The sequence below is a fragment of the Camelus dromedarius genome, chromosome 1 (genome assembly GCF_036321535.1).
Source record: "Camelus dromedarius isolate mCamDro1 chromosome 1, mCamDro1.pat, whole genome shotgun sequence".
Lineage (NCBI taxonomy): Eukaryota > Metazoa > Chordata > Mammalia > Artiodactyla > Camelidae > Camelus > Camelus dromedarius.
This window is the reverse complement of record NC_087436.1, coordinates 2,542,773-2,686,951: the sequence shown is the minus strand read 5'-3', so window position 1 is coordinate 2,686,951 and position 144,179 is coordinate 2,542,773.

Here is a 144,179-nt window from a genome sequence, read left to right as displayed (position 1 = left end):
CAAAGTTTCTTTTCAGTTGCAAACTCCACTCCATACATATATATGGGGAGGTACTAGCTCCAACTCGGTTTTACAGTGAAAACTGCAGGAACTTCAAACCGGCACTAGCAAACAGACTGAGAAACCAGAGTAAAAGTTTCTCCTGCAACCCGTTCCCTTTGTGCTAGATGAACGAACGTCTCTCCACATGCTCAGTTCTGAGAGATAAATGTGTGTGAAAGCCGTCCTTCACCTAGTTTATTGGGAACACAAAGTTTCTTTTCAGTTGCAAACTCCACTCCATACATATATATGGGGAGGTACTAGCTCCAACTCGGTTTTACAGTGAAAACCGCAGGAACTTCAAACCGGCACTAGGAAACAGCCTGAGAGACCAGAGTAAAAGTTTCTCCTGCAACCCGTTCCCTTTTTGCTAGATGAACGAACGTCTCTCAACATGCTCATTTCTCAGAGATATGTGTGTGTGAAAGCGGTCATTCACCTAGCTTGTTGGGAACACAAAGTTTCTTTTCAGTTGCAAACTCCACTCCATACATATATATGGGGAGGTACTAGCTCCAACTCGGTTTTACAGTGAAAACTGCAGGAACTTCAAACCGGCACTAGGAAACAGACTGAGAAACCAGAGTAAAAGTTTCTCCTGCAACCTGTTCCCTTTGTGCTAGATGAACGAACGTCTCTCCACATGCTCAGTTCTGAGAGAAAAGTGTGTGTGAAAGCCGTACTTCAACTAGCTTGTTGGGAACACAAAGTTTCTTTTCTGTTGCAAACTCCTCTCCATACATATATATGGGTAGGTACTAGCTCCAACACGGTTTTCCAGTGAAAACTGAAGTAACATCAAACCGGCACTAGGAAACAGAATGAGAGACCAGAGAAAAAGTTTCTCCTGCAAAACGTTCCTTTTGTGCTAGATGAACGAACGTCTCTCCACATGCTCAGTTCTCAGAGATAAGTGTGTGTGAAAGCCGTCCTTCACCTAGCTTCTTGGGAACACAAAGTTTCTTTTCAGTTGCAAACTCCACTCCATACATATATATGTGGATGTACAAGCTCCAAGTCGGTTTTACAGTGAAAACTGCAGGAACTTCAAACCGGCACTAGGAAACAGACTGAGAAACCAGAGTAAAAGTTTCTCCTGCAAACCGTTCCCTTTGTGCTAGGTGAACGAACGTCTCTCCACATGCTCAGTTCTGAGAGATAAGTGTGTGTGAAAGCCGTCCTTCACCTAGCTTGTTGGGAACACAAAGTTTCTTTTCAGTTGCAAACTCCACTCCATACATATATATGGGGAGGTACTAGCTACAACTCGGTTTTACAGTGAAAAATGCAGGAACTTCAAACCGGCACTAGGAAACAGACCGAGAAACCAGAGTTAAGTTTCACCTGCAAACCGTTCCCTTTGTGATAGATGAACGAACGTCTCTCCACATGCTCAGTTCTGAAAGATAAGTGTGTGTGAAAGCCGTACTTCACCTAGCTTGTTAGGAACACAAAGTTTCTTTTCATTTGCAAACACCACTCCATAAATATATATGGGGAGGTACTAGCTCAAACTCGGTTTTACAGTGAAAACTGCAGGAACTTCAAACCGGCACTAGGAAACAGACTGAGAAACCAGAGTAAAAGTTTCTCCTGCAAACCTTTCCCTTTGTGCTAGGTGAACGAACGTCTCTCCACATGCTCAGTTCTGAGACATAAGTGTGTGTGAAAGCCGTCCTTCACCTAGCTTGTTGGGAACACAAAGTTTCTTTTCAGTTGCAAACTCCACTCCATACATATATATGGGGAGGTACTAGCTCCAACTCGGTTTTACAGTGAAAAATGCAGGAACTTCAAACCGGCACTAGGAAACAGACCGAGAAACCAGAGTTAAAGTTTCACCTGCAAACCGTTCCCTTTGTGATAGATGAACGAACGTCTCTCCACATGCTCAGTTCTGAAAAATAAGTGTGTGTGAAAGCCGTACTTCACCTAGCTTGTTAGGAACACAAAGTTTCTTTTCAGTTGCAAACACCACTCCGTAAATATATATGGGGAGGTACTAGCTCAAACTCGGTTTTACAGTGAAAACTGCAGGAACTTCAAACCGGCACTAGGAAACAGACTGAGAAACCAGAGTAAAAGTTTCTCCTGCAACCCGTTCCCTTTGTGCTAGATGAACGAACTTCTCTCCACATGCTCAGTTTTGAGAGATAAGTGTGTGTGAAAGCCTTCCTTCACCTAGCTTGTTGGGAACACAAAGTTTCTTTTCAGTTGCAAACTGCACTCCATACATATATATGGGGATGTACAAGCTCCAACTCGGTTTTACAGTGAAAACTGCAGGAACTTCAAACCGGCACTAGGAAACAGACTGAGAAACCAGAGTAAAAGTTTCTCCTGCAAACCCTTCCCTTTGTGCTAGATGAACGATCGTCTCTTCACATGCTCAGTTCTGAGAGATAAGTGTGTGTGAAAGCCGTCCTTCACCTAGTTTATTGGGAACACAAAGTTTCTTTTCAGTTGCAAACTCCACTCCATACATATATATGGGGAGGTACTAGCTCCAACTCGGTTTTACAGTGAAAACCGCAGGAACTTCAAACCGGCACTAGGAAACAGCCTGAGAGACCAGAGTAAAAGTTTCTCCTGCAATCCGTTCACTTTTTGCTAGATGAACGAACGTCTCTCCACATGCTCAGTTCTGAGAGGAAGTGTGTGTGAAAGCCGTCCTTCACCTAGCTTGTTGGGAACACAAAGTTTCTTTTCAGTTGCAAACTCCACTCCATACATATATATGGGGAGGTACTAGCCCCAACACGGTTTTACAGTGAAAACTGCAGTAACTTCAAACCGGCACTAGGAAACAGACTGAGAGTCCAGAGTAAAAGTTTCTCCTGCAACACGTTCCCTTTGTGCTAGATGAACGAACGTCTCTCCACATGCTCATTTCTCAGAGATATGTGTGTGTGAAAGCGGTCATTCATCTAGCTTGTTGGGAACACAAAGTTTCTTTTCAGTTGCAAACTCCACTCCATACATATATATGGGGAGGTACTAGCTCCAACTAGGTTTTACAGTGAAAACTGCAGGAACTTCTAACCGGCACTAGGAAACAGACTGAGAATCCACAGTAAAAGTTTCTCCTGCAACCTGTTCCCTTTGTGCTAGATGAACGAACGTCTCCCCACATGCTCAGTTCTGAGAGATAAGTGTGTGTGAAAGCCGTACTTCAACTAGCTTGTTGGGAACACAAAGTTTCTTTTCTGTTGCAAACTCCTCTCCATACATATATATGGGGAGGTACTAGCTCCAACACGGTTTTCCAGTGAAAACTGAAGTAACATCAAACCGGCACTAGGAAACAGAATGAGAGACCATAGTAAAAGTTTCTCCTGCAAAACGTTCCTTTTGTGCTAGATGAACGAACGTCTCTCCACATGCTCAGTTCTCAGAGATAAGTGTGTGTGAAAGCCGTACTTCACCTAGCTTCTTGGGAACACAAAGTTTCCTTTCACTTGCAAACTCCACTCCATACATATATATGGGGATGTACTAGCTCCAAATCGGTTTTACAGTGAAAACTGCAGGAACTTCAAACCGGCACTAGGAAACAGACTGAGAAACCAGAGTAAAAGTTTCTCCTGCAAACCGTTCCCTTTGTGCTAGGTGAACGAACGTCTCTCCACATGCTCAGTTCTGAGAGATAAGTGTGTGTGAAAGCCGTCCTTCACCTAGCTTGTTGGGAACACAAAGTTTCTTTTCAGTTGCAAACTCCACTCCATACATATATATGGGGAGGTACTAGCTCCAACTCGGTTTTACAGTGAAAACTGCAGGAACATCAAACCGGCACTAGGAAACAGACTGAGAGACCAGAGTAAAAGTTTCTCCTGCAACACGTTCCCTTTTTGCTAGATGAACGAAAGTCTCTCCACATGCTCAGTTCTCAGAGATAAGTGTGTGTGAAAGCCTTAATTCACCTAGCTTGTTGGGAACACAAAGTTTCTTTTCAGTTGCAAACTCCACTCCATACATTTTTATGGGGAGGTACTAGCTCCAAATCGATTTTACAATGAAAACTGCAGGAACATCAAACCGGCACTAAGAAACAGACTGAGAAACCAGAGTTAAAGTTTCACCTGCAAACCGTTCCCTTTGTGATAGATGAACGAACATCTCTCCAAATGCTCAGTTCTGAAAGATAAGTGTGTGTGAAATCCGTACTTCACATAGCTTGTTAGGAACACAAAGTTTCTTTTCAGTTGCAAACACCACTCCATACATATTTATGGGAGGTACTAGCTCCAACTCGGTTTTAGAGTGAAAACTGCAGGAACTTCAAACCGGCACTAGGAAACAGACTGATAAACCAGAGTAAAAGTTTCTCCTGCAACCCGTTCCCTTTGTGCTACATGAACGAACGTCTCTCCACATGCTCAGTTCTGAGAGATAAGTGTGTGTGAAAGCCGTACTTCAACTAGCTTGTTGGGAACACAAAGTTTCTTTTCTGTTGCAAACTCCTCTCCATACATATATATGGGGAGGTACTAGCTCCAACACGGTTTTACAGTGAAAACTGAAGTAAAATCAAACCGGCACTAGGAAACAGAATGAGAGACCAGAGAAAAAGTTTCTCCTGCAACACGTTCCTTTTGTGCTAGATGAACGAACGTCTCTCCACATGCTCAGTTCTCAGAGATAAGTGTGTGTGAAAGCCGTCCTTCACCTAGCTTGTTGGGAACACAAAGTTTCTTTTCAGTTGCAAACTGCACTGCATACATATATATGGGGATGTACAAGCTTCAACTCGGTTTTACAGTGAATACTGCAGGAACTTCAAACCGGCACTAGGAAACAGACTTAGAAACCAGAGTAAAAGTTTCTCATGCAAACCCTTCCCTTTGTGCTAGATGAACGATCGTCTCTCCACATGCTCAGTTCTGAGAGGTAAGTGTGTGTGAAAGCCGTCTTTCACCTAGCTTGTTGGGAACACAAAGTTTCTTTTCAGTTGCAAACTCCACTCCATACATATATATGGGGAGGTACTAGCTCCAACTCGGTATTACAGTGAAAACTGCAGGAACTTCAAACCGGCACTAGGAAACAGACTGAGAAACAAGAGTAAAATTTTCTCTTGCAACCCGTTCCCTTTTTGCTAGATGAACGAACGTCTCTCCACATGCTCAGTTCTGAGAGATAAGTGTGTGTGAAAGCCGTCCTTCACCTAGCTTATTGGGAACACAAAGTTTCTTTTCAGTTGCAAACTCCACTCCATACATATATAAGGGGAGGTACTAGCTCCAACTCGGTTTTACAGTGAAAACCGCAGGAACTTCAAACCGGCACTAGGAAACAGACTGAGAGACCAGAGTAAAAGTATCTCCTGCAACCCGTTCCTTTTTGCTAGATGAACGAACGTCTCTCCACATGCTCAGTTCTGAGAGGAAGTGTGTGTGAAAGCCGTCCTTCACCTAGCTTGTTGGGAACACAAAGTTTCTTTTCAGTTGAAAACTCCACTCCATACATATATATGGGGAGGTACTAGCTCAAACACGGTTTTACAGTGAAAACTGCAGGAAATTCAAACCGGCACTAGGAAACATACTGAGAGACCAGAGTAAAAGTTTCTCCTGCAACACGTTCCATTTGTGCTAGATGAACGAACGTCTCTCCACATGCTCATTTCTCAGAGATATGTGTGTGTGAAAGCGAACATTCACCTAGCTTGTTGGGAACACAAAGTTTCTGTTCAGTTGCAAACACCACTCCATACATATTTATGGGAGGTACTAGCTCCAACTCGGTTTTAGAGTGAAAACTGCAGGAACTTCAACCCGGCAATAGGAAACAGACTGATAAACCAGAGTAAAATTTTCTCCTGCAACCCGTTCCCTTTGTGCTACATGAACGAACGTCTCTCCACATGCTCAGTTCTGAGAGATAAGTGTGTGTGAAAGCCGTACTTCACCTAGCTTGTTGGGAACACAAAGTTTTTTTCAGTTGCAAACTCCAATCCATACATATATATGGGGAGGTACTAGCTCCAACTCGGTTTTACAGTGAAAACTGCAGGAACTTCAAACGGGCACTAGGAAACAGACTGAGGAACCAGAGTATAGTTTCTCCTGTAACCCGTTCCATTTGTGCTAGATGAACGAACGTCTCTCCACATGCTCAGTTGTGAGAGATAAGTGTGTGTGAAAGACGTCCTTCACCTAGCTTGTTGGAAACACAAATTTTCTTTTCAGTTGCTAACTGCACTCCATACATATATATGGGGAGGTACTAGCTCCAACTCGGTTTGACAGTGAAAATTGCAGGAACTTCAAACCGGCACTAGGAAACAGACTGAGAGACCAGAGTAAAAGTTTCTCCTGCAACACGTTCCCTTTGTGCTAGATGAACGAACGTCTCTCCACATGCTCAGTTCTCAGAGATAAGTGTGTGTGAAAGCCGTCCTTCACCTACCTTGTTGGGAACACAAAGTTTCTTTTCAGTTGCAAACTCCACTCCATATATATTTATGGGGAGGTGCTAGATCCAACTCGGTTTTACAGTGAAAACTGCAGGAACTTCAAACCGGCACTAGGAAACAGACTGAGAAACCAGAGTAAAAGTTTCTCCGGCAACCCGTTCCCTTTGTGCTAGATGAACGAACGTCTCTCCACATGCTCAGTTCTGAGAGATAAGTGTGTGTGAAAGCCTTCGTTCACCTAACTTGTTGGGAACACAAAGTTTCTTTTCAGTTGCAAACCCCACTCCATATATATTTATGGGGAGGTACTAGCTCCAACTCGGTTTTACAGTGAAAAATGCAGGAACTTCAAACCGGCACTAGGAAACAGACTGAGAATCCAGAGTAAAAGTTTCTCCTGCAACCCGTTCCCTTTGTGCTAGATGAACGAACGTCTCTCCACATGCTCAGTTCTGAGAGTTAAGTGTGTGTGAAAGCCGTCCTTCACCTAACTTGTTGGGAACACAAAGTTTCTTTTCAGTAGCAAACACCACTCCATACATATATATGGGGAGGTACAAGCTCCAACTCGGTTTTACAGTGAAAATTGCAGGAACTTCAAACGGGCACTAGGAAACAGACTGAGAAACCAGAGTAAAAGTTTCCCCTACAACCCGTTCCCTTTGTGCTAGATTAAAGAACGTCTCTCCACATGCTTAGTTCTGAGAGATAAGTGTGTGTGAAAGCCGTCCTTCACCTAGCTTGTTGGGAACACAAAGTTTCTTTTCAGTTGCAAACTCCACTCCATACATATATATGGGGAGGTACTAGCTCCAACTCGGTTTGACAGTGAAAACTGCAGGAACTTCAAACCGGCACTAGGAAACATACTGAGAGTCCAGAGTAAAAGTTTCTCCTGCAACACGTTCCCTTTGTGCTAGATGAAAGAACGTCTCTCCACATGCTCAGTTCTCAGAGATAACTGTGTGTGAAAGCCGTCCTTCACCTAGCTTGTTGGGAACACAAAGTTTCTTTTCAGTTTCAAACCCCACTCCATAAATATTTATGGGGAGGTACTAGCTCCAACTCGCTTTTACAGTGAAAACTGCAGGAAATTCAAACCGGCACTAGGAAACAGACTGAGAAACCACAGTAAAAGTTTCTCCTGCAACCCGTTCCCTTTGTGCTAGATGAACGAAAGTCTCTCCACATGCTCAGTTCTGAGAGATTAGTGTGTTTGAATGCCGTCCTTCACCTAACTTGTTGGGAACACAAAGTTTCTTTTCAGTTGCAAACACCACTCCTTACATATATATGGGGAGGTACTAGCTCCAACTCGGTTTTACAGTGAAAACTGCAGGAACTTCAAACCGGCACTAGGAAACAGACTGAGAAACCAGAGTAAAAGTTTCCCCTACAACCCGTTCCATTTCTGCTAGATGAACGAACGTCTCTCCACATGCTCAGTTCTGAGAGAAAAATGTGTGTGAAAGCCGTCCTTCACCTAGCTTGTTGGGAACACAAAGTTTCTGTTCAGTTGCAAACACCACTCCATACATATTTATGGGGAGGTACTAGCTCCAACTCGGTTTTACAGTGAAAACTGCAGGAACTTCCAACCGGCACTAGGAAATAGACTGAGAAACCAGAGTAAAAGTTTCTCCTGTAACACGTTCCCTTTGTGCTAGATGAACGAAAGTCTCTCCACATGCTCAGTTCTCAGAGATAAGTGTGTGTGAAAGCCGTCCTTCACCTAGCTTGTTGGGAACAAAAAGTTTCTTTTCACTTGCAAACTCCACTCCATACATATTTATGTGGAGGTACTAGCTCCAACTCGGTTTTACAGTGAAATCTGCAGGAACTTCAAACAGGCACTAGGAAACAGACTGAGAAACCAGAGTAAAAGTTTCTCCTGCAACCCGTTCCCTTTGTGCTAGATGAACGAACTTCTCTCCACATGCTCATTTCTGAGAGGAAGTGTGTGTGAAAGCCGTCCTTCACCTAGCTTGTTGGGAACACAAAGTTAATTTTCAGTTGCAAACTCCACTCCATACATATATAAGGGGAATTACTAGCTCCAACACGGTTTTACAGTGAAAACTGCAGTAACTTCAAACCGGCACTAGGAAACAGACTGAGAGACCAGAGTAAAAGTTTCTCCTGCAAAACGTTCACTTTGTGCTAGATGAACGAACGTCTCTCCACATACTCAGTTCTGACAGATAAGTGTGTGTGAAAGCCTTCGTTCACCTAACTTGTTGGGAACACAAAGTTTCTTTTCAGTTGCAAACTCCACTCCATATATATTTATGGGTAGGTACTAGCTCCAACTCGGTTTTACAGTGAAAACTGCAGGAAATTCAAACCGGCACTAGGAAACAGACTGAGAAACCAGAGTAAAATTTTCTCCTGCAACCCGTTCCCTTTGTGCTAGATGAACTAACGTCTCTCCACATGCTCAGTTCTGAGAGATAAGTGTGTGTGAAAGCCGTACTTCAACTAGCTTGTTGGGAACACAAAGTTTCTTTTCTGTTGCAAACTCCTCTCCATACATATATATGGGGAGGTACTAGCTCCAACACGGTTTTACAGTGAAAACTGAAGTAAAATCAAACCGACACTAGGAAACAGAATGAAGACCAGAGTAAAAATTTCTCCTGCAACACGTTCTTTTGTGCTAGATGAACGAACGTCTCTCCACATGCTCAGTTCTGAGAGATAAGTGTGTGTGAAAGCCGTCCTTCACCTAGCTTGTTGGGAACACAAAGTTTCTTTTCAGTTGCAAACTGCACTCCATACATATATATGGGGATGTACAAGCTCCAACTCGGTTTTACAGTGAAAACTGCAGGAAATTCAAACCGGCACTAGGAAACAGACTGAGAAACCAGAGTAAAAGTTTCTCCTGCAAACCCTTCCCTTTGTGCTAGATGAACGATCGTCTCTCCACATGCTCAGTTCTGAAGAGATAAGTGTGTGTGAAAGCCGTCATTCACCTAGCTTGTTGGGAACACAAAGTTTCTTTTCAGTTGCAAACTCCACTCCATACATATATATGGGGAGGTACTAGCTCCAACCCGGTTTTACAGTGAAAACTGCAGGAACTTCAAACCGGCACTAGGAAACAGACTGAGAAACCAGAGTAAAAGTTTCTCCTGCAACCCGTTCCCTTTGTGCTAGATGAACGAACGTCACTCCACATGCTCAGTTCTGAGAGATAAGTGTGTGTGAAAGCCGAAATTCACCTAGCTTGTTGGGAACACAAAGTTTCTTTTCAGTTGCAAACTCCACTCCATACATATATATGGGGAGGTACTAGCTCCAACACGGTTTTACAGTGATAACCGGAGGAACTTCAAACCGGCACTAGGAAACAGCCTGAGAGACCAGAGTAAAAGTTTCTCCTGCAACCCGTTCCCTTTTTGCTAGATGAACGAACGTCTCTCCACATGCTCAGTTCTGAGAGGAAGTGTGTGTGAAAGCCGTCCTTCACCTAGCTTGTTGGGAACACAAAGTTTCTTTTCAGTTGCAAACTCCACTCCATACATATATATGGGGAGGTACTAGCCCCAACACGGTTTTACAGTGAAAACTGCAGTAACTTCAAACCGGCACTAGGAAACAGACTGAGAGACCAGAGTAAAAGTTTCTCCTGCAACACGTTCCCTTTGTGCTAGATGAACGAACGTCTCTCCACATGCTCATTTCTCAGAGATATGTGTGTGTGAAAGCGGTCATTCACTTAGCTTGTTGGGAACACAAAGTTTCTTTTAAGTTGCAAACTCCACTCCATACATATATATGGGGAGGTACTAGCTCCAACTCGGTTTTACAGTGAAAACTGCAGGAACTTCAAACCGGCACTAGGAAACAGACTGAGAATCCACAGTAAAAGTTTCTCCTGCAACCTGTTCCCTTTGTGCTAGATGAACGAACGTCTCTCCACATGCTCAGTTCTGAGAGATAAGTGTGTGTGAAAGCCGTACTTCAACTAGCTTGTTGGGAACACAAAGTTTCTTTTCTGTTGCAAACTCCTCTCCATACATAAATATGGGGAGGTACTAGCTCCAACACGGTTTTCCAGTGAAAACTGAAGTAACATCATACCGGCACTAGGAAACAGAATGAGAAGCCAGAGTAAAAGTTTCTCCTGCAAAACGTTCCTTTTGTGCTAGATGAACGAAAGTCTCTCCACATGCTCAGTTCTCAGAGATAAGTGTCTGTGAAAGCCGTCCTTCACCTAGCTTCTTGGGAACACAAAGTTTCTTTTCACTTGCAAACTCCACTCCATACATATATATGGGGATGTACTAGCTCCAAATCGGTTTTACAGTGAAAACTGCAGGAACTTCAAACCGGCACTAGGAAACAGACTGAGAAACCAGAGTAAAAGTTTCTCCTGCAAACCGTTCCCTTTGTGCTAGGTGAACGAACGTCTCTCCACATGCTTAGTTCTGAGAGATAAGTGTGTGTGAAAGCCGTCCTTCACCTAGCTTGTTGGGAACACAAAGTTTCTTTTCAGTTGCAAACTCCACTCCATACATATATATGGGGAGGTACTAGCTCCAACTCGGTTTTACAGTGAAAACTGCAGGAACTTCAAACCGGCACTAGGAAACAGACTGAGAGACCAGAGTAAAAGTTTCTCCTGCAACACGTTCCCTTTTGCTAGATGAAGGAAAGTCTCTCCACATGCTCAGTTCTCAGAGATAAGTGTGTGTGAAAGCCTTAATTCACCTAGCTTGTTGGGAACACAAAGTTTCTTTTCACTTGCAAACTCCACTCCATACATATATATGGGGATGTACTAGCTCCAACACGGTTTTACAGTGAAAACTGAAGTAACATCAAACCGGCACTAGGAAACAGAATGAGAGACCAGAGAAAAAGTTTCTCCTGCAACACGTTCATTTTGTGCTAGATGAACGAACGTCTCTCCACATGCTCAGTTCTCAGAGATAAGTGTGAGTGAAAGCCGTCCTTCACCTAGCTTGTTGGGAACACAAAGTTTCTTTTCAGTTGCAAACTGCACTGCATACATATATATGGGGATGTACAAGCTTCAACTCGGTTTTACAGTGAATACTGCAGGAACTTCAAACCGGGACTAGGAAACAGACTTAGAAACCAGAGTAAAAGTTTATCCTGCAACCCGTTCCCTTTGTGCTAGATGAACAAACGTCTCTCCACATGCTCAGTTCTGAGAGATAAGTGTGTGTGAAAGCCGTCATTCACCTAGCTTGTTGGGAACACAAAGTTTCTTTTCAGTTGCAAACTCCACTCCATACATATATATGGGGAGGTACTAGCTCCAACTCGGTTTTACAGTAAAAACTGCAGGAACTTCAAACCGGCGCTAGGAAACAGACTGAGAAACAAGAGTAAAATTTTCTCTTGCAACCCGTTCCCTTTGTGCTAGATGAACGAACGTCTCTCCACATGCTCAGTTCTGAGAGATAAGTGTGTGTGAAAGCCGTACTTCAACTAGCTTGTTGGGAACACAAAGTTTCTTTTCTGTTGCAAACTCCTCTCCATACATATATATGGGGAGGTACTAGCTCCAACACGGTTTTACAGTGAAAACTGAAGTAACATCAAACCGGCACTAGGAAACAGAATGAGAGACCAGAGAAAAAGTTTCTCCTGCAACACGTTCATTTTGTGCTAGATGAACGAACGTCTCTCCACATGCTCAGTTCTCAGAGATAAGTGTGAGTGAAAGCCGTCCTTCACCTAGCTTGTTGGGAACACAAAGTTTCTTTTCAGTTGCAAACTTCACTGCATACATATATATGGGGATGTACAAGCTTCAACTCGGTTTTACAGTGAATACTGCAGGAACTTCAAACCGGGACTAGGAAACAGACTTAGAAACCAGAGTAAAAGTTTATCCTGCAACCCGTTCCCTTTGTGCTAGATGAACAAACGTCTCTCCACATGCTCAGTTCTGAGAGATAAGTGTGTGTGAAAGCCGTCATTCACCTAGCTTGTTGGGAACACAAAGTTTCTTTTCAGTTGCAAACTCCACTCCATACATATATATGGGGAGGTACTAGCTCCAACTCGGTTTTACAGTAAAAACTGCAGGAACTTCAAACCGGCGCTAGGAAACAGACTGAGAAACAAGAGTAAAATTTTCTCTTGCAACCCGTTCCCTTTGTGCTAGATGAACGAACGTCTCTCCACATGCTCAGTTCTGAGAGATAAGTGTGTGTGAAAGCCGTCCTTCACCTAGCTTATTGGGAACACAAAGTTTCTTTTCAGTTGCAAACTCCACTCCATACATATATATGGGGAGGTACTAGCTCCAACTCGGTTTTACAGTGAAAACCGCAGGAACTTCAAACCGGCACTAGGAAACAGCCTGAGAGACCAGAGTAAAAGTATCTCCTGCAACCCGTTCCCTTTGTGCTAGATGAACGAACGTCTCTCCACATGCTCAGTTCTGAGAGGAAGTGTGTGTGAAAGCCGTCCTTCACCTAGCTTGTTGGGAACACAAAGTTTCTTTTCAGTTGAAAACTCCACTCCATACATATATATGGGGAGGTACTAGCTCCAACACGGTTTTACAGTGAAAACTGCAGTAACTTCAAACCGGCACTAGGAAACATACTGAGAGACCAGAGTAAAAGTTTCTCCTGCAACACGTTCCATTTGTGCTAGATGAACGAACGTCTCTCCACATGCTCATTTCTCAGAGATATGTGTGTGTGAAAGCGAACATTCACCTAGCTTGTTGGGAACACAAAGTTTCTGTTCAGTTGCAAACACCACTCCATACATATTTATGGGAGGTACTAGCTCCAACTCGGTTTTAGAGTGAAAACTGCAGGAACTTCAAACCGGCACTAGGAAACAGACTGATAAACCAGAGTAAAAGTTTCTCCTGCAAACCGTTCCCTTTGTGCTACATGAACGAAAGTCTCTCCACATGCTCAGTTCTGAGAGATAAGTGTGTGTGAAAGCCGTACTTCACCTAGCTTGTTGGGAACACAAAGTTTTTTTCAGTTGCAAACTCCACTCCATACATATATATGGGGAGGTACTAGCTCCAACTCGGTTTTACAGTGAAAACTGCAGGAACTTCAAACGGGCACTAGGAAACAGACTCAGGAAACAGAGTATAGTTTCTCCTGTAACCCGTTCCATTTGTGCTAGATGAACGAACGTCTCTCCACATGCTCAGTTGTGAGAGATAAGTGTGTGTGAAAGACGTCCTTCACCTAGCTTGTTGGAAACACAAATTTTCTTTTCAGTTGCTAACTGCACTCCATACATATATATGGGGAGGTACTAGCTCCAACTCGGTTTGACAGTGAAAATTGCAGGAACTTCAAACCGGCACTAGGAAACAGACTGAGAGACCAGAGTAAAAGTTTCTCCTGCAACACGTTCCCTTTGTGCTAGATGAACGAACGTCTCTCCACATGCTCAGTTCTCAGAGATAAGTGTATGTGAAAGCCGTCCTTCACCTACCTTGTTGGGAACACAAAGTTTCTTTTCAGTTGCAAACTCCACTCCATATATATTTATGGGGAGGTGCTAGATCCAACTCGGTTTTACAGTGAAAACTGCAGGAAATTCAAACCGGCACTAGGAAACAGACTGAGAAACCAGAGTAAAAGTTTCTCCGACAACCCGTTCCCTTTGTGCTAGATAAACAAACGTCTCTCCACATGCTCAGTTCTGAGAGATAAGTGTGTGTGAAAGCCTTCGTTCACCTAACTTGTTGGGAACACAAAGTTTCTTTTCAGTTGCAAACTGCACTGCATACATATATATGGGGATGTACAAGCTTCAACTCGGTTTTACAGTGAAAACTGCAGGAACTTCAAACCGGCACTAGGAAACAGACTTAGAAACCAGAGTAAAAGTTTATCCTGCAACCCGTTCCCTTTGTGCTAGATGAACAAACGTCTCTCCACATGCTCAGTTCTGAGAGATAAGTGTGTGTGAAAGCCGTCATTCACCTAGCTTGTTGGGAACACAAAGTTTCTTTTCAGTTGCAAACTCCACTCCATACATATATATGGGGAGGTACTAGCTCCAACTCGGTTTTACAGTAAAAACTGCAGGAACTTCAAACCGGCGCTAGGAAACAGACTGAGAAACAAGAGTAAAATTTTCTCTTGCAACCCGTTCCCTTTGTGCTAGATGAACGAACGTCTCTCCACATGCTCAGTTCTGAGAGATAAGTGTGTGTGAAAGCCGTCCTTCACCTAGCTTATTGGGAACACAAAGTTTCTTTTCAGTTGCAAACTCCACTCCATACATATATATGGGGAGGTACTAGCTCCAACTCGGTTTTACAGTGAAAACCGCAGGAACTTCAAACCGGCACTAGGAAACAGCCTGAGAGACCAGAGTAAAAGTATCTCCTGCAACCCGTTCCTTTTTGCTAGATGAACGAACGTCTCTCCACATGCTCAGTTCTGAGAGGAAGTGTGTGTGAAAGCCGTCCTTCACCTAGCTTGTTGGGAACACAAAGTTTCTTTTCAGTTGAAAACTCCACTCCATACATATATATGGGGAGGTACTAGCTCCAACACGGTTTTACAGTGAAAACTGCAGTAACTTCAAACCGGCACTAGGAAACATACTGAGAGACCAGAGTAAAAGTTTCTCCTGCAACACGTTCCATTTGTGCTAGATGAACGAACGTCTCTCCACATGCTCATTTCTCAGAGATATGTGTGTGTGAAAGCGAACATTCACCTAGCTTGTTGGGAACACAAAGTTTCTGTTCAGTTGCAAACAGCACTCCATACATATTTATGGGAGGTACTAGCTCCAACTCGGTTTTAGAGTGAAAACTGCAGGAACTTCAAACCGGCACTAGGAAACAGACTGATAAACCAGAGTAAAAGTTTCTCCTGCAAACCGTTCCCTTTGTGCTACATGAACGAAAGTCTCTCCACATGCTCAGTTCTGAGAGATAAGTGTGTGTGAAAGCCGTACTTCACCTAGCTTGTTGGGAACACAAAGTTTTTTTCAGTTGCAAACTCCACTCCATACATATATATGGGGAGGTACTAGCTCCAACTCGGTTTTACAGTGAAAACTGCAGGAACTTCAAACGGGCACTAGGAAACAGACTCAGGAAACAGAGTATAGTTTCTCCTGTAACCCGTTCCATTTGTGCTAGATGAACGAACGTCTCTCCACATGCTCAGTTGTGAGAGATAAGTGTGTGTGAAAGACGTCCTTCACCTAGCTTGTTGGAAACACAAATTTTCTTTTCAGTTGCTAACTGCACTCCATACATATATATGGGGAGGTACTAGCTCCAACTCGGTTTGACAGTGAAAATTGCAGGAACTTCAAACCGGCACTAGGAAACAGACTGAGAGACCAGAGTAAAAGTTTCTCCTGCAACACGTTCCCTTTGTGCTAGATGAACGAACGTCTCTCCACATGCTCAGTTCTCAGAGATAAGTGTATGTGAAAGCCGTCCTTCACCTACCTTGTTGGGAACACAAAGTTTCTTTTCAGTTGCAAACTCCACTCCATATATATTTATGGGGAGGTGCTAGATCCAACTCGGTTTTACAGTGAAAACTGCAGGAAATTCAAACCGGCACTAGGAAACAGACTGAGAAACCAGAGTAAAAGTTTCTCCGACAACCCGTTCCCTTTGTGCTAGATAAACAAACGTCTCTCCACATGCTCAGTTCTGAGAGATAAGTGTGTGTGAAAGCCTTCGTTCACCTAACTTGTTGGGAACACAAAGTTTCTTTTCAGTTGCAAACCCCACTCCATATATATTTATTGGGAGGTACTAGCTCCAACTCGGTTTTACAGTGAAAACTGCAGGAAATTCAAACCGGCACTAGGAAACAGACTGAGAATCCAGAGTAAAAGTTTCTCCTGCAACCCGTTCCCTTTGTGCTAGATGAACGAACGTCTCTCCTCATGCTCAGTTCTGAGAGATAAGTGTGTGTGAAAGCCGTCCTTCACCTAACTTGTTGGGACCACAAAGTTTCTTTTCAGTAGCAAACACCACTCCATACATATATATGGGGAGGTACTAGCTCCAACTCGGTTTTACAGTGAAAACTGCAGGAACTTCAAACCGGCACTAGGAAACAGACTGAGAAACAAGAGAAAAATTTTCTCTTGCAACCCGTTCCCTTTGTGCTAGATGAACGAACGTCTCTCCACATGCTCAGTTCTGAGAGATAAGTGTGTGTGAAAGCCGTCCTTCACCTAGCTTATTGGGAACACAAAGTTTCTTTTCAGTTGCAAACTCCACTCCATACATATATATGGGGAGGTACTAGCTCCAACTCGGTTTTACAGTGAAAACCGCAGGAACTTCAAACCGGCACTAGGAAACAGCCTGAGAGACCAGAGTAAAAGTATCTCCTGCAACCCGTTCCTTTTTGCTAGATGAACGAACGTCTCTCCACATGCTCAGTTCTGAGAGGAAGTGTGTGTGAAAGCCGTCCTTCACCTAGCTTGTTGGGAACACAAAGTTTCTTTTCAGTTGAAAACTCCACTCCATACATATATATGGGGAGGTACTAGCTCCAACACGGTTTTACAGTGAAAACTGCAGTAACTTCAAACCGGCACTAGGAAACATACTGAGAGACCAGAGTAAAAGTTTCTCCTGCAACATGTTCCATTTGTGCTAGATGAACGAACGTCTCTCCACATGCTCATTTCTCAGAGATATGTGTGTGTGAAAGCGAACATTCACCTAGCTTGTTGGGAACACAAAGATTCTGTTCAGTTGCAAACACCACTCCATACATATTTATGGGAGGTACTAGCTCCAACTCGGTTTTAGAGTGAAAACTGCAGGAACTTCAAACCGGCACTAGGAAACAGACTGATAAACCAGAGTAAAAGTTTCTCCTGCAAACCGTTCCCTTTGTGCTACATGAACGAAAGTCTCTCCACATGCTCAGTTCTGAGAGATAAGTGTGTGTGAAAGCCGTACTTCACCTAGCTTGTTGGGAACACAAAGTTTTTTTCAGTTGCAAACTCCACTCCATACATATATATGGGGAGGTACTAGCTCCAACTCGGTTTTACAGTGAAAACTGCAGGAACTTCAAACGGGCACTAGGAAACAGACTCAGGATCCAGAGTATAGTTTCTCCTGTAACCCGTTCCATTTGTGCTAGATGAACGAACGTCTCTCCACATGCTCAGTTGTGAGAGATAAGTGTGTGTGAAAGACGTCCTTCACCTAGCTTGTTGGAAACACAAATTTTCTTTTCAGTTGCTAACTGCACTCCATACATATATATGGGGAGGTACTAGCTCCAACTCGGTTTGACAGTGAAAATTGCAGGAACTTCAAACCGGCACTAGGAAACAGACTGAGAGACCAGAGTAAATGTTTCTCCTGCAACACGTTCCCTTTGTGCTAGATGAACGAACGTCTCTCCACATGCTCAGTTCTCAGAGATAAGTGTATGTGAAAGCCGTCCTTCACCTACCTTGTTGGGAACACAAAGTTTCTTTTCAGTTGCAAACTCCACTCCATATATATTTATGGCGAGGTGCTAGATCCAACTCGGTTTTACAGTGAAAACTGCAGGAAATTCAAACCGGCACTAGGAAACAGACTGAGAAACCAGAGTAAAAGTTTCTCCGACAACCCGTTCCCTTTGTGCTAGATAAACAAACGTCTCTCCACATGCTCAGTTCTGATAGATAAGTGTGTGTGAAAGCCTTCGTTCACCTAACTTGTTGGGAACACAAAGTTTCTTTTCAGTTGCAAACCCCACTCCATATATATTTATTGGGAGGTACTAGCTCCAACTCGGTTTTACAGTGAAAACTGCAGGAAATTCAAACCGGCACTAGGAAACAGACTGAGAATCCAGAGTAAAAGTTTCTCCTGCAACCCGTTCCCTTTGTGCTAGATGAACGAACGTCTCTCCACATGCTCAGTTCTGAGAGATAAGTGTGTGTGAAAGCCGTCCTTCACCTAACTTGTTGGGACCACAAAGTTTCTTTTCAGTAGCAAACACCATTCCATACATATATATGGGGAGGTACTAGCTCCAACTCGGTTTTACAGTGAAAACTGCAGGAACTTCAAACCGGCACTAGGAAACAGACTGAGAAACCAGAGTAAAAGTTTCCCCTACAACCCGTTCCCTTTGTGCTAGATTAAAGAACGTCTCTCCACATGCTTAGTTCTGAGAGATAATTGTGTGTGAAAGCCGTCCTTCACCTAGCTTGTTGGGAACACAAAGTTTCTTTTCAGTTGCAAACTCCACTCCATACATATATATGGGGAGGTACTAGCTCCAACTCGGTTTGACAGTGAAAACTGCAGGAACTTCAAACCGGCACTAGGAAACATACTGAGAGTCCAGAGTAAAAGTTTCTCCTGCAACACGTTCCCTTTGTGCTAGATGAACGAACGTCTCTCCACATGCTCAGTTCTCAGAGATAACTGTGTGTGAAAGCCGTCCTTCACCTAGCTTGTTGGGAACACAATGTTTCTTTTCAGTTTCAAACCCCACTCCATATATATTTATGGGGAGGTACTAGCTCCAACTCGCTTTTACAGTGAAAACTGCAGGAAATTCAAACCGGCACTAGGAAACAGACTGAGAAACCACAGTAAAAGTTTCTCCTGCAACCCGTTCCCTTTGTGCTAGATGAACGAACGTCTCTCCACATGCTCAGTTCTGAGAGATTAGTGTGTGTGAATGCCGTCCTTCACCTAACTTGTTGGGAACACAAAGTTTCTTTTCAGTTGCAAACACCACTCCATACATATATATGGGGAGGTACTAGCTCCAACTCGGTTTTACAGTGAAAACTGCAGGAACTTCAAACCGGCACTAGGAAACAGACTGAGAAACCAGAGTAAAAGTTTCCCCTACAACCCGTTCCCTTTCTGCTAGATGAACGAACGTCTCTCCACATGCTCAGTTCTGAGAGAAAAATGTGTGTGAAAGCCGTCCTTCACCTAGCTTGTTGGGAACACAAAGTTTCTGTTCAGTTGCAAACACCACTCCATACATATTTATGGGGAGGTACTAGCTCCAACTCGGTTTTACAGTGAAAACTGCAGGAACTTCCAACCGGCACTAGGAAATAGACTGAGAAACCAGAGTAAAAGTTTCTCCTGTAACACGTTCCCTTTGTGCTAGATGAACGAAAGTCTCTCCACATGCTCAGTTCTCAGAGATAAGTGTGTGTGAAAGCCGTCCTTCACCTAGCTTGTTGGGAACAAAAAGTTTCTTTTCACTTGCAAACTCCACTCCATACATATTTATGTTGAGGTACTAGCTCCAACTCGGTTTTACAGTGAAATCTGCAGGAACTTCAAACAGGCACTAGGAAACAGACTGAGAAACCAGAGTAAAAGTTTCTCCTGCAAACCGTTCCCTTTGTGCTAGATGAACGAATGTCTCTCCACATGCTCAGTTCTGAGAGATAAGTGTGTGTGAAAGCCGTCCTTCACATAGCTTGTTGGGAACACAAAGTTTCTTTTCAGTAGCAAACACCACTGCATACATATATATGGGGAGGTACTAGCTCCAACTCGGTTTTACAGTGAAAACTGCAGGAACTTCAAACCGGCACTAGGAAACAGACTGAGAAATCAGAGAAAAAGTTTCCCCTACAACCCGTTCCCTTTGTGCTAGATGAAAGAACGTCTCTCCACATGCTTCGTTCTGAGAGATAAGTGTGTGTGAAAGCCGTCCTTCACCTAGCTTGTTGGGAACACAAAGTTTCTTTTCAGTTGCAAACTCCACTCCATACATATATATGGGGAGTTACTAGCTCCAACTCGGTTTGACAGTGAAAACTGCAGGAACTTCAAACCGGCACTAGGAAACAGACTGAGAAACCAGAGTAAAAGTTTCTCCTGCAAACCCTTCCCTTTGTGCTAGATGAACGATCGTCTCTCCACATGCTCAGTTCTGAGAGATAAGTGTGTGTGAAAGCCGTCATTCACCTAGCTTGTTGGGAACACAAAGTTTCTTTTCAGTTGCAAACTCCACCCCATACATATATATGGGGAGGTACTAGCTCCAACTCGGTTTGACAGTGAAAACTGCAGGAACTTCAAACCGGCACTAGGAAACAGACTGAGAAACCATAGTAAAAGTTTCTCCTGCAAACCCTTCCCTTTGTGCTAGATGAACGATCGTCTCTCCACATGGTCAGTTCTGAGAGATAAGTGTGTGTGAAAGCCGTCCTTCACCTAGCTTGTTGGGAACACAAAGTTTCTTTTCAGTTGCAAACTCCACTCCATACATATATATGGGGATGTACTAGCTCCAACTCGGTTTGACTGTGAAAACTGCAGGAACTTCAAACCGGCACTAGGAAACATACTGAGAGTCCAGAGTAAAAGTTTCTCCTGCAACACGTTCCCTTTGTGCTAGATGAACGAACGTCTCTCCACATGCTCAGTTCTCAGAGATAACTGTGTGTGAAAGCCGTCCTTCACCTAGCCTGTTGGGAACACAAAATTTCTTTTCAGTTTCAAACCCCACTCCATATATATTTATGGGGAGGTACTAGCTCCAACTCGCTTTTACAGTGAAAACTGCAGGAAATTCAAACCGGCACTAGGAAACAGACTGAGAAACCACAGTAAAAGTTTCTCCTGCAACCCGTTCCCTTTGTGCTAGATGAACGAACGTCTCTCCACATGCTCAGTTCTGAGAGATTAGTGTGTGTGAATGCCGTCCTTCACCTAACTTGTTGGGAACACAAAGTTTCTTTTCAGTTGCAAACACCACTCCATACATATATATGGGGAGGTACTAGCTCCAACTCGGTTTTACAGTGAAAACTGCAGGAACTTCAAACCGGCACTAGGAAACAGACTGAGAAACCAGAGTAAAAGTTTCCCCTACAACACGTTCCCTTTGTGCTAGATGAACGAACGTCTCTCCACATGCTCAGTTCTGAGAGAAAAATGTGTGTGAAAGCCGTACTTCACCTAGCTTGTTGGGAACACAAAGTTTCTGTTCAGTTGCAAACACCACTCCATACATATTTATGGGGAGGTACTAGCTCCAACTCGGTTTTACAGTGAAAACTGCAGGAACTTCCAACCGGCACTAGGAAATAGACTGAGAAACCAGAGTAAAACTTTCTCCTGTAACACGTTCCCTTTGTGCTAGATGAACGAAAGTCTCTCCACATGCTCAGTTCTCAGAGATAAGTGTGTGTGAAAGCCGTCCTTCACCTAGCTTGTTGGGAACAAAAAGTTTCTTTTCACTTGCAAACTCCACTCCATACATATTTATGTGGAGGTACTAGCTCCAACTCGGTTTTACAGTGAAATATGCAGGAACTTCAAACAGGCACTAGGAAACAGACTGAGAAACCAGAGTAAAAGTTTCTCCTGCAACCCGTTCCCTTTGTGCTAGATGAACGAACTTCTCTCCACATGCTCATTTCTGAGAGGAAGTGTGTGTGAAAGCCGTCATTCACCTAGCTTGTTGGGAACACAAAGTTAATTTTCATTTGCAAACTCCACTCCATACATATATATGGGGAATTACTAGCTCCAACACGGTTTTACAGTGAAAACTGCAGTAACTTGAAACTGGCACTAGGAAATAGACTGAGAGACCAGAGTAAAAGTTTCTCCTGCAACACGTTCCCTTTGTGCTAGATGAACGAACTTCTCTCCACATACTCAGTTCTGAGAGATAAGTGTGTGTGAAAGCCTTCGTTCACCTAACTTGTTGGGAACACAAAGTTTCTTTTCAGTTGCAAACTCCACTCCATATATATTTATGGGTAGGTACTAGCTCCAACTCGGTTTTACAGTGAAAACTGCAGGAAATTCAAACCGGCACTAGGAAACAGACTGAGAAACCAGAGTAAAAGTTTCTCCTGCAACCCGTTCCCTTTGTGCTAGATGAAAGAACGTCTCTCCACATGCTTCGTTCTGAGAGATAAGTGTGTGTGAAAGCCGTCCTTCACCTAGCTTGTTGGGAACACAAAGTTTCTTTTCAGTTGCAAACTCCACTCCATACATATATATGGGGAGGTACTAGCTCCAACTCGGTTTGACAGTGAAAACTGCAGGAACTTCAAACCGGCACTAGGAAACAGACTGAGAAACCAGAGTAAAAGTTTCTCCTGCAACCCGTTCCCTTTGTGCTAGATGAACGAACGTCTCTCCACATGCTCAGTTCTCAGAGATAACTGTGTGTGAAAGCCGTCCTTCACCTAGCCTGTTGGGAACACAAAATTTCTTTTCAGTTTCAAACCCCACTCCATATATATTTATGGGGAGGTACTAGCTCCAACTCGCTTTTACAGTGAAAACTGCAGGAAATTCAAACCGGCACTAGGAAACAGACTGAGAAACCACAGTAAAAGTTTCTCCTGCAACCCGATCCCTTTGTGCTAGATGAACGAACGTCTCTCCACATGCTCAGTTCTGAGAGATTAGTGTGTGTGAATGCCGTCCTTCACCTAACTTGTTGGGAACACAAAGTTTCTTTTCAGTTGCAAACACCACTCCATACATATATATGGGGAGGTACTAGCTCCAACTCGGTTTTACAGTGAAAACTGCAGGAACTTCAAACCGGCACTAGGAAACAGACTGAGAAACCAGAGTAAAAGTTTCCCCTACAACACGTTCCCTTTCTGCTAGATGAACGAACGTCTCTCCACATGCTCAGTTCTGAGAGAAAAATGTGTGTGAAAGCCGTACTTCACCTAGCTTGTTGGGAACACAAAGTTTCTGTTCAGTTGCAAACACCACTCCATACATATTTATGGGGAGGTACTAGCTCCAACTCGGTTTTACAGTGAAAACTGCAGGAACTTCCAACCGGCACTAGGAAATAGACTGAGAAACCAGAGTAAAAGTTTCTCCTGTAACACGTTCCCTTTGTGCTAGATGAACGAAAGTCTCTCCACATGCTCAGTTCTCAGAGATAAGTGTGTGTGAAAGCCGTCCTTCACCTAGCTTGTTGGGAACAAAAAGTTTCTTTTCACTTGCAAACTCCACTCCATACATATTTATGTGGAGGTACTAGCTCCAACTCGGTTTTACAGTGAAATCTGCAGGAACTTCAAACAGGCACTAGGAAACAGACTGAGAAACCAGAGTAAAAGTTTCTCCTGCAACCCGTTCCCTTTGTGCTAGATGAACGAACTTCTCTCCACATGCTCATTTCTGAGAGGAAGTGTGTGTGAAAGCCGTCATTCACCTAGCTTGTTGGGAACACAAAGTTAATTTTCAGTTGCAAACTCCACTCCATACATATATATGGGGAATTACTAGCTCCAACACGGTTTTACACTGAAAACTGCAGTAACTTGAAACCGGCACTAGGAAATAGACTGAGAGACCAGAGTAAAAGTTTCTCCTGCAACACGTTCCCTTTGTGCTAGATGAACGAACTTCTCTCCACATACTCAGTTCTGAGAGATAAGTGTGTGTGAAAGCCTTCGTTCACCTAACTTGTTGGGAACACAAAGTTTCTTTTCAGTTGCAAACACCACTCCATATATATTTATGGGTAGGTACTAGCTCCAACTCGGTTTTACAGTGAAAACTGCAGGAAATTCAAACCGGCACTAGGAAACAGACTGAGAAACCAGAGTAAAAGTTTCTCCTGCAACCCGTTCCCTTTGTGCTAGATGAACGAACGTCTCTCCACATGCTCATTTCTGAGAGATAAGTGTGTGTGAAAGCCGTCCTTCACCTAACTTGTTGGGAACACAAAGTTTCTTTTCAGTAGCAAACACCACTCCATACATATATATGGGGAGGTACTAGCTCCAACTCGGTTTTACAGTGAAAACTGCAGGAACTTCAAACCGGCACTAGGAAACAGACTGAGAAACCAGAGAAAAAGTTTCCCCTACAACCCGTTCCCTTTGTGCTAGATGAAAGAACGTCTCTCCACATGCTTCGTTCTGAGAGATAAGTGTGTGTGAAAGCCGTCCTTCACCTAGCTTGTTGGGAACACAAAGTTTCTTTTCAGTTGCAAACTCCACTCCATACATATATATGGGGAGGTACTAGCTCCAACTCGGTTTGACAGTGAAAACTGCAGGAACTTCAAACCGGCACTAGGAAACAGACTGAGAAACCAGAGTAAAAGTTTCTCCTGCAAACCCTTCCCTTTGTGCTAGATGAACGATCGTCTCTCCACATGCTCAGTTCTGAGAGATAAGTGTGTGTGAAAGCCGTCATTCACCTAGCTTGTTGGGAACACAAAGTTTCTTTTCAGTTGCAAACTCCACTCCGTACATATATATGGGGAGGTACTAGCTCCAACTCGGTTTGACAGTGAAAACTGCAGGAACTTCAAACCGGCACTAGGAAACAGACTGAGAAACCAGAGTAAAAGTTTCTCCTGCAAACCCTTCCCTTTGTGCTAGATGAACGATCGTCTCTCCACATGGTCAGTTCTGAGAGATAAGTGTGTGTGAAAGACGTCATTCACCTAGCTTGTTGGGAACACAAAGTTTCTTTTCAGTTGCAAACTCCACTCCATTCATATATATGGGGAGGTACTAGCTCCAACTCGGTTTTACAGTGAAAACTGCAGGAAATTCCAACCGGCACTAGGAAACAGACTGAGAAACCAGAGTAAAAGTTTCTCCTGCAACCCGTTCCCTTTGTGCTAGATGAACGAACGTCTCTCCACATGCTCAGTTCTGAGAGGAAGTGTGTGTGAAAGCCGTCCTTCACCTAGCTTGTTGGGAACACAAAGTTTCTTTTCAGTTGCAAACTCCACTCCATACATATATATGGGGAGGTACTAGCTCCAACACGGTTTTACAGTGAAAACTGCAGTAACTTCAAACCGGCACTAGGAAACAAACTGAGAGACCAGAGTAAAAGTTTCTCCTGCAACACGTTCCCTTTGTGCTAGATGAACGAACGTCTCTCCACATGCTCATTTCTCAGAGATATGTGTGAGTGAAAGCGGTCATTCACCTAGCTTGTTGGGAACACAAAGTTTCTTTTCAGATGCAAACTCCACTCCATACATATATATGGGGAGGTACTAGCTCCAACTCGGTTTTACAGTGAAAACTGCAGGAACTTCAAACCGGCACTAGGAAACAGACTGAGAAACCAGAGTAAAAGTTTCTCCTGCAACCCGTTCCCTTTGTGCTAGATGAACGAACGTCTCTCCACATGCTCAGTTCTGAGAGATAAGTGGGTGTGAAAGCCGTACTTCAACTAGCTTGTTGGGAACACAAAGTTTCTTTTCTGTTGCAAACTCCTCTCCATAAATATATATGGGGAGGTACTAGCTCCAACACGGTTTTACAGTGAAAACTGAAGTAACATCAAACCGGCACTAGGAAACAGAATGAGAGACCAGAGTAAAAGTTTCTCCTGCAACACGTTCCTTTTGTGCTAGATGAACGAACTTCTCTCCACATGCTCAGTTCTCAGAGATAAGTGTGTGTGAAAGCCGTCCTTCACCTAGCTTCTTGGGAACACAAAGTTTCTTTTCACTTGCAAACTCCACTCCATACATATATATGGGGATGTACTAGCTCGAAATCGGTTTTACAGTGAAAACTGCAGGAACTTCATCCCGGCACTAGGAAACAGACTGAGAGACCAGAGTAAAAGTTTCTCCTGCAACACGTTCCCTTTTTGCTAGATGAACGAAAGTCTCTCCACATGCTCAGTTCTCAGAGATAAGTGTGTGTGAAAGCCTTAATTCACCTAGCTTGTTGGGAACACAAAGTTTCTTTTCAGTTGCAAACTCCACTCCATACATTTTTATGGGGAGGTACTAGCTCCAAATCGATTTTACAATGAAAACTGAAGGAACTTCAAACCGGCACTAGGAAACAGACTGATAAACCAGAGTAAAAGTTTCTCCTGCAACCCGTTCCCTTTGTGCTAGATGAACGAACGTCTCTCCACATGCTCAGTTCTGAGAGATAAGTGTGTGTGAAAGCCGTACTTCACCTAGCTTGTTGGGAACACATAGTTTTTTTCAGTTGCAAACTCCACTCCATACATATATATGGGGAGGTACTAGCTCCAACTCGGTTTGACAGTGAAAACTGCAGGAACTTCAAACGGGCACTAGGAAACAGACTGAGGAAACAGAGTATAGTTTCTCCTGCAACCCTTTCCATTTGTGCTAGATGAACGAACGTCTCTCCACATGCTCAGTTGTGAGAGATAAGTGTGTGTGAAAGCCGTCCTTCACCTAGCTTGTTGGAAACACAAATTTTCTTTTCAGTTGCTAACTGCACTCCATACATATATAAGGGGAGGTACTAGCTCCAACTCGGTTTGACAGTGAAAACTGCAGGAACTTCAAACCGGCACTAGGAAACAGACTGAGAGACCAGAGTAAAAGTTTCTCCTGCAACACTTTCCCTTTGTGCTAGATGAACGAACGTCTCTCCACATGCTCAGTTCTCAAGATAAGTGTGTGTGAAAGCCGTCCTTCACCTAGCTTGTTGGGAACACAAAGTTTCTTTTCAGTTGCAAACTCCACTCCATATATATTTATGGGGAGGTGCTAGCTCCAACTCGGTTTTACAGTGAAAACTGCAGGAAATTCAAACCGGCACTAGGAAACAGACTGAGAAACCAGAGTAAAAGTTTCTCCAGCAACCCGTTCCCTTTCTGCTAGATGAACGAACGTCTCTCCACATGCTCAGTTCTGAGAGATAAGTGTGTGTGAAAGCCTTCGTTCACCTAACTTGTTGGGAACACAAAGTTTCTTTTCAGTTGCAAACGGCACTCCATATATATTTATGGGGAGGTACTAGCTCCAACTCGGTTTTACAGTGAAAACTGCAGGAACTTCAAACCGGCACTAGGAAACAGACTGAGAAACCAGAGTAAAAGTTTCCCCTACAACCCGTTCCCTTTGTGCTAGATGAAAGAACGTCTCTCCACATGCTTAGTTCTGAGAGATAAGTGTGTGTGAAAGCCGTCCTTCACCTAGCTTGTTGGGAACACAAAGTTTCTTTTCAGTTGCAAACTCCACTCCATACATATATATGGGGAGGTACTATCTCCAACTCGCTTTGACAGTGAAAACTGCAGGAACTTCAAATCGGCACTAGGAAACAGACTGAGAGTTCAGAGTAAAAGTTTCTCCTGCAACACGTTCCCTTTGTGCTAGATGAACGAACGTCTCCCACATGCTCATTTCTCAGAGATAATTGTGTGTGAAAGCCGTCCTTCACCCAGCTTGTTGGGAACACAAAGTTTCTTTTCAGTTTCAAACCCACTCCATATAAATTTATGGGGAGGTACGAGCTCCAACTCGGTTTTACAGTGAAAACTGCAGGAAATTCAAACCGGCACTAGGAAACAGACTGAGAAACCAGAGTAAAAGTTTCTCCTGCAACCCGTTCCCTTTGTGCTAGATGAACGAACGTCTCTCCACATGCTCAGTTCTGAGAGATAAGTGTGTGTGAATGCCGTCCTTCACCTAACTTGTTGGGAACACAAAGATTCTTTTCAGTTGCAAACACCACTCCATACATATATATGGGGAGGTACTAGCTCCAACTCGATTTTACAGTGAAATCTGCAGGAACTTCAAACCGGCACTAGGAAACAGACTGAGAAACCAGAGTAAAAGTTTCCCCTACAACCCGTTCCCTTTGTGATAGATGAAATAACGTCTCTCCACATGCTTAGTTCTGAGAGATAAGTGTGTGTGAAAGCCGTCCTTCACCAAGCTTGTTGGGAACACAAAGTTTCTTTTCAGTTGCAAACTCCACTCCATACATATATATGGGGAGGTACTAGCTCCAACTCGGTTTGACAGTGAAAACTGCAGGAACTACAAACCGGCACTAGGAAACAGACTGAGAGTCCAGAGTAAAAGTTTCTCCTGCAACACGTTCCCTTTGTGCTAGATGAACGAACGTCTCTCCACATGCTCAGTTCTCAGAGATAAGTGTGTGTGAAAGCCGTCCTTCACCTAGCTTGTTGGGAACACAAAGTTTCTTTTCAGTTTCAAACCCCACTCCATATATATTTATGGGGAGGTACTAGCTCCAACTCGGTTTTACAGTGAAATCTGCAGGAAATTCAAACCGGCACTAGGAAACAGACTGAGAAACCAGAGTAAAAGTTTCTCCTGCAACCCGTTCCCTTTGTGCTAGATGAACGAACGTCTCTCCACATGCTCAGTTCTGAGAGATTAGTGTGTGTGAATGCCGTCCTTCACCTAACTTGTTGGGAACACAAAGTTTCTTTTCAGTTGCAAACACCACTCCATACATATATATGGGGAGGTACTAGCTCCAACTCGGTTTTACAGTGAAAACTGCAGGAACTTCAAACCGGCACTAGGAAACAGACTGAGAAACCAGAGTAAAAGTTTCCCCTACAACCCGTTCCCTTTCTGCTAGATGAACGAACGTCTCTCCACATGCTCAGTTCTGAGAGAAAAATGTGTGTGAAAGCCGTCCTTCACCTAGCTTGTTGGGAACACAAAGTTTCTGTTCAGTTGCAAACACCACTCCATACATATTTATGGGGAGGTACTAGCTCCAACTCGGTTTTACAGTGAAAACTGCAGGAACTACCAACAGGCACTAGGAAATAGACTGAGAAACCAGAGTAAAAGTTTCTCTTGTAACACGTTCCCTTTGTGCTAGATGAACGAAAGTCTCTCCACATGCTCAGTTCTCAGAGATAAGTGTGTGTGTAAGCCGTCCTTCACTTAGCTTGTTGGGAACAAAAAGTTTCTTTTCACTTGCAAACTCCACTCCATACATATTTATGTGGAGGTACTAGCTCCAACTCGGTTTTACAGTGAAATCTGCAGGAACTTCAAACAGGCACTAGGAAACAGACTGAGAGTTCAGAGTAAAAGTTTCTCCTGCAACCCGTTCCCTTTGTGCTAGATGAACGAACGTCTCTCCACATGCTCAGTTCTGAGAGATAAGTGTGTGTGAAAGCCGTACTTCACCTAGCTTGTTGGGAACACATAGTTTTTTTCAGTTGCAAACTCCACTCCATACATATATATGGGGAGGTACTAGCTCCAACTCGGTTTGACAGTGAAAACTGCAGGAACTTCAAACGGGCACTAGGAAACAGACTGAGGAAACAGAGTATAGTTTCTCCTGCAACCCTTTCCATTTGTGCTAGATGAACGAACGTCTCTCCACATGCTCAGTTGTGAGAGATAAGTGTGTGTGAAAGCCGTCCTTCACCTAGCTTGTTGGAAACACAAATTTTCTTTTCAGTTGCTAACTGCACTCCATACATATATAAGGGGAGGTACTAGCTCCAACTCGGTTTGACAGTGAAAACTGCAGGAACTTCAAACCGGCACTAGGAAACAGACTGAGAGACCAGAGTAAAAGTTTCTCCTGCAACACTTTCCCTTTGTGCTAGATGAACGAACGTCTCTCCACATGCTCAGTTCTCAAGATAAGTGTGTGTGAAAGCCGTCCTTCACCTAGCTTGTTGGGAACACAAAGTTTCTTTTCAGTTGCAAACTCCACTCCATATATATTTATGGGGAGGTGCTAGCTCCAACTCGGTTTTACAGTGAAAACTGCAGGAAATTCAAACCGGCACTAGGAAACAGACTGAGAAACCAGAGTAAAAGTTTCTCCAGCAACCCGTTCCCTTTCTGCTAGATGAACGAACGTCTCTCCACATGCTCAGTTCTGAGAGATAAGTGTGTGTGAAAGCCTTCGTTCACCTAACTTGTTGGGAACACAAAGTTTCTTTTCAGTTGCAAACGGCACTCCATATATATTTATGGGGAGGTACTAGCTCCAACTCGGTTTTACAGTGAAAACTGCAGGAAATTCAAACCGGCACTAGGAAAAAGACTGAGAAACCAGAGTAAAAGTTTCTCCTGCAAACCGTTCCCTTTGTGCTAGATGAACGAACGTCTATCCACATGCTCAGTTCTGAGAGATAAGTGTGTGTGAAAGCCGTCCTTCACCTAACTTGTTTGGAACACAAAGTTTCTTTTCAGTAGCAAACACCACTCCATACATATATATGGGGTGGTACTAGCTCCAACTCGGTTTTACAGTGAAAACTGCAGGAACTTCAAACCGGCACTAGGAAACAGACTGAGAAACCAGAGTAAAAGTTTCCCCTACAACCCGTTCCCTTTGTGCTAGATGAAAGAACGTCTCTCCACATGCTTAGTTCTGAGAGATAAGTGTGTGTGAAAGCCGTCCTTCACCTAGCTTGTTGGGAACACAAAGTTTCTTTTCAGTTGCAAACTCCACTCCATACATATATATGGGGAGGTACTATCTCCAACTCGCTTTGACAGTGAAAACTGCAGGAACTTCAAATCGGCACTAGGAAACAGACTGAGAGTTCAGAGTAAAAGTTTCTCCTGCAACACGTTCCCTTTGTGCTAGATGAACGAACGTCTCCCACATGCTCATTTCTCAGAGATAATTGTGTGTGAAAGCCGTCCTTCACCTAGCTTGTTGGGAACACAAAGTTTCTTTTCAGTTTCAAACCCACTCCATATAAATTTATGGGGAGGTACGAGCTCCAACTCGGTTTTACAGTGAAAACTGCAGGAAATTCAAACCGGCACTAGGAAACAGACTGAGAAACCAGAGTAAAAGTTTCTCCTGCAACCCGTTCCCTTTGTGCTAGATGAACGAACGTCTCTCCACATGCTCAGTTCTGAGAGATAAGTGTGTGTGAATGCCGTCCTTCACCTAACTTGTTGGGAACACAAAGATTCTTTTCAGTTGCAAACACCACTCCATACATATATATGGGGAGGTACTAGCTCCAAATCGATTTTACAGTGAAATCTGCAGGAACTTCAAACCGGCACTAGGAAACAGACTGAGAAACCAGAGTAAAAGTTTCCCCTACAACCCGTTCCCTTTGTGCTAGATGAAATAACGTCTCTCCACATGCTTAGTTCTGAGAGATAAGTGTGTGTGAAAGCCGTCCTTCACCAAGCTTGTTGGGAACACAAAGTTTCTTTTCAGTTGCAAACTCCACTCCATACATATATATGGGGAGGTACTAGCTCCAACTCGGTTTGACAGTGAAAACTGCAGGAACTACAAACCGGCACTAGGAAACAGACTGAGAGTCCAGAGTAAAAGTTTCTCCTGCAACACGTTCCCTTTGTGCTAGATGAACGAACGTCTCTCCACATGCTCAGTTCTCAGAGATAAGTGTGTGTGAAAGCCGTCCTTCACCTAGCTTGTTGGGAACACAAAGTTTCTTTTCAGTTTCAAACCCCACTCCATATATATTTATGGGGAGGTACTAGCTCCAACTCGGTTTTACAGTGAAATCTGCAGGAAATTCAAACCGGCACTAGGAAACAGACTGAGAAACCAGAGTAAAAGTTTCTCCTGCAACCCGTTCCCTTTGTGCTAGATGAACGAACGTCTCTCCACATGCTCAGTTCTGAGAGATTAGTGTGTGTGAATGCCGTCCTTCACCTAACTTGTTGGGAACACAAAGTTTCTTTTCAGTTGCAAACACCACTCCATACATATATATGGGGAGGTACTAGCTCCAACTCGGTTTTACAGTGAAAACTGCAGGAACTTCAAACCGGCACTAGGAAACAGACTGAGAAACCAGAGTAAAAGTTTCCCCTACAACCCGTTCCCTTTCTGCTAGATGAACGAACGTCTCTCCACATGCTCAGTTCTGAGAGAAAAATGTGTGTGAAAGCCGTCCTTCACCTAGCTTGTTGGGAACACAAAGTTTCTGTTCAGTTGCAAACACCACTCCATACATATTTATGGGGAGGTACTAGCTCCAACTCGGTTTTACAGTGAAAACTGCAGGAACTACCAACAGGCACTAGGAAATAGACTGAGAAACCAGAGTAAAAGTTTCTCTTGTAACACGTTCCCTTTGTGCTAGATGAACGAAAGTCTCTCCACATGCTCAGTTCTCAGAGATAAGTGTGTGTGTAAGCCGTCCTTCACTTAGCTTGTTGGGAACAAAAAGTTTCTTTTCACTTGCAAACTCCACTCCATACATATTTATGTGGAGGTACTAGCTCCAACTCGGTTTTACAGTGAAATCTGCAGGAACTTCAAACAGGCACTAGGAAACAGACTGAGAAACCAGAGTAAAAGTTTCTCCTGCAACCCGTTCCCTTTGTGCTAGATGAACGAACTTCTCTCCACATGCTCATTTCTGAGAGGAACTGTGTGTGAAAGCCGTCCTTCACCTAGCTTGTTGAGAACACAAAGTTAATTTTCAGTTTCAAACTCCACTCCATACATATATATGGGGAGGTACTAGCTCCAACACGGTTTTACAGTGAAAACTGCAGTAACTTCAAACCGGCACTAGGAAACAGACTGAGAGTCCAGAGTAAAAGTTTCTCCTGCAACACGTTCCCTTTGTGCTAGATGAACGAACGTCTCTCCACATGCTCAGTTCTGAGATAAGTGTGTGTGAAAGCCTTCGTTCACCTAACTTGTTGGGAACACAAAGTTTCTTTTCAGTTGCAAACTCCACTCCATATATATTTATGGGGAGGTACTAGCTCCAACTCTGTTTTACAGTGAAAACTGCAGGAACTACAAACCGGCACTAGGAAACAGACTGAGAGTCCAGAGTAAAAGTTTCTCCTGTAACACGTTCCCTTTGTGCTAGATGAACGAACGTCTCTCCACATGCTCAGTTCTCAGAGATAAGTGTGTGTGAAAGCCGTCCTTCACCTAGCTTGTTGGGAACACAAAGTTTCTTTTCAGTTTCAAACCCCACTCCATATATATTTATGGGGAGGTACTAGCTCCAACTCGGTTTTACAGTGAAAACTGCAGGAAATTCAAACCGGCACTAGGAAACAGACTGAGAAACCAGAGTAAAAGTTTCTCCTGCAACCCGTTCCCTTTGTGCTAGATGAACGAACGTCTCTCCACATGCTCAGTTCTGAGAGATTCGTGTGTGTGAATGCCGTCCTTCACCTAACTTGTTGGGAACACAAAGTTTCTTTTCAGTTGCAAACACCACTCCATACATATATATGGGGAGGTACTAGCTCCAACTCGGTTTTACAGTGAAAACTGCAGGAACTTCAAACCGGCACTAGGAAACAGACTGAGAAACCAGAGTAAAAGTTTCCCCTACAACCCGTTCCCTTTCTGCTAGATGAACGAACGTCTCTCCACATGCTCAGTTCTGAGAGAAAAATGTGTGTGAAAGCCGTCCTTCACCTAGCTTGTTGGGAACACAAAGTTTCTGTTCAGTTGCTAACACCACTCCATACATATTTATGGGGAGGTACTAGCTCCAACTCGGTTTTACAGTGAAAACTGCAGGAACTTCCAACAGGCACTAGGAAATAGACTGAGAAACCAGAGAAAAAGTTTCTCCTGTAACACGTTCCCTTTGTGCTAGATGAACGAAAGTCTCTCCACATGCTCAGTTCTCAGAGATAAGTGTGTGTGTAAGCCGTCCTTCACTTAGCTTGTTGGGAACAAAAAGTTTCTTTTCACTTGCAAACTCCACTCCATACATATTTATGTGGAGGTACTAGCTCCAACTCGGTTTTACAGTGAAATCTGCAGGAACTTCAAACAGGCACTAGGAAACAGACTGAGAAACCAGAGTAAAAGTTTCTCCTGCAACCCGTTCCCTTTGTGCTAGATGAACGAACTTCTCTCCACATGCTCATTTCTGAGAGGAACTGTGTGTGAAAGCCGTCCTTCACCTAGCTTGTTGGGAACACAAAGTTAATTTTCAGTTTCAAACTCCACTCCATACGTATATATGGGGAGGTACTAGCTCCAACACGGTTTTACAGTGAAAACTGCAGTAACTTCAAACCGGCACTAGGAAACAGACTGAGAGTCCAGAGTAAAAGTTTCTCCTGCAACACGTTCCCTTTTTGCTAGATGAACGAACGTCTCTCCACATGCTCAGTTCTGAGATAAGTGTGTGTGAAAGCCTTCGTTCACCTAACTTGTTGGGAACACAAAGTTTCTTTTCAGTTGCAAACTCCACTCCATATATATTTATGGGGAGGTACTAGCTCCAACTCTGTTTTACAGTGAAAACTGCAGGAAATTCAAACCGGCACTAGGAAACAGACTGAGAAACCAGAGTAAAAGTTTCTCCTGCAACCCGTTCCCTTTGTGCTAGATGAACGAACGTCTCTCCACATGCTCAGTTCTGAGAGATAAGTGTGTGTGAAAGCCGTCCTTCAACTAACTTGTTGGGAACACAAAGTTTCTTTTCAGTAGCAAACACCACTCCATACATATATATGGGGAGGTACAAGCTCCAACTCGGTTTTACAGTGAAAACTGCAGGAACTTCAAACCGGCACTAGGAAACAGACTGAGAAACCAGAGTAAAAGTTTCCCCTACAACCCGTTCCCTTTGTGCTAGATGAAAGAACGTCTCTCCACATGCTTAATTCTGAGAGATAAATGTGTGTGAAAGCCGTCCTTCACCTAGCTTGTTGGGAACAAAAAGTTTCTTTTCACTTGCAATCTCCACTCCATACATATTTATGTGGAGGTAGTAGCTCCAACTCGATTTGACAGTGAAAACTGCAGGAACATCAAACCGGCACTAGGAAACAGACTGAGAGTCCAGAGTAAAAGTTTCTCATGCAACACGTTCCCTTTGTGCTAGATGAACGAACGTCTCTCCACATGCTCAGTTCTCAGAGATAAGTGTGTGTGAAAGCCGTCCTTCACCTAGATTGTTAGGAACACAAAGTTTCTTTTCAGTTGCAAACCCCATTCCATATATATTTATGGGGAGGTACTAGCTCCAACTCGGTTTTACAGTGAAAACTGCAGGAAATTCATACCGGCACTAGGAAACATACTGAGAACCAGAGTAAAAGTTTCTCCTGCAACCCGTTCCCTTTGTTCTAGATGAAAGAACGTCTCTCCACATGCTCAGTACTGAGAGAAAAATGTGTGTGAATGCCGTCCTTCACCTAGCTTGTTGGGAACACAAAGTTTCTGTTCAGTTGCAAACACCATTCCATACATATTTATGGGGAGGTACTAGCTCCAACTCGGTTTTTCAGTGAAAACTGCAGGAACTTCCAACCGGCACTAGGAAATATACTGAGAAACCAGAGTAAAAGTTTCTCCTGTAACACGTTCCCTTTGTGCTAGATGAACGAACGTCTCTCCACATGCTCAGTTCTGAGAGGAAGTGTGTGTGAAAGCCGTCCTTCACCTAGCTTGTTGGGAACACATAGTTTCTTTTCAGTTGCAATCTCCACTCCATACATATATATGGGGAGGTACTAGCTCCAACACGGATTTACAGTGAAAACTGCAGTAACTTCAAACCGGCACTAGGAAACAGACTGAGAGACAAGAGTAAAAGTTTCTCCTGCAACACGTTCCCTTTGTGCTAGATGAACGAACGTCTCTCCACATGCTCAGTTCTGAGAGATAAGTGTGTATGAAAGCGGTCATTCACTTAGCTTGTTGGGAACACAAAGTTTCTTTGCAGTTTCAAACTCCACTCCATACATATTTATGGGTATGTACTAGCTTCAACTCGGTTTTACAGTGAAAACTTCAGGAATTTCAAACCGGCACTAGGAAACAGACTGAGAGACCAGAGTAAAAGTTTCTCCTGCAACACGTTCCCTTTGTGCTAGATGAACGAACGTCTCTCCACATGCTCAGTTCTGAGAGATAAGTGTGTGTGAAAGCCGTCCTTCACCTAGCTTGTTGGGAACACAAAGTTTCTGTTCAGTTGCAAACACCACTCCATACATATTTATGGGAGGTACTGGCTCCAACTCGGTTTTAGTGTGAAAACTGCAGGAACTTCAAACCGGCACTAGGAAACAGACTGATAAACCAGAGTAAAAGTTTCTCCTGCAACCCGTTCCCTTTTTGCTAGATGAACGAACGTCTCTCCACATGCTCAGTTGTGAGAGATAAGTGTGTGTGAAAGCCGTCCTTCACCTAGCTTGTTGGGAACACAAATTTTCTTTTCAGTTGCTAACTCCACTCCATACATATATATGGGGAGGTATTAGCTCCAACTCGGTTTTACAGTGAAAACTGCATAAACTTCAAACCGGCACTAGGAAACAGAATGAGAAACCAGAGTAAAAGTTTCACCTGCAACCCGTTCCCTTTGTGCTAGATGAAAGAACGTCTCTCCACATGCTCAGTTCTGAGAGATAAGTGTGTGTGAAAGCCGTCCTACACCTAGCTTGTTGGGAACACAAAGTTTCTTTTCAGTTGCAAACTCCACTCCATACATATATATGGGGAGGTTCTAGCTCCAACTCGGTTTGACAGTGAAAACTGCAGGAACTTCAAACCGGCACTAGGAAACAGACTGAGAGACCAGAGTAAAGTTTCTTCTGCAACACGTTCCCTTTGTGCTAGATGAACGAACGTCTCTCCACATGCTCAGTTCTCAGAGATAAGTGTGTGTGAAAGCCGTCCTTCACCTAGCTTGTTGGGAACACAAAGTTTCTTTTCACTTGCAAACACCACTCCATATATATTTATGGGGGGTACTAGCTCCAACTCGGTTTTACAGTGAAAACTGCAGGAAATTCAAACCGGCACTAGGAAACAGACTGAGAAACCAGAGTAAACGTTTCTCCTGCAACCCGTTCAATTTGTGCTAGATGAACGAACGTCTCTCCACATGCTCAGTTCTGAGAGATAAGTGTGTGTGAAAGCCGTTCTTCACCTAACTTGTTGGGAACACAAAGTTTCTTTTCAGTTGCAAACACCACTCCATATATATATATGGGGTGGTACTAGCTCCAACTCGGTTTTACAGTGAAAACTGCAGGAACTTCAAACCGGCACTAGGAAACAGACTGAGAAATCAAAGTAAAAGTTTCCCCTACAACCCGTTCCCTTTCTGCTAGATGAACGATCGTCTCTCCACATGCTCAGTTCTGAGAGAAAAATGTGTGTGAAAGCCGTCCTTCACCTAGCTTGTTTGGAACACAAAGTTTCTGTTCAGTTACAAACACCACTCCATACATATTTATGGGGTGGTACTAGCTCCAACTCGGTTTTACAGTGAAAACTACAGGATCTTCCAACCGGCACAAGGAAATAGACTGAGAAACCAGAGTAAAAGTTTCTCCTGTAACACGTTCCCATTTTGCTAGATGAACGAAAGTCTCTCCACATGCTCAGTTCTCAGAGATAAGTGTGTGTGAAAGCCGTCCTTCACCTAGCTTGTTGGGAACACAAAGTTTCTTTTCACTTGCAAACTCCACTCCATATATATTTATGTGGAGGTACTAGCTCCAACTTGGTTTTACAGTGAAATCTGCAGGAATTTGAAACAGGCACTAGGAAACAGTCTGAGAAACCAGAGTAAAAGTTTCTCCTGCAACCCGTTCCCTTTGTGCTAGATGAACGAACGTCTCTCCACATGCTCAGTTCTGAGAGATAAGTGTGTGTGAAAGCCGTCCTTCACCTAACTTGTTGGGAACACAAAGTTTCTTTTCAGTTGTAAACACCACTCCATACATATATATGGGGTGGTACAAGCTCCAACGCGGTTTTACAGTGAAAACTGCAGGAACTTCATACCGGCACTAGGAAACAGACTGAGAAACCAGAGTAAAAGTTTCTCCTACAACCCGTTCCCTTTCTTCTAGATGAACGAACGTCTCTCCACATGCTCAGATCTGAGAGAAAAATGTGTGTGAAAGCCGTCCTTCACCTAGCTTGTTGGGAACACAAAGTTTCTTTTCAGTTGCAAACACCACTGCATACATATATATGGGGTGGTACTAGCTCCAACTCGGTTTTACAGTGAAAACTGCAGGAACTTCAAACCGGCACTAGGAAACAGACTGAGAAACCAGAGTAAAAGTTTCTCCTACAACCCGTTCCCTTTCTTTTAGATGAACGAACGTCTCTCCACATGCTCAGATCTGAGAGAAAAATGTGTGTGAAAGCCGTCCTTCACCTAGCTTGTTGGGAACACAAAGTTTCTGTTCAGTTGCAAACACCACTCCATACATATTTATGGGGAGGTACTAGCTCCAACTCGGTTTTGCAGTGAAAACTGCAGGAAGTTCAAACCGGCACTAGGAAATATACTGAGAAACCAGAGTAAAAGTTTCTCCTGCAACCCGTTCTCTTTGTGCTAGATGAATGAACGTCTCTCCACATGCTCAGTTCTGAGAGATAAGTGTGTGTGAAAGCCGTCTTTCACATAGATTCTTGGGAACACAAAGTTTCTTTTCATTTGCAAACTCCACTCCATACATATATATGGGGAGGTACAAGCTCCAACTCGGTTTTACAGTGAAACCTGCAGGAACTTCAAACCGGCACTAGGAAAAATTCTGAGAAACCAGAGAAAAGTTTCTCCTGCAACCCGTTCTCTTTGTGCTAGATGAGGGAACGTCTCTCCACATGCTCAGTTCTGAGAGATAAGTATGTGTGAAAGCCGTCCTTCACCTAGCTTCTAGGGAACACAAAGTTTCTTTTCACTTTCAAACTCCACTCCATACATATATATATGGGAGGTAGTGTCTCCAACTCGGTTTAAAGTGAAAACTATAGGAACTTCAAACGGGCACTAGGAAACAGACTGAGAAACCAGAGTAAAAGTTTCCCCTACAACCCGTTCCCTTTCTGCTAGATGAACGAACGTCTCTCCACATGCTCAGTTCTGAGAGTAAAATGTGTGTGAAAGCCGTCCTTCACCTAGCTTGTTGGGAACACAAAGTTTCTGTTCAGTTGCAAACACCACTCCATACATATTTATGGGGAGGTACTAGCTCCAACTCGGTTTTACAGTGAAAACTACAGGAACTTCCAACCGGCACTAGGAAATAGACTGAGAAACCAGAGTAAAAGTTTCTCCTGTAACACGTTCCCTTTGTGCTAGATGAACGAAAGTCTCTCCACATGCTCAGTTCTCAGAGATAAGTGTGTGTGAAAGCCGTCCTTCACCTAGCTTGTTGGGAACAAAAAGTTTCTTTTCACTTGCAAACTCCACTCCATACTTATTTATGTGGAGGTACTAGCTCCAACTCGGTTTGACAGTGAAAACTACAGGAACTTCAAACCGGCACTAGGAAACAGACTGAGAGTCCAGAGTAAAAGTTTCTCCTGCAACACGTTCCCTTTGTGCTAGATGAACGAACGTCTCTCCACATGCTCAGTTCTCAGAGATAAGTGTGTGTGAAAGCCGTCCTTCAACTAGCTTGTTAGGAACACAAAGTTTCTTTTCAGTTGCAAACCCCACTCCATATATATTTATGGGGAGGTACTAGCTCCAACTCGGTTTTACAGTGAAAACTGCAGGAACTTCAAACCGGCACTAGGAAACATACTGAGAAACCAGAGTAAAAGTTTCTCCTGCAACCCGTTCCCTTTGTGCTAGATGAACGAACGTCTCTCCACATGCTCAGTTCTGAGAGAAAAATGTGTGTGAATGCCGTCCTTCACCTAGCTTGTTGGGAACACAAAGTTTCTGTTCAGTTGCAAACACCATTCCATACATATTTATGGGGAGGTACTAGCTCCAACTCGGTTTTACAGTGAAAACTGCAGGAACTTCCAACCGGCACTAGGAAATAGACTGAGAAACCAGAGTAAAAGTTTCTCCTGTAACACGTTCCCTTTGTGCTAGATGAACGAACGTCTCTCCACATGCTCAGTTCTGAGAGGAAGTGTGTCTGAAAGCCGTCCTTCAACTAGCTTGTTGGGAACACATTGTTTCTTTTCAGTTGCAATCTCCACTCCATACATATATATGGGGAGGTACTAGCACCAACACGGATTTACAGTGAAAACTGCAGTTACTTCAAACCGGCACTAGGAAACAGACTGAGAGACCAGAGTAAAAGTTTCTCCTGCAACACGTTCCCTTTGTGCTAGATGAACGAACGTCTCTCCACATGCTCAGTTCTGAGAGATAAGTGTGTATGAAAGCGGTCATTCACCTAGCTTGATGGGAACACAAAGTTTCTTTGCAGTTGCAAACTCCACTCCATACATATTTATGGGTATGTACTAGCTCCAACTCGGTTTTACAGTGAAAACTTCAGGAATTTCAAACCGGCACAAGGAAACAGACTGAGAGACCAGAGTAAAAGTTTCTCCTGCATCCCGTTCCCTTTGTGCTAGATGAACGAACGTCTCTCCACATGCTCAGTTCTGAGAGATAAGTGTGTGTGAAAGCCGTCCTTCACCTAGCTTGTTGGGAACACAAAGTTTCTGTTCAGTTGCAAACACCACTCCATACATATTTATGGGAGGTACTGGCTCCAACTCGGTTTTAGAGTGAAAACTGCAGGAACTTCAAACCGGCACTAGGAAACAGACTGAGAAACCAGAGTAAAAGTTTATCCTGCATCCCGTTCCCTTTGTGCTAGATGAACGAACGTCTCTCCACATGCTCAGTTCTGAGAGATAAGTGTGTGTGAAAGCCGTCCTTCACCTAGCTTGTTGGGAACACAAATTTTCTTTTCAGTTGCTAACTCCACTCCATAAATATATATGGGGAGGTACTAGCTCCAACTCCGTTTTACAGTGAAAACTGCATAAACTTCAAACCGGCACTAGGAAACAGACTGAGAAACCAGAGTAAAAGTTTCTCCTGCAACACGTTCCCTTTGTGCTAGATGAACGAACGTCTCTCCACATGCTCAGTTCTGAGAGATAAGTGTGTATGAAAGCGGTCATTCACCTAGCTTGTTGGGAACACAAAGTTTCTTTGCAGTTGCAAACTCCACTCCATACATATTTATGGGTATGTACTAGCTCCAACTCGGTTTTACAGTGAAAACTTCAGGAATTTCAAACCGGCACTAGGAAACAGACTGAGAGACCAGAGTAAAAGTTTCTCCTGCAACACGTTCCCTTTGTGCTAGATGAACGAACGTCTCTCCACATGCTCAGTTCTGAGAGATAAGTGTGTGTGAAAGCCGTCCTTCACCTAGCTTGTTGGGAACACAAAGTTTCTGTTCAGTTGCAAACACAACTCCATACATATTTATGGGAGGTACTGGCTCCAACTCGGTTTTAGGGTGAAAACTGCAGGAACTTCAAACCGGCACTAGGAAACACACTGAGAAACCAGAGTAAAAGTTTCTCCTGCATCCCGTTCCCTTTGTGCTAGATGAACGAACGTCTCTCCACATGCTCAGTTCTGAGAGATAAGTGTGTGTGAAAGCCGTCCTTCACCTAGCTTGTTGGGAACACAAATTTTCTTTTCAGTTGCTAACTCCACTCCATACATATATATGGGGAGGTACTAGCTCCAACTCGGTTTTACAGTGAAAACTGCATAAACTTCAAACCGGCACTAGGAAACAGAATGAGAAACCAGAGTAAAAGTTTCACCTGCAACCCGTTCCCTTTGTGCTAGATGAAAGAACGTCTCTCCACATGCTCAGTTCTGAGAGATAAGTGTGTGTGAAAGCCGTCCTTCACCTAACTTGTTGGGAACACAAAGTTTCTTTTCAGTTGCAAACTCCACTCCATACATATATATAGGGAGGTACTAGCTCCAACTCGGTTTTACAGTGAAAACTGCAGGAACTTCAAACCGGCACTAGGAAACAGACTGAGAGACCAGAGTAAAAGTTTCTCCTGCAACACTTTCCCTTTGTGCTAGATGAACGAACGTCTCTCCACATGCTCAATTCTCAGAGATAAGTGAGTGTGAAAGCCGTCCTTCACCTAGCTTGTTGGGAACACAAAGTTTCTTTTCACTTGCAAACACCACTCCATATATATTTATGGGGGGTACTAGCTCCAACTCGGTTTTACAGTGAAAACTGCAGGAAATTCAAACCGGCACTAGGAAACAGACTGAGAAACCAGAGTAAAAGTTTCTCCTGCAACACGTTCCCTTTGTGCTAGATGAACGAACGTCTCTCCACATGCTCAGTTCTGAGAGATAAGTGTGTATGAAAGCGGTCATTCACCTAGCTTGTTGGGAACACAAAGTTTCTTTGCAGTTGCAAACTCCACTCCATACATATTTATGGGTATGTACTAGCTCCAACTCGGTTTTACAGTGAAAACTTCAGGAATTTCAAACCGGCACTAGGAAACAGACTGAGAGACCAGAGTAAAAGTTTCTCCTGCAACACGTTCCCTTTGTGCTAGATGAACGAACGTCTCTCCACATGCTCAGTTCTGAGAGATAAGTGAGTGTGAAAGCCGTCCTTCACCTAGCTTGTTGGGAACACAAAGATTCTGTTCAGTTGCAAACACCACTCCATACATATTTATGGGAGGTACTGGCTCCAACTCGGTTTTAGAGTGAAAACTGCAGGAACTTCAAACCGGCACTAGGAAACAGACTGAGAAACCAGAGTAAAAGTTTCTCCTGCATCCCGTTCCCTCTGTGCTAGATGAACGAACGTCTCTCCACATGCTCAGTTCTGAGAGATAAGTGTGTGTGAAAGCCGTCCTTCACCTAGCTTGTTGGGAACACAAATATTCTTTTCAGTTGCTAATTCCACTCCATAAATATATATGGGGAGGTACTAGCTCCAACTCGGTTTTACAGTGAAAACTGCATAAACTTCAAACCGGCACTAGGAAACAGAATGAGAAACCAGAGTAAAAGTTTCACCTGCAACCCGTTCCCTTTGTGCTAGATGAAAGAACGTCTCTCCACATGCTCAGTTCTGATAGATAAGTGTGTGTGAAAGCCGTCCTTCACCTAACTTGTTGGGAACACAAAGTTTCTTTTCAGTTGCAAACTCCACACCATATATATATATGGGGAGGTACTAGCTCCAACTCGGTTTTACAGTGAAAACTGCAGGAACTTCAAACCGGCACTAGGAAACAGACTGAGAGACCAGAGTAAATGTTTCTCCTGCAACACGTTCCCTTTGTGCTAGATGAACGAACGTCTCTCCACATGCTCAGATCTCAGAGATAAGTGAGTGTGAAAGCCGTCCTTCACCTAGCTTGTTGGGAACACAAAGTTTCTTTTCACTTGCAAACACCACTCCATATATATTTATGGGGGGTACTAGCTCCAACTCGGTTTTACAGTGAAAACTGCAGGAAATTCAAACCGGCACTAGGAAACAGACTGAGAAACCAGAGTAAAAGTTTCTACTGCAACCCGTTCCATTTGTGCTAGAAGAACGAACGTCTCTCCACATGCTCAGTTCTGAGAGATAAGTGTGTGTGAAAGCCGTTCTTCACCTAACTTGTTGGGAACACAAAGTTTCTTTTCAGTTGCAAACACCACTCCATACATATATATGAGGAGGTACTAGCTCCAACTCGGTTTTACAGTGAAAACTGCAGGAACTTCAAACCAGCACTAGGAAACAGACTGAGAAATCAAAGTAAAAGTTTCCCCTACAACCCGTTCCCTTTCTGCTAGATGAACGATCGTCTCTCCACATTCTCAGTTCTGAGAGAAAAATGTGTGTGAAAGCCGTCCTTCACCTAGCTTGTTGGGAACACAAAGTTTCTGTTCAGTTACAAACACCACTCCATACATATTTATGGGGAGGTACTAGCTCCAACTCAGTTTTACAGTGAAAACTGCAGGAACTTCCAACCGGCACAAGGAAATAGACTGAGAAACCAGAGTAAAATTTTCTCCTGTAACACGATCCCTTTTTGCTAGATGAACGAAAGTCTCTCCACATGCTCAGTTCTCAGAGATAAGTGTGTGTGAAAGCCGTCCTTCTCCTAGCTTGTTGGGAACACAAAGTTTCTTTTCACTTGCAAACTCCACTCCATATATATTTATGTGGAGGTTCTAGCTCCAACTCGGTTTTACAGTGAAATCTGCAGGAAGTTCAAACAGGCACTAGGAAACAGACTGAGAAACCAGAGTAAAAGTTTCTCCTGCAACCCGTTCCCTTTGTGCTAGATGAACGAACGTCTCTCCACATGCTCAGTTCTGAGAGATAAGTGTGTGTGAAAGCCGTCCTTCACCTAACTTGTTGGGAACACAAAGTTTCTTTTCAGTTGCAAACACCACTCCATACATATATATGGGGTGGTACTAGCTCCAACTCCGTTTTACAGTGAAAACTGCAGGAACTTCAAACCGGCACTAGGAAACAGACTGAGAAACCAGAGTAAAAGTTTCTCCTACAACCCGTTCCCTTTCTTCTAGATGAACGAACGTCTCTCCACATGCTCAGATCTGAGAGAAAAATGTGTGTGAAAGCCGTCCTTCAAGTAGCTTGTTGGGAACACAAAGTTTCTGTTCAGTTGCAAACACCACTCCATACATATTTATGGGGAGGTACTAACTCCAACTCGGTTTTAAAGTGAAAACTGCAGGAACTTCAAACCGGCACTAGGAAACAGACTGAGAAACCAGAGAAAAGTTTCTCCTGCAACCCGTTCTCTTTGTGCTAGATGAGGGAACGTCTCTCCACATGCTCAGTTCTGAGAGATAAGTGTGTGTGAAAGCCGTCCTTCACCTAGCTTCTAGGGAACACAAAGTTTCTTTTCACTTTCAAACTCCACTCCATACATATATATATGGGAGGTAGTGTCTCCAACTCGGTTTAAAGTGAAAACTATAGGAACTTCAAACGGGCACTAGGAAACACACTGAGAAACCAGAGTAAAAGTTTCCCCTACAACCCGTTCCCTTTCTGCTAGATGAACGAACGTCTCTCCACATTCTCAGTTCTGAGAGAAAAATGTGTGTGAAAGCCGTCCTTCACCTAGCTTGTTGGGAACACAAAGTTTCTGTTCAGTTGCAAACACCACTCCATACATATTAATGGGGAGGTACTAGCTCCAACTCGGTTTTACAGTGAAAACTGCAGGAACTTCCAACCGGCACTAGGAAATAGACTGAGAAACCAGAGTAAAAGTTTCTCCTGTAACACGTTCCCTTTGTGCTAGATGAACGAAAGTCTCTCCACATGCTCAGTTCTCAGAGATAAGTGTGTGTGAAAGCCGTCCTTCACCTAGCTTGTTGGGAACAAAAAGTTTCTTTTCACTTGCAAACTCCACTCCATACATATTTATGTGGAGGTACTAGCTCCAACTCGGTTTGACAGTGAAAACTACAGGAACTTCAAACCGGCACTAGGAAACAGACTGAGAGTCCAGAGTAAAAGTTTCTCCTGCAACACGTTCCCTTTGTGCTAGATGAACGAACGTCTCTCCACATGCTCAGTTCTGAGAGATAAGTGTGTGTGAAAGCCGTCCTTCACCTAGCTTGTTAGGAACACAAAGTTTCTTTTCAGTTGCAAACCCCACTCCATATATATTTATGGGGAGGTACTAGCTCCAACTCGGTTTTACAGTGAAAACTGCAGGAAATTCAAACCGGCACTAGGAAACATACTGAGAAACCAGAGTAAAAGTTTCTCCTGCAACCCGTTCCCTTTGTGCTAGATGAACGAACGTCTCTCCACATGCTCAGTTCTGAGAGAAAAATGTGTGTGAATGCCGTTCTTCACCTAGCTTGTTGGGAACACAAAGTTTCTGTTCAGTTGCAAACACCATTCCATACATATTTATGGGGAGGTACTAGCTTCAACTCGGTTTTACAGTGAAAACTGCAGGAACTTCCAACCGGCACTAGGAAATAGACTGAGAAACCAGAGTAAAAGTTTCTCCTGTAACACGTTCCCTTTGTGCTAGATGAACGAACGTCTCTCCACATGCTCAGTTCTGAGAGGAAGTGTGTGTGAAAGCCGTCCTTCACCTAGCTTGTTGGGAACACATTGTTTCTTTTCAGTTGCAATGTCCACTCCATACATATATATGGGGAGGTACTAGCTCCAACACGGATTTACAGTGAAAACTGCAGTAACTTCAAACCGGCACTAGGAAACAGACTGAGAGACCAGAGTAAAAGTTTCTCCTGCAACACGTTCCCTTTGTGCTAGATGAACGAACGTCTCTCCACATGCTCAGTTCTGAGAGATAAGTGTGTATGAAAGCGGTCATTCACCTAGCTTGATGGGAACACAAAGTTTCTTTGCAGTTGCAAACTCCACTCCATACATATATATGGGGAGGTACTAGCTCCAACTCGGTTTTACAGTGAAAACTTCAGGAATTTCAAACCGGCACTAGGAAACAGACTGAGAGACCAGAGTAAAAGTTTCTCCTGCAACACGTTCCCTTTGTGCTAGATGAACGAACGTCTCTCCACATGCTCAGTTCTGAGAGATAAGTGTGTGTGAAAGCCGTCCTTCACTTAGCTTGTTGGGAACACAAAGTTTCTGTTCAGTTGCAAACACCATTCCATACATATTTATGGGAGGTACTGGCTCCAACTCGGTTTTAGAGTGAAAACTGCAGGAACTTCAAACCGGCACTAGGAAACAGACTGAGAAACCAGAGTAAAAGTTTCTCCTGCATCCCGTTCCCTTTGTGCTAGATGAACGAACGTCTCTCCACATGCTCAGTTCTGAGAGATAAGTGTGTGTGAAAGCCGTCCTTCACCTAGCTTGTTGGGAACACAAATTTTCTTTTCAGTTGCTAACTCCACTCAATACATATATATGGGGATGTACTAGCTCCAACTCGGTATTACAGTGAAAACTGCATAAACTTCAAACCGGCACTAGGAAACAGAATGAGAAACCAGAGTAAAAGTTTCACCTGCAACCCGTTCCCTTTGTGCTAGATGAAAGAACGTCTCTCCACATGCTCAGTTCTGAGAGATAAGTGTGTGTGAAAGCCGTCCTTCACCTAACTTGTTGGGAACACAAAGTTTCTTTTCAGTTGCAAACTCCACTCCATACATATATATGGGGAGGTACTAGCTCCAACTCGGTTTTACAGTGAAAACTGCAGGAACTTCAAACCGGCACTAGGAAACAGACTGAGAGTCCAGAGTAATAGTTTCTCCTGCAACACGTTCCCTTTGTGCTAGATGAACGAACGTCTCTCCACATGCTCAGTTCTCAGAGATAAGTGAGTGTGAAAGCCGTCCTTCACCTAGCTTGTTGGGAACACAAAGTTTCTTTTCACTTGCAAACACCACTCCATATATATTTATGGGGGGTACTAGCTCCAACTCGGTTTTACAGTGAAAACTGCAGGAAATTCAAACCGGCACTAGGAAACAGACTGAGAAACCAGAGTAAAAGTTTCTCCTGCAACACTTTCCCTTTGTGCTAGATGAACGAACGTCTCTCCACATGCTCAGTTCTGAGAGATAAGTGTGTATGAAAGCGGTCATTCACCTAGCTTGTTGGGAACACAAAGTTTCTTTGCAGTTGCAAACTCCACTCCATACATATTTATGGGTATGTACTAGCTCCAACTCGGTTTTACAGTGAAAACTTCAGGAATTTCAAACCGGCACTAGGAAACAGACTGAGAGACCAGAGTAAAAGTTTCTCATGCAACACGTTCCCTTTGTGCTAGATGAACGAACGTCTCTCCACATGCTCAGTTCTGAGAGATAAGTGTGTGTGAAACCGTCCTTCACCTAGCTTGTTGGGAACACAAAGTTTCTGTTCAGTTGCAAACACCACTCCATACATATTTATGGGAGGTACTGGCTCCAACTCGGTTTAAGAGTGAAAACTGCAGGAACTTCAAACCGGCACTAGGAAACAGACTGAGAAACCAGAGTAAAAGTTTCTCCTGCATCCCGTTCCCTTTGTGCTAGATGAAAGAACGTCTCTCCACATGCTCAGTTCTGATAGATAAGTGTGTGTGAAAGCCGTCCTTCACCTAACTTGTTGGGAACACAAAGTTTCTTTTCAGTTGCAAACTCCACTCCATACATATATATGGGGAGGTACTAGCTCCAACTCGGTTTTACAGTGAAAACTGCAGGAACTTCAAACCGGCACTAGGAAACAGACTGAGAGACCAGAGTAAAAGTTTCTCCTGCAACACTTTCCCTTTGTGCTAGATGAAAGAACGTCTCTCCACATGCTCAGTTCTGAGAGATATGTGTGTGTGAAAGCCGTCCTTCACCTAGCTTGTTGGGAACACAAAGTTTCTGTTCAGTTGCAAACACCATTCCATACATATTTATGGGAGGTACTGGCTCCAACTCGGTTTTAGAGTGAAAACTGCAGGAACTTCAAACCGGCACTAGGAAACAGACTGAGAAACCAGAGTAAAAGTTTCTCCTGCATCCCGTTCCCTTTGTGCTAGATGAACGAACGTCTCTCCACATGCTCATTTCTGAGAGATAAGTGTGTGTGAAAGCCGTCCTTCACCTAGCTTGTTGGGAACACAAATTTTCTTTTCAGTTGCTAACTCCACTCCATACATATATATGGGGAGGTAGTAGCTCCAACTCGGTTTTACAGTGAAAACTGCATAAACTTCAAACCGGCACTAGGAAACAGAATGAGAAACCAGAGTAAAATTTCACCTGCAACCCGTTCCCTTTGTGCTAGATGAAAGAACGTCTCTCCACATGCTCAGTTCTGAGAGATAAATGTGTGTGAAAGCCGTCCTTCACCTAACTTGTTGGGAACACAAAGTTTCTTTTTAGTTGCAAACTCCACTCCATACATATATATGGGGAGGTACTAGCTCCAACTCGGTTTTACAGTGAAAACTGCAGGAACTTCCAACCGGCACAAGGAAATAGACTGAAAACCAGAGTAAAAGTTTCTCCTGTAACACGTTCCGTTTTTGCTAGATGAACGAAAGTCTCTCCACATGCTCAGTTCTCAGAGATAAGTGTGTGTGAAAGCCGTCCTTCTCCTAGCTTGTTGGGAACACAAAGTTTCTTTTCACTTGCAAACTCCACTCCATATATATTTATGTGGAGGTACTAGCTCCAACTCGGTTTTACAGTGAAATCTGCAGGAAGTTCAAACAGGCACTAGGAAACAGACTGAGAAACCAGAGTAAAAGTTTCCCCTGCAACCCGTTCCCTTTGTGCTAGATGAACGAACGTCTCTCCACATGCTCAGTTCTGAGAGATAAGTGTGTGTGAAAGCCGTCCTTCACCTAACTTGTTGGGAACACAAAGTTTCTTTTCAGTTGCAAACACCACTCCATACATATATATGGAGTGGTACTAGCTCCAACTCCGTTTTACAGTGAAAACTGCAGGAACTTCAAACCGGCACTAGGAAACAGACTGAGAAACCAGAGTAAAAGTTTCTCCTACAACCCGTTCCCTTTCTTCTAGATGAACGAACGTCTCTCCACATGCTCAGATCTGAGAGAAAAATGTGTGTGAAAGCCGTCCTTCAAGTAGCTTGTTGGGAACACAAAGTTTCTGTTCAGTTGCAAACACCACTCCATACATATTTATGGGGAGGTACTAGCTCCAACTCGGTTTTACAGTGAAAACTGCAGGAACTTCAAACCGGCACTAGGAAACAGACTGAGAGACCAGAGTAAAAGTTTCTCCTGCAACACGTTCCCTTTGTGCTAGATGAACAAACGTCTCTCCACATGCTCAGTTCTCAAGGATAAGTGTGTGTGAAAGCCGTCCTTCACTTAGCTTGTTGGGAACACAAAGTTTCTTTTCACTTGCAAACACCACTCCATATATATTTATGGGGGGTACTAGCTCCAACACGGTTTTACAGTGAAAACTGCAGGAAATTCAAACTGGCACTAGGAAACAGACTGAGAAACCAGAGTAAAAGTTTCTCCTGCAACACGTTCCATTTGTGCTAGATGAACGAACGTCTCTCCACATGCTCAGTTCTGATAGATAAGTGTGTGTGAAAGCCGTTCTTCACCTAACTTGTTGGGAACACAAAGTTTCTTTTCAGTTGCAAACACCAATCCATACATATATATGGGGAGGTACTAGCTCCAACTCTGTTTTACAGTGAAAACTGCAGGAACTTCAAACCAGCACTAGGAAACAGACTGAGAATCCAGAGTAAAATTTTCTCCTGTAACACGTTCCCATTTTGCTAGATGAACGAAAGTCTCTCCACATGCTCAGTTCTCAGAGATAAGTGTGTGTGAAAGCCGTCCTTCACCTAGCTTGTTGGGAACACAAAGTTTCTTTTCACTTGCAAACTCCACTCCATATACATTTATGTGGAGGTACTAGCTCCAACTCGGTTTTACAGTGAAATCTGCAGGAATTTCAAACAGGCACTAGGAAACAGACTGAGAAACCAGAGTAAAAGTTTCGCCTGCAACCATTTCCCTTTGTGCTAGATGAACGATCGTCTCTCCACATGCTCAGTTCTGAGAGATAAGTGTGTGTGAAAGCCGTTCTTCACCTAACTTGTTGGGAGCACAAAGTTTCTTTTCAGTTGCAAACACCACTCCATACATATATATGGGGAGGTACTAGCTCCAACTCGGTTTTACAGTGAAAACTGCAGGAACTTCAAACCGGCACTAGGAAACAGACTGAGAAATCAAAGTAAAAGTTTCCCCTACAAACCGTTCCCTTTCTGCTAGATGAACGATCGTCTCTCCACATGCTCAGTTCTGAGAGAAAAATGTGTGTGAAAGCCGTCCTTCACCTAGCTTGTTGGGAACACAAAGTTTCTGTTCAGTTACAAACACCACTCCATACATATTTATGGGGAGGTACTATCTCCAACTCGGTTTTACAGTGAAAACTGCAGGAACTTCCAACCGGCACAAGGAAATAGACTGAGAAACCAGAGTAAAAGTTTCTCCTGTAACACCTTCCCATTTTGCTAGATGAACGAAAGTCTCTCCACATGCTCAGTTCTCAGAGATAAGTGTGTGTGAAAGCCGTCCTTCACCTAGCTTGTTGGGAACACAAAGTTTCTTTTCACATGCAAACTCCACTCCATATATATTTATGTGGAGGTACTAGCTCCAACTCGGTTTTACAGTGAAATCTGCAGGAATTTCAAACAGGCACTAGGAAACAGACTGAGAAACCAGAGTAAAAGTTTCTCCTGCAACCCGTTCCCTTTGTGCTAGATGAACGAACGTCTCTACACATGCTCAGTTCTGAGAGATAAGTGTGTGTGAAAGCCGTCCTTCACCTAGCTTTGTTGGGAACACAAAGTTTCTTTTCAGTTGCAAACACCACTCCATACATATATATGGGGTGGTACTAGCTCCAACTCGGTTTTACAGTGAAAACTGCAGGAACTTCAAACCGGCACTAGGAAACAGACTGAGAAACCAGAGTAAAAGTTTCTCCTACAACCCGTTCCCTTTCTTCTAGATGAATGAACGTCTCTCCACATGCTCAGATCTGAGAGAAAAATGTGTGTGAAAGCCGTCCTTCACCTAGCTTGTTGGGAACACAAAGTTTCTTTACAGTTGCAAACTCCACTCCATACATATATATGGGGAGGTACTAGCTCCAACTCGGTTTTACAGTGAAAACTGCAGGAACTTCAAACCGGCACTAGGAAACAGACTGAGAAATCAAAGTAAAAGTTTCCCCTACAACCCGTTCCCTTTCTGCTAGATGAACGATCGTCTCTCCACATGCTCAGTTCTGAGAGAAAAATGTGTGTGAAAGCCGTCCTTCACATAGCTTGTTGGGAACACAAAGTTTCTGTTCAGTTACAAACACCAATCCATACATATTTATGGGGAGGTACTAGCTCCAACTCGGTTTTACAGTGAAAACTGCAGGAACTTCCAACCGGCACAAGGAAATAGACTGAGAAACCAGAGTAAAAGTTTCTCCTGTAACACGTTCCCATTTTGCTAGATGAACGAAAGTCTCTCCACATGCTCAGTTCTCAGAGATAAGTGTGTGTGAAAGCCGTCCTTCACCTAGCTTGTTGGGAACACAAAGTTTCTTTTCACTTGCAAACTCCACTCCATATATATTTATGTGGAGGTACTAGCTCCAACTCGGTTTTACAGTGAAATCTGCAGGAATTTCAAACAGGCACTAGGAAACAGACTGAGAAACCAGAGTAAAAGTTTCTCCAGCAACCCGTTCCCTTTGTGCTAGATGAACGAACGTCTCTCCTCATGCTCAGTTCTGAGAGATAAGTGTGTGTGAAAGCCGTCCTTCACCTAGCTTGTTGGGAACACAAAGTTTCTTTTCAGTTGCAAACACCACTCCATACATATATATGGGGTGGTACTAGCTCCAACTCGGTTTTACAGTGAAAACTGCAGGAACTTCAAACCGGCACTAGGAAACAGACTGAGAAACCAGAGTAAAAGTTTCTCCTACAACCCGTTCCCTTTCTTCTAGATGAACGAACGTCTCTCCACATGCCCAGATCTGAGAGAAAAATGTGTGTGAAAGCCGTCCTTCACCTAGCTTGTTGGTAACACAAAGTTTCTGTTCAGTTGCAAACACCACTCCATACATATTTATGGGGAGGTACTAGCTCCAACTCGGTTTTACAGTGAAAACTGCAGGAACTTCAAACCGGCACTAGGAAATATACTGAGAAACCAGAGTAAAAGTTTCTTCTGCAACCCGTTCTCGTTGTGCTAGATGAATGAACGTCTCTCCACATGCTCAGTTCTGAGAGATAAGTGTGTGTGAAAGCCGTCTTTCACATAGATTCTTGGGAACACAAAGTTTCTTTTCATTTGCAAACTCCAATCCATACATATATATGGGGAGGTACAAGCTCCAACTCGGTTTTACAGTGAAACGTGCAGGAACTTCAAACCGGCACTAGGAAAAATTCTGAGAAACCAGAGTAAAGTTTCCCCTGCAACCCGTTCTCTTTGTGCTAGATGAATGAACTTCTCTCCACATGCTCAGTTCTGAGAGATAAGTGTGTGTGAAAGCTGTCTTTCACAAAGCTTCTTGGGTACACAAAGTTTCTTTTCATTTGCAAACTCCACTCCATACATATATATGAGGAGGTACTAGCTCCAAATCGGTTTTACAGTGAAAACTGCAGGAACAACAAACCGGTACTAGGAAACAGACTGAGAAACCAGAGTAAAATTTCTCCTGCAAACCGTTCCCTTTTTGCAAGATGAACGAACGTCTCTCCACATGCTCAGTTCTGAGAGATAAGTGTGTGTGAAAGCCGTCCTTCACCTAGCTTGTTTGGAACACAAAGCTTCTTTTCAGTTGCAAACTCCACTCCATACATATATATGGGGAGGTACTAGCTCCAACTCGGTTTTACAGTGAAAACTTCAGGAACTTCAAACCGGCACTAGGAAACAGACTGAGAAACCAGAGTAAAAGTTTCTCCTGCAACCCGTTCCCTTTGTGCTAAATGAACGAACGTCTCTCCACATGCTCATTTCTGAGAGATAAGTGTGTGTGAAAGCCGTCCTTCACCTAGCTTGTTGGGAACACAAAGTTTCTTTACAGTTGCAAACTCCACTCCATACATATTTATGGGGATGTACTAGCTCCAACTCGGTTTTACAGTGAAAACTGCAGGAACTTCAAAGCGGCAACAGAAAACATACTGAGAAACCAGAGTAAAAGTTTCTCCTGCAACCATTTCCCTTTGTGCTAGATGAACGAACGCCCCTCCTCATGCTCAGTTCTGAGATATATGTGTGTGTGAAATCCGTTCTTCACCTAGCTTGTTGGGAACAAAAAGTTTCTTTTCAGTTGCAAACTCCACTCCATAAATATATATGGGGAAGTACTAGCTCCAACTCGGTTTTACACTGAAACATGCAGGAACTTCAAACCGGCACTAGGAAATAGACTGAGAAACCAGTGAAAAGTTTCTCCTGCAACCCGTTCTCTTTGTGCTAGATGAGGGAACGTCTCTCCACATGCTCAGTTCTGAGAGATAAGTGTGTGTGAAAGCCGTCCTTCATCTAGCTTCTAGGGAACACAAAGTTTCTTTTCACTTTCAAACTCCACTCCATACATATATATATGGGAGATAGTGTCTCCAACTCGGTTTAAAGTGAAAACTACAGGAACTTCAAACGGGCACTAGGAAACAGACTGAGAAACCAGAGTAAAATTTTCCCCTGCAACCCTTTTCCTTTGTGCTAGATGAACGAACGTCTCCCCACATGCTCAGTTCTGAGAGATAACTGTGTGTGAAAGCCGTCCTTCACCTAGCTTGTTGGAAACTCAAAGTTTCTTTTCAGTTGCAAACTCCACTCCATACTTATATATGGGTAGGTTCTAGCTCCAACTCGGTTTTAAAATGAAAACTGCAGGAACTTCAAACCGGCACTAGGAAATAGAATGAGAATCCAGAGTAAAGTTTCTCCTGCAACCCGTTCTCTTTGTGCTAAATGAACGAACGTCTCTCCACATGCTCAGTTCTCAGAGATAAGTGTGTGTGAAAGCCGCCTTCACCTAGCTTGTTGGGAACACAAAGTTTCTTTTCAGTTGCAAACTCAACTCCATATATATTTATGGGGAGGTACTAGCTCCAACTCGGTTTTACAGTGAAAACTGCAGGAACTTCAAACCGGCACTAGGAAACAGACTGAGAAACCAGAGTAAAAGTTTCTCCTGCATCCCGTTCCCTTTATGCTAGATGAACGAACGTCTCTCCACATGCTCAGTTCTGAGAGATAAGTGTGTGTGAAAGCCGTCCTTCACCTAACTTGTTGGGAACACAAAGTTTCTTTTCAGTTGCAAACACCACTCCATACATATATATGGGGAGGTACTAGCTCCAACTCGGTTTTACAGTGAAAACTGCAGGAACTTCAAACCGGCACTAGGAAACAGACTGAGAAACCAGAGTTAAAGTTTCTCCTGCAACCCGTTCCCTTTGTGCTAGATGAACGAACGTCTCTCCACATGCTCAGTTCTGAGAGATAAATGTGTGTGAAAGCCGTCCTTCACCTAACTTGTTGGGAACACAAAGTTTCTTTTCAGTTGCAAACACCACTCCATACATATATATGGGGAGGTACTAGCTCCGAATCGGTTTTAAAGTGAAAACTGCAGGAACTTCAAACCGGCACTAGGAAATAGACTGAGAAACCAGAGTAAAAGTTTCTCCTGCAAACCGTTCCCTTTGTGCTAGATGAACGAACGTCTCTCCACATGCTCAGTTCTGAGAGATAAGTGTGTGTGAAAGCCGTCCTTCATCTACGTTGTTGGGAACACAAAGTTTCTTTTCAGTTGCAAAATCCACTCCATACATATATATGGGGATGTACTAGCTCCAACTCTGTTTTACAGTGGAAACTGCAGGAAATTCAAACCGGCACTAGGAAACAGACTGAGAAACCAGAGTTAAAGTTTTTCCTGCAACCAGTTCCCTTTGTGCTAGATGAACGAACGTCTCTCCACATGCTCAGTTTTGAGAGATAAGTGTGTGTGAAAGCCGTCCTTCACCTAGCTTGTTGGGAACACAAAGTTTCTTTTCAATTGCAATCCCCACTCCATACATATATATGGGGAGGTACTAGCTCCAACTCGATTGTACAGTGAAAACTGCAGGAACTTCAAACCGGCACTAGGAAACAGACTGAGAAACCAGAGTAAAAGTTTCTCCTGCAACCCGTTCCCTTTCTGCTAGATGAACGAACGTCTCTCCACATGCTCAGTTCTGAGAGATAAGTGTGTGTGAAAGCCGTCCTTCACCTAACTTGTTGGGAACACAAAGTTTCTTTTCAGTTACAAACACATCTCCATACATATATATGGGGAGGTACTAGCTCAAACTCGGTTTTAGAGTGAAAACTGCAGGAACTTCAAACCGGCACTAGGAAACAGACTGAGAAACCAGAGTAAATGTTTCTCCTGCAACCCGTTCTCTTTGTGCTAGATGAACGAACGTCTCTCCACATGCTCAGTTCTGAGAGATAAGTGTGTGTGAAAGCCGTCCTTCACCTAACTTGTTGGGAACACAAAGTTTCTTTTCGGTTGCAAACACCACTCCATACATATATATGGGGAGGTACTAGCTCCAACTCGGTTTTACAGTGAAAACTGCAGGAACTTCAAACCGGCACTAGGAAACAGACTGAGAAACCAGAGTAAAACTTTCTCCTACAACCAGTTCCCTTTCTGCTAGATGAACGAACGTCTCTCCACATGCTCAGTTCTGAGAGAAAAATGTGTGTGAAAGCAGTCCTTCACCTAGCTTGTTGGGAACACAAAGTTTCTGTTCAGTTGCAAACACCACTCCATACATATTTATGGGGAGGTACTAGATCCAACTCGGTTTTACAGTGAAAACTGCAGGAACTTCAAACCGGCACTAGGAAATAGACTGAGAAACCAGAGTAAAATTTCCCCTGTAACCCGTTCCCTTTGTGCTAGATGATCGAAAGTCTCTCCACATGCCCAGTTCTCAGAGATTATTGTGTGTGAAAGCCGTGATTCACCTAGCTTGTTGGGAACACAAAGTTTCTTTTGACTTGCAAACTCCACTCCATACATATTTATGTGGAGGTACTAGCTCCAACTCGGTTTTACAGTGAAATCTGCAGGAACTTCAAACAGGCACTAGGAAACAGACTGAGAAACCAGAGTAAAAGTTTCTCCTGCAACCCGTTCCATTTGTGCTAGATGAACGAACGTCTCTCCACATGCTCAGTTCTGAGAGATAAGTGTGTGTGAAAGCCGTCCTTCAACTAGGTTGTTGGGAACACAAAGTTTCGTTTCAGTTGCAAACTCCACTCCATACATATATATGGGGAGGTACTAGCTCCAACTCGGTTTTATAGTGAAAACTGCAGGAAAATCAAACCGGCACTAGGAAACAGAATGAGAATCCAGAGTAAAAGTTTCTCCTGCAAACAGTTCCCTTTGTGCTAGATGAACGAACGTCTCTCCACATGCTCAGTTCTGAGAGATAATTGTGTGTGAAAGCCGTCCTTCACCTAGCTTGTTGGGAACACAAAGTTTCTTTTCAGTTGCAAACCCCACTCCATACATATATATGGGGAAGTACAAGCTCCAACTCGATTTTACAGTGAAAACTGCAGGAACTTCAACCCGGCTCTAGGAAAAAGAATTAGAAACCAGAGTAAAAGTTTCTCCTGCAACCAGTTCCCTTTGTGCTAGATGAACGAAAGTCTCTCCACATGCTCAGTTGTGAAAGATAAGTGTGTGTGAAAGCCGTCCTTCACCTAGCTTGTTGGGAACACAAAGTTTCTTTTCAGTTGCAAACTCCACTCCATACATATATATGGGGAGGTACTAGCTCCAACTCGGTTTGACAGTGAAAACTGCAGGAACTTCAAACCGGCACTAGGAAACAGACTGAGAAACCAGAGTAAAAGTTTCTCCTACAACACGTTCCCTTTCTGCTAGATGAACGAACGTCTCTCCACATGCTCAGTTCTGAGAGAAATATGTGTGTGAAAGCCGTCCTTCACCTAGCTTGTTGGGAACACAAAGTTTCTGTTCAGTTGCTAACTCCACTCCATACATATTTATGTAGAGGTACTAGCTCCAACTCGGTTTTACAGTGAAAACTGCAGGAACTTCATACCGACACTAGGAAACAGACTGAGAAACCAGAGTAAAAGTTTCTCCTACAACCCGTTCCCTTTCTGCTAGATGAACGAACGTCTCTCCTCATGCTCAGTTCTGAGAGATAAGTGTGTGTGAAAGCCGTAATTCACATCGCTTCTTGGGAACACAAAGTATCTTTTCATTTGCAAACTCCACTCCATACATATATATGGGGAGGTACTAGCTGAAACTCGGTTTTACAGTGAAACCTGCAGGAACTTCAAACCGGCACTAGGAAATAGTCTGAGAAACCAGAGTAAAACTTTCCCCTGCAAACCGTTCTCTTTGTGCTAGATGAACGAACGTCTCTCCACATGCTCAGTTCTGAGAGATAAGTGTGTGTGAAAGCCGTCCTTCACCTAGCTTGATTGGAACTCAAAGATTCTTTTCAGTTGCAAACTCCACTACATACATATATATGGGGTGGTACTAGCACCAACTCGGTTTTACAGTGAAAACTAAACGAACTTCAAAACGGCACTAGGAAATACTCTGAGAAACCAGAGTAAAACTTTCCCCTGCAAACCGTTCTCTTTGTGCTAGATGAATGAACGTCTCTCCACATGCTCAGTTCTGAGAGTTAACTGTGTGTGAAAGCCGTCCTTCACATAGCTTGTTGGGAGCACAAATTTTCTCTTCAATTGCAATCTCCACTCCGTACATATGTATGGGGAGGTACTAGCTGCAACTCTTTTTTACAGTGAAAACTGCAGGAACTTCAAAGCGGCAACAGGAAACATACTGAGAAACCAGAGTAAAAGTTTCTCCTGCAACCAGTTCCCTTTGTGCTAGATGAACGAACGTCTCTCCACATGCTCAGTTCTGAGATATATGTGTGTGTGAAAGCCGTTCTTCACCTAGCTTGTTGGGAACACAAAGTTTATTTCAGTTGCAAGCTCAACTCCATAAATATATATGCGGAAGTACAAGCTCCAACTCGGTTTTACAGTGAAACATGCAGGAACTTCTAACCGGCACTAGGTAATAGACTGAGAAATGAGAGAAAAGTTTCTCCTGCAACCCGTTCTCTTTGTGCTAGATGAGGGAACGTCTCTCCACATGCTCAGTTCTGAGAGATAAGTGTGTTTGAAAGCCGTCCTTCACCTAGCTTTTTGGGAACACAAAGTTTCTTTTCAGTTGCAAACTCCACTCCATACATATATATGGGGTGGTACAAGCTCCAACTCGGTTTGACAGTGAAAAATGCAGGAACTTCAAACCGGCACTAGGAAACAGACTGAGAGACCAGAGTAAAAGTTTCTCCTGCAACACGTTCCCTTTGTGCTAGATGAACGAACGTCTCTCCACATGCTCAGTTCTCATAGATAAGTGTGTGTGAAAGCCGTCCTTCACTTAGCTTGTTGGGAACACAAAGTTTCTTTTCAGTTGCAAACTCCACTCCATATATATTTATGGGAAGGTACTAGCTCCAACTCGGTTTTACAGTGAAAACTGCAGGAACTTCAAATCGGCACTAGGAAACAGACTGAGAAACCAGAGTAAAAGTTTCTCCTGCAACCCGTTCCCTTTGTGCTAGATGAACGAACGTCTCTCCACATGCTCAGTTCTGAGAGATAAGTGTGTGTGAAAGCCGTCCTTCACCTAGCTTTTGGGAACACAAAGTTTCTTTTCATTTGCAAACTCCAATCCATACATATATATGGGGAGGTACTAGCTCCATCTCGGTTTGACAGTGAAAACTGCAGGAACTTCAAACCGGCACTAGGAAACAGACTGAGAGACCAGAGTCAAAGTTTCTCCTGCAACCCGTTCCCTTTGTGCTAGATGAACGAACGTCTCTCCACATGCTCAGTTCTCAGAGATAAGTGTGTGTGAAAGCCGTCCTTCACCTAACTTGTTGGGAACACAAAGTTTCTTTTCAGTTGAAAACACCACTCCATACTTACATATGGGTAGGTACTAGCTCCAACTCGGTTTTACAGTGAAAACTGCAGGAATTTCAAACCGGCACTAGGAAACAGACTGAGAAACCAGAGTAAAAGTTTCTCCTACAAACCGTTCCCTTTCTGCTAGATGAACGAACGTCTCTCCACATGCTCAGTTCTGAGAGAAAAATGTGTGTGAAAGCCGTCCTTCACCTAGCTTCTGGGAACACAAAGTTTCTTTTCATTTGCAAACTCCACTCCATACATATATATGGGGAGGTACTAGCTCCAACTCGGTTTTACAGTGAAACCTGCAGGAACATCCAAACGGCACTAGGAAATAGTCTGAGAAACCAGGGTAAAGTTTCCCCTGCAACCCGTTCTCTTTGTGCTAGATGAATGAACGTCTCTCCACATGCTCAGTTCTGAGAGATAATTGTGTGTGAAAGCCATCTTTCACAAAGCTTCTTGGGAACACAAAGTTTCTCTTCAATTGCAATCCCCACTCCATACATATATATGGGGAGGTACTAGCTCCAACTCGGTTTTACAGTGAAAACTGCAGGAACTTCAAACCGGCACTAGGAAACAGACTGAGAAACCAGAGAAAAGTTTCCCTGCAACCCGTTCTCTTTGTGCTAGATGAGGGAACGTCTCTCCACATGCTCAGTTCTGAGAGATTCGTGTCTGTGAAAGCCGTCCTTCACTTAGCTTGTTGGGAACACAAAGTTTCTTTTCAGTTGCAAACTCCACTCCATACATATATATGGGGAGGTACTAGCTCCAACTCGGTTTGACAGTGAAAACTGCAGGAACTTCAAACCGGCACTAGGAAACAGACTGTGAGACCAGAGTAAAAGTTTCTCCTGCAACACGTTCCCTTTGTGCAAGATGAACGAACGTCTCTCCACATGCTCAGTTCTCAGATATAATTGTGTGTGAAAGCCGTCCTTCACCTAGCTTGTTGGGAACACAAAGTTTCTTTTTAGTTGCAAACTCCACTCCATATATATTTATGGGGAGGTACTAGCTCCAACTCGTTTTTACAGTGAAAACTGCAGGAACTTCAAACCGGCACTAGGAAACAGACTGAGAAACCAGAGTAAAAGTTTCTCCTGCAACAAGTTCCCTTTGTGCTAGATGAACGAACGTCTCTCCACATGCTCAGTTCTGAGAGATAACTGTGTGTGAAAGCCGTCCTTCACCTAACTTGTTGGGAACACAAAGTTTCTTTTCGGTTGCAAACACCACTCCACACATATATATGGGGAGGTACTAGCTCCAACTCGGTTTTACAGTGAAAACTGCAGGAACTTCAAACCGGCACTAGGAAACAGACTGAGAAACCAGAGTAAAACTTTCTCCTACAACCAGTTCCCTTTCTGCTAGATGAACGAACGTCTCTCCACATGCTCAGTTCTGAGAGAAAAATGTGTGTGAAAGCAGTCCTTCACCTAGCTTGTTGGGAACACAAAGTTTCTGTTCAGTTGCAAACACCACTCCATACATATTTATGGGGAGGTACTAGCTCCAACACGGTTTTACAGTGAAAACTGCAGGAAATTCAAACCGGCACTAGGAAATAGACTGAGAAACCAGAGTAAAATTTCTCCTGTAACCCGTTCCCTTTGTGCTAGATGATCGAAAGTCTCTCCACATGCCCAGTTCTCAGAGATTATTGTGTGTGAAAGCCGTGATTCACCTAGCTTGTTGGGAACACAAAGTTTCTTTTGACTTGCAAACTCCACTCCATACATATTTATGTGGAGGTACTAGCTCCAACTCGGTTTTACAGTGAAATCTGCAGGAACTTCAAACAGGCACTAGGAAACAGACTGAGAAACCAGAGTAAAAGTTTCTCCTGCAACCCGTTCCATTTGTGCTAGATGAACGAACGTCTCTCCACATGCTCAGTTCTGAGAGATAAGTGTGTGTGAAAGCCGTCCTTCAACTAGGTTGTTGGGAACACAAAGTTTCGTTTCAGTTGCAAACTCCACTCCATACATATATATGGGGAGGTACTAGCTCCAACTCGGTTTTATAGTGAAAACTGCAGGAAATTCAAACCGGCACTAGGAAACAGAATGAGAATCCAGAGTAAAAGTTTCTCCTGCAAACAGTTCCCTTTGTGCTAGATGAACGAAAGTCTCTCCACATGCTCAGTTGTGAAAGATAAGTGTGTGTGAAAGCCGTCCTTCACCTAGCTTGTTGGGAACACAAAGTTTCTTTTCAGTTGCAAACCCCACTCCATACATATATATGGGGAGGTACTAGCTCCAACTCGGTTTGACAGTGAAAACTGCAGGAACTTCAAACCGGCACTAGGAAACAGACTGAGAAACCAGAGTAAAAGTTTCTCCTACAACACGTTCCCTTTCTGCTAGATGAACGAACGTCTCTCCACATGCTCAGTTCTGAGAGAAATATGTGTGTGAAAGCCGTCCTTCACCTAGCTTGTTGGGAACACAAAGTTTCTGTTCAGTTGCTAACTCCACTCCATACATATTTATGTAGAGGTACTAGCTCCAACTCGGTTTTACCGTGAAAACTGCAGGAACTTCATACCGACACTAGGAAACAGACTGAGAAACCAGAGTAAAAGTTTCTCCTGCAACCCGTTCCCTTTGTGCTAGATGAACGAACGTCTCTCCACATGCTCAGTTCTGAGAGATAAGTGTGTGTGAAAGCCGTCCTTCACCTAGCTTGATTGGAACTCAAAGATTCTTTTCAGTTGCAAACTCCACTACATACATATATATGGGGTGGTACTAGCACCAACTCGGTTTTACAGTGAAAACTAAACGAACTTCAAAACGGCACTAGGAAATAGTCTGAGAAACCAGAGTAAAACTATCCCCTGCAAACCGTTCTCTTTGTGCTAGATGAATGAACGTCCTTCCACATGCTCAGTTCTGAGAGTTAACTGTGTGTGAAAGCCGTCCTTCACATAGCTTGTTGGGAGCACAAATTTTCTCTTCAATTGCAATCTCCACTCCGTACATATATATGGGGAGGTACTAGCTCCAACTCTTTTTTACAGTGAAAACTGCAGGAACTTCAAAGCGGCAACAGGAAACATACTGAGAAACCAGAGTAAAAGTTTCTCCTGCAACCAGTTCCCTTTGTGCTAGATGAACGAACGTCTCTCCACATGCTCAGTTCTGAGATATATGTGTGTGTGAAAGCCGTTCTTCACCTAGCTTGTTGGGAACACAAAGTTTCTTTTCAGTTGCAAGCTCCACTCCATAAATATATATGCGGAAGTACAAGCTCCAACTCGGTTTTACAGTGAAACATGCAGGAACTTCTAACCGGCACTAGGAAATAGACTGAGAAATGAGAGAAAAGTTTCTCCTGCAACCCGTTCTCTTTGTGCTAGATGAGGGAACGTCTCTCCACATGCTCAGTTCTGAGAGATAAGTGTGTTTGAAAGCCGTCCTTCACCTAGCTTCTTGGGAACACAAAGTTTCTTTTCAGTTGCAAACTCCACTCCATACATATATATGGGGTGGTACTAGCTCCAACTCGGTTTGACAGTGAAAAATGCAGGAACTTCAAACCGGCACTAGGAAACAGACTGAGAGACCAGAGTAAAAGTTTCTCCTGCAACACGTTCCCTTTGTGCTAGATGAACGAACGTCTCTCCACATGCTCAGTTCTCATAGATAAGTGTGTGTGAAAGCCGTCCTTCACTTAGCTTGTTGGGAACACAAAGTTTCTTTTCAGTTGCAAACTCCACTCCATATATATTTATGGGGAGGTACTAGCTCCAACTCGGTTTTACAGTGAAAACTGCAGGAACTTCAAACCGGCACTAGGAAACAGACTGAGAAACCAGAGTAAAAGTTTCTCCTGCAACCCATTCCCTTTGTGCTAGATGAACGAACGTCTCTCCACATGCTCAGTTCTGAGAGATAAGTGTGTGTGAAAGCCGTCCTTCACCTAGCTTTTGGGAACACAAAGTTTCTTTTCATTTGCAAACTCCAATCCATACATATATATGGGGAGGTACTAGCTCCATCTCGGTTTGACAGTGAAAACTGCAGGAACTTCAAACCGGCACTAGGAAACAGACTGAGAGACCAGAGTCAAAGTTTCTCCGGCAACCCGTTCCCTTTGTGCTAGATGAACGAACGTCTCTCCACATGCTCAGTTCTCAGAGATAAGTGTGTGTGAAAGCCGTCCTTCACCTAGCTTGTTGGGAACACAAAGTTTCTTTTCAGTTGCAAACTCCATTCCATATATATTTATGGGGAGGTACAAGCTCCAACTCGGTTTTACAGTGAAAACTGCAGGAACTTCAAACCGGCACTAGGAAATAGACTGAGAAACCACAGTAAAAGTTTCTCCTGTAACACGTTCCCTTTGTGCTAGATGAACGAAAATCTCTCCACATGCTCAGTTCTCAGAGATAAGTGTGTGTGAAAGCCGTAATTCACCTAGCTTGTTGGGAACACAAAGTTTCTTTTCACTTGCAAACTCCACTCCATACATATTTATGTGGAGGTACTAGCTCCAAATCGGTTTTACAGTGAAATCTGCAGGAACTTCAAACAGGCACTAGGAAACAGACTGAGAGACCAGAGTAAAAGTTTCTCCTGCAACCCGTTCCCTTTGTGCTAGATAAACGAACGTCTCTCCACATGCTCAGTTCTCAGAGATAAGTGTGTGTGAAAGCCGTCCTTCACCTAACTTGTTGGGAACACAAAGTTTCTTTTCAGTTGAAAACACCACTCCATACTTACATATGGGTAGGTACTAGCTCCAACTCGGTTTTACAGTGAAAACTGCAGGAATTTCAAACCGGCACTAGGAAACAGACTGAGAAACCAGAGTAAAAGTTTCTCCTACAAACCGTTCCCTTTCTGCTAGATGAACGAACGTCTCTCCACATGCTCAGTTCTGAGAGAAAAATGTGTGTGAAAGCCGTCCTTCACCTAGCTTCTGGGAACACAAAGTTTCTTTTCATTTGCAAACTCCACTCCATACATATATATGGGGAGGTACTAGCTCCAACTCGGTTTTACAGTGAAACCTGCAGGAACATCCAAACGGCACTAGGAAATAGTCTGAGAAACCAGGGTAAAGTTTCCCCTGCAACCCGTTCTCTTTGTGCTAGATGAATGAACGTCTCTCCACATGCTCAGTTCTGAGAGATAATTGTGTGTGAAAGCCATCTTTCACAAAGCTTCTTGGGAACACAAAGTTTCTCTTCAATTGCAATCCCCACTCCATACATATATATGGGGAGGTACTAGCTCCAACTCGGTTTTACAGTGAAAACTGCAGGAACTTCAAACCGGCACTAGGAAACAGACTGAGAAACCAGAGAAAAGTTTCCCTGCAACCCGTTCTCTTTGTGCTAGATGAGGGAACGTCTCTCCACATGCTCAGTTCTGAGAGATTCGTGTCTGTGAAAGCCGTCCTTCACTTAGCTTGTTGGGAACACAAAGTTTCTTTTCAGTTGCAAACTCCACTCCATACATATATATGGGGAGGTACTAGCTCCAACTCGGTTTGACAGTGAAAACTGCAGGAACTTCAAACCGGCACTAGGAAACAGACTGTGAGACCAGAGTAAAAGTTTCTCCTGCAACACGTTCCCTTTGTGCAAGATGAACGAACGTCTCTCCACATGCTCAGTTCTCAGATATAATTGTGTGTGAAAGCCGTCCTTCACCTAGCTTGTTGGGAACACAAAGTTTCTTTTTAGTTGCAAACTCCACTCCATATATATTTATGGGGAGGTACTAGCTCCAACTCGTTTTTACAGTGAAAACTGCAGGAACTTCAAACCGGCACTAGGAAACAGACTGAGAAACCAGAGTAAAAGTTTCTCCTGCAACAAGTTCCCTTTGTGCTAGATGAACGAACGTCTCTCCACATGCTCAGTTCTGAGAGATAACTGTGTGTGAAAGCCGTCCTTCACCTAACTTGTTGGGAACACAAAGTTTCTTTTCGGTTGCAAACACCACTCCACACATATATATGGGGAGGTACTAGCTCCAACTCGGTTTTACAGTGAAAACTGCAGGAACTTCAAACCGGCACTAGGAAACAGACTGAGAAACCAGAGTAAAACTTTCTCCTACAACCAGTTCCCTTTCTGCTAGATGAACGAACGTCTCTCCACATGCTCAGTTCTGAGAGAAAAATGTGTGTGAAAGCAGTCCTTCACCTAGCTTGTTGGGAACACAAAGTTTCTGTTCAGTTGCAAACACCACTCCATACATATTTATGGGGAGGTACTAGCTCCAACACGGTTTTACAGTGAAAACTGCAGGAAATTCAAACCGGCACTAGGAAATAGACTGAGAAACCAGAGTAAAATTTCTCCTGTAACCCGTTCCCTTTGTGCTAGATGATCGAAAGTCTCTCCACATGCCCAGTTCTCAGAGATTATTGTGTGTGAAAGCCGTGATTCACCTAGCTTGTTGGGAACACAAAGTTTCTTTTGACTTGCAAACTCCACTCCATACATATTTATGTGGAGGTACTAGCTCCAACTCGGTTTTACAGTGAAATCTGCAGGAACTTCAAACAGGCACTAGGAAACAGACTGAGAAACCAGAGTAAAAGTTTCTCCTGCAACCCGTTCCATTTGTGCTAGATGAACGAACGTCTCTCCACATGCTCAGTTCTGAGAGATAAGTGTGTGTGAAAGCCGTCCTTCAACTAGGTTGTTGGGAACACAAAGTTTCGTTTCAGTTGCAAACTCCACTCCATACATATATATGGGGAGGTACTAGCTCCAACTCGGTTTTATAGTGAAAACTGCAGGAAATTCAAACCGGCACTAGGAAACAGAATGAGAATCCAGAGTAAAAGTTTCTCCTGCAAACAGTTCCCTTTGTGCTAGATGAACGAAAGTCTCTCCACATGCTCAGTTGTGAAAGATAAGTGTGTGTGAAAGCCGTCCTTCACCTAGCTTGTTGGGAACACAAAGTTTCTTTTCAGTTGCAAACCCCACTCCATACATATATATGGGGAGGTACTAGCTCCAACTCGGTTTGACAGTGAAAACTGCAGGAACTTCAAACCGGCACTAGGAAACAGACTGAGAAACCAGAGTAAAAGTTTCTCCTACAACACGTTCCCTTTCTGCTAGATGAACGAACGTCTCTCCACATGCTCAGTTCTGAGAGAAATATGTGTGTGAAAGCCGTCCTTCACCTAGCTTGTTGGGAACACAAAGTTTCTGTTCAGTTGCTAACTCCACTCCATACATATTTATGTAGAGGTACTAGCTCCAACTCGGTTTTACAGTGAAAACTGCAGGAACTTCATACCGACACTAGGAAACAGACTGAGAAACCAGAGTAAAAGTTTCTCCTGCAACCCGTTCCCTTTGTGCTAGATGAACGAACGTCTCTCCACATGCTCAGTTCTGAGAGATAAGTGTGTGTGAAAGCCGTCCTTCACCTAGCTTGATTGGAACTCAAAGATTCTTTTCAGTTGCAAACTCCACTACATACATATATATGGGGTGGTACTAGCACCAACTCGGTTTTACAGTGAAAACTAAACGAACTTCAAAACGGCACTAGGAAATAGTCTGAGAAACCAGAGTAAAACTATCCCCTGCAAACCGTTCTCTTTGTGCTAGATGAATGAACGTCCTTCCACATGCTCAGTTCTGAGAGTTAACTGTGTGTGAAAGCCGTCCTTCACATAGCTTGTTGGGAGCACAAATTTTCTCTTCAATTGCAATCTCCACTCCGTACATATATATGGGGAGGTACTAGCTCCAACTCTTTTTTACAGTGAAAACTGCAGGAACTTCAAAGCGGCAACAGGAAACATACTGAGAAACCAGAGTAAAAGTTTCTCCTGCAACCAGTTCCCTTTGTGCTAGATGAACGAACGTCTCTCCACATGCTCAGTTCTGAGATATATGTGTGTGTGAAAGCCGTTCTTCACCTAGCTTGTTGGGAACACAAAGTTTCTTTTCAGTTGCAAGCTCCACTCCATAAATATATATGCGGAAGTACAAGCTCCAACTCGGTTTTACAGTGAAACATGCAGGAACTTCTAACCGGCACTAGGAAATAGACTGAGAAATGAGAGAAAAGTTTCTCCTGCAACCCGTTCTCTTTGTGCTAGATGAGGGAACGTCTCTCCACATGCTCAGTTCTGAGAGATAAGTGTGTTTGAAAGCCGTCCTTCACCTAGCTTCTTGGGAACACAAAGTTTCTTTTCAGTTGCAAACTCCACTCCATACATATATATGGGGTGGTACTAGCTCCAACTCGGTTTGACAGTGAAAAATGCAGGAACTTCAAACCGGCACTAGGAAACAGACTGAGAGACCAGAGTAAAAGTTTCTCCTGCAACACGTTCCCTTTGTGCTAGATGAACGAACGTCTCTCCACATGCTCAGTTCTCATAGATAAGTGTGTGTGAAAGCCGTCCTTCACTTAGCTTGTTGGGAACACAAAGTTTCTTTTCAGTTGCAAACTCCACTCCATATATATTTATGGGGAGGTACTAGCTCCAACTCGGTTTTACAGTGAAAACTGCAGGAACTTCAAACCGGCACTAGGAAACAGACTGAGAAACCAGAGTAAAAGTTTCTCCTGCAACCCATTCCCTTTGTGCTAGATGAACGAACGTCTCTCCACATGCTCAGTTCTGAGAGATAAGTGTGTGTGAAAGCCGTCCTTCACCTAGCTTTTGGGAACACAAAGTTTCTTTTCATTTGCAAACTCCAATCCATACATATATATGGGGAGGTACTATCTCCATCTCGGTTTGACAGTGAAAACTGCAGGAACTTCAAACCGGCACTAGGAAACAGACTGAGAGACCAGAGTCAAAGTTTCTCCGGCAACCCGTTCCCTTTGTGCTAGATGAACGAACGTCTCTCCACATGCTCAGTTCTCAGAGATAAGTGTGTGTGAAAGCCGTCCTTCACCTAGCTTGTTGGGAACACAAAGTTTCTTTTCAGTTGCAAACTCCACTCCATATATATTTATGGGGAGGTACAAGCTCCAACTCGGTTTTACAGTGAAAACTGCAGGAACTTCAAACCGGCACTAGGAAATAGACTGAGAAACCACAGTAAAAGTTTCTCCTGTAACACGTTCCCTTTGTGCTAGATGAACGAAAATCTCTCCACATGCTCAGTTCTCAGAGATAAGTGTGTGTGAAAGCCGTAATTCACCTAGCTTGTTGGGAACACAAAGTTTCTTTTCACTTGCAAACTCCACTCCATACATATTTATGTGGAGGTACTAGCTCCAAATCGGTTTTACAGTGAAATCTGCAGGAACTTCAAACAGGCACTAGGAAACAGACTGAGAGACCAGAGTAAAAGTTTCTCCTGCAACCCGTTCCCTTTGTGCTAGATAAACGAACGTCTCTCCACATGCTCAGTTCTCAGAGATAAGTGTGTGTGAAAGCCGTCCTTCACCTAACTTGTTGGGAACACAAAGTTTCTTTTCAGTTGAAAACACCACTCCATACTTACATATGGGTAGGTACTAGCTCCAACTCGGTTTTACAGTGAAAACTGCAGGAATTTCAAACCGGCACTAGGAAACAGACTGAGAAACCAGAGTAAAAGTTTCTCCTACAAACCGTTCCCTTTCTGCTAGATGAACGAACGTCTCTCCACATGCTCAGTTCTGAGAGAAAAATGTGTGTGAAAGCCGTCCTTCACCTAGCTTCTGGGAACACAAAGTTTCTTTTCATTTGCAAACTCCACTCCATACATATATATGGGGAGGTACTAGCTCCAACTCGGTTTTACAGTGAAACCTGCAGGAACATCCAAACGGCACTAGGAAATAGTCTGAGAAACCAGGGTAAAGTTTCCCCTGCAACCCGTTCTCTTTGTGCTAGATGAATGAACGTCTCTCCACATGCTCAGTTCTGAGAGATAATTGTGTGTGAAAGCCATCTTTCACAAAGCTTCTTGGGAACACAAAGTTTCTCTTCAATTCCAATCTCCACTCCATACATATATATGGGGAGGTACTAGCTCCAACTCGGTTTTACAGTGAAAACTGCAGGAACTTCAAACCGGCACTAGGAAACAGACTGAGAAACCAGAGAAAAGTTTCCCTGCAACCCGTTCTCTTTGTGCTAGATGAGGGAACGTCTCTCCACATGCTCAGTTCTGAGAGATTCGTGTCTGTGAAAGCCGTCCTTCACTTAGCTTGTTGGGAACACAAAGTTTCTTTTCAGTTGCAAACTCCACTCCATACATATATATGGGGAGGTACTAGCTCCAACTCGGTTTGACAGTGAAAACTGCAGGAACTTCAAACCGGCACTAGGAAACAGACTGTGAGACCAGAGTAAAAGTTTCTCCTGCAACACGTTCCCTTTGTGCAAGATGAACGAACGTCTCTCCACATGCTCAGTTCTCAGATATAATTGTGTGTGAAAGCCGTCCTTCACCTAGCTTGTTGGGAACACAAAGTTTCTTTTTAGTTGCAAACTCCACTCCATATATATTTATGGGGAGGTACTAGCTCCAACTCGTTTTTACAGTGAAAACTGCAGGAACTTCAAACCGGCACTAGGAAACAGACTGAGAAACCAGAGTAAAAGTTTCTCCTGCAACAAGTTCCCTTTGTGCTAGATGAACGAACGTCTCTCCACATGCTCAGTTCTGAGAGATAACTGTGTGTGAAAGCCGTCCTTCACCTAACTTGTTGGGAACACAAAGTTTCTTTTCGGTTGCAAACACCACTCCACACATATATATGGGGAGGTACTAGCTCCAACTCGGTTTTACAGTGAAAACTGCAGGAACTTCAAACCGGCACTAGGAAACAGACTGAGAAACCAGAGTAAAACTTTCTCCTACAACCAGTTCCCTTTCTGCTAGATGAACGAACGTCTCTCCACATGCTCAGTTCTGAGAGAAAAATGTGTGTGAAAGCAGTCCTTCACCTAGCTTGTTGGGAACACAAAGTTTCTGTTCAGTTGCAAACACCACTCCATACATATTTATGGGGAGGTACTAGCTCCAACACGGTTTTACAGTGAAAACTGCAGGAAATTCAAACCGGCACTAGGAAATAGACTGAGAAACCAGAGTAAAATTTCTCCTGTAACCCGTTCCCTTTGTGCTAGATGATCGAAAGTCTCTCCACATGCCCAGTTCTCAGAGATTATTGTGTGTGAAAGCCGTGATTCACCTAGCTTGTTGGGAACACAAAGTTTCTTTTGACTTGCAAACTCCACTCCATACATATTTATGTGGAGGTACTAGCTCCAACTCGGTTTTACAGTGAAATCTGCAGGAACTTCAAACAGGCACTAGGAAACAGACTGAGAAACCAGAGTAAAAGTTTCTCCTGCAACCCGTTCCATTTGTGCTAGATGAACGAACGTCTCTCCACATGCTCAGTTCTGAGAGATAAGTGTGTGTGAAAGCCGTCCTTCAACTAGGTTGTTGGGAACACAAAGTTTCGTTTCAGTTGCAAACTCCACTCCATACATATATATGGGGAGGTACTAGCTCCAACTCGGTTTTATAGTGAAAACTGCAGGAAATTCAAACCGGCACTAGGAAACAGAATGAGAATCCAGAGTAAAAGTTTCTCCTGCAAACAGTTCCCTTTGTGCTAGATGAACGAAAGTCTCTCCACATGCTCAGTTGTGAAAGATAAGTGTGTGTGAAAGCCGTCCTTCACCTAGCTTGTTGGGAACACAAAGTTTCTTTTCAGTTGCAAACCCCACTCCATACATATATATGGGGAGGTACTAGCTCCAACTCGGTTTGACAGTGAAAACTGCAGGAACTTCAAACCGGCACTAGGAAACAGACTGAGAAACCAGAGTAAAAGTTTCTCCTACAACACGTTCCCTTTCTGCTAGATGAACGAACGTCTCTCCACATGCTCAGTTCTGAGAGAAATATGTGTGTGAAAGCCGTCCTTCACCTAGCTTGTTGGGAACACAAAGTTTCTGTTCAGTTGCTAACTCCACTCCATACATATTTATGTAGAGGTACTAGCTCCAACTCGGTTTTACAGTGAAAACTGCAGGAACTTCATACCGACACTAGGAAACAGACTGAGAAACCAGAGTAAAAGTTTCTCCTGCAACCCGTTCCCTTTGTGCTAGATGAACGAACGTCTCTCCACATGCTCAGTTCTGAGAGATAAGTGTGTGTGAAAGCCGTCCTTCACCTAGCTTGATTGGAACTCAAAGATTCTTTTCAGTTGCAAACTCCACTACATACATATATATGGGGTGGTACTAGCACCAACTCGGTTTTACAGTGAAAACTAAACGAACTTCAAAACGGCACTAGGAAATAGTCTGAGAAACCAGAGTAAAACTATCCCCTGCAAACCGTTCTCTTTGTGCTAGATGAATGAACGTCCTTCCACATGCTCAGTTCTGAGAGTTAACTGTGTGTGAAAGCCGTCCTTCACATAGCTTGTTGGGAGCACAAATTTTCTCTTCAATTGCAATCTCCACTCCGTACATATATATGGGGAGGTACTAGCTCCAACTCTTTTTTACAGTGAAAACTGCAGGAACTTCAAAGCGGCAACAGGAAACATACTGAGAAACCAGAGTAAAAGTTTCTCCTGCAACCAGTTCCCTTTGTGCTAGATGAACGAACGTCTCTCCACATGCTCAGTTCTGAGATATATGTGTGTGTGAAAGCCGTTCTTCACCTAGCTTGTTGGGAACACAAAGTTTCTTTTCAGTTGCAAGCTCCACTCCATAAATATATATGCGGAAGTACAAGCTCCAACTCGGTTTTACAGTGAAACATGCAGGAACTTCTAACCGGCACTAGGAAATAGACTGAGAAATGAGAGAAAAGTTTCTCCTGCAACCCGTTCTCTTTGTGCTAGATGAGGGAACGTCTCTCCACATGCTCAGTTCTGAGAGATAAGTGGGTTTGAAAGCCGTCCTTCACCTAGCTTCTTGGGAACACAAAGTTTCTTTTCAGTTGCAAACTCCACTCCATACATATATATGGGGTGGTACTAGCTCCAACTCGGTTTGACAGTGAAAAATGCAGGAACTTCAAACCGGCACTAGGAAACAGACTGAGAGACCAGAGTAAAAGTTTCTCCTGCAACACGTTCCCTTTGTGCTAGATGAACGAACGTCTCTCCACATGCTCAGTTCTCATAGATAAGTGTGTGTGAAAGCCGTCCTTCACTTAGCTTGTTGGGAACACAAAGTTTCTTTTCAGTTGCAAACTCCACTCCATATATATTTATGGGGAGGTACTAGCTCCAACTCGGTTTTACAGTGAAAACTGCAGGAAATTCAAACCGGCACTAGGAAACAGACTGAGAAACCAGAGTAAAAGTTTCTCCTGCAACCCATTCCCTTTGTGCTAGATGAACGAACGTCTCTCCACATGCTCAGTTCTGAGAGATAAGTGTGTGTGAAAGCCGTCCTTCACCTAGCTTTTGGGAACACAAAGTTTCTTTTCATTTGCAAACTCCAATCCATACATATATATGGGGAGGTACTAGCTCCATCTCGGTTTGACAGTGAAAACTGCAGGAACTTCAAACCGGCACTAGGAAACAGACTGAGAGACCAGAGTCAAAGTTTCTCCTGCAACCCGTTCCCTTTGTGCTAGATGAACGAACGTCTCTCCACATGCTCAGTTCTCAGAGATAAGTGTGTGTGAAAGCCGTCCTTCACCTAGCTTGTTGGGAACACAAAGTTTCTTTTCAGTTGCAAACTCCACTCCATATATATTTATGGGGAGGTACAAGCTCCAACTCGGTTTTACAGTGAAAACTGCAGGAACTTCAAACCGGCACTAGGAAATAGACTGAGAAACCACAGTAAAAGTTTCTCCTGTAACACGTTCCCTTTGTGCTAGATGAACGAAAATCTCTCCACATGCTCAGTTCTCAGAGATAAGTGTGTGTGAAAGCCGTAATTCACCTAGCTTGTTGGGAACACAAAGTTTCTTTTCACTTGCAAACTCCACTCCATACATATTTATGTGGAGGTACTAGCTCCAAATCGGTTTTACAGTGAAATCTGCAGGAACTTCAAACAGGCACTAGGAAACAGACTGAGAGACCAGAGTAAAAGTTTCTCCTGCAACCCGTTCCCTTTGTGCTAGATGAATGAACGTCTCTCCACATGCTCAGTTCTGAGAGATATGTGTGTGTATAAGCCGTCCTTCACCTAGCTTCTTGGGAACACAAAGTTTCTTTTCATTTGCAAACACCAATCCATAAATATATATGGGGAGGTACTAGCTCCATCTCGGTTTGACAGTGAAAACTGCAGGAACTTCAAACCGGCACTAGGAAACAGACTGAGAGACCAGAGTAAAAGTTTCTCCTGCAACACGTTCCCTTTGTGCTAGATGAACGAACGTCTCTCCACATGCTCAGTTCTCAGAGATAAGTGTGTGTGAAAGCCGTCCTTCACCTAGCTTGTTGGGAACACAAAGTTTCTTTTCAGTTGCAAACTCCACTCCATATATATTTATGGGGAGGTACTAGCTCCAACTCGGTTTTACAGTGAAAACTGCAGGAACTTCAAACCGGCACTAGGAAACAGACTGATAGACCAGAGTTAAAGTTTCTCCTGCAACCCGTTCACTTTGCGCTAGATGAACGAACGTCTCTCCACATGCTCAGTTCTCAGAGATAAGTGTGTGTGAAAGCCGTTCTTCACCTAGCTTGTTGGGAACACAAAGTTTCTTTTCAGTTGCAAACTCCACTCCATATATATTTATGGGGAGGTACTAGCTCCAACTTGGTTTTACAGTGAAAACTGCAGGAACTTCAAACAGGCACTAGGAAATAGTCTGAGAAACCACAGTAAAAGTTTCTCCAGTAACACGTTCCCTTTGTGCTAGATGAACGAAAATCTCTCCACATGCTCAGTTCTCAGAGATAAGTGTGTGTGAAAGCCGTAATTCACCTAGCTTGTTGGGAACACAAAGTTTCTATTCACTTGCAAACTCCACTCCATACATATTTATGTGGAGGTACTAGCTCCAAATCGGTTTTACAGTGAAATCTGCAGGAACTTCAAACAGGCACTAGGAAACAGACTGAGAGACCAGAGTAAAAGTTTCTCCTGCAACCCGTTCCCTTTGTGCTAGATGAATGAACGTCTCTCCACATGTTCAGTTCTGAGAGATAAGTGTGTGTATAAGCCGTCCTTCACTTAGCTTCTTGGGAACACAAAGTTTCTTTTCATTTGCAAACTCCAATCCATACATATATATGGGGAGGTACTAGCTCCATCTCGGTTTGACAGTGAAAACTGCAGGAACTTCAAACCGGCACTAGGAAACAGACTGAGAGACCAGAGTAAAAGTTTCTCCTGCAACACGTTCCCTTTGTGCTATATGAACGAACGTCTCTCCACATGCTCAGTTCTCAGAGATAAGTGTGTGTGAAAGACGTCCTTCACCTAGCTCGTTGGGAACACAAAGTTTCTTTTCAGTTGCAAACTCCACTCCATATATATTTATGGGGAGGTACTAGCTCCAAATCGGTTTTACAGTGAAAACTGCAGGAACTTCAAACCGGCACTAGGAAACAGACTGAGAGACCAGAGTAAAAGTTTCTCCTGCAACCCGTTCACTTTGCGCTAGATGAACGAACGTCTCTCCACATGCTCAGTTCTCAAAGATAAGTGTGTGTGAAAGCCGTTCTTCACCTAGCTTGTTGGGAACACAAAGTTTCTTTTCAGTTGCAAACTCCACTCCATATATATTTATGGGGAGGTACTAGCTCCAACTTGGTTTTACAGTGAAAACTGCAGGAACTTCAAACCGGCACTAGGAAACAGACTGACAAACCAGAGTAAAAGTTTCTCCTGCAACCCGTTCCCTTTGTGCTAGATGAACGAACGTCTCTCCACATGCTCATTTCTGAGAGATAAGTGTGTGTGAAAGCCGTCCTTCACCTAACTTGTTGGGAACACAAACTTTCTTTTCAGTTGCAAACACCACTCCATACATATATATGGGGAGGTACTAGCTCCAACTCGGTTTTACAGTGAAAACTGCAGGAACTTCAAACCGGCACTAGGAAACAGACTGAGAAACCAGAGAAAAGTTTCTCCTACAACCCGTTCCCTTTCTGCTAGATGAATGAACGTCTCTCCACATGCTCAGTTCTGAGAGAAATATGTGTGTGAAAGCCGTCCTTCACCTAGCTTGTTGGGAACACAAAGTTTCTGTTCATTTGCAAACACCACTCCATACATATTTATGGGGAGGTACTAGCTCCAACTCGGTTTTACAGTGAAAACTGCAGGAACTTCAAACCGGCACTAGGAAATAGACTGAGAAACCAGAGTAAAATTTCTCCTGTAACCCGTTCCCTTTGTGCTAGATGATCGAAAGTCTCTCCACATGCCCAGTTCTCAGAGATTATTGTGTGTGAAAGCCGTGATTCACCTAGCTTGTTGGGAACACAAAGTTTCTTTTGACTTGCAAACTCCACTCCATACATATTTATGTGGAGGTACTAGCTCCAACTCGGTTTTACAGTGAAATCTGCAGGAACTTCCAACAGGCACTAGGAAACAGACTGAGAAACCAAATAAAAGTTTCTCCTGCAACCCGTTCCATTTGTGCTAGATGAACGAACGTCTCTCCACATGCTCAGTTCTGAGAGATAAGTGTGTGTGAAAGCCGTCCTTCAACTAGGTTGTTGGGAACACAAAGTTTCGTTTCAGTTGCAAACTCCACTCCATACATATATATGGGGAGGTACTAGCTCCAACTCGGTTTTATAGTGAAAACTGCAGGAAATTCAAACCGGCACTAGGAAACAGAATGAGAATCCAGAGTAAAAGTTTCTCCTGCAAACAGTTCCCTTTGTGCTAGATGAATGAACGTCTCTCCACATGCTCAGTTCTGAGAGATAATTGTGTGTGAAAGCCGTCCTTCACCTAGCTTGTTGGGAACACAAAGTTTCTTTTCAGTTGCAAACCCCACTCCATACATATATATGGGGAAGTACTAGCTCCAACTCGATTTTACAGTGAAAACTGCAGGAACTTCAACCCGGCTCTACGAAAAAGAATTAGAAACCAGAGTAAAAGTTTCTCCTGCAACCAGTTCCCTTTGTGCTAGATGAACGAAAGTCTCTCCACATGCTCAGTTGTGAAAGATAAGTGTGTGTGAAAGCCGTCCTTCACCTAGCTTGTTGGGAACACAAAGTTTCTTTTCAGTTGCAAACTCCACTCCATACATATATATGGGGAGGTACTAGCTCCAACTCGGTTTGACAGTGAAAACTGCAGGAACTTCAAACCGGCACTAGGAAACAGACTGAGAAACCAGAATAAAAGTTTCTCCTACAACACGTTCCCTTTCTGCTAGATGAACGAACGTCTCTCCACATGCTCAGTTCTGAGAGAAATATGTGTGTGAAAGCCGTCCTTCACCTAGCTTGTTGGGAACACAAAGTTTCTGTTCAGTTGCTAACTCCACTCCATACATATTTATGTAGAGGTACTAGCTCCAACTCGGTTTTACAGTGAAAACTGCAGGAACTTCATACCGACACTAGGAAACAGACTGAGAAACCAGAGTAAAAGTTTCTCCTACAACCCGTTCCCTTTCTGCTAGATGAACGAACGTCTCTCCTCATGCTCAGTTCTGAGAGATAAGTGTGTGTGAAAGCCGTAATTCACATCGCTTCTTGGGAACACAAAGTATCTTTTCATTTGCAAACTTCACTCCATACATATATATGGGGAGGTACTAGCTGAAACTCGGTTTTACAGTGAAACCTGCAGGAACTTCAAACCGGCACTAGGAAATAGTCTGAGAAACCAGAGTAAAACTTTCCCCTGCAAACCGTTCTCTTTGTGCTAGATGAACGAACGTCTCTCCACATGCTCAGTTCTGAGAGATAAGTGTGTGTGAAAGCCGTCCTTCACCTAGCTTGATTGGAACTCAAAGATTCTTTTCAGTTGCAAACTCCACTACATACATATATATGGGGTGGTACTAGCACCAACTCGGTTTTACAGTGAAAACTAAACGAACTTCAAAACGGCACTAGGAAATTCTCTGAGAAACCAGAGTAAAACTTTCCCCTGCAAACCGTTCTCTTTGTGCTAGATGAATGAACGTCTCTCCACATGCTCAGTTCTGAGAGTTAACTGTGTGTGAAAGCCGTCCTTCACATAGCTTGTTGGGAACACAAATTTTCTCTTCAATTGCAATCTCCACTCCATACATATATATGGGGAGGTACTAGCTCCAACTCTTTTTTACAGTGAAAACTGCAGGAACTTCAAAGCGGCAACAGGAAACATACTGAGAAACCAGAGTAAAAGTTTCTCCTGCAACCAGTTCCCTTTGTGCTAGATGAACGAACGTCTCTCCACATGCTCAGTTCTGAGATATATGTGTGTGTGAAAGCCGTTCTTCACCTAGCTTGTTGGGAACACAAAGTTTCTTTTCAGTTGCAAGCTCCACTCCATAAATATATATGCGGAAGTACAAGCTCCAACTCGGTTTTACAGTGAAACATGCAGGAACTTCTAACCGGCACTAGGAAACAGACTGAGAAACCAGAGAAAAGTTTCTCCTACAACCCGTTCCCTTTCTGCTAGATGAATGAACGTCTCTCCACATGCTCAGTTCTGAGAGAAATATGTGTGTGAAAGCCGTCCTTCACCTAGCTTGTTGGGAACACAAAGTTTCTGTTCATTTGCAAACACCACTCCATACATATTTATGGGGAGGTACTAGCTCCAACTCGGTTTTACAGTGAAAACTGCAGGAACTTCAAACCGGCACTAGGAAATAGACTGAGAAACCAGAGTAAAATTTCTCCTGTAACCCGTTCCCTTTGTGCTAGATGATCGAAAGTCTCTCCACATGCCCAGTTCTCAGAGATTATTGTGTGTGAAAGCCGTGATTCACCTAGCTTGTTGGGAACACAAAGTTTCTTTTGACTTGCAAACTCCACTCCATACATATTTATGTGGAGGTACTAGCTCCAACTCGGTTTTACAGTGAAATCTGCAGGAACTTCCAACAGGCACTAGGAAACAGACTGAGAAACCAAATAAAAGTTTCTCCTGCAACCCGTTCCATTTGTGCTAGATGAACGAACGTCTCTCCACATGCTCAGTTCTGAGAGATAAGTGTGTGTGAAAGCCGTCCTTCAACTAGGTTGTTGGGAACACAAAGTTTCGTTTCAGTTGCAAACTCCACTCCATACATATATATGGGGAGGTACTAGCTCCAACTCGGTTTTATAGTGAAAACTGCAGGAAATTCAAACCGGCACTAGGAAACAGAATGAGAATCCAGAGTAAAAGTTTCTCCTGCAAACAGTTCCCTTTGTGCTAGATGAATGAACGTCTCTCCACATGCTCAGTTCTGAGAGATAATTGTGTGTGAAAGCCGTCCTTCACCTAGCTTGTTGGGAACACAAAGTTTCTTTTCAGTTGCAAACCCCACTCCATACATATATATGGGGAAGTACTAGCTCCAACTCGATTTTACAGTGAAAACTGCAGGAACTTCAACCCGGCTCTACGAAAAAGAATTAGAAACCAGAGTAAAAGTTTCTCCTGCAACCAGTTCCCTTTGTGCTAGATGAACGAAAGTCTCTCCACATGCTCAGTTGTGAAAGATAAGTGTGTGTGAAAGCCGTCCTTCACCTAGCTTGTTGGGAACACAAAGTTTCTTTTCAGTTGCAAACTCCACTCCATACATATATATGGGGAGGTACTAGCTCCAACTCGGTTTGACAGTGAAAACTGCAGGAACTTCAAACCGGCACTAGGAAACAGACTGAGAAACCAGAGTAAAAGTTTCTCCTACAACACGTTCCCTTTCTGCTAGATGAACGAACGTCTCTCCACATGCTCAGTTCTGAGAGAAATATGTGTGTGAAAGCCGTCCTTCACCTAGCTTGTTGGGAACACAAAGTTTCTGTTCAGTTGCTAACTCCACTCCATACATATTTATGTAGAGGTACTAGCTCCAACTCGGTTTTACAGTGAAAACTGCAGGAACTTCATACCGACACTAGGAAACAGACTGAGAAACCAGAGTAAAAGTTTCTCCTACAACCCGTTCCCTTTCTGCTAGATGAACGAACGTCTCTCCTCATGCTCAGTTCTGAGAGATAAGTGTGTGTGAAAGCCGTAATTCACATCGCTTCTTGGGAACACAAAGTATCTTTTCATTTGCAAACTTCACTCCATACATATATATGGGGAGGTACTAGCTGAAACTCGGTTTTACAGTGAAACCTGCAGGAACTTCAAACCGGCACTAGGAAATAGTCTGAGAAACCAGAGTAAAACTTTCCCCTGCAAACCGTTCTCTTTGTGCTAGATGAACGAACGTCTCTCCACATGCTCAGTTCTGAGAGATAAGTGTGTGTGAAAGCCGTCCTTCACCTAGCTTGATTGGAACTCAAAGATTCTTTTCAGTTGCAAACTCCACTACATACATATATATGGGGTGGTACTAGCACCAACTCGGTTTTACAGTGAAAACTAAACGAACTTCAAAACGGCACTAGGAAATTCTCTGAGAAACCAGAGTAAAACTTTCCCCTGCAAACCGTTCTCTTTGTGCTAGATGAATGAACGTCTCTCCACATGCTCAGTTCTGAGAGTTAACTGTGTGTGAAAGCCGTCCTTCACATAGCTTGTTGGGAACACAAATTTTCTCTTCAATTGCAATCTCCACTCCATACATATATATGGGGAGGTACTAGCTCCAACTCTTTTTTACAGTGAAAACTGCAGGAACTTCAAAGCGGCAACAGGAAACATACTGAGAAACCAGAGTAAAAGTTTCTCCTGCAACCAGTTCCCTTTGTGCTAGATGAACGAACGTCTCTCCACATGCTCAGTTCTGAGATATATGTGTGTGTGAAAGCCGTTCTTCACCTAGCTTGTTGGGAACACAAAGTTTCTTTTCAGTTGCAAGCTCCACTCCATAAATATATATGCGGAAGTACAAGCTCCAACTCGGTTTTACAGTGAAACATGCAGGAACTTCTAACCGGCACTAGGAAATAGACTGAGAAATGAGAGAAAAGTTTCTCCTGCAACCCGTTCTCTTTGTGCTAGATGAGGGAACGTCTCTCCACATGCTCAGTTCTGAGAGATAAGTGTGTTTGAAAGCCGTCCTTCACCTAGCTTCTTGGGAACACAAAGTTTCTTTTCAGTTGCAAACTCCACTCCATACATATATATGGGGTGGTACTAGCTCCAACTCGGTTTGACAGTGAAAAATGCAGGAACTTCAAACCGGCACTAGGAAACAGACTGAGAGACCAGAGTAAAAGTTTCTCCTGCAACACGTTCCCTTTGTGCTAGATGAACGAACGTCTCTCCACATGCTCAGTTCTCATAGATAAGTGTGTGTGAAAGCCGTCCTTCACTTAGCTTGTTGGGAACACAAAGTTTCTTTTCAGTTGCAAACTCCACTCCATATATATTTATGGGGAGGTACTAGCTCCAACTCGGTTTTACAGTGAAAACTGCAGGAACTTCAAACCGGCACTAGGAAACAGACTGAGAAACAAGAGTAAAAGTTTCTCCTGCAACCCATTCCCTTTGTGCTAGATGAACGAACGTCTCTCCACATGCTCAGTTCTGAGAGATAAGTGTGTGTGAAAGCCGTCCTTCACCTAGCTTTTGGGAACACAAAGTTTCTTTTCATTTGCAAACTCCAATCCATACATATATATGGGGAGGTACTAGCTCCATCTCGGTTTGACAGTGAAAACTGCAGGAACTTCAAACCGGCACTAGGAAACAGACTGAGAGACCAGAGTCAAAGTTTCTCCTGCAACCCGTTCCCTTTGTGCTAGATGAACGAACGTCTCTCCACATGCTCAGTTCTCAGAGATAAGTGTGTGTGAAAGCCTTCCTTCACCTAGCTTGTTGGGAACACAAAGTTTCTTTTCAGTTGCAAACTCCACTCCATATATATTTATGGGGAGGTACAAGCTCCAACTCGGTTTTACAGTGAAAACTGCAGGAACTTCAAACCGGCACTAGGAAATAGACTGAGAAACCACAGTAAAAGTTTCTCCTGTAACACGTTCCCTTTGTGCTAGATGAACGAAAATCTCTCCACATGCTCAGTTCTCAGAGATAAGTGTGTGTGAAAGCCGTAATTCACCTAGCTTGTTGGGAACACAAAGTTTCTTTTCACTTGCAAACTCCACTCCATACATATTTATGTGGAGGTACTAGCTCCAAATCGGTTTTACAGTGAAATCTGCAGGAACTTCAAACAGGCACTAGGAAACAGACTGAGAGACCAGAGTAAAAGTTTCTCCTGCAACCCGTTCCCTTTGTGCTAGATGAATGAACGTCTCTCCACATGCTCAGTTCTGAGAGATAAGGTGTGTATAAGCCGTCCTTCACCTAGCTTCTTGGGAACACAAAGTTTCTTTTCATTTGCAAACACCAATCCATAAATATATATGGGGAGGTACTAGCTCCATCTCGGTTTGACAGTGAAAACTGCAGGAACTTCAAACCGGCACTAGGAAACAGACTGAGAGACCAGAGTCAAAGTTTCTCCTGCAACACGTTCCCTTTGTGCTAGATGAACGAACGTCTCTCCACATGCTCAGTTCTCAGAGATAAGTGTGTGTGAAAGCCGTCCTTCACCTAGCTTGTTGGGAACACAAAGTTTCTTTTCAGTTGCAAACTCCACTCCATATATATTTATGGGGAGGTACTAGCTCCAACTCGGTTTTACAGTGAAAACTGCAGGAACTTCAAACCGGCACTAGGAAACAGACTGAGAGACCAGAGTTAAAGTTTCTCCTGCAACCCGTTCACTTTGCGCTAGATGAACGAACGTCTCTCCACATGCTCAGTTCTCAGAGATAAGTGTGTGTGAAAGCCGTTCTTCACCTAGCTTGTTGGGAACACAAAGTTTCTTTTCAGTTGCAAACTCCACTCCATATATATTTATGGGGAGGTACTAGCTCCAACTTGGTTTTACAGTGAAAACTGCAGGAACTTCAAACAGGCACTAGGAAATAGTCTGAGAAACCACAGTAAAAGTTTCTCCAGTAACACGTTCCCTTTGTGCTAGATGAACGAAAATCTCTCCACATGCTCAGTTCTCAGAGATAAGTGTGTGTGAAAGCCGTAATTCACCTAGCTTGTTGGGAACACAAAGTTTCTATTCACTTGCAAACTCCACTCCATACATATTTATGTGGAGGTACTAGCTCCAAATCGGTTTTACAGTGAAATCTGCAGGAACTTCAAACAGGCACTAGGAAACAGACTGAGAGACCAGAGTAAAAGTTTCTCCTGCAACCCGTTCCCTTTGTGCTAGATGAATGAACGTCTCTCCACATGTTCAGTTCTGAGAGATAAGTGTGTGTATAAGCCGTCCTTCACTTAGCTTCTTGGGAACACAAAGTTTCTTTTCATTTGCAAACTCCAATCCATACATATATATGGGGAGGTACTAGCTCCATCTCGGTTTGACAGTGAAAACTGCAGGAACTTCAAACCGGCACTAGGAAACAGACTGAGAGACCAGAGTAAAAGTTTCTCCTGCAACACGTTCCCTTTGTGCTATATGAACGAACGTCTCTCCACATGCTCAGTTCTCAGAGATAAGTGTGTGTGAAAGACGTCCTTCACCTAGCTCGTTGGGAACACAAAGTTTCTTTTCAGTTGCAAACTCCACTCCATATATATTTATGGGGAGGTACTAGCTCCAAATCGGTTTTACAGTGAAAACTGCAGGAACTTCAAACCGGCACTAGGAAACAGACTGAGAGACCAGAGTAAAAGTTTCTCCTGCAACCCGTTCACTTTGCGCTAGATGAACGAACGTCTCTCCACATGCTCAGTTCTCAAAGATAAGTGTGTGTGAAAGCCGTTCTTCACCTAGCTTGTTGGGAACACAAAGTTTCTTTTCAGTTGCAAACTCCACTCCATATATATTTATGGGGAGGTACTAGCTCCAACTTGGTTTTACAGTGAAAACTGCAGGAACTTCAAACCGGCACTAGGAAACAGACTGACAAACCAGAGTAAAAGTTTCTCCTGCAACCCGTTCCCTTTGTGCTAGATGAACGAACGTCTCTCCACATGCTCATTTCTGAGAGATAAGTGTGTGTGAAAGCCGTCCTTCACCTAACTTGTTGGGAACACAAACTTTCTTTTCAGTTGCAAACACCACTCCATACATATATATGGGGAGGTACTAGCTCCAACTCGGTTTTACAGTGAAAACTGCAGGAACTTCAAACCGGCACTAGGAAACAGACTGAGAAACCAGAGAAAAGTTTCTCCTACAACCCGTTCCCTTTCTGCTAGATGAATGAACGTCTCTCCACATGCTCAGTTCTGAGAGAAATATGTGTGTGAAAGCCGTCCTTCACCTAGCTTGTTGGGAACACAAAGTTTCTGTTCATTTGCAAACACCACTCCATACATATTTATGGGGAGGTACTAGCTCCAACTCGGTTTTACAGTGAAAACTGCAGGAACTTCAAACCGGCACTAGGAAATAGACTGAGAAACCAGAGTAAAATTTCTCCTGTAACCCGTTCCCTTTGTGCTAGATGATCGAAAGTCTCTCCACATGCCCAGTTCTCAGAGATTATTGTGTGTGAAAGCCGTGATTCACCTAGCTTGTTGGGAACACAAAGTTTCTTTTGACTTGCAAACTCCACTCCATACATATTTATGTGGAGGTACTAGCTCCAACTCGGTTTTACAGTGAAATCTGCAGGAACTTCCAACAGGCACTAGGAAACAGAATGAGAATCCAGAGTAAAAGTTTCTCCTGCAAACAGTTCCCTTTGTGCTAGATGAATGAACGTCTCTCCACATGCTCAGTTCTGAGAGATAAGTGTGTGTGAAAGCCGTCCTTCAACTAGGTTGTTGGGAACACAAAGTTTCGTTTCAGTTGCAAACTCCACTCCATACATATATATGGGGAGGTACTAGCTCCAACTCGGTTTTATAGTGAAAACTGCAGGAAATTCAAACCGGCACTAGGAAACAGAATGAGAATCCAGAGTAAAAGTTTCTCCTGCAAACAGTTCCCTTTGTGCTAGATGAATGAACGTCTCTCCACATGCTCAGTTCTGAGAGATAATTGTGTGTGAAAGCCGTCCTTCACCTAGCTTGTTGGGAACACAAAGTTTCTTTTCAGTTGCAAACCCCACTCCATACATATATATGGGGAAGTACAAGCTCCAACTCGATTTTACAGTGAAAACTGCAGGAACTTCAACCCGGCTCTACGAAAAAGAATTAGAAACCAGAGTAAAAGTTTCTCCTGCAACCAGTTCCCTTTGTGCTAGATGAACGAAAGTCTCTCCACATGCTCAGTTGTGAAAGATAAGTGTGTGTGAAAGCCGTCCTTCACCTAGCTTGTTGGGAACACAAAGTTTCTTTTCAGTTGCAAACTCCACTCCATACATATATATGGGGAGGTACTAGCTCCAACTCGGTTTGACAGTGAAAACTGCAGGAACTTCAAACCGGCACTAGGAAACAGACTGAGAAACCAGAGTAAAAGTTTCTCCTACAACACGTTCCCTTTCTGCTAGATGAACGAACGTCTCTCCACATGCTCAGTTCTGAGAGAAATATGTGTGTGAAAGCCGTCCTTCACCTAGCTTGTTGGGAACACAAAGTTTCTGTTCAGTTGCTAACTCCACTCCATACATATTTATGTAGAGGTACTAGCTCCAACTCGGTTTTACAGTGAAAACTGCAGGAACTTCATACCGACACTAGGAAACAGACTGAGAAACCAGAGTAAAAGTTTCTCCTACAACCCGTTCCCTTTCTGCTAGATGAACGAACGTCTCTCCTCATGCTCAGTTCTGAGAGATAAGTGTGTGTGAAAGCCGTAATTCACATCGCTTCTTGGGAACACAAAGTATCTTTTCATTTGCAAACTTCACTCCATACATATATATGGGGAGGTACTAGCTGAAACTCGGTTTTACAGTGAAACCTGCAGGAACTTCAAACCGGCACTAGGAAATAGTCTGAGAAACCAGAGTAAAACTTTCCCCTGCAAACCGTTCTCTTTGTGCTAGATGAACGAACGTCTCTCCACATGCTCAGTTCTGAGAGATAAGTGTGTGTGAAAGCCGTCCTTCACCTAGCTTGATTGGAACTCAAAGATTCTTTTCAGTTGCAAACTCCACTACATACATATATATGGGGTGGTACTAGCACCAACTCGGTTTTACAGTGAAAACTAAACGAACTTCAAAACGGCACTAGGAAATTCTCTGAGAAACCAGAGTAAAACTTTCCCCTGCAAACCGTTCTCTTTGTGCTAGATGAATGAACGTCTCTCCACATTCTCAGTTCTGAGAGTTAACTGTGTGTGAAAGCCGTCCTTCACATAGCTTGTTGGGAACACAAATTTTCTCTTCAATTGCAATCTCCACTCCATACATATATATGGGGAGGTACTAGCTCCAACTCTTTTTTACAGTGAAAACTGCAGGAACTTCAAAGCGGCAACAGGAAACATACTGAGAAACCAGAGTAAAAGTTTCTCCTGCAACCAGTTCCCTTTGTGCTAGATGAACGAACGTCTCTCCACATGCTCAGTTCTGAGATATATGTGTGTGTGAAAGCCGTTCTTCACCTAGCTTGTTGGGAACACAAAGTTTCTTTTCAGTTGCAAGCTCCAATCCATAAATATATATGGGGAAGTACAAGCTCCAACTCGGTTTTACAGTGAATCATGCAGGAACTTCTAACCGGCACTAGGAAATAGACTGAGAAATGAGAGAAAAGTTTCTCCTGCAACCCGTTCTCTTTGTGCTAGATGAGGGAACGTCTCTCCACATGCTCAGTTCTGAGAGATAAGTGTGTTTGAAAGCCGTCCTTCACCTAGCTTCTTGGGAACACAAAGTTTCTTTTCAGTTGCAAACTCCACTCCATACATATATATGGGGTGGTACTAGCTCCAACTCGGTTTGACAGTGAAAAATGCAGGAACTTCAAAACGGCACTAGGAAACAGACTGAGAGACCAGAGTAAAAGTTTCTCCTGCAACACGTTCCCTTTGTGCTAGATGAACGAACATCTCTCCACATGCTCAGTTCTCATAGATAATTGTGTGTGAAAGCCGTCCTTCACTTAGCTTGTTGGGAACACAAAGTTTCTTTTCAGTTGCAAACTCCACTCCATATATATTTTTGGGGAGGTACTAGCTCCAACTCGGTTTTACAGTGAAAACTGCAGGAACTTCAAACCGGCACTAGGAAACAGACTGAGAAACCAGAGTAAAAGTTTCTCCTGCAACCCGTTCCCTTTGTGCTAGATGAACGAACGTCTCTCCACATGCTCAGTTCTGAGAGATAAGTGTGTGTGAAAGCCGTCCTTCACCTAGCTTTTGGGAACACAAAGTTTCTTTTCATTTGCAAACTCCAATCCATACATATATATGGGGAGGTACTAGCTCCATCTCGGATTGACAGTGAAAACTGCAGGAACTTCAAACCGGCACTAGGAAACAGACTGAGAGACCAGAGTCAAAGTTTCTCCTGCAACCCGTTCCCTTTGTGCTAGATGAACGAACGTCTCTCCACATGCTCAGTTCTCAGAGATAAGTGTGTGTGAAAGCCGTCCTTCACCTAGCTTGTTGGGAACACAAAGTTTCTTTTCAGTTGCAAACTCCACTCCATATATATTTATGGGGAGGTACAAGCTCCAACTCGGTTTTACAGTGAAAACTGCAGGAACTTCAAACCGGCACTAGGAAATAGACTGAGAAACCACAGTAAAAGTTTCTCCTGTAACACGTTCCCTTTGTGTTAGATGAACGAAAATCTCTCCACATGCTCAGTTCTCAGAGATAAGTGTGTGTGAAAGCCGTAATTCACCTAGCTTGTTGGGAACACAAAGTTTCTTTTCACTTGCAAACTCCACTCCATACATATTTATGTGGAGGTACTAGCTCCAAATCGGTTTTACAGTGAAATCTGCAGGAACTTCAAACAGGCACTAGGAAACAGACTGAGAGACCAGAGTAAAAGTTTCTCCTGCAACCCGTTCCCTTTGTGCTAGATGAATGAACGTCTCTCCACATGCTCAGTTCTGAGAGATAAGTGTGTGTATAAGCCGTCCTTCACCTAGCTTCTTGGGAACACAAAGTTTCTTTTCATTTGCAAACACCAATCCATAAATATATATGGGGAGGTACTAGCTCCATCTCGGTTTGACAGTGAAAACTGCAGGAACTTCAAACCGGCACTAGGAAACAGACTGAGAGACCAGAGTAAAAGTTTCTCCTGCAACCAGTTCACTTTGCGCTAGATGAACGAACGTCTCTCCACATGCTCAGTTCTCAGAGATAAGTGTGTGTGAAAGCCGTTCTTCACCTAGCTTGTTGGGAACACAAAGTTTCTTTTCAGTTGCAAACTCCACTCCATATATATTTATGGGGAGGTACTAGCTCCAACTTGGTTTTACAGTGAAAACTGCAGGAACTTCAAACAGGCACTAGGAAATAGTCTGAGAAACCACAGTAAAAGTTTCTCCAGTAACACGTTCCCTTTGTGCTAGATGAACGAAAATCTCTCCACATGCTCAGTTCTCAGAGATAAGTGTGTGTGAAAGCCGTAATTCACCTAGCTTGTTGGGAACACAAAGTTTCTATTCACTTGCAAACTCCACTCCATACATATTTATGTGGAGGTACTAGCTCCAAATCGGTTTTACAGTGAAATCTGCAGGAACTTCAAACAGGCACTAGGAAACAGACTGAGAGACCAGAGTAAAAGTTTCTCCTGCAACCCGTTCCCTTTGTGCTAGATGAATGAACGTCTCTCCACATGTTCAGTTCTGAGAGATAAGTGTGTGTATAAGCCGTCCTTCACCTAGCTTCTTGGGAACACAAAGTTTCTTTTCATTTGCAAACTCCAATCCATACATATATATGGGGAGGTACTAGCTCCATCTCGGTTTGACAGTGAAAACTGCAGGAACTTCAAACCGGCACTAGGAAACAGACTGAGAGACCAGAGTAAAAGTTTCTCCTACAACCCGTTCCCTTTGTGCTATATGAACGAACGTCTCTCCACATGCTCAGTTCTCAGAGATAAGTGTGTGTGAAAGCCGTCCTTCACCTAGCTTGTTGGGAACACAAAGTTTCTGTTCATTTGCAAACACCACTCCATACATATTTATGGGGAGGTACTAGCTCCAACTCGGTTTTACAGTGAAAACTGCAGGAACTTCAAACCGGCACTAGGAAATAGACTGAGAAACCAGAGTAAAAGTTTCTACTGTAACACTTTCACTTTGTGCTAGATGAACGAAAGTCTTTCCACATGCTCAGTTCTGAGAGATAAGTGTGTGTGAAAGCCGTTCTTCACCTAGCTTGTTGGGAACACAAAGTTCCTTTTCAGTTGCAAACCCCACTCCATACATATATATAGCGAGGTACTAGCTCCAACTCGGTTTTACAGTGAAAACTGCAGGAAATTCAAACCGGCACTAGGAAACAGTCTGAGAAACCAGAGTAAAAGTTTCTCCTGCAAACGGTTCCATTTGTGCTAGATGAACGAACGTCTCTCCATATGCTCAGTTCTGAGAGATAAGTGTGTGTGAAAGCCGTCCTTCACCTAGCTTGTTGGGAACACAAAGTTTCTTTTCAGTTGCAAACTCCACTCCATACATATATATGGGGAGGTACTAGCTCCAACTCGGTTTTACAGTGAAAACTGCAGGAACTTCAAACAGGCAGTAGGAAACAGACTGAAACCAGAGTAAAAGTTTCTCCTGCAAACCGTTCCCTTTGTGCTAGATGAACGAACGTCTCTCCACATGCTCAGTTCTGAGAGATAAGTGTGTGTGAAAGCCGTACTTCACCTACCTTGTTTGGAACACAAAGTTTCTTTTGAGTTGCAAACTCCACTCCATACATATATATGGGGAGGTAATAGCTCCAACTCGGTTTTACAGTGAAAACTGCAGGAACTTCAAACCGGCACTAGGAAACAGACTGAGAGACCAGAGTAATAGTTTGTCCTGCAACACGTTCCCTTTGTGCTAGATGAACGAACGTCTCTCCACATGCTCAGTTCTCAGAGATAAGTGTGTGTGAAAGCTTACTTCACCTAGCTTGTTGGGAACACAAAGTTTCTTTTCAGTTGCAAACTCCACTCCATAAATATTTATGGGGAGGTACAAGCTCCCACTCCGTTTTACAGTGAAAACTGCAGGAACTTCAAAACCCCACTAGGAAACAGACTGAGAAACCAGAGTAAAAGTTTCTCCTGCATCCCGTTCCTTTTGTGCTAGATGAACGAACGTCTCTCCACATGCTCAGTTCTGAGAGATAAGTGTGAGTGAAAGCCGTACTTCACCTAGCTTGTTGGGAACACAAAGTTTCTTTTCAGTTGCAAACTCCACTCCATAGATATATATGGGGAGGTACTAGCCCCAACTCGGTTTTACAGTGTAAACAGCAGTAACTTCAAACCGGCACTAGGAAACAGACCGAGAGTCCAGAGTAAAAGTTCCTCCTGCAACATGTTCCATTTGTGCTAGATGAACGAACGTCTCTCCACATGCTCATTTCTCAGAGATAAGTGTGTGTGAAAGCCGTCCTTCACTTAGCTTGTTGGGAACACAAAGTTTCTTTTCATTTGCAAACTCCACTCCATACATTTTTACGGGGAGGTACTAGCTCCAACTCGGTTTTACAGTGAAAACTGCAGGAACTTCAAACCGGCACTAGGAAACAGACTGAGAGACCAGAGTAAAAGTTTCTCCTACAACCCGTTCCCTTTGTGCTATATGAACGAACGTCTCTCCACATGCTCAGTTCTCAGAGATAAGTGTGTGTGAAAGCCGTCCTTCACCTAGCTTGTTGGGAACACAAAGTTTCTGTTCATTTGCAAACACCACTCCATACATATTTATGGGGAGGTACTAGCTCCAACTCGGTTTTACAGTGAAAACTGCAGGAACTTCAAACCGGCACTAGGAAATAGACTGAGAAACCAGAGTAAAAGTTTCTACTGTAACACTTTCACTTTGTGCTAGATGAACGAAAGTCTTTCCACATGCTCAGTTCTGAGAGATAAGTGTGTGTGAAAGCCGTTCTTCACCTAGCTTGTTGGGAACACAAAGTTCCTTTTCAGTTGCAAACCCCACTCCATACATATATATAGCGAGGTACTAGCTCCAACTCGGTTTTACAGTGAAAACTGCAGGAAATTCAAACCGGCACTAGGAAACAGTCTGAGAAACCAGAGTAAAAGTTTCTCCTGCAAACGGTTCCATTTGTGCTAGATGAACGAACGTCTCTCCATATGCTCAGTTCTGAGAGATAAGTGTGTGTGAAAGCCGTCCTTCACCTAGCTTGTTGGGAACACAAAGTTTCTTTTCAGTTGCAAACTCCACTCCATACATATATATGGGGAGGTACTAGCTCCAACTCGGTTTTACAGTGAAAACTGCAGGAACTTCAAACAGGCAGTAGGAAACAGACTGAAACCAGAGTAAAAGTTTCTCCTGCAAACCGTTCCCTTTGTGCTAGATGAACGAACGTCTCTCCACATGCTCAGTTCTGAGAGATAAGTGTGTGTGAAAGCCGTACTTCACCTACCTTGTTTGGAACACAAAGTTTCTTTTGAGTTGCAAACTCCACTCCATACATATATATGGGGAGGTAATAGCTCCAACTCGGTTTTACAGTGAAAACTGCAGGAACTTCAAACCGGCACTAGGAAACAGACTGAGAGACCAGAGTAATAGTTTGTCCTGCAACACGTTCCCTTTGTGCTAGATGAACGAACGTCTCTCCACATGCTCAGTTCTCAGAGATAAGTGTGTGTGAAAGCTTACTTCACCTAGCTTGTTGGGAACACAAAGTTTCTTTTCAGTTGCAAACTCCACTCCATAAATATTTATGGGGAGGTACAAGCTCCCACTCCGTTTTACAGTGAAAACTGCAGGAACTTCAAAACCCCACTAGGAAACAGACTGAGAAACCAGAGTAAAAGTTTCTCCTGCATCCCGTTCCTTTTGTGCTAGATGAACGAACGTCTCTCCACATGCTCAGTTCTGAGAGATAAGTGTGAGTGAAAGCCGTACTTCACCTAGCTTGTTGGGAACACAAAGTTTCTTTTCAGTTGCAAACTCCACTCCATAGATATATATGGGGAGGTACTAGCCCCAACTCGGTTTTACAGTGTAAACAGCAGTAACTTCAAACCGGCACTAGGAAACAGACCGAGAGTCCAGAGTAAAAGTTCCTCCTGCAACATGTTCCATTTGTGCTAGATGAACGAACGTCTCTCCACATGCTCATTTCTCAGAGATAAGTGTGTGTGAAAGCCGTCCTTCACTTAGCTTGTTGGGAACACAAAGTTTCTTTTCATTTGCAAACTCCACTCCATACATTTTTACGGGGAGGTACTAGCTCCAACTCGGTTTTACAGTGAAAACTGCAGGAACTTCAAACCGGCACTAGGAAACAGACTGAGAAACCAGAGTAAAAGTTTCTCCTGCAACCCGTTCCCTTTGTGCTAGATGAACGAACCACTCTCCAAATGCTCAGTTCTGAGAGATAAGTGTGTGTGAAAGCCGTCCTTCACCTAGCTTGTTGGGAACACAAAGTTTCTTTTCACTTGCAAACCCCACTCCATACATATACATGGGGAGGTACAAGCTCCAACTCGGTTTTACAGTGAAAATTGCAGGAACTTCAAACCGGCACTAGGAAACAGACTGAGAAACCAGAGTAAAAGTTTCTACTGCAACACGCTCCGTTTGTGCTAGATGAACGAACGTCTCTCCACATGCTCAGTTCTGAGAGATAAGTGCATGAGAAAGCAGTCCTTCACCAAAATTGTTGGGAACACAAAGTTTCTTTTCAGTTGCAAACACCAATCCTTACATATATATGGGGAGGTACTAGTTCCAACACTGTTTTTCATTGAAAACTGAAGGAAATTCCAACCGGCACTAGGAAACAGACTGAGAAACCAGAGTAAATATTTCTCCTGCAATTCGTTCCCTTTGTGCTAGATGAACGAACTTCTCTCCACATGCTCAGTTCTGAGAGATAAGTGTGTGTGAAATCCGTCCTTCACCCAGCTTGTTGGGAACACAAAGTTTCTTTTCAGTTGCAAACTCCAGTCCATACATATATATGGGGAGATACTAGCTCCAACTCGGTTTTACAGTGAAAACTGCAGGAACTTCAAAAATGCACTCGGAAAAAGACTGAGAAACCAGAGTAAAAGTTTCTCCTGCAACCCGTTCCCTTTGTGCTAGTTCAATGGGCGTCTCTCCACATGCTCATTTCTGAGAGATTATTGTATGTGAAATCCGTCCTTCACCAAGCTTGTTGGGAACACAAAGTTTCTTTTCACTTGCAAACTCCTCTCCATACATATTTATGGGGAGGTACTAGCTCCAACTCGGTTTTACAGTGAAAACTGCAGGAACTTCAAAACGGCACTAGGAAACAGACTGAGAAACCAGAGTAAAATTATCTCCTGCAACCCGTTCCTTTGTGCTAGATGAACGAACGTCTCTCCACATGCTCAGTTCTGAGAGATACGTGTGTGTGAAAGCCGTCCTTCACCTAGCTTGTTGGGAACACAAAGTTTCTTTCCAGTTGCAAACTCCACTCCATACATATATATGGGAGGTACGAGCTCAAACTCGGTTTTACAGTGAAAACCGCACGAATTTCAAACCGGCACTAGGAAACAGACTGAGAGACCAGAGTAAAAGTTTCACCTGCAACCCGTTCCCTTTGTGCTAGATGAACGAACGTCTCTCCACATGCTCAGTTCTGAGAGATAAGTGTGTGTGAAAGCCGTCCTTCACCTAGCTTGTTGGGAACACAAAGTTTCTTTTCAGTTGCAAACTCCACTCCATGCATATATATGGGGAGGTACTAGCTCCATCTCGGTTTTACAGTGAAAAATGCAGGAACTTCAAACCGGCACTAGGAAACAGACTGAGAAACCAGAGTAAAAGTTTCTCCTGCAAACCGTTCCCTTTGTGCTAGATGAACGAACGTCTCTCCACATGCTCAGTTCTGAGAGATAAGTGTGTGTGAAAGCCGTCCTTCACCTAGCTTGTTGGGAACACAAAGTTTCTTTTCAGTTGCAAACTCCACTCCATACATATATATGGGGAGGCACTAGCTCCAACTCGGTTTTACAGTGAAAACTGCAGGAACTTCCAACCGGCACTAGGAAACAGACTGAGAAACCAGAGTAAATGTTTCTCCTGCAACCCGTTCCCTTTGTGCTAGATGAACGAACGTCTCTCCACATGCTCAGTTCTCAGAGATAAATGTGTGTGTATACCGTCTTCAACTAGCTTGTTGGGAACACAAAGTTTCTTTTCACTTGCAAACTCCACTCCATACATATTTATGGGTAGGTACAACACCAACTCGGTTTTACAGTGAAAACTGCAGGAACTTCAAACCGGCACTAGGAAACAGACTGAGAAACCAGAGTAAAAGTTTCTTCTGCAACCCGTTCCGTTTGTGCTAGATGAACGAACGTCTCTCCACATGCTCAGTTCTGAGAGATAAGTGTGTGTGAAAGCCGTCCTTCACCTAGCTTGTTGGGAACACAAAGTTCCTTTTCAGTTGCAAACTCCACTCCATACATATATATGGGTGGGTACTAGCTCCAACTAGGTTTTACAGTGAAAACTGCAGGAAATTCAAACCGGCACTAGGAAACAGACTGAGAAACCAGAGTAAAAGTTTCTCCTGCAAACGGTTCCATTTGTGCTAGATGAACGAACGTCTCTCCATATGCTCAGTTCTGAGAGATAAGTGTGTGTGAAAGCCGTCCTTCACCTAGCTTGTTGGGAACACAAAGTTTCTTTTCAGTTGCAAACTCCACTCCTTACATATATATAGGGAGGTACAAGCTCCATCTCGGTTTTACAGTGTAAAATGCAGGAACTTCAGACCGGCACTAGGAAACAGACTGAGAAACCAGAGAAAAAGTTTCTCCTGCAAACCGTTCCCTTAGTGCTAGATGAACGAAAGTCTCTCCACATGCTCAGTTCTGAGAGATAAGTGTGTGTGAAAGCCGTCCTTCACCTAGCTTGTTGGGAACACAAAGTTTCTTTTCAGTTGCAAACTCCACTCCATACATATATATGGGGAGGTACTAGCTCCAACTCGGTTTTACAGTGAAAACTGCAGGAACTTCAAACCGGCAGTAGGAAACAGACTGAAACCAGAGTAAAAGTTTCTCCTGCAACCCGTTATTTTTGTGCTAGATGAACGAACTTCTCTCCACATGCTCAGTTCTGAGAGATAAGTGTGTGAAAGCCGTACTTCACCTAGCTTGTTGGGAACACAAAGTTTCTTTTCAGTTGCAAACTCCAATCCATACATATATATGGGGAGGTACTAGCTCCAACTCTGTTTTACAGTGAAAACTGCAGGAATTTCAAACTGGCACTAGGAAACAGACTGAGAAACCAGAGAAAATGTTTCTCCTGCAAACCGTTCCCATTGTGCTAGATGAACGAAAGTCTCTCCACATGCTCAGTTGTGAGAGATAAGTGTGTGTGAAAGCCGTCCTTCACCTAGCTTGTTGGGAACACAAAGTTTCTTTTCAGTTGCAAACTCCACTCCATACATATATATGGGTAGGTACAAGCTCCAACTCGGTTTTACAGTGAAAACTGCAGGAACTTCAAACCGGCACTAGGAAACAGACTGAGAAACCAGAGTAAAAGTTTCCCCTGCAACCCGTTCCCTTTTTGGTTGATGAACGAACGTCTCTCCACATGCTCAGTTCTGAGAGATAAGTGTGTGTGAAAGCCGTCCTTCACCTAGCTTGTTGGGAACACAAAGATTCTATTCATTTGCAAACTCCACTCCATACATATATATGGGGACGTACTAGCTCCAACTCGGGTTTACATTGAAAACTGCAGGAAATTAAAACCGGCACTAGGAAACAGACTGAGAGACCAGAGTAAAAGTTTCTCCTGCATCACGTTCCTTTGTGCTAGATGAACGAACGTCTCTCCACATGCTCAGTTCTCAGAGATAAGTGTGTGTGAAAGCCGTACTTCACTTAGCTTGTTGGGAACACAAAGTTTCTTTTCAGTTGCAAACTCCACTCCATAAATATTTATGGGGAGGTACAAGCTCCCACTCCGTTTTACAGTGAAAACTGCAGGAACTTCAAAACGCCACTAGGAAACAGACTGAGAAACCAGAGTAAAAGTTTCTCCTGCAACCCGTTCCTTTTGTGCTAGATGAAAGAACGTCTCTCCACATGCTCAGTTCTGAGAGATAAGTGTGAGTGAAAGCCGTACTTCACCTAGCTTGTTGGGAACACAAAGTTTCTTTTCAGTTGCAAACTCCACTCCATAGATATATATGGGGAGGTACTAGCCCCAACTCGGTTTTACAGTGTAAACAGCAGTAACTTCAAACCGGCACTAGGAAACATACCGAGAGTCCAGAGTAAAAGTTCCTCCTGCAAAATGTTCCATTTGTGCTAGATGAACGAACGTCTCTCCACATGCTCAGTTCTCAGAGATAAGTGTGTGTGAAAGCCGTCCTTCACTTAGCTTGTTGGGAACACAAAGTTTCTTTTCAGTTGCAAACTCCACTCCATACATTTTTACGGGGAGGTACTAGCTCCAACTCGGTTTTACAGTGAAAACTGCAGGAACTTCAAACCGGCACTAGGAAACAGACTGAGAAACCAGAGTAAAAGTTTCTCCTGCAACCCGTTCCCTTTTTGCTAGATGAACGAACCACTCTCCAAATGCTCAGTTCTGAGAGATAAGTGTGTGTGAATGCCGTCCTTCACCTAGCTTGTTATGAACACAAAGTTTCTTTTCAGTTGCAAACTCCACTCCATAAATATATATGGGGAGGTACTAGCTCCAACTCGCTTTTAGAGTGAAAACTGCAGGAACTTCAAAACGGCACTAGGAAAAAGACTGAGAAACCAGAGTAAATGTTTCTCCTGCAACCCGTTCCCTTTGTGCTAGTTCAATGGGCGTCTCTCCACATGCTCATTTCTGAGAGATTATTGTATGTGAAATCCGTCCTTCACCAAGCTTGTTGGGAACACAAAGTTTCTTTTCAGTTGCAAACTCCACTCCATACATATATATGGGAGGTACGAGCTCAAACTCGGTTTTACAGTGAAAACCGCACGAATTTCAAACCGGCACTAGGAAACAGACTGAGAGACCAGAGTTAAAGTTTCACCTGCAACCCGTTCCCTTTGTGCTAGATGAACGAACGTCTCTCCACATGCTCAGTTCTGAGAGATAAGTGTGTGTGAAAGCCGTCCTTCAACTAGCTTGTTGGGAACACAAAGTTTCTTTTCAGTTGCAAACTCCACTCCATACATATATATGGGGAGGTACTAGCTCCATCTCGGTTTTACAGTGAAAAATGCAGGAACTTCAAACCGGCACTAGGAAACAGACTGAGAAACCAGAGTAAAAGTTTCTCCTGCAAACCGTTCCCTTTGTGCTAGATGAACGAACGTCTCTCCACATGCTCAGTTCTGAGAGATAAGTGTGTGTGAAAGCCGTCCTTCACCTAGCTTGTAGGGAACACAAAGACTCTTTTCAGTTGCAAACTCAACTCCATACATATATATGGGGAGGTACTATCTCCAACTCGGTTTTACAGTGAAAACTGCAGGAACTTCAAACCGGCACTAGGAAACAGACTGAGAGACCAGAGTAAAAGTTTCTCTTTCAACACGTTCCCTTTGTGCTAGATGAACGAACGTCTCTCCACATGCTCAGTTCTCAGAGATAAATGTGTGTGTATACCGTCTTCAAATAGCTTGTTGGGAACACAAAGTTTCTTTTCACTTGCAAACTCCACTCCATACATATTTATGGGTAGGTACAACACCAACTCGGTTTTACAGTGAAAACTGCAGGAACTTCACACCGGCACTAGGAAACAGACTGAGAAACCAGAGTAATAGTTTCTTCTGCAACCCGTTCCCTTTGTGCTAGATGAACGAACTTCTCTCCACATGCTCAGTTCTGAGAGATAAGTGTGTGTGAAAGCCGTCCTTCACCTAGCTTGTTGGGAACACAAAGTTCCTTTTCAGTTGCAAACTCCACTCCATACATATATATGGGTGGGTACTAGCTCCAACTAGGTTTTACAGTGAAAACTGCAGGAAATTCAAACCGGCACTAGGAAACAGACTGAGAAACCAGAGTAAAAGTTTCTCCTGCAAACGGTTCCATTTGTGCTAGATGAACGAACGTCTCTCCATATGCTCAGTTCTGAGAGATAAGTGTGTGTGAAAGCCGTCCTTCACCTAGCTTGTTGGGAACACAAAGTTTCTTTTCAGTTGCAAACTCCACTCCTTACATATATATAGGGAGGTACAAGCTCCATCTCGGTTTTACAGTGTAAAATGCAGGAACTTCAGACCGGCACTTGGAAACAGACTGAGAAACCAGAGAAAAAGTTTCTCCTGCAAACCGTTCCCTTAATGCTAGATGAACGAAAGTCTCTCCACATGCTCAGTTCTGAGAGATAAGTGTGTGTGAAAGCCGTCAATCACCTAGCTTGTTGGGAACACAAAGTTTCTTTTCAGTTGCAAACTCCACTCCATACATATATATGGGGAGGTACTAGCTCCAACTCGGTTTTACAGTGAAAACTGCAGGAACTTCAAACCGGCAGTAGGAAACAGACTGAAACCAGAGTAAAAGTTTCTCCTGCAACCCGTTATTTTTGTGCTAGATGAACGAACTTCTCTCCACATGCTCAGTTCTGAGAGATAAGTGTGTGAAAGCCGTACTTCACCTAGCTTGTTGGGAACACAAAGTTTCTTTTCAGTTGCAAACTCCAATCCATACATATATATGGGGAGGTACTAGCTCCAACTCTGTTTTACAGTGAAAACTGCAGGAATTTCAAACTGGCACTAGGAAACAGACTGAGAAACCAGAGAAAATGTTTCTCCTGCAAACCTTTCCCATTGTGCTAGATGAACGAAAGTCTCTCCACATGCTCAGTTGTGAGAGATAAGTGTGTGTGAAAGCCGTCCTTCACCTAGCTTGTTGGGAACACAAAGTTTCTTTTCAGTTGCAAACTCCACTCCATACATATATATGGGGAGGTACAAGCTCCAACTCGGTTTTACAGTGAAAACTGCAGGAACTTCAAACCGGCACTAGGAAACAGACTGAGAAACCAGAGTAAAAGTTTCCCCTGCAACACGTTCCCTTTTTGCTAGATGAACGAACGTCTCTCCAAATTCTCAGTTCTGAGAGATAAGTGTTTGTGAAAGCCATCCTTCACCTAGCTTGTTGGGAACACAAAGTTTCTTTTCATTTGCAAACTCCATTCCATACATATATATGGGGAGGTACTAGCTCCAACTCGGTTTTACATTGAAAACTGCAGGAACTTAAACCGGTACTAGGAAACAGACTGAGAGACCAGAGTAAATGTTTCTCCTGCATCACGTTCCCTTTGTGCTAGATGAACGAACGTCTCTCCACATGCTCAGTTCTCAGAGATAATTGTGTGTGAAAGCCGTACTTCAACTAGCTTGTTGGGAACACAAAGTTTCCTTTCAGTTGCAAACTCAACTCCATATATATTTATAGGGAGGTACTAGCTCCAACACGGTTTTACAGTGAAAACTGCAGGAACTTCAAACCGGCACTAGGAAACAGACTGAGAAACCAGAGTAAAAGTTTCTCCTGCAACCCGTTCTCTTTGTGCTAGATGAACGAAAGTCTCTCCACATGCTCAGTTCTGAGAGATAAGTGTGTGTGAAAGCCGTACTTCACCTAGCTTGTTTGGAACACAAAGTTTCTTTTCAGTTGCAAACTCCACTCCATACATATATATGGGGAGGTACTAGCTCCAACTCGGTTTTACAGTGAAAACTGCAGGAACTTCAAACCGGCACTAGGAAACAGACTGAGAGACCAGAGTAATAGTTTCTCCTACAACACGTTCCCTTTGTGCTAGATGAACGAACATCTCTCCACATGCTCATTTCTCAAAGATAAGTGTGTGTGAAAGCCGTACTTCACCAAGATTGTTGGGAACACAAAGTTTCTTTTCAGTTGTAAACTCCACTCCATACATATATATGGGGAGGTTCTAGCTCCAACTCGGTTTTACAGTGAAAACTGCAGGAACTTCACACCGGCACTAGGAAACAGACTGAGAAACCAGAGTAAAAGTTTCTTCTGCAACCCGTTCCCTTTGTGCTAGATGAACGAACTTCTCTCCACATGCTCAGTTCTGAGAGATAAGTGTGTGTGAAAGCCGTCCTTCACCTAGCTTGTTGGGAACACAAAGTTCCTTTTCAGTTGCAAACTCCACTCCATACATATATATGGGTGGGTACTAGCTCCAACTAGGTTTTACAGTGAAAACTGCAGGAAATTCAAACCGGCACTAGGAAACAGACTGAGAAACCAGAGTAAAAGTTTCTCCTGCAAACGGTTCCATTTGTGCTAGATGAACGAACGTCTCTCCATATGCTCAGTTCTGAGAGATAAGTGTGTGTGAAAGCCGTCCTTCACCTAGCTTGTTGGGAACACAAAGTTTCTTTTCAGTTGCAAACTCCACTCCTTACATATATATAGGGAGGTACAAGCTCCATCTCGGTTTTACAGTGTAAAATGCAGGAACTTCAGACCGGCACTAGGAAACAGACTGAGAAACCAGAGTAAATGTTTCTCCTGCAACCCGTTCCCTTTGTGCTAGATGAACGAACGTCTCTCCACATGCTCAGTTCTGAGAGATAAGTGTGTGTGAAAGCCGTCCTTCACCTAGCTTGTTGGGAACACAAAGTTTCTTTTCAGTTGCAAACTCCACGCCATACATATATATGGGGAGGCACTAGCTCCAACTCGGTTTTACAGTGAAAACTGCAGGAACTTCCAACCGGCACTAGGAAACAGACTGAGAAACCAGAGTAAATGTTTCTCCTGCAACCCGTTCCCTTTGTGCTAGATGAATGAACGTCTCTCCACATGCTCAGTTCTGAGAGATAAGTGTGTGTGAAAGCCGTCCTTCACCTAGCTTGTAGGGAACACAAAGACTCTTTTCAGTTGCAAACTCAACTCCATACATATATATGGGGAGGTACTATCTCCAACTCGGTTTTACAGTGAAAACTGCAGGAACTTCAAACCGGCACTAGGAAACAGACTGAGAGACCAGAGTAAAAGTTTCTCTTTCAACACGTTCCCTTTGTGCTAGATGAACGAACGTCTCTCCACATGCTCAGTTCTCAGAGATAAATGTGTGTGTATACCGTCTTCAACTAGCTTGTTGGGAACACAAAGTTTCTTTTCACTTGCAAACTCCACTCCATACATATTTATGGGTAGGTACAACACCAACTCGGTTTTACAGTGAAAACTGCAGGAACTTCACACCGGCACTAGGAAACAGACTGAGAAACCAGAGTAATAGTTTCTTCTGCAACCCGTTCCCTTTGTGCTAGATGAACGAACTTCTCTCCACATGCTCAGTTCTGAGAGATAAGTGTGTGTGAAAGCCGTCCTTCACCTAGCTTGTTGGGAACACAAAGTTCCTTTTCAGTTGCAAACTCCACTCCATACATATATATGGGTGGGTACTAGCTCCAACTAGGTTTTACAGTGAAAACTGCAGGAAATTCAAACCGGCGCTAGGAAACAGACTGAGAAACCAGAGTAAAAGTTTCTCCTGCAAACGGTTCCATTTGTGCTAGATGAACGAACGTCTCTCCATATGCTCAGTTCTGAGAGATAAGTGTGTGTGAAAGCCGTCCTTCACCTAGCTTGTTGGGAACACAAAGTTTCTTTTCAGTTGCAAACTCCACTCCTTACATATATATACGGAGGTACAAGCTCCATCTCGGTTTTACAGTGTAAAATGCAGGAACTTCAGACCGGCACTAGGAAACAGACTGAGAAACCAGAGAAAAAGTTTCTCCTGCAAACCGTTCCCTTAATGCTAGATGAACGAAAGTCTCTCCACATGCTCAGTTCTGAGAGATAAGTGTGTGTGAAAGCCGTCAATCACCTAGCTTGTTGGGAACACAAAGTTTCTTTTCAGTTGCAAACTCCACTCCATACATATATATGGGGAGGTACTAGCTCCAACTCGGTTTTACAGTGAAAACTGCAGGAACTTCAAACCGGCAGTAGGAAACAGACTGAAACCAGAGTAAAAGTTTCTCCTGCAACCCGTTATTTTTGTGCTAGATGAACGAACTTCTCTCCACATGCTCAGTTCTGAGAGATAAGTGTGTGAAAGCCGTACTTCACCTAGCTTGTTGGGAACACAAAGTTTCTTTTCAGTTGCAAACTCCAATCCATACATATATATGGGGAGGTACTAGCTCCAACTCTGTTTTACAGTGAAAACTGCAGGAATTTCAAACTGGCACTAGGAAACAGACTGAGAAACCAGAGAAAATGTTTCTCCTGCAAACCTTTCCCATTGTGCTAGATGAACGAAAGTCTCTCCACATGCTCAGTTGTGAGAGATAAGTGTGTGTGAAAGCCGTCCTTCACCTAGCTTGTTGGGAACACAAAGTTTCTTTTCAGTTGCAAACTCCACTCCATACATATATATGGGGAGGTACAAGCTCCAACTCGGTTTTACAGTGAAAACTGCAGGAACTTCAAACCGGCACTAGGAAACAGACTGAGAAACCAGAGTAAAAGTTTCCCCTGCAACACGTTCCCTTTTTGCTAGATGAACGAACGTGTCTCCAAATTCTCAGTTCTGAGAGATAAGTGTTTGTGAAAGCCATCCTTCACCTAGCTTGTTGGGAACACAAAGTTTCTTTTCATTTGCAAACTCCATTCCATACATATATATGGGGAGGTACTAGCTCCAACTCGGTTTTACATTGAAAACTGCAGGAACTTAAACCGGTACTAGGAAACAGACTGAGAGACCAGAGTAAAAGTTTCTCCTGCATCACGTTCCCTTTGTGCTAGATGAACGAACGTCTCTCCACATGCTCAGTTCTCAGAGATAATTGTGTGTGAAAGCCGTACTTCACCTAGCTTGTTGGGAACACAGTTTCCTTTCAGTTGCAAACTCAACTCCATACATATTTATAGGGAGGTACTAGCTCCAACACGGTTTTACAGTGAAAACTGCAGGAACTTCAAACCGGCACTAGGAAACAGACTGAGAAACCAGAGTAAAAGTTACTCCTGCAACCCGTTCTCTTTGTGCTAGATGAACGAAAGTCTCTCCACATGCTCAGTTCTGAGAGATAAGTGTGTGTGAAAGCCGTACTTCACCTAGCTTGTTTGGAACACAAAGTTTCTTTTCAGTTGCAAACTCCACTCCATACATATATATGGGGAGGTACTAGCTCCAACTCGGTTTTACAGTGAAAACTGCAGGAACTTCAAACCGGCACTAGGAAACAGACTGAGAGACCAGAGTAATAGTTTCTCCTACAACACGTTCCCTTTGTGCTAGATGAACGAACATCTCTCCACATGCTCATTTCTCAGAGATAAGTGTGTGTGAAAGCCGTACTTCACCAAGATTGTTGGGAACACAAAGTTTCTTTTCAGTTGTAAACTCCACTCCATACATATATATGGGGAGGTTCTAGCTCCAACTCGGTTTTACAGTGAAAACTGCAGGAACTTCACACCGGCACTAGGAAACAGACTGAGAAACCAGAGTAAAAGTTTCTTCTGCAACCCGTTCCCTTTGTGCTAGATGAACGAACTTCTCTCCACATGCTCAGTTCTGAGAGATAAGTGTGTGTGAAAGCCGTCCTTCACCTAGCTTGTTGGGAACACAAAGTTCCTTTTCAGTTGCAAACTCCACTCCATACATATATATGGGTGGGTACTAGCTCCAACTAGGTTTTACAGTGAAAACTGCAGGAAATTCAAACCGGCACTAGGAAACAGACTGAGAAACCAGAGTAAAAGTTTCTCCTGCAAACGGTTCCATTTGTGCTAGATGAACGAACGTCTCTCCATATGCTCAGTTCTGAGAGATAAGTGTGTGTGAAAGCCGTCCTTCACCTAGCTTGTTGGGAACACAAAGTTTCTTTTCAGTTGCAAACTCCACTCCTTACATATATATAGGGAGGTACAAGCTCCATCTCGGTTTTACAGTGTAAAATGCAGGAACTTCAGACCGGCACTAGGAAACAGACTGAGAAACCAGAGAAAAAGTTTCTCCTGCAAACCGTTCCCTTAATGCTAGATGAACGAAAGTCTCTCCACATGCTCAGTTCTGAGAGATAAGTGTGTGTGAAAGCCGTCAATCACCTAGCTTGTTGGGAACACAAAGTTTCTTTTCAGTTGCAAACTCCACTTCATACATATATATGGGGAGGTACTAGCTCCAACTCGGTTTTACAGTGAAAACTGCAGGAACTTCAAACCGGCAGTAGGAAACAGACTGAAACCAGAGTAAAAGTTTCTCCTGCAACCCGTTATTTTTGTGCTAGATGAACGAACTTCTCTCCACATGCTCAGTTCTGAGAGATATGTGTGTGAAAGCCGTACTTCACCTAGCTTGTTGGGAACACAAAGTTTCTTTTCAGTTGCAAACTCCAATCCATACATATATATGGGGAGGTACTAGCTCCAACTCTGTTTTATAGTGAAAACTGCAGGAACTTCAAACAGGCACTAGGAAACAGACTGAGAAACCAGAGTAAAAGTTTCTCCTGCAAGCCGTTCCCTTTGTGCTAGATGAACGAACGTCTCTCCACATGCTCAGTTCTGAGAGATAAGTGTGTGTGAAAGCCGTCCTTCACCAAGATTGTTGGGAACACAAAGTTTCTTTTCAGTTGCAAAGTCCACTCCATACATATATAAGGGGAGGTACTAGCTCCAAGTCTGTTTTACAGTGAAAACTGCAGGAACTTCAAAGCGGCACTAGGAAACAGACTGAGAAGACAGAGTAAAAGTTTCTCCTGCAAACCTTTCCCTTTGTGCTAGGTGAACGAACGTCTCTTCACATGCTCAGTTCTGAGAAATAAGTGTGTGTGAAAGCCGTCCTTCAACTTGCTTGTTGGGAACACAAACTTTCTTTTCAGTTGCAAACTCCACTTCATACATATATAAGGGGAGGTACTAGCTCCAACTCGGTTTTACAGTGAAAACTGCAGGAACTTCAACCCGGCACTAGGAAACAGACTGAAAGACCAGAGTAAAAGTTTCTCCTGCAACACGTTCCCTTAGTGCTAGATGAACGATCGTCTCTCCACATGCTCAGTTCTCAGAGATAAGTGTGTGTGAAAGCCGTCCTTCACCTAGCTTGTTGGGAACACAAAGTTTCTTTTCAGTTGCAAACTCCACTCCATACATATTTATGGGGAGGTACTAGCTCCAACTCGGTTTTACAGTGAAAACTGCAGGAACTTCAAACCGGCACTAGGAAACAGACTGAGAAACCAGAGTAAAAGTTTCTCCTGCAACACGTTCCCTTTGTGCTAGATGAACGAACGTCTCTCCACATGCTCAGTTCTCAGAGATAAGTCTGTGTGAAAGCCGTCCTTCAACTACCTTGTTGGGAACACAAAGTTCTTTTCAGTTGCAAACTCCACTCCATACATATTTATGGGGGGGTACTAGCTCCAACTCATTTTTACAGTGAAAACTGCAGGAACTTCAAACCTGCACTAGGAAACAGAATGAGAAACCAGAGTAAAATTTTCTAATGCAACCCGTTCCATTTGTGCTAGATGAATGAACGTCTCTCCACATGCTCAGTTGTGAGAGATAAGTGTGTGTGAAAGCCGTCCTTCACCTAGCTTGTTGGGAACACAAAGTTTCTTTTCAGTTGCAAAATCCACTCCATAAATATTTATGGGGAGGTACAAGCTCCCACTCGGTTTTACAGTGAAAACTGCAGGAACTTCAAAACGCCACTAGGAAACAGACTGAGAAACCAGAGTAAAAGTTTCTCCTGCAACCCGTTATTTTTGTGCTAGATGAACGAACTTCTCTCCACATGCTCAGTTCTGAGAGATAAGTGTGTGAAAGCCGTACTTCACCTAGCTTGTTGGGAACACAAAGTTTCTTTTCAGTTGCAAACTCCAATCCATACATATATATGGGGAGGTACTAGCTCCAACTCTGTTTTACAGTGAAAACTGCAGGAATTTCAAACTGGCACTAGGAAACAGACTGAGAAACCAGAGAAAATGTTTCTCCTGCAAACCGTTCCCATTTTGCTAGATGAACGAAAGTCTCTCCACATGCTCAGTTGTGAGAGATAAGTGTGTGTGAAAGCCGTCCTTCACCTAGCTTGTTGGGAACACAAAGATTCTTTTCAGTTGCAAACTCCACTCCATACATATATATGGGGAGGTACTAGCTCCAACTCGGTTTTACAGTGAAAACTGCAGGAACTTCAACCCGGCACTAGGAAACAGAGTGAGAAACCAGAGTAAAAGTTTCCCCTGCAACCCGTTCCCTTTGCGCTAGATGAACGAACGTCTCTCCACATGCTCAGTTCTCAGAGATAAGTGTGTGTGAAAGCCGTTCTTCACCTAGCTTGTTGGGAACACAAAGTTTCTTTTCAGTTGCAAACTCCACTCCATATATATTTATGGGGAGGTACTAGCTCCAACTTGGTTTTACAGTGAAAACTGCAGGAACTTCAAACCGGCACTAGGAAACAGACTGACAAACCAGAGTAAAAGTTTCTCCTGCAACCCGTTCCCTTTGTGCTAGATGAACGAACGTCTCTCCACATTCTCATTTCTGAGAGATAAGTGTGTGTGAAAGCCGTCCTTCACCTAACTTGTTGGGAACACAAACTTTCTTTTCAGTTGCAAACACCACTCCATACATATATATGGGGAGGTACTAGCTCCAACTCGGTTTTACAGTGAAAACTGCAGGAACTTCAAACCGGCACTAGGAAACAGACTGAGAAACCAGAGAAAAGTTTCTCCTACAACCCGTTCCCTTTCTGCTAGATGAACGATAGTCTCTCCACATGCTCAGTTCTGAGAGAAATATGTGTGTGAAAGCCGTCCTTCACCTAGCTTGTTGGGAACACAAAGTTTCTGTTCATTTGCAAACACCACTCCATACATATTTATGGGGAGGTACTAGCTCCAACTCGGTTTTACAGTGAAAACTGCAGGAACTTCAAACCGGCACTAGGAAATAGACTGAGAAACCAGAGTAAAAGTTTCTACTGTAACACTTTCACTTTGTGCTAGATGAACGAAAGTCTTTCCACATGCTCAGTTCTGAGAGATAAGTGTGTGTGAAAGCCGTTCTTCACCTAGCTTGTTGGGAACACAAAGTTCCTTTTCAGTTGCAAACCCCACTCCATACATATATATGGCGAGGTACTAGCTCCAACTCGGTTTTACAGTGAAAACTGCAGGAAATTCAAACCAGCACTAGGAAACAGTCTGAGAAACCAGAGTAAAAGTTTCTCCTGCAAACGGTTCCATTTGTGCTAGATGAACGAACGTCTCTCCATATGCTCAGTTCTGAGAGATAAGTGTGTGTGAAAGCCGTCCTTCACCTAGCTTGTTGGGAACACAAAGTTTCTTTTCAGTTGCAAACTCCACTCCATACATATATATGGGGAGGTACTAGCTCCAACTCGGTTTTACAGTGAAAACTGCAGGAACTTCAAACAGGCAGTAGGAAACAGACTGAAACCAGAGTAAAAGTTTCTCCTGCAAACCGTTCCCTTTGTGCTAGATGAACGAACGTCTCTCCACATGCTCAGTTCTGAGAGATAAGTGTGTGTGAAAGCCGTACTTCACCTACCTTGTTTGGAACACAAAGTTTCTTTTGAGTTGCAAACTCCACTCCATACATATATATGGGGAGGTAATAGCTCCAACTCGGTTTTACAGTGAAAACTGCAGGAACTTCAAACCGGCACTAGGAAACAGACTGAGAGACCAGAGTAATAGTTTGTCCTGCAACACGTTCCCTTTGTGCTAGATGAACGAACGTCTCTCCACATGCTCAGTTCTCAGAGATAAGTGTGTGTGAAAGCCGTACTTCACCTAGCTTGTTGGGAACACAAAGTTTCTTTTCAGTTGCAAACTCCACTCCATAAATATTTATGGGGAGGTACAAGCTCCCACTCCGTTTTACAGTGAAAACTGCAGGAACTTCAAAACGCCACTAGGAAACAGACTGAGAAACCAGAGTAAAAGTTTCTCCTGCATCCCGTTCCTTTTGTGCTAGATGAACGAACGTCTCTCCACATGCTCAGTTCTGAGAGATAAGTGTGAGTGAAAGCCGTACTTCACCTAGCTTTTTGGGAACACAAAGTTTCTTTTCAGTTGCAAACTCCACTCCATAGATATATATGGGGAGGTACTAGCCCCAACCCGGTTTTACAGTGTAAACAGCAGTAACTTCAAACCGGCACTAGGAAACAGACCGAGAGTCCAGAGTAAAAGTTCCTCCTGCAACATGTTCCATTTGTGCTAGATGAACGAACGTCTCTCCACATGCTCATTTCTCAGAGATAAGTGTGTGTGAAAGCCGTCCTTCACTTAGCTTGTTGGGAACACAAAGTTTCTTTTCATTTGCAAACTCCACTCCATACATTTTTACGGGGAGGTACTAGCTCCAACTCGGTTTTACAGTGAAAACTGCAGGAACTTCAAACCGGCACTAGGAAACAGACTGAGAAACCAGAGTAAAAGTTTCTCCTGCAACCCGTTCCCTTTGTGCTAGATGAACGAACCACTCTCCAAATGCTCAGTTCTGAGAGATAAGTGTGTGTGAAAGCCGTACTTCACCTACCTTGTTTGGAACACAAAGTTTCTTTTGAGTTGCAAACTCCACTCCATACATATATATGGGGAGGTAATAGCTCCAACTCGGTTTTACAGTGAAAACTGCAGGAAATTCAAACCAGCACTAGGAAACAGTCTGAGAAACCAGAGTAAAAGTTTCTCCTGCAAACGGTTCCATTTGTGCTAGATGAACGAACGTCTCTCCATATGCTCAGTTCTGAGAGATAAGTGTGTGTGAAAGCCGTCCTTCACCTAGCTTGTTGGGAACACAAAGTTTCTTTTCAGTTGCAAACTCCACTCCATACATATATATGGGGAGGTACTAGCTCCAACTCGGTTTTACAGTGAAAACTGCAGGAACTTCAAACAGGCAGTAGGAAACAGACTGAAACCAGAGTAAAAGTTTCTCCTGCAAACCGTTCCCTTTGTGCTAGATGAACGAACGTCTCTCCACATGCTCAGTTCTGAGAGATAAGTGTGTGTGAAAGCCGTACTTCACCTACCTTGTTTGGAACACAAAGTTTCTTTTGAGTTGCAAACTCCACTCCATACATATATATGGGGAGGTAATAGCTCCAACTCGGTTTTACAGTGAAAACTGCAGGAACTTCAAACCGGCACTAGGAAACAGACTGAGAGACCAGAGTAATAGTTTGTCCTGCAACACGTTCCCTTTGTGCTAGATGAACGAACGTCTCTCCACATGCTCAGTTCTCAGAGATAAGTGTGTGTGAAAGCCGTACTTCACCTAGCTTGTTGGGAACACAAAGTTTCTTTTCAGTTGCAAACTCCACTCCATAAATATTTATGGGGAGGTACAAGCTCCCACTCCGTTTTACAGTGAAAACTGCAGGAACTTCAAAACGCCACTAGGAAACAGACTGAGAAACCAGAGTAAAAGTTTCTCCTGCATCCCGTTCCTTTTGTGCTAGATGAACGAACGTCTCTCCACATGCTCAGTTCTGAGAGATAAGTGTGAGTGAAAGCCGTACTTCACCTAGCTTTTTGGGAACACAAAGTTTCTTTTCAGTTGCAAACTCCACTCCATAGATATATATGGGGAGGTACTAGCCCCAACTCGGTTTTACAGTGTAAACAGCAGTAACTTCAAACCGGCACTAGGAAACAGACCGAGAGTCCAGAGTAAAAGTTCCTCCTGCAACATGTTCCATTTGTGCTAGATGAACGAACGTCTCTCCACATGCTCATTTCTCAGAGATAAGTGTGTGTGAAAGCCGTCCTTCACTTAGCTTGTTGGGAACACAAAGTTTCTTTTCATTTGCAAACTCCACTCCATACATTTTTACGGGGAGGTACTAGCTCCAACTCGGTTTTACAGTGAAAACTGCAGGAACTTCAAACCGGCACTAGGAAACAGACTGAGAAACCAGAGTAAAAGTTTCTCCTGCAACCCGTTCCCTTTGTGCTAGATGAACGAACCACTCTCCAAATGCTCAGTTCTGAGAGATAAGTGTGTGTGAAAGCCGTCCTTCACCTAGCTTGTTGGGAACACAAAGTTTCTTTTCACTTGCAAACCCCACTCCATACATATACATGGGGAGGTACAAGCTCCAACTCGGTTTTACAGTGAAAATTGCAGGAACTTCAAACCGGCACTAGGAAACAGACTGAGAAACCAGAGTAAAAGTTTCTACTGCAACACGCTCCGTTTGTGCTAGATGAACGAACGTCTCTCCACATGCTCAGTTCTGAGAGATAAGTGCATGAGAAAGCAGTCCTTCACAAAACTTGTTGGGAACACAAAGTTTCTTTTCAGTTGCAAACACCAATCCTTACATATATATGGGGAGGTACTAGTTCCAACACTGTTTTTCATTGAAAACTGAATCAAATTCCAACCGGCACTAGGAAACAGACTGAGAAACCAGAGTAAATATTTCTCCTGCAATTCGTTCCCTTTGTGCTAGATGAACGAACTTCTCTCCACATGCTCAGTTCTGAGAGATAAGTGTGTGTGAAATCCGTCCTTCACCCAGCTTGTTGGGAACACAAAGTTTCTTTTCAGTTGCAAACTCCAGTCCATACATATATATGGGGAGATACTAGCTCCAACTCGGTTTTACAGTGAAAACTGCAGGAACTTCAAAAATGCACTCGGAAAAAGACTGAGAAACCAGAGTAAAAGTTTCTCCTGCAACCCGTTCCCTTTGTGCTAGTTCAATGGGCGTCTCTCCACATGCTCATTTCTGAGAGATTATTGTATGTGAAATCCGTCCTTCACCAAGCTTGTTGGGAACACAAAGTTTCTTTTCACTTGCAAACTCCTCTCCATACATATTTATGGGGAGGTACTAGCTCCAACTCGGTTTTACAGTGAAAACTGCAGGAACTTCAAAACGGCACTAGGAAACAGACTGAGAAACCAGAGTAAAATTATCTCCTGCAACCCGTTCCTTTGTGCTAGATGAACGAACGTCTCTCTACATGCTCAGTTCTGAGAGATACGTGTGTGTGAAAGCCGTCCTTCACCTAGCTTGTTGGGAACACAAAGTTTCTTTCCAGTTGCAAACTCCACTCCATACATATATATGGGAGGTACGAGCTCAAACTCGGTTTTACAGTGAAAACCGCACGAATTTCAAACCGGCACTAGGAAACAGACTGAGAGACCAGAGTAAAAGTTTCACCTGCAACCCGTTCCCTTTGTGCTAGATGAACGAACGTCTCTCCACATGCTCAGTTCTGAGAGATAAGTGTGTGTGAAAGCCGTTCTTCACCTAGCTTGTTGGGAACACAAAGTTTCTTTTCAGTTGCAAACTCCACTCCATGCATATATATGGGGAGGTACTAGCTCCATCTCGGTTTTACAGTGAAAAATGCAGGAACTTCAAACCGGCACTAGGAAACAGACTGAGAAACCAGAGTAAAAGTTTCTCCTGCAAACCGATCCCTTTGTGCTAGATGAACGAACGTCTCTCCACATGCTCAGTTCTGAGAGATAAGTGTGTGTGAAAGCCGTCCTTCACCTAGCTTGTTGGGAACACAAAGTTTCTTTTCAGTTGCAAACTCCACTCCATACATATATATGGGGAGGCACTAGCTCCAACTCGGTTTTACAGTGAAAACTGCAGGAACTTCCAACCGGCACTAGGAAACAGACTGAGAAACCAGAGTAAATGTTTCTCCTGGAACCCGTTCCCTTTGTGCTAGATGAACGAACGTCTCTCCACATGCTCAGTTCTCAGAGATAAATGTGTGTGTATACCGTCTTCAACTAGCTTGTTGGGAACACAAAGTTTCTTTTCACTTGCAAACTCCACTCCATACATATTTATGGGTAGGTACAACACCAACTCGGTTTTACAGTGAAAACTGCAGGAACTTCACACCGGCACTAGGAAACAGACTGAGAAACCAGAGTAAAAGTTTCTTCTGCAACCCGTTCCGTTTGTGCTAGATGAACGAACGTCTCTCCACATGCTCAGTTCTGAGAGATAAGTGTGTGTGAAAGCCGTCCTTCACCTAGCTTGTTGGGAACACAAAGTTCCTTTTCAGTTGCAAACTCCACTCCATACATATATATGGGTGGGTACTAGCTCCAACTAGGTTTTACAGTGAAAACTGCAGGAAATTCAAACCGGCACTAGGAAACAGACTGAGAAACCTGAGTAAAAGTTTCTCCTGCAAACGGTTCCATTTGTGCTAGATGAACGAACGTCTCTCCATATGCTCAGTTCTGAGAGATAAGTGTGTGTGAAAGCCGTCCTTCACCTAGCTTGTTGGGAACACAAAGTTTCTTTTCAGTTGCAAACTCCACTCCTTACATATATATAGGGAGGTACAAGCTCCATCTCGGTTTTACAGTGTAAAATGCAGGAACTTCAGACCGGCACTAGGAAACAGACTGAGAAACCAGAGAAAAAGTTTCTCCTGCAAACCGTTCCCTTAGTGCTAGATGAACGAAAGTCTCTCCACATGCTCAGTTCTGAGAGATAAGTGTGTGTGAAAGCCGTCCTTCACCTAGCTTGTTGGGAACACAAAGTTTCTTTTCAGTTGCAAACTCCACTCCATACATATATATGGGGAGGTACTAGCTCCAACTCGGTTTTACAGTGAAAACTGCAGGAACTTCAAACCGGCAGTAGGAAACAGACTGAAACCAGAGTAAAAGTTTCTCCTGCAACCCGTTATTTTTGTGCTAGATGAACGAACTTCTCTCCACATGCTCAGTTCTGAAAGATAAGTGTGTGAAAGCCGTACTTCACCTAGCTTGTTGGGAACACAAAGTTTCTTTTCAGTTGCAAACTCCAATCCATACATATATATGGGGAGGTACTAGCTCCAACTCTGTTTTACAGTGAAAACTGCAGGAATTTCAAACTGGCACTAGGAAACAGACTGAGAAACCAGAGAAAATGTTTCTCCTGCAAACCATTCCCATTGTGCTAGATGAACGAAAGTCTCTCCACATGCTCAGTTGTGAGAGATAAGTGTGTGTGAAAGCCGTCCTTCACCTAGCTTGTTGGGAACACAAAGTTTCTTTTCAGTTGCAAACTCCACTCCATACATATATATGGGTAGGTACAAGCTCCAACTCGGTTTTACAGTGAAAACTGCAGGAACTTCAAACCGGCACTAGGAAACAGACTGAGAAACCAGAGTAAAAGTTTCCCCTGCAACCCGTTCCCTTTTTGCTAGATGAACGAACGTCTCTCCACATGCTCAGTTCTCAGAGATAAGTGTGTGTGAAAGCCGTACTTCACTTAGCTTGTTGGGAACACAAAGTTTCTTTTCAGTTGCAAACTCCACTCCATAAATATTTATGGGGAGGTACAAGCTCCCACTTCGTTTTACAGTGAAAACTGCAGGAACTTCAAAACGCCACTAGGAAACAGACTGAGAAACCAGAGTAAAAGTTTCTCCTGCAACCCGTTCCTTTTGTGCTAGATGAAAGAACGTCTCTCCACATGCTCAGTTCTGAGAGATAAGTGTGAGTGAAAGCCGTACTTCACCTAGCTTGTTGGGAACACAAAGTTTCTTTTCAGTTGCAAACTCCACTCCATAGATATATATGGGGAGGTACTAGCCCCAACTCGGTTTTACAGTGTAAACAGCAGTAACTTCAAACCGGCACTAGGAAACATACCGAGAGTCCAGAGTAAAAGTTCCTCCTGCAAAATGTTCCATTTGTGCTAGATGAACGAACGTCTCTCCACATGCTCAGTTCTCAGAGATAAGTGTGTGTGAAAGCCGTCCTTCACTTAGCTTGTTGGGAACACAAAGTTTCTTTTCAGTTGCAAACTCCACTCCATACATTTTTACGGGGAGGTACTAGCTCCAACTCGGTTTTACAGTGAAAACTGCAGGAACTTCAAACCGGCACTAGGAAACAGACTGAGAAACCAGAGTAAAAGTTTCTCCTGCAACCCGTTCCCTTTGTGCTAGATGAACGAACCACTCTCCAAATGCTCAGTTCTGAGAGATAAGTGTGTGTGAATGCCGTCCTTCACCTAGCTTGTTATGAACACAAAGTTTCTTTTCAGTTGCAAACTCCACTCCATAAATATATATGGGGAGGTACTAGCTCCAACTCGCTTTTAGAGTGAAAACTGCAGGAACTTCAAACCGGCACTAGGAAACACACTGATAAACCAGAGTAAATGTTTCTCCTGCCACCCGTTCCCTTTGTGCTAGATGAACGAACGTCTCTCCACATGCTCAGTTCTAAGAGATAAGTGTGTGTGAAAGCCGTCCTTCACGTTTCTTTTGGGAACACAAAGTTTCTTGTCAATTGCAAACTCCACTCCATACATATATATGGGTAGGTACAAGCTCCAACTCGGTTTTACAGTGAAAACTGCAGGAACTTCAAACCGGCACTAGGAAACAGACTGAGAAACCAGAGTAAAAGTTTCCCCTGCAACCCGTTCCCTTTTTGCTAGATGAACGAACGTCTCTCCACATGCTCAGTTCTGAGAGATAAGTGTGTGTGAAAGCCGTCCTTCACCTAGCTTGTTGGGAACACAAAGATTCTATTCATTTGCAAACTCCAAACCATACATATATATGGGGACGTACTAGCTCCAACTCGGGTTTACATTGAAAACTGCAGGAACTTAAAACCGGCACTAGGAAACAGACTGAGAGACCAGAGTAAAAGTTTCTCCTGCATCACGTTCCTTTGTGCTAGATGAACGAACGTCTCTCCACATGCTCAGTTCTCAGAGATAAGTGTGTGTGAAAGCCGTACTTCACTTAGCTTGTTGGGAACACAAAGTTTCTTTTCAGTTGCAAACTCCACTCCATAAATATTTATGGGGAGGTACAAGCTCCCACTTCGTTTTACAGTGAAAACTGCAGGAACTTCAAAACGCCACTAGGAAACAGACTGAGAAACCAGAGTAAAAGTTTCTCCTGCAACCCGTTCCTTTTGTGCTAGATGAAAGAACGTCTCTCCACATGCTCAGTTCTGAGAGATAAGTGTGAGTGAAAGCCGTACTTCACCTAGCTTGTTGGGAACACAAAGTTTCTTTTCAGTTGCAAACTCCACTCCATAGATATATATGGGGAGGTACTAGCCCCAACTCGGTTTTACAGTGTAAACAGCAGTAACTTCAAACCGGCACTAGGAAACATACCGAGAGTCCAGAGTAAAAGTTCCTCCTGCAAAATGTTCCATTTGTGCTAGATGAACGAACGTCTCTCCACATGCTCAGTTCTCAGAGATAAGTGTGTGTGAAAGCCGTCCTTCACTTAGCTTGTTGGGAACACAAAGTTTCTTTTCAGTTGCAAACTCCACTCCATACATATATATGGGGAGGTAATAGCTCCAACTCGGTTTTACTGTGAAAACTGCAGGAACTTCAAACCGGCACTAGGAAACAGACTGAGAAACAAGAGTAAAAGTTTCTCCTGCAACACGTTCACTTTATGCAAGATGAACGAACGTCTCTCCACATGCTCAGTTCTGAGAGATAATTGTGTGTGAAAGCCGTCCTTCACCTAGCTTGTTGGGAACACAAAGTTTCTTTTCACTTGCAAACCCCACTCCATACATATATATGGGGAGGTACTAGCTCCAACTCGGTTTTACAGTGAAAACTGCAGGAACTTCAAACCGGCACTAGGAAACAGACTGAGAAACCAGAGTAAAAGTTTCTACTGCAACACGCTCCGTTTGTGCTAGATGAACGAACGTCTCTCCACATGCTCAGTTCTGAGAGATAAGTGCATGAGAAAGCAGTCCTTCACCAAACTTGTTGGGAACACAAAGTTTCTTTTCAGTTGCAAACACCAATCCTTACATATATATGGGGAGGTACTAGTTCCAACACTGTTTTTCATTGAAAACTGAAGGAAATTCCAACCGGCACTAGGAAACAGACTGAGAAACCAGAGTAAATATTTCTCCTGCAATTCGTTCCATTTGTGCTAGATGAACGAACTTCTCTCCACATGCTCAGTTCTGAGAGATAAGTGTGTGTGAAATCCGTCCTTCACCCAGCTTGTTGGGAACACAAAGTTTCTTTTCAGTTGCAAACTCCAGTCCATACATATATATGGGGAGGTACTAGCTCCAACTCGGTTTTACAGTGAAAACTGCAGGAACTTCAAAACGGCACTAGGAAACAGACTGAGAAACCAGAGTAAATGTTTCTCCTGCAACCCGTTCCCTTTGTGCTAGTTCAATGGGCGTCTCTCCACATGCTCATTTCTGAGAGATTATTGTATGTGAAATCCGTCCTTCACCAAGCTTGTTGGGAACACAAAGTTTCTTTTCAGTTGCAAACTCCACTCCATACATATATATGGGAGGTACGAGCTCAAACTCGGTTTTACAGTGAAAACCGCACGAATTTCAAACCGGCACTAGGAAACAGACTGAGAGACCAGAGTTAAAGTTTCACCTGCAACCCTTTCCCTTTGTGCTAGATGAACGAACGTCTCTCCACATGCTCAGTTCTGAGAGATAAGTGTGTGTGAAAGCCGTCCTTCACCTAGCTTGTTGGGAACACAAAGTTTCTTTTCAGTTGCAAACTCCACTCCATACATATATATGGGGAGGTACTAGCCCCATCTCGGTTTTACAGTGAAAAATGCAGGAACTTCAAACCGGCACTAGGAAACAGACTGAGAAACCAGAGTAAAAGTTTCTCCTGCAAACCGTTCCCTTTGTGCTTGATGAACGAACGTCTCTCCACATGCTCAGTTCTGAGAGATAAGTGTGTGTGAAAGCCGTCCTTCACCTAGCTTGTTGGGAACACAAAGTTTCTTTTCAGTTGCAAACTCCACTCCATACATATATATGGGGAGGCACTAGCTCCAACTCGGTTTTACAGTGAAAACTGCAGGAACTTCCAACCGGCACTAGGAAACAGACTGAGAAACCAGAGTAAATGTTTCTCCTGCAACCCGTTCCCTTTGTGCTAGATGAACGAACGTCTCTCCACATGCTCAGTTCTGAGAGATAAGTGTGTGTGAAAGCCGTCCTTCACCTAGCTTGTAGGGAACACAAAGACTCTTTTCAGTTGCAAACTCAACTCCATACATATATATGGGGAGGTACTATCTCCAACTCGGTTTTACAGTGAAAACTGCAGGAACTTCAAACCGGCACTAGGAAACAGACTGAGAGACCAGAGTAAAAGTTTCTCTTTAAACACGTTCCCTTTGTGCTAGATGAACGAACGTCTCTCCACATGCTCAGTTCTCAGAGATAAATGTGTGTGTATACCGTCTTCAACTAGCTTGTTGGGAACACAAAGTTTCTTTTCACTTGCAAACTCCACTCCATACATATTTATGGGTAGGTACAACACCAACTCGGTTTTACAGTGAAAACTGCAGGAACTTCACACCGGCACTAGGAAACAGACTGAGAAACCAGAGTAAAAGTTTCTTCTGCAACCCGTTCCCTTTGTGCTAGATGAACGAACTTCTCTCCACATGCTAAGTTCTGAGAGATAAGTGTGTGTGAAAGCCGTCCTTCACCTAGCTTGTTGGGAACACAAAGTTCCTTTTCAGTTGCAAACTCCACTCCATACATATATATGGGTGGGTACTAGCTCCAACTAGGTTTTACAGTGAAAACTGCAGGAAATTCAAACCGGCACTAGGAAACAGACTGAGAAACCAGAGTAAAAGTTTCTCCTGCAAACGGTTCCATTTGTGCTAGATGAACGAAAGTCTCTCCACATGCTCAGTTGTGAGAGATAAGTGTGTGTGAAAGCCGTCCTTCACCTAGCTTGTTGGGAACACAAAGTTTCTTTTCAGTTGCAAACTCCACTCCTTACATATATATAGGGAGGTACAAGCTCCATCTCGGTTTTACAGTGTAAAATGCAGGAACTTCAGACCGGCACTAGGAAACAGACTGAGAAACCAGAGAAAAAGTTTCTCCTGCAAACCGTTCCCTTAATGCTAGATGAACGAAAGTCTCTCCACATGCTCAGTTCTGAGAGATAAGTGTGTGTGAAAGCCGTCAATCACCTAGCTTGTTGGGAACACAAAGTTTCTTTTCAGTTGCAAACTCCACTCCATACATATTTATGGGGAGGTACTAGCTCCAACTCGATTTTACAGTGAAAACTGCAGGAACTTCAAACCGGCAGTAGGAAACAGACTGAAACCAGAGTAAAAGGTTCTCCTGCAACCCGTTATTTTTGTGCTAGATGAACGAACTTCTCTCCACATGCTCAGTTCTGAGAGATAAGTGTGTGAAAGCCGTACTTCACCTAGCTTGTTGGGAACACAAAGTTTCTTTTCAGTTGCAAACTCCAATCCATACATATATATGGGGAGGTACTAGCTCCAACTCTGTTTTACAGTGAAAACTGCAGGAATTTCAAACTGGCACTAGGAAACAGACTGAGAAACCAGAGAAAATGTTTCTCCTGCAAACCTTTCCCATTGTGCTAGATGAACGAAAGTCTCTCCACATGCTCAGTTGTGAGAGATAAGTGTGTGTGAAAGCCGTCCTTCACCTAGCTTGTTGGGAACACAAAGTTTCTTTTCAGTTGCAAACTCCACTCCATACATATATATGGGTAGGTACAAGCTCCAACTCGGTTTTACAGTGAAAACTGCAGGAACTTCAAACCGGCACTAGGAAACAGACTGAGAAACCAGAGTAAAAGTTTCCCCTGCAACACGTTCCCTTTTTGCTAGATGAACGAACGTCTCTCCAAATTCTCAGTTCTGAGAGATAAGTGTTGTGAAAGCCATCCTTCACCTAGCTTGTTGGGAACACAAAGTTTCTTTTCATTTGCAAACTCCATTCCATACATATATATGGGGAGGTACTAGCTCCAACTCGGTTTTACATTGAAAACTGCAGGAACTTAAAACCGGTACTAGGAAACAGACTGAGAGACCAGAGTAAAAGTTTCTCCTGCATCACGTTCCCTTTGTGCTAGATGAACGAACGTCTCTCCACAAGCTCAGTTCTCAGAGATAATTGTGTGTGAAAGCCGTACTTCACCTAGCTTGTTGGGAACACAAAGTTTCCTTTCAGTTGCAAACTCAACTCCATACATATTTATAGGGAGGTACTAGCTCCAACACGGTTTTACAGTGAAAACTGCAGGAACTTCAAACCGGCACTAGGAAACAGACTGAGAAACCAGAGTAAAAGTTTCTCCTGCAACCCGTTCTCTTTGTGCTAGATGAACGAAAGTCTCTCCACATGCTCAGTTCTGAGAGATAAGTGTGTGTGAAAGCCGCACTTCACCTAGCTTGTTTGGAACACAAAGTTTCTTTTCAGTTGCAAACTCCACTCCATACATATATATGGGGAGGTACTAGCTCCAACTCGGTTTTACAGTGAAAACTGCAGGAACTTCAAACCGGCACTAGGAAACATACTGAGAGACCAGAGTAATAGTTTCTCCTACAACACGTTCCCTTTGTGCTAGATGAACGAACATCTCTCCACATGCTCATTTCTCAAAGATAAGTGTGTGTGAAAGCCGTACTTCACCAAGATTGTTGGGAACACAAAGTTTCTTTTCAGTTGTAAACTCCACTCCATACATATATATGGGGAGGTTCTAGCTCCAACTCGGTTTTACAGTGAAAACTGCAGGAACTTCACACCGGCACTAGGAAACAGACTGAGAAACCAGAGTAAAAGTTTCTTCTGCAACCCGTTCCCTTTGTGCTAGATGAACGAACTTCTCTCCACATGCTCAGTTCTGATAAGTGTGTGTGAAAGCCGTCCTTCACCTAGCTTGTTGGGAACACAAAGTTCCTTTTCAGTTGCAAACTCCACTCCATACATATATATGGGTGGGTACTAGCTCCAACTAGGTTTTACAGTGAAAACTGCAGGAAATTCAAACCGGCACTAGGAAACAGACTGAGAAACCAGAGTAAAAGTTTCTCCTGCAAACGGTTCCATTTGTGCTAGATGAACGAACGTCTCTCCATATGCTCAGTTCTGAGAGATAAGTGTGTGTGAAAGCCGTCCTTCACCTAGCTTGTTGGGAACACAAAGTTTCTTTTCAGTTGCAAACTCCACTCCTTACATATATATAGGGAGGTACAAGCTCCATCTCGGTTTTACAGTGTAAAATGCAGGAACTTCAGACCGGCACTAGGAAACAGACTGAGAAACCAGAGAAAAAGTTTCTCCTGCAAACCGTTCCCTTAATGCTAGATGAACGAAAGTCTCTCCACATGCTCAGTTCTGAGAGATAAGTGTGTGTGAAAGCCGTCAATCACCTAGCTTGTTGGGAACACAAAGTTTCTTTTCAGTTGCAAACTCCACTCCATACATATATATGGGGAGGTACTAGCTCCAACTCGGTTTTACAGTGAAAACTGCAGGAACTTCAAACCGGCAGTAGGAAACAGACTGAAACCATAGTAAAAGTTTCTCCTGCAACCAGTTATTTTTGTGCTAGATGAACGAACTTCTCTCCACATGCTCAGTTCTGAGAGATAAGTGTGTGAAAGCCGTACTTCACCTAGCTTGTTGGGAACACAAAGTTTCTTTTCAGTTGCAAACTCCAATCCATACATATATATGGGGAGGTACTAGCTCCAACTCTGTTTTACAGTGAAAACTGCAGGAATTTCAAACTGGCACTAGGAAACAGACTGAGAAACCAGAGAAAATGTTTCTCCTGCAAACCTTTCCCATTGTGCTAGATGAACGAAAGTCTCTCCACATGCTCAGTTGTGAGAGATAAGTGTGTGTGAAAGCCGTCCTTCACCTAGCTTGTTGGGAACACAAAGTTTCTTTTCAGTTGCAAACTCCACTCCATACATATATATGGGGAGGTACAAGCTCCAACTCGGTTTTACAGTGAAAACTGCAGGAACTTCAAACCGGCACTAGGAAACAGACTGAGAAACCAGAGTAAAAGTTTCCCCTGCAACACGTTCCCTTTTTTCTAGATGAACGAACGTCTCTCCAAATTCACAGTTCTGAGAGATAAGTGTTTGTGAAAGCCATCCTTCACCTAGCTTGTTGGGAACACAAAGTTTCTTTTCATTTGCAAACTCCATTCCATACATATATATGGGGAGGTACTAGCTCCAACTCGGTTTTACATTGAAAACTGCAGGAACTTAAAACCGGTACTAGGAAACAGACTGAGAGACCAGAGTAAAAGTTTCTCCTGCATCACGTTCCCTTTGTGCTAGATGAACGAACGTCTCTCCACATGCTCAGTTCTCAGAGATAATTGTGTGTGAAAGCCGTACTTCACCTAGCTTGTTGGGAACACAAAGTTTCCTTTCAGTTGCAAACTCAACTCCATACATATTTATAGGGAGGTACTAGCTCCAACACGGTTTTACAGTGAAAACTGCAGGAACTTCAAACCGGCACTAGGAAACAGACTGAGAAACCAGAGTAAAAGTTTCTCCTGCAACCCGTTCTCTTTGTGCTAGATGAACGAACGTCTCTCCACATGCTCAGTTCTGAGAGATAAGTGTGTGTGAAAGCCGTACTTCACCTAGCTTGTTTGGAACACAAATTTTCTTTTCAGTTGCAAACTCCACTCCATACATATATATGGGGAGGTACAAGCTCCAACTCGGTTTTACAGTGAAAACTGCAGGAACTTCAAACCGGCACTAGGAAACAGACTGAGAGACCAGAGTATTAGTTTCTCCTACAACACGTTCCCTTTGTGCTAGATGAACGAACATCTCTCCACATGCTCATTTCTCAAAGATAAGTGTGTGTGAAAGCCGTACTTCACCAAGATTGTTGGGAACACAAAGTTTCTTTTCAGTTGTAAACTCCACTCCATACATATATATGGGGAGGTTCTAGCTCCAACTCGGTTTTACAGTGAAAACTGCAGGAACTTCAAACAGGCACTAGGAAAGAGACTGAGAAACCAGAGTAAAAGTTTCTCCTGCATCACGTTCCGTTTGTGCTAGATGAACGAACGTCTCTCCACATGCTCAGTTCTCAGAGATAAGTGTGTGTGAAAGCCGTACTTCACCTAGCTTGTTGGGAACACAAAGTTTCTTTTCAGTTGCAAACTCCACTCCATACATATTTATAGGGAGGTACTAGTTCCAACACGGTTTTACAGTGAAAACTGCAGAAACTTCAAACCGGCACTAGGAAACAGACTGAGAAACCAGAGTAAAAGTTTCTCCTGCAACCCGTTCTCTTTGTGCTAGATGAACGAACGTCTCTCCACATGCGAAGGTCTGAGAGACAAGTGTGTGTGAAAGCCGTCCTTCACCTAGCTTGTTGGGAACTCAAAGTTCTTTTCAGTTGCAAACTCCACTCCATACATATATATGGGGAGGCCCTAGCTCCAACTCGGTTTTACAGTGAAAACTGCAGGAACTTCAAACAGGCACTAGGAAACAGACTGAGAAACCAGAGTAAAAGTTTCTCCTGCAAGCCGTTCCCTTTGTGCTAGATGAACGAACGTCTCTCCACATGCTCAGTTCTGAGAGATAAGTGTGTGTGAAAGCCGTTCTTCACCAAGATTGTTGGGAACACAAAGTTTCTTTTCAGTTGCAAAGTCCACTCCATACATATATAAGGGGAGGTACTAGCTCCAACTCTGTTTTACAGTGAAAACTGCAGGAACTTCAAAGCGGCACTAGGAAAAAGACTGAGAAGACAGAGTAAAAGTTTCTCCTGCAAACCTTTCCCTTTGTGCTAGGTGAACGAACGTCTCTCCACATGCTCAGTTCTGAGAAATAAGTGTGTGTGAAAGCCGTCCTTCAACTTGCTTGTTGGGAACACAAACTTTCTTTTCAGTTGCAAACTCCACTTCATACATATATAAGGGGAGGTACTAGCTCCAACTCGGTTTTACAGTGAAAACTGCAGGAACTTCAACCCGGCACTAGGAAACAGACTGAAAGACCAGAGTAAAAGTTTCTCCTGCAACACGTTCCCTTAGTGCTAGATGAACGATCGTCTCGCCACATGCTCAGTTCTCAGAGATAAGTGTGTGTGAAAGCCGTCCTTCACCTAGCTTGTTGGGAACACAAAGTTTCTTTTCAGTTGCAAACTCCACTCCATACATATTTATGGGGAGGTACTAGCTCCAACTCGGTTTTACAGTGAAAACTGCAGGAACTTCAAACCGGCACTAGGAAACAGACTGAGAAACCAGAGTAAAAGTTTCTCCTGCAACACGTTCCCTTTGTGCTAGATGAACGAACGTCTCTCCACATGCTCAGTTCTCAGAGATAAGTCTGTGTGAAAGCCGTCCTTCAACTACCTTGTTGGGAACACAAAGTTCTTTTCAGTTGCAAACTCCACTCCATACATATTTATGGGGGGGTACTAGCTCCAACTCATTTTTACAGTGAAAACTGCAGGAACTTCAAACCTGCACTAGGAAACAGAATGAGAAACCAGAGTAAAATTTTCTAATGCAACCCGTTCCCTTTGTGCTAGATGAATGAACGTCTCTCCACATGCTCAGTTGTGAGAGATAAGTGTGTGTGAAAGCCGTCCTTCACCTAGCTTGTTGGGAACACAAAGTTTCTTTTCAGTTGCAAACTCCACTCCATACATATATATGGGGAGGTACAAGCTCCAACTCGGTTTTACAGTGAAAACTGCAGGAACTTCAAACCGGCACTAGGAAACAGACTGAGAACCCAGAGTAAAAGTTTCCCCTGCAACACGTTCCCTTTTTGCTAGATGAACGAACGTCTCTCCAAATTCTCAGTTCTGAGAGATAAGTGTTTGTGAAAGCCATCCTTCACCTAGCTTGTTGGGAACACAAAGTTTCTTTTCATTTGCAAACTCCATTCCATACATATATATGGGGAGGTTCTAGCTCCAACTCGGTTTTACATTGAAAACTGCAGGAACTTAAAACCGGTACTAGGAAACAGACTGAGAGACCAGAGTAAAAGTTTCTCCTGCATCACGTTCCCTTTGTGCTAGATGAACGAACGTCTCTCCACAAGCTCAGTTCTCAGAGATAATTGTGTGTGAAAGCCGTACTTCACCTATCTTGTTGGGAACACAAAGTTTCCTTTCAGTTGCAAACTCAAATCCATACATATTTATAGGGAGGTACTAGCTCCAACACGGTTTTACAGTGAAAACTGCAGGAACTTCAAACCGGCACTAGGAAACAGACTGAGAAACCAGAGTAAAAGTTTCTCCTGCAACCCGTTCTCTTTGTGCTAGATGAACGAAAGTCTCTCCACATGCTCAGTTCTGAGAGATAAGTGTGTGTGAAAGCCGTACTTCACCTAGCTTGTTTGGAACACAAAGTTTCTTTTCAGTTGCAAACTCCACTCCATACATATATATGGGGAGGTACTAGCTCCAACTCGGTTTTACAGTGAAAACTGCAGGAACTTCAAACCGGCACTAGGAAACAGACTGAGAGACCAGAGTAATAGTTTCTCCTACAACACGTTCCCTTTGTGCTAGATGAACGAACATCTCTCCACATGCTCATTTCTCAAAGATAAGTGTGTGTGAAAGCCGTACTTCACCAAGATTGTTGGGAACACAAAGTTTCTTTTCAGTTGTAAACTCCACTCCATACATATATATGGGGAGGTTCTAGCTCCAACTCGGTTTTACAGTGAAAACTGCAGGAACTTCACACCGGCACTAGGAAACAGACTGAGAAACCAGAGTAAAAGTTTCTTCTGCAACCCGTTCCCTTTGTGCTAGATGAACGAACTTCTCTCCACATGCTCAGTTCTGAGAGATAAGTGTGTGTGAAAGCCGTCCTTCACCTAGCTTGTTGGGAACACAAAGTTCCTTTTCAGTTGCAAACTCCACTCCATACATATATATGGGTGGGTACTAGCTCCAACTAGGTTTTACAGTGAAAACTGCAGGAAATTCAAACCGGCACTAGGAAACAGACTGAGAAACCAGAGTAAAAGTTTCTCCTGCAAACGGTTCCATTTGTGCTAGATGAACGAACGTCTCTCCATATGCTCAGTTCTGAGAGATAAGTGTGTGTGAAAGCCGTCCTTCACCTAGCTTGTTGGGAACACAAAGTTTCTTTTCAGTTGCAAACTCCACTCCTTACATATATATAGGGAGGTACAAGCTCCATCTCGGTTTTACAGTGTAAAATGCAGGAACTTCAGACCGGCACTAGGAAACAGACTGAGAAACCAGAGAAAAAGTTTCTCCTGCAAACCGTTCCCTTAATGCTAGATGAACGAAAGTCTCTCCACATGCTCAGTTCTGAGAGATAAGTGTGTGTGAAAGCCGTCAATCACCTAACTTGTTGGGAACACAAAGTTTCTTTTCAGTTGCAAACTCCACTCCATACATATATATGGGGAGGTACTAGCTCCAACTCGGTTTTACAGTGAAAACTGCAGGAACTTCAAACCGGCACTAGGAAACAGACTGAGAAACCAGAGTAAAAGTTTCCCCTGCAACACATTCCCTTTTTGCTAGATGAACGAACGTCTCTCCAAATTCTCAGTTCTGAGAGATAAGTGTTTGTTAAAGCCATTCTTCACCTAGCTTGTTGGGAACACAAAGTTTCTTTTCATTTGCAAACTCCATTCCATACATATATATGGGGAGGTACTAGCTCCAACTCGGTTTTACATTGAAAACTGCAGGAACTTAAAACCGGTACTAGGAAACAGACTGAGAGACCAGAGTAAAAGTTTCTCCTGCATCACGTTCCCTTTGTGCTAGATGAACGAACGTCTCTCCACATGCTCAGTTCTCAGAGATAATTGTGTGTGAAAGCCGTACTTCACCTAGCTTGTTGGGAACACAAAGTTTCCTTTCAGTTGCAAACTCAACTCCATACATATTTATAGGGAGGTACTAGCTCCAACACGGTTTTACAGTGAAAACTGCAGGAACTTCAAACCGGCACTAGGAAACAGACTGAGAAACCAGAGTAAAAGTTTCTCCTGCAACCCGTTCTCTTTGTGCTAGATGAACGAACGTCTCTCCACATGCTCAGTTCTGAGAGATAAGTGTGTGTGAAAGCCGTACTTCACCTAGCTTGTTTGGAACACAAATTTTCTTTTCAGTTGCAAACTCCACTCCATACATATATATGGGGAGGTACTAGCTCCAAATCGGTTTTACAGTGAAAACTGCAGGAACTTCAAACCGGCACTAGGAAACAGACTGAGAGACCAGAGTAATAGTTTCTCCTACAACACGTTCCCTTTGTGCTAGATGAACGAACATCTCTCCACATGCTCATTTCTCAAAGATAAGTGTGTGTGAAAGCCGTACTTCACCAAGATTGTTGGGAACACAAAGTTTCTTTTCAGTTGTAAACTCCACTCCATACATATATATGGGGAGGTTCTAGCTCCAACTCGGTTTTACAGTGAAAACTGCAGGAACTTCAAACAGGCACTAGGAAAGAGACTGAGAAACCAGAGTAAAAGTTTCTCCTGCATCACGTTCCGTTTGTGCTAGATGAACGAACGTCTCTCCACATGCTCAGTTCTCAGAGATAAGTGTGTGTGAAAGCCGTACTTCACCTAGCTTGTTGGGAACACAAAGTTTCTTTTCAGTTGCAAACTCCACTCCATACATATTTATAGGGAGGTACTAGTTCCAACACGGTTTTACAGTGAAAACTGCAGAAACTTCAAACCGGCACTAGGAAACAGACTGAGAAACCAGAGTAAAAGTTTCTCCTGCAACCCGTTCTCTTTGTGCTAGATGAACGAACGTCTCTCCACATGCGAAGGTCTGAGAGACAAGTGTGTGTGAAAGCCGTCCTTCACCTAGCTTGTTGGGAACTCAAAGTTCTTTTCAGTTGCAAACTCCACTCCATACATATATATGGGGAGGCCCTAGCTCCAACTCGGTTTTACAGTGAAAACTGCAGGAACTTCAAACAGGCACTAGGAAACAGAGTGAGAAACCAGAGTAAAAGTTTCTCCTGCAAGCCGTTCCCTTTGTGCTAGATGAACGAACGTCTCTCCACATGCTCAGTTCTGAGAGATAAGTGTGTGTGAAAGCCGTCCTTCACCAAGATTGTTGGGAACACAAAGATTCTTTTCAGTTGCAAAGTCCACTCCATACATATATAAGGGGAGGTACTAGCTCCAACTCTGTTTTACAGTGAAAACTGCAGGAACTTCAAAGCGGCACTAGGAAAAAGACTGAGAAGACAGAGTAAAAGTTTCTCCTGCAAACCTTTCCCTTTGTGCTAGGTGAACGAACGTCTCTCCACATGCTCAGTTCTGAGAAATAAGTGTGTGTGAAAGCCGTCCTTCAACTTGCTTGTTGGGAACACAAACTTTCTTTTCAGTTGCAAACTCCACTTCATACATATATAAGGGGAGGTACTAGCTCCAACTCGGTTTTACAGTGAAAACTGCAGGAACTTCAACCCGGCACTAGGAAACAGACTGAAAGACCAGAGTAAAAGTTTCTCCTGCAACACGTTCCCTTAGTGCTAGATGAACGATCGTCTCTCCACATGCTCAGTTCTCAGAGATAAGTGTGTGTGAAAGCCGTCCTTCACCTAGCTTGTTGGGAACACAAAGTTTCTTTTCAGTTGCAAACTCCACTCCATACATATTTATGGGGAGGTACTAGCTCCAACTCGGTTTTACAGTGAAAACTGCAGGAACTTCAAACCGGCCCTAGGAAACAGACTGAGAAACCAGAGTAAAAGTTTCTCCTGCAACACGTTCCCTTTGTGCTAGATGAACGAACGTCTCTCCACATGCTCAGTTCTCAGAGATAAGTCTGTGTGAAAGCCGTCCTTCAACTACCTTGTTGGGAACACAAAGTTCTTTTCAGTTGCAAACTCCACTCCATACATATTTATGGGGGGGTACTAGCTCCAACTCATTTTTACAGTGAAAACTGCAGGAACTTCAAACCTGCACTAGGAAACAGAATGAGAAACCAGAGTAAAATTTTCTAATGCAACCCGTTCCCTTTGTGCTAGATGAATGAACGTCTCTCCACATGCTCAGTTGTGAGAGATAAGTGTGTGTGAAAGCCGTCCTTCACCTAGCTTGTTGGGAACACAAAGTTTCTTTTCAGTTGCAAAATCCACTCCATAAATATTTATGGGGAGGTACAAGCTCCCACTCGGTTTTACAGTGAAAACTGCAGGAACTTCAAAACGCCACTAGGAAACAGACTGAGAAACCAGAGTAAAAGTTTCTCCTGCAACCCGTTAATTTTGTGCTAGATGAACGAACTTCTCTCCACATGCTCAGTTCTGAGAGATAAGTGTGTGAAAGCCGTACTTCACCTAGCTTGTTGGGAACACAAAGTTTCTTTTCAGTTGCAAACTCCAATCCATACATATATATGGGGAGGTACTAGCTCCAACTCTGTTTTACAGTGAAAACTGCAGGAATTTCAAACTGGCACTAGGAAACAGACTGAGAAACCAGAGAAAATGTTTCTCCTGCAAACCGTTCCCATTTTGCTAGATGAACGAAAGTCTCTCCACATGCTCAGTTGTGAGAGATAAGTGTGTGTGAACGCCGTCCTTCACCTAGCTTGTTGGGAACACAAAGATTCTTTTCAGTTGCAAACTCCACTCCATACATATATATGGGGAGGTACTAGCTCCAACTCGGTTTTACAGTGAAAACTGCAGGAATTTCAAACCGGCACTAGGAAACAGAGTGAGAAACCATAGTAAAAGTTTCCCCTGCAACCCGTTCCCTTTGTGCTAGATGAACGAACGTCTCTCCACATGCTCAGTTCTGAGAGATAAGTGTGTGTGAAAGCCGTCCTTCACCTAGCTTGTTGGGAACACAAAGATTCTTTTCATTTGCAAACTCCACTCCATACATATATATGGGGACGTACTAGCTCCAACTCGGGTTTACATTGAAAACTGCAGGAACTTAAAACCGGCACTAGGAAACAGACTGAGAGACCAGAGTAAAAGTTTCTCCTGCATCACGTTCCCTTTGTGCTAGATGAACGAACGTCTCTCCACATGCTCAGTTCTCAGAGATAAGTGTGTGTGAAAGCCGTACTTCACCTAGCTTGTTGGGAACACAAAGTTTCTTTTCAGTTGCAAACTCCACTCCATACATATTTATGGGGAGGTACTAGCTCCAACTCGGTTTTACAGTGAAAACTGCAGGAACTTCAAACCGGCACTAGGAAACAGACTGAGAAACCAGAGTAAAAGTTTCTCCTGCAACACGTTCCCTTTGTGCTAGATGAACGAACGTCTCTCCACATGCTCAGTTCTCAGAGATAAGTCTGTGTGAAAGCCGTCCTTCAACTACCTTGTTGGGAACACAAAGTTTCTTTTCAGTTGCAAACTCCACTCCATACATATTTATGGGGAGGTACTAGCTCCAACTCATTTTTACAGTGAAAACTGCAGGAACTTCAAACCTGCACTAGGAAACAGAATGAGAAACCAGAGTAAAATTTTCTAATGCAACCCTTTCCCTTTGTGCTAGATGAATGAACGTCTCTCCACATGCTCAGTTGTGAGAGATAAGTGTGTGTGAAAGCCGTCCTTCACCTAGCTTGTTGGGAACACAAAGTTTCTTTTCAGTTGCAAAATCCACTCCATATATATATATGGGGAGGTACTAGCTCCAACTCGGTTTTACAGTGAAAACTGCAGGAACTTCAAACCGGCACTAGGAAACAGACTGAGAGGCCAGAGAAAAAGTTTCCCCTGCAACCCGTTCCTTTTGTGCTAGATGAACGAACGTCTCTCCACATGCTCAGTTCTGAGAGATAATTTTGTGTGAAAGCCGTCCTTCACCTAGCTTGTTGGGAACACAAAGTTTCTTTTCAGTTGCAAACTCCACTCCATACATATATATAGGGAGGTACTAGCTCCAACTCGGTTTTACAGTGAAAACTGCAGGAACTTCAAACCGGCACTAGGAAACAGACTGAGAAACCAGAGTAAAAGTTTCTCCTGCAACCCGTTCTCTTTGTGCTAGATGAACGAACGTCTGTCCACATGCTAAGTTCTGAGAGATTAGTGTGTGTGAAAGCCGTCCTTCAACTAGCTTGTTGGGAACTCAAAGTTCTTTTCAGTTGCAAACTCCACTCCATACATATATATGGGGAGGCCCTAGCTCCAACTCCGTTTTACAGTGAAAACTGCAGGAATTTCAAACCGGCACTAGGAAACAGACTGAGAAACCAGAGTAAAAGTTTCTCCTGCAAGAAGTTCCCTTTGTGCTAGATGAACGAACGTCTCTCCACATGCTCAGTTCTGAGAGATAAGTGTGTGTGAAATCCGTCCTTCACCAAGATTGTTGGGAACAGAAAGTTTCTTTTCAGTTGCAAACCCCACTCCATACATATATAAGGGGAGGTACTAGCTCCAACTCTGTTTTACAGTGAAAACTGCAGGAACTTCAAACCGGAACTAGGAAACAGACTGAGAAGACAGAGTAAAAGTTTCTCCTGCAAAACTTTCCCTTTGTGCTAGGTGAACGAACGTCTCTCCACATGCTCAGTTCTGAGAGATAATTGTGTGTGAAAGCCGTCCTTCACCTAGCTTGTTGGGAATACAAAGTTTCTTTTCAGTTGAATACTCCACTCCATACATATATAAGGGGAGGTACTAGCTACAACTCGGTTTTACAGTGAAAACTGCAGGAACTTCAAACCGGCACTAGGAAACAGACTGAGAGACCAGAGTAAAAGTTTCTCCTGCAACACGTTCCCTTTGTGCTAGATGAACGAACGTCTCTCCACATGCTCAGTTCTCAGAGATAAGTGTGTGTGAAAGCCGTCCTTCACCTAGCTTGCTGGGAACACAAAGTTTCTTTTTAGTTGCAAACTCCAATCCATACATATTTATGGGGAGGTACTAGCTCCAACTCGGTTTTACAGTGAAAACTGCAGGAACTTCAAACCGGCACTAGGAAACATACTGAGAAACCAGAGTAAAAGTTTCTAATGCAACACGTTCCCTTTGTGCTAGATGAACGAACGTCTCTCCACATGCTCAGTTGTGAGAGATAAGTGTGTGTGAAAGCCGTCCTTCACCTAGCTTGTTGGGAACACAAAGTTTCTTTTCAGTTGCAAACCACACTCCATACATATATGTGGGGAGGTACTAGCTCCAACTCGGTTTGACAGTGAAAACTGCAGGAACTTCAAACCGGCACTAGGAAACAGACTGAGAAACCAGAGTAAATGTTTCTCCTGCAAGCCGTTCCCTTTGTGCTAGATGAACGAACGTCTCTCCACATGCTCAGTTCTGAGAGATAAGTGTGTGTGAAAGCCGTCCTTCACCAAGATTGTTGGGAACACAAAGTTTCTTTTCAGTTGCAAACTCCACTCCATACATATATAAGGGGAGGTACTAGCTCCAACTCTGTTTTACAGGAAAACTGCAGGAACTTCAAACCGGCACTAGGAAACAGACTGAGAAGACAGAGTAAAAGTTTCTCCTGCAAACCTTTCCCTTTGAGCTAGGTGAACGAACGTCTCTCCACATGCTCAGTTCTGAGAGATAAGTGTGTGTGAAAGCCGTCCTTCACCTAGCTTGTTGGGAACACAAAGTTTCTTTTCAGTTGCAAACTCCACTCCATACATATATAAGGGGAGGTACTAGCTCCAACTCGGTTTTACAGTGAAAACTGCAGGAACTTCAAACCGGAACTAGGAAACAGACTGAGAGACCAGAGTAAAAGTTTCTCCTGCAACACGTTCCCTTAGTGCTAGATGAACGAACGTCTCTCCACATGCTCAGTTCTCAGAGATAAGTGTGTGTGAAAGCCGTCCTTCACCTAGCTTGTTGGGAACACAAAGTTTCTTTTCAGTTGCAAACTCCACTCCATACATATTTAAGGGGAGGTACTAGCTCCAACTCGGTTTTACAGTGAAAACTCCAGGAACTTCAAACCGGCACTAGGAAACATACTGAGAAACCAGAGTAAAAGTTTCTAATGCAACACGTTCCCTTTGTGCTAGATGAACGAACGTCTCTCCACATGCTCAGTTGTGAGAGATAAGTGTGTGTGAAAGCCGTCCTTCACCTCTCTTGTTGGGAACACAAAGTTTCTTTTCAGTTGCAAACTCCACTCCATACATATATATGGGGAGGTACGAGCTCCAACTCGGTTTTACAGTGAAAACTGCAGGAACTTCAAACCGGCACTAGGAAACAGACTGAGAGGCCAGAGAAAAAGTTTCCCCTGCAACCCGTTCCTTTCGTGCTAGATGAACGAACGTCTCTCCACATGCTCAGTTCTGAGAGATAATTGTGTGTGAAAGACGTCCTTCACCTAGCTTGTTGGGAACACAAAGTTTCTTTTCAGTTGCAAACTCCACTCCATACATATATATAGGGAGGTACTAGCTCCAACTCTGTTTTACAGTGAAAACTGCAGGAACTTCAAACCGGCACTAGGAAACAGACTGAGAAACCGGAGTAAAAGTTTCTCCTGCAACACGTTCCCTTTGTGCTAGATGAACGAACGTCTCTCCACATGCTCAGTTCTCAGAGATAAGTCTGTGTGAAAGCCGTCCTTCAACTACCTTGTTGGGAACACAAAGTTTCTTTTCAGTTGCAAACTCCACTCCATACAGATTTATGGGGAGGTACTAGCTCCAACTCATTTTTACAGTGAAAACTGCAGGAACTTCAAAACTGCACTTGGAAACAGAATGAGAAACCAGAGAAATATTTTCTAATGCAACCCGTTCCCTTTGTGCTAGATGAACGAACATCTCTCCACATGCTCATTTCTCAAAGATAAGTGTGTGTGAAAGCCGTACTTCACCAAGATTGTTGGGAACACAAAGTTTCTTTTCAGTTGTAAACTCCACTCCATACATATATATGGGGAGGTTCTAGCTCCAACTCGGTTTTACAGTGAAAACTGCAGGAACTTCAAACAGGCACTAGGAAAGAGACTGAGAAACCAGAGTAAAAGTTTCTCCTGCATCACGTTCCGTTTGTGCTAGATGAACGAACGTCTCTCCACATGCTCAGTTCTCAGAGATAAGTGTGTGTGAAAGCCGTACTTCACCTAGCTTGTTGGGAACACAAAGTTTCTTTTCAGTTGCAAACTCCACTCCATACATATTTATAGGGAGGTACTAGTTCCAACACGGTTTTACAGTGAAAACTGCAGAAACTTCAAACCGGCACTAGGAAACAGACTGAGAAACCAGAGTAAAAGTTTCTCCTGCAACCCGTTCTCTTTGTGCTAGATGAACGAACGTCTCTCCACATGCGAAGGTCTGAGAGACAAGTGTGTGTGAAAGCCGTCCTTCACCTAGCTTGTTGGGAACTCAAAGTTCTTTTCAGTTGCAAACTCCACTCCATACATATATATGGGGAGGCCCTAGCTCCAACTCGGTTTTACAGTGAAAACTGCAGGAACTTCAAACAGGCACTAGGAAACAGAGTGAGAAACCAGAGTAAAAGTTTCTCCTGCAAGCCGTTCCCTTTGTGCTAGATGAACGAACGTCTCTCCACATGCTCAGTTCTGAGAGATAAGTGTGTGTGAAAGCCGTCCTTCACCAAGATTGTTGGGAACACAAAGATTCTTTTCAGTTGCAAAGTCCACTCCATACATATATAAGGGGAGGTACTAGCTCCAACTCTGTTTTACAGTGAAAACTGCAGGAACTTCAAAGCGGCACTAGGAAAAAGACTGAGAAGACAGAGTAAAAGTTTCTCCTGCAAACCTTTCCCTTTGTGCTAGGTGAACGAACGTCTCTCCACATGCTCAGTTCTGAGAAATAAGTGTGTGTGAAAGCCGTCCTTCAACTTGCTTGTTGGGAACACAAACTTTCTTTTCAGTTGCAAACTCCACTTCATACATATATAAGGGGAGGTACTAGCTCCAACTCGGTTTTACAGTGAAAACTGCAGGAACTTCAACCCGGCACTAGGAAACAGACTGAAAGACCAGAGTAAAAGTTTCTCCTGCAACACGTTCCCTTAGTGCTAGATGAACGATCGTCTCTCCACATGCTCAGTTCTCAGAGATAAGTGTGTGTGAAAGCCGTCCTTCACCTAGCTTGTTGGGAACACAAAGTTTCTTTTCAGTTGCAAACTCCACTCCATACATATTTATGGGGAGGTACTAGCTCCAACTCGGTTTTACAGTGAAAACTGCAGGAACTTCAAACCGGCCCTAGGAAACAGACTGAGAAACCAGAGTAAAAGTTTCTCCTGCAACACGTTCCCTTTGTGCTAGATGAACGAACGTCTCTCCACATGCTCAGTTCTCAGAGATAAGTCTGTGTGAAAGCCGTCCTTCAACTACCTTGTTGGGAACACAAAGTTCTTTTCAGTTGCAAACTCCACTCCATACATATTTATGGGGGGGTACTAGCTCCAACTCATTTTTACAGTGAAAACTGCAGGAACTTCAAACCTGCACTAGGAAACAGAATGAGAAACCAGAGTAAAATTTTCTAATGCAACCCGTTCCCTTTGTGCTAGATGAATGAACGTCTCTCCACATGCTCAGTTGTGAGAGATAAGTGTGTGTGAAAGCCGTCCTTCACCTAGCTTGTTGGGAACACAAAGTTTCTTTTCAGTTGCAAAATCCACTCCATAAATATTTATGGGGAGGTACAAGCTCCCACTCGGTTTTACAGTGAAAACTGCAGGAACTTCAAAACGCCACTAGGAAACAGACTGAGAAACCAGAGAAAAGTTTCTCCTGCAACCCGTTAATTTTGTGCTAGATGAACGAACTTCTCTCCACATGCTCAGTTCTGAGAGATAAGTGTGTGAAAGCCGTACTTCACCTAGCTTGTTGGGAACACAAAGTTTCTTTTCAGTTGCAAACTCCAATCCATACATATATATGGGGAGGTACTAGCTCCAACTCTGTTTTACAGTGAAAACTGCAGGAATTTCAAACTGGCACTAGGAAACAGACTGAGAAACCAGAGAAAATGTTTCTCCTGCAAACCGTTCCCATTTTGCTAGATGAACGAAAGTCTCTCCACATGCTCAGTTGTGAGAGATAAGTGTGTGTGAACGCCGTCCTTCACCTAGCTTGTTGGGAACACAAAGATTCTTTTCAGTTGCAAACTCCACTCCATACATATATATGGGGAGGTACTAGCTCCAACTCGGTTTTACAGTGAAAACTGCAGGAATTTCAAACCGGCACTAGGAAACAGAGTGAGAAACCATAGTAAAAGTTTCCCCTGCAACCCGTTCCCTTTGTGCTAGATGAACGAACGTCTCTCCACATGCTCAGTTCTGAGAGGTAAGTGTGTGTGAAAGCCGTCCTTCACCTAGCTTGTTGGGAACACAAAGATTCTTTTCATTTGCAAACTCCACTCCATACATATATATGGGGACGTACTAGCTCCAACTCGGGTTTACATTGAAAACTGCAGGAACTTAAAACCGGCACTAGGAAACAGACTGAGAGACCAGAGTAAAAGTTTCTCCTGCATCACGTTCCCTTTGTGCTAGATGAACGAACGTCTCTCCACATGCTCAGTTCTCAGAGATAAGTGTGTGTGAAAGCCGTACTTCACCTAGCTTGTTGGGAACACAAAGTTTCTTTTCAGTTACAAACTCCACTCCATACATATTTATAGGGAGGTACTAGCTCCAACACGGTTTTACAGTGAAAACTGCAGGAACTTCAAACAGGCACTAGGAAACAGACTGAGAAACCAGAGTAAAAGTTTCTCCTGCAACCCGTTCTCTTTGTGCTAGATGAACTAACGTCTCTCCACATGCTGACTTCTGAGAGATAAGTGTCTGTGAAAGCCGTCCTTCACCTAGCTTGTTGGGAACTCAAAGTTTCTTTTCAGTTGCAAACTGCACTCCATACATATATATGGGGATGCCCTAGCTCCAACTCCGTTTTACAGTGAAAACTGCAGGAACTTCAAACCGGCAGTAGGAAACAGACTGAAACCACAGTAAAAGTTTCTCCTGCAAACCGTTCCCTTTGTACTAGATGAACGAAAGTCTCTCCACATGCTCAGTTCTGAGAGATAAGTGTGTGTGAACGCCGTCCTTCACCTAGCTTGTTGGGAACACAAAGATTCTTTTCAGTTGCAAACTCCACTCCATACATATATATGGGGAGGTACTAGCTCCAACTCGGTTTTACAGTGAAAAATGGAGGAACTTCAAACCGCCACTAGGAAACAGACTGAGATACCAGAGTAAAAGTTTCCCCTGCAACACGTTCCCTTTTTGCTAGATGAACGAACGTCTCTCCAAATGCTCAGTTCTGAGAGATAAGTGTGTGTGAAAGCCACCCTTCACCTAGCTTGTTGGGAACACAAATTTTCTTTTCATTTGCAAACTCCACTCCATACATATATATGGGGAGGTACTAGCTCCAACTCGGTTTTACATTGAAAACTGCAGGAACTTAAAACCGGCACTAGGAAACAGACTGAGAGACCAGAGTAAAAGTTTCTCCTGCAACCCGTTCTCTTTGTGCTAGATGAACGAACGTCTCTCCACATGCTCAGTTCTGAGAGATAATTGTGTGAAATCCGTACTTCACCAAGCTTGTTGGGAACACAAAGTTTCTTTTCAGTTGCAAACTCCAATCCATACATATATATGGGGAGGTACTAGCTCCAACACAGTTTACAGTGAAAACTGCAGGAATTTCAAACTGGCACTAGGAAACAGACTGAGAAACCAGAGAAAATGTTTCTCCTGCAAACCGTTCCCATTGTGCTAGATGAACGAAAGTCTCTCCACATGCTCAGTTGTGAGAGATAAGTGTGTGTGAAAGCCGTCCTTCACCTAGCTTGTTGGGAACACAAAGTTACTTTTCAGTTGCAAACTCCACTCCATACATATATATGGGGAGGTACTATCTCCAACTCGGTTTTACAGTGAAAACTGCAGGAACTTCAAACCGGCACTAGGAAAGAGACTGAGAAACCAGAGTAAAAGTTTCACCTGCAAGCCGTTCCCTTTGTGCTAGATGAACGAACGTCTCTCCACATGCTCAGTTCTGAGAGAAAAGTGTGTGTGAAAGCCGTCCTTCACCAAGATTGTTGGGAACACAAAGTTTCTTTTCAGTTGTAAACTCCACTCCATACATATATATGGGGAGGTTCTAGCTCCAACTCGGTTTTACAGTGAAAACTGGAGGAACTTCAAACAGGCACTAGGAAAGAGACTGAGAAACCAGAGTAAAAGTTTCTCCTGCAACCCGTTCTCTTTGTGCTAGATGAACGAACGTCTCTCCACATGCGAAGGTCTGAGAGACAAGTGTGTGTTAAAGCCGTCCTTCACCTAGCTTGTTGGGAACTCAAAGTTCTTTTCAGTTGCAAACTCCACTCCATACATATATATGGGGAGGCCCTAGCTCCAACTCGGTTTTACAGTGAAAACTGCAGGAACTTCAAACAGGCACTAGGAAACAGACTGAGAAACCAGAGTAAAAGTTTCTCCTGCAAGCCGTTCCCTTTGTGCTAGATGAACGAACGTCTCTCCACATGCTCAGTTCTGAGAGATAAGTGTGTGTGAAAGCCGTCCTTCACCAAGATTGTTGGGAAAACAAAGTTTCTTTTCAGTTGCAAAGTCCACTCCATACATATATAAGGGGAGGTACTAGCTCCAACTCTGTTTTACAGTGAAAACTGCAGGAACTTCAAAGCGGCACTAGGAAACAGACTGAGAAGACAGAGTAAAAGTTTCTCCTGCAAACCTTTCCCTTTGTGCTAGGTGAACGAAAGTCTCTCCACATGCTCAGTTCTGAGAAATAAGTGTGTGTGAAAGCCGTCCTTCAACTAGCTTGTTGGGAACACAAACTTTCTTTTCAGTTGCAAACTCCACTTCATACATATATAAGGGGAGGTACTAGCTCCAACTCGGTTTTACAGTGAAAACTACAGGAACTTCAACCCGGCACTAGGAAACAGACTGAAAGACCAGAGTAAAAGTTTCTCCTGCAAAACGTTCCCTTAGTGCTAGATGAACGAACGTCTCTCCACATGCTCAGTTCTCAGAGATAAGTGTGTGTGAAAGCCGTCCTTCACCTAGTTTGTTGGGAACACAAAGTTTCTTTTCAGTTGCAAACTCCACTCCATACATATTTATGGGGAGGTACTAGCTCCAACTCGGTTTTACAGTGAAAACTGCAGGAACTTCAAACCGGCACTAGGAAACAGACTGAGAAACCAGAGTAAAAGTTTCTCCTGCAACACGTTCCCTTTGTGCTAGATGAACGAACGTCTCTCCACATGCTCAGTTCTCAGAGATAAGTCTGTGTGAAAGCCGTCCTTCAACTACCTTGTTGGGAACACAAAGTTTCTTTTCAGTTGCAAACTCCACTCCATACATATTTATGGGGAGGTACTAGCTCCAACTCATTTTTACAGTGAAAACTGCAGGAACTTCAAACCTGCACTAGGAAACAGAATGAGAAACCAGAGTAAAATTTTCTAATGCAACCCTTTCCCTTTGTGCTAGATGAATGAACGTCTCTCCACATGCTCAGTTGTGAGAGATAAGTGTGTGTGAAAGCCGTCCTTCACCTAGCTTGTTGGGAACACAAAGTTTCTTTTCAGTTGCAAAATCCACTCCATATATATATATGGGGAGGTACTAGCTCCAACTCGGTTTTACAGTGAAAACTGCAGGAACTTCAAACCGGCACTAGGAAACAGACTGAGAGGCCAGAGAAAAAGTTTCCCCTGCAACCCGTTCCTTTTGTGCTAGATGAACGAACGTCTCTCCACATGCTCAGTTCTGAGAGATAATTTTGTGTGAAAGCCGTCCTTCACCTAGCTTGTTGGGAACACAAAGTTTCTTTTCAGTTGCAAACTCCACTCCATACATATATATAGGGAGGTACTAGCTCCAACTCGGTTTTACAGTGAAAACTGCAGGAACTTCAAACCGGCACTAGGAAACAGACTGAGAAACCAGAGTAAAAGTTTCTCCTGCAACCCGTTCTCTTTGTGCTAGATGAACGAACGTCTGTCCACATGCTAAGTTCTGAGAGATTAGTGTGTGTGAAAGCCGTCCTTCAACTAGCTTGTTGGGAACTCAAAGTTCTTTTCAGTTGCAAACTCCACTCCATACATATATATGGGGAGGCCCTAGCTCCAACTCCGTTTTACAGTGAAAACTGCAGGAATTTCAAACCGGCACTAGGAAACAGACTGAGAAACCAGAGTAAAAGTTTCTCCTGCAAGAAGTTCCCTTTGTGCTAGATGAACGAACGTCTCTCCACATGCTCAGTTCTCAGAGATAAGTGTGTGTGAAATCCGTCCTTCACCAAGATTGTTGGGAACAGAAAGTTTCTTTTCAGTTGCAAACCCCACTCCATACATATATAAGGGGAGGTACTAGCTCCAACTCTGTTTTACAGTGAAAACTGCAGGAACTTCAAACCGGAACTAGGAAACAGACTAAGAAGACAGAGTAAAAGTTTCTCCTGCAAAACTTTCCCTTTGTGCTAGGTGAACGAACGTCTCTCCACATGCTCAGTTCTGAGAGATAATTGTGTGTGAAAGCCGTCCTTCACCTAGCTTGTTGGGAACACAAAGTTTCTTTTCAGTTGAATACTCCACTCCATACATATATAAGGGGAGGTACTAGCTACAACTCGGTTTTACAGTGAAAACTGCAGGAACTTCAAACCGGCACTAGGAAACAGACTGAGAGACCAGAGTAAAAGTTTCTCCTGCAACACGTTCCCTTTGTGCTAGATGAACGAACGTCTCTCCACATGCTCAGTTCTCAGAGATAAGTGTGTGTGAAAGCCGTCCTTCACCTAGCTTGCTGGGAACACAAAGTTTCTTTTTAGTTGCAAACTCCAATCCATACATATTTATGGGGAGGTACTAGCTCCAACTCGGTTTTACAGTGAAAACTGCAGGAACTTCAAACCGGCACTAGGAAACATACTGAGAAACCAGAGTAAAAGTTTCTAATGCAACACGTTCCCTTTGTGCTAGATGAACGAACGTCTCTCCACATGCTCAGTTGTGAGAGATAAGTGTGTGTGAAAGCCGTCCTTCACCTAGCTTGTTGGGAACACAAAGTTTCTTTTCAGTTGCAAACCACACTCCATACATATATGTGGGGAGGTACTAGCTCCAACTCGGTTTGACAGTGAAAACTGCAGGAACTTCAAACCGGCACTAGGAAACAGACTGAGAAACCAGAGTAAATGTTTCTCCTGCAAGCCGTTCCCTTTGTGCTAGATGAACGAACGTCTCTCCACATGCTCAGTTCTGAGAGATAAGTGTGTGTGAAAGCCGTCCTTCACCAAGATTGTTGGGAACACAAAGTTTCTTTTCAGTTGCAAACTCCACTCCATACATATATAAGGGGAGGTACTAGCTCCAACTCTGTTTTACAGGAAAACTGCAGGAACTTCAAACCGGCACTAGGAAACAGACTGAGAAGACAGAGTAAAAGTTTCTCCTGCAAACCTTTCCCTTTGAGCTAGGTGAACGAACGTCTCTCCACATGCTCAGTTCTGAGAGATAAGTGTGTGTGAAAGCCGTCCTTCACCTAGCTTGTTGGGAACACAAAGTTTCTTTTCAGTTGCAAACTCCACTCCATACATATATAAGGGGAGGTACTAGCTCCAACTCGGTTTTACAGTGAAAACTGCAGGAACTTCAAACCGGAACTAGGAAACAGACTGAGAGACCAGAGTAAAAGTTTCTCCTGCAACACGTTCCCTTAGTGCTAGATGAACGAACGTCTCTCCACATGCTCAGTTCTCAGAGATAAGTGTGTGTGAAAGCCGTCCTTCACCTAGCTTGTTGGGAACACAAAGTTTCTTTTCAGTTGCAAACTCCACTCCATACATATTTAAGGGGAGGTACTAGCTCCAACTCGGTTTTACAGTGAAAACTCCAGGAACTTCAAACCGGCACTAGGAAACATACTGAGAAACCAGAGTAAAAGTTTCTAATGCAACACGTTCCCTTTGTGCTAGATGAACGAACGTCTCTCCACATGCTCAGTTGTGAGAGATAAGTGTGTGTGAAAGCCGTCCTTCACCTCTCTTGTTGGGAACACAAAGTTTCTTTTCAGTTGCAAACTCCACTCCATACATATATATGGGGAGGTACGAGCTCCAACTCGGTTTTACAGTGAAAACTGCAGGAACTTCAAACCGGCACTAGGAAACAGACTGAGAGGCCAGAGAAAAAGTTTCCCCTGCAACCCGTTCCTTTTGTGCTAGATGAACGAACGTCTCTCCACATGCTCAGTTCTGAGAGATAATTGTGTGTGAAAGACGTCCTTCACCTAGCTTGTTGGGAACACAAAGTTTCTTTTCAGTTGCAAACTCCACTCCATACATATATATAGGGAGGTACTAGCTCCAACTCTGTTTTACAGTGAAAACTGCAGGAACTTCAAACCGGCACTAGGAAACAGACTGAGAAACCGGAGTAAAAGTTTCTCCTGCAACACGTTCCCTTTGTGCTAGATGAACGAACGTCTCTCCACATGCTCAGTTCTCAGAGATAAGTCTGTGTGAAAGCCGTCCTTCAACTACCTTGTTGGGAACACAAAGTTTCTTTTCAGTTGCAAACTCCACTCCATACAGATTTATGGGGAGGTACTAGCTCCAACTCATTTTTACAGTGAAAACTGCAGGAACTTCAAAACTGCACTTGGAAACAGAATGAGAAACCAGAGAAATATTTTCTAATGCAACCCGTTCCCTTTGTGCTAGATGAACGAACGTCTCTCCACATGCTCAGTTTTGAGAGATAAGTGTGTGTGAAAGCCGTCCTTCACCTAGCTTGTAGGGAACACAAAGTTTCTTTTCAGTTGCAAAATCCACTCCATATATATATATGGGGAGGTACTAGCTCCAACTCGGTTGTACAGTGAAAACAGCAGGATCTTCAAACCGGCACTAGGAAACAGACTGAGAGGCCAGAGAAACAGTTTCCCCTGCAACCCGTTCATTTTGTGCTAGATGAACGAACGTCTCTCCACATGCTCAGTTCTGAGATATAATTGTGTGTGAAAGCCGTCCTTCACCTAGCTTGTTGGGAACACAAAGTTTCTTTTCAGTTGCAAACTCCACTCCATACATATTTATAGGGAGGTACTAGCTCCAACTCGGTTTTACAGTGAAAACTGCAGGAACTTCAAACCGGCACTAGGAAACAGACTGAGAAACCAGAGTAAAAGTTTCTCCTGCAACCAGTTCTCTTTGTGCTAGATGAACGAACGTCTCTCCACATGCTACTTTCTGAGAGATAAGTGTGTGTGAAAGCCGTCCTTCCCCTAGCTTGTTGGGAACTCAAAGTTCTTTTCAGTTGCAAACTCCACTCCATACATATATATGGGGAGACCCTAGCTCCAACTCCGTTTTACAGTGAAAACTGCAGGAACTTCAAACCGGCACTAGGAAACAGACTGAGAAACCAGAGTAAAAGTTTCTCCTGCAAGCCGTTCCCTTTGTGATAGATGAACGAACGTCTCTCCACATGCTCAGTTCTGAGAGATAAGTGTGTGTGAAAGCCGTCCTTCACCAAGATTGTTGGGAACACAAAGTTTCTTTTCAGTTGCAAACCCCACTCCATACATATATAAGGGGAGGTACTAGATCCAACTCGGTTTTACAGTGAAAACTGCAGGAACTTCAAACCGGCACTAGGAAACAGACTGAGAAGACAGAGTAAAAGTTTCTCCTGCAAACCTTTCCCTTTGTGCTAGGTGAACGAACGTCTCTCCACATGCTCAGTTCTGAGAGATAAGTGTGTGTGAAAGCCGTCCTTCACCTAGCTTGTTGGGAACACAAAGTTTCTTTTCAGTTGAAAACTCCACTCCATACATATATAAGGGGAGGTACTAGCTCCAACTCGGTTTTACAGTGAAAACTGCAGGAACTTCAAACCTGCACTAGGAAACGGACTGAGAAGACAGAGTAAAAGTTTCTCCTGCAAACCTTTCCCTTTGTGCTAGGTGAACGAACGTCTCTCCACATGCTCAGTTCTGAGAGATAAGTGTGTGTGAAAGCCGTCCTTCCCCTAGCTTGTTGGGAACACAAAGTTTCTTTCAGTTGCAATCTCCACTCCATACATATATATGGGGAGGTACTAGCTCCAAATCGGTTTTACAGTGAAAACTGCAGGAACTTCAAACCGGCACTAGGAAACAGACTGAGAGGCTAGAGGAAAAGTTTCCCCTGCAACCCGTTCCTTTTGTGCTAGATGAACGAACGTCTCTCCACATGCTCAATTCTGAGAGATAATTGTGTGTGAAAGCCGCCCTTCACCTAGCTTGTTGGGAACACAAAGTTTCTTTTCAGTTGCAAACTCCACTCCATACATATATATAGGGAGGTACTAGCTCCAAATCGGTTTTACAGTGAAAACTGCAGGAACTTCAAACCGGCACTAGGAAACAGACTGAGAAACCAGAGTAATAGTTTCCCCTGCAACACGTTCCCTTTGTGCTAGATGAACGAATGTCTCTCCACATGCTCAGTTCTCAGAGGTAAGTCTGTGTGAAAGCCGTCCTTCAACTTCCTTGTTGGGAACACAAAGTTTCTTTTCAGTTGGAAACTCCACTCCATACATAATTATGGGGAGGTACTAGCTCCAACTCATTTTTACAGTGAAAACTGCAGGAACTTCAAACCTGCACTAGGAAAAAGAATGAGAAACCAGAGTAAAATTTTCTAATGCCACCCGTTCCCTTTGTGCTAGATGAACGAACGTCTCTCCACATGCTCAGTTGTGAGAGATAAGTGTGTGTGAAAGCCTTCCTTCACCTAGCTTGTTGGGAACACAAAGTTTCTTTTCAGTTGCAAAATCCACTCCATATATATATATGGGGAGGTACTAGCTTCAACTCGGTTTTACAGTGAAAACTGCAGGAACTTCAAACCGGCACTAGGAAACAGAGTGAAAAAAATGAGTAAAAGTTTAACCTTCAAACCGTTCCGTTTGTGCTAGATGAACAAACGTCTCTCCACATGCTCAGTTCTGAGAGATAAGTGTGTGTGAAAGCCGTACTTCACCTAGCTTGTTTGGAACACAAAGTTTCTTTTCAGTTGCAAACTCCTCTCCATACATATATGTGGGGAGGTACTAGCTCCAACTCGGTTTTACAGTGAAAACTGCAGGAACTTCAAACCGGCACCAAGAAACAGACTGAGAGGCCAGAGAAAAAGTTTCCCCTGCAACCCGTTCCTTTTGTGCTAGATGAACGAACGTCTCTCCACATGCTCAGTTCTGAGAGATAATTGTGTGTGAAATCCATCCTTCAGCTAGCTTTTTGGGAACACAAAATTTCTTTTCAGTTGCAAAATCCACTCCATACATATATATAGGGATGTACTAGCTCCAACTCGGTTTTACAGTGAAAACTGCAGGAAATTCAAACCGGCACTAGGAAACAGACTGAGAAATCAGAGAAAAAGTTTCTCCTGCAACACGTTTCCTTTGTGCTACATGAACGAACGTCTCTCCACATGCTCAGTTCTCAGAAATAAGTCTGTGTGAAAGCCGTCCTTCAACTACCTTGTTGGGAACACAAAGTTTCTTTTCATTTGCAAACTCCACTCCATAAATATTTATGGGGAGGTACTAGCTCCAACTCATTTTTACAGTGAAAACTGCAGGAACTTCAAACCTGCACTAGGAAAGAGAATGAGAAACCAGAGTAAAATTTTCTAATGCAACCCTTTCCCTTTGTGCTAGATGAACGAACGTCTCTCCACATGCTCAGTTGTGAGAGATAAGT